We start from the raw sequence: 109950 nt of genomic DNA on the forward strand, positions 1-109950 counted from the left end.
TTTTTTGTTTAACATCTTCTCAATCATTACCCAAACCATTAAATTGTACCAATCATTATAAAAATCAACTCAAAATAAGCAAATAAATCACACCTCTCTTTATCACAATTATAAAAAATAAAAGATAAATAAAATTCAATTTATTATAATTTACAACTAAAATATTGTATAGTCATTCAAAAAAATAAGTAAGAAAAAATGATGAAAAAAGGAAAGAAAAGTGACTTTTGTTTCTTCTTTTTTTTTGAGCTTCATTTATTTTATATGTAAATTATATATCAAGTGAGGGTTAATATAGTCTTTTTATAATTATTAGGGGAGGTAAGTGATATTTCAAAAACTTCAGAGGTATCAAGTGATATTAGAAGAAACATCAAGGGAGGTTTCTGATATTATCTCTTATTATTATTTAGGTTATTATTATTAGGTATAATTTCAAAAACCTTCTTTGAGGTTTCTGACGATTACACTGAACTCTCTTGAGATTTTTAATATTAACTTACCTACCTCAATGATAAACAATGATTATAATAACCTTTATAATTTTTTAAAAGACAAGCCATTAATCAAAAAAGGAAAAGATAATAGAAAAAAGAAAATAAAAAAAATTCTTTTTGACGAGGCATATATTGTGGCTAAACCGTTTCAACTATGACCATTAAATTGTAACTTTCTATCATTCAAATATGTTAACTGAGGTAGATGTCTCATTCCTTATCATCATCCTACCATCACTATCCCTATCACCTTCTCAAAGCGTCTCTTGAATTTCTGATCTTCTAAATGCTAATCCGAAACTTGTAACTCTTTTTTATTTTGCCACCCTACTTATTAAAATCTTGATAATTCTATCTATAAATTGAAATAGAATGAAAATCTAAAATTTTCACACAAAAAATCCATTAAAAGTGGAAATCTAAAATTTTCACATAGAAAATTCATTAAAAGCTTTTACCTCATCAATCTTATTGTCATGCTGCTGCTATTGACAATGATAGAAGCAATCATCATCGCTAACAACCCAATTATTCGTATTATTGAGCACAAAAAAGTAACTGTATTACGAGAAAGTATAATTTAATAGACTGTACTAAAACTACTACCCCAAACTTGTACTTTGTTGATTTTTTCCTAATTCCTCTTAATAGAAATCAAACTTGTTCTCAATAAATTGTGTCAATTTAAAGGAAAAATATGGGCTGATTTAGTATGACCAACCCAAATATTGAGAACAGAGGTTAGAAGAATTTGGTACTGAGGACTTGGCCGTTTGATTGGAGAAAAGGTAAGAATTGTGAGTTTTATGATTAATAGTTTGATAGACAATATATGGAAGAAACCTATAAAGGGGTAAAGATTGTGAAGGAAGAATTACGACAGTGAATTTTGGCATTTTAGACAAAGAATTTGTTCAGAAGAAGAAGAAGTGATAAGAGTTTGAAATTTTGAGTGGATGTAAAAAATTATAAGGATGGAAACATCAAGACATTGGCTAAGTAATAAAACTCATAATTTTGGTAGTATACAAGTGTATTCTTGACTTTTAAAAAAATTTAATGATTAGTCATATTAAGAAAATTTAGATGAGGGCAATTTTGGACATTCATATACTTTTTCGATCTTACATCATCAAGATGAAATTCAAACCTATGTTCTAGGAGAAGTATATGTAATTTTTTAAACGTGAGGAAAGCTGTCTGAAATTACTAGAAACCTAAAGGGAGGTTTCTCAAATTATCCCTTATTATTATTATTATTATATGGATGAAGTTTGTCCTGTTTGGATTAGAAAATGGGTACCATATTGAGCCTTCCAAGACAGTCTTCAATTGGATCCTTGTTAAAGAATTTATATAATACATGATGAATTGGTAAAGGTGTAACGCGATCAATCATCAACTTGGCTTATGTCATAATGCACGGCCTAACCTTTTCGTCTTCTTTAACGAAGGCCAAACAACGTACTATGAGTAGATATTGAGTTGGAGAATAAGAAGAAGATCTTCGACTGGGAAAGCCCTAATGGACTGGAAAATTGCTAATAAAAAATAGACGGAAGAAACAGTTGCGATCAAGACAAAGTTTATGGGTACAGGCAATGAGGCAAAGGAACGACACTAGGGGAACCTCTCACCTTGAATCCTCAAAGGATCAGAGAACGCCCTAATGAGTCGCCTCTGCTGAGCCATCATGGGTTCAGACAAATTTATTGGAGTGTATTACGTTAATTAATCATCATCATTACATTAGCGGTAGCACTAAGCTAATGCTTCAAGTTTTAATCATTTCGTGGACAGATAAATGCATAGCAATTGGATAACGTAGACCCCACATTTTGGCATCGTCATTCTACTGGGATGGAGACCTCTGATCAACCAGACATTTACAAGAAGGCAGTTTTGGAATAAGTTAAACGCCCGGCAATATCTAAACTGACGCACAACCTTAAAATATCTTTCGTTGGACGACTGACAATTCGTAATTGACCTTGATGGATGACCCCAAATAAAAATTTCTTTTTCACCCTTTAATTTGGACTAGAATGTGTTTATTTCAAGCTACAATACTGCAAATTTTAACGGTCCCTATTTGAGGACGATTCTCTCTGATTGAACTTTTTTGTTTGTTTCTTCTAAAAAAAGAATGACAGAGTTACAGTTTCTAGAATACTCATGGATAAACAAAATATCTTCCATTTTCCTTGAATCTGCCTAAAATGATGGATCCATAGACTTAGTAGAGGGAAAAAAGAAGAAGTAATCGAAATTAGAAGAGAAACAACGAATGAAGCATTGGCCAAAAGAAAGAAAGAAAGCAACAAAAAAAGATTTAACCGATTCTAATTGAAAATATTCAAGTTCGATTTTTTTTTCCCCTGAGTTCGAGTTTAGTTTCATTCTTGAATAGATTGATTTCGAATTATCTTTTCCTTGTCGAGTTGATCATTCGGTTTAACAAACGCTAAACGGACCTTACTCGCGAGTGTTTTTTTTTTTTTTTTACTCGCGAGTGTTTGAATGAGCATAAGAGGGGAAATTATATGTTATATAACCTTTTGTAATTTTGGGTTTCATATTTTCTTTGGAAGGAAGGACTAAGGAGGGGTGATTTAAGTATTAATTTTCTACAGATCATTGGTGGGGAAGGCCCTACAATGAGCCCACCGTTTCCGCAAATCAATCACGATGGTTCTCGGTCCCCGAGTCCTTATCCTCTTATCATCTCATTCCATATTATATCACCATTTCATGTGTACTTTCGTACCTTATGGCAGTGCCCCCAAACTCCACCATAAAGGCGTAAACCGCTAAAAGCCTGATAAGGGGTTTAACTGAAACACAGCAGTGAATGGACCATTGCCTTGCTCACAAGTATCCCTCCTCCTTATCTCTTCTCCAATCATCTTTGCCTCCCAAGTTGAACCCTTCTCGTGTTTCGCCCTTCAACTTTTCCGGAAATATCACCCGCCGGATCAATTTTGGTGGAAGGACTAGGAGTCCTTATCGGAGAGGGTTCTTGGTGTTAGCGGCTAGTGGTACTGGTAGTGAGTGTGGAGAGTACAGGGGTCTGTACACGCCGGTGCAACCCACGACGCCGGCTGGGAGGTTACTCAGTACTGTCTTGTTGAATGATCCCGACTATTTTCCTCAAGTTGTCCAGAAACAGTTGGAGCAGTTGGCGGTTGACCGCTATGAGGCCTTGCTCCGAATGAACTTGAGCTCTGCCTCCCATGAAGCTTGCCTTCATAGGTACTGCTCTCACCTTTCCAATTCATTGCGGAGTAGCTTTTTCTTTTTTCTCTTTTGAGGGTTATTTCAAGTTTTTAAGGAATAGATATTTGGAGTAAAATTATTGCTGAAATTTGCTGCCTATACGTCAATTTGATGTGGCATACACGTGTCTCTTCTGCGCGAGTGTCAGACATAGATTGAAAGACAGAGAGAGTGGGTGTTAGCATCTCTCTCAAGCAGATTATTGATTCAACATCATATTGTTCTGATAAGATGAATTTTGTCAAGTTCTGCTCTGTCAGTTTTTGGTTTGGAGCTCTAGCTTAGTGTTCCTTCGCTTAATAACTGTTTGCTGTCTTCTTAGCCAGTGACGATTTGTTAGAAAGGTAAAAAATTTTTGCTTGAACCTAAAAAAGTTTAAAAGAATTCCACCTTTTTAAAGAATGATAATCATGTAAACCTTTTTTCTTTATTCTATCGAGGAACTTGAGGCAAAACAAGAGCTAATATCTGGTAAATCCTCGGTATGTAAGGATGAAGTCTGCATAAATAAATGCCTAATTACCTAAAATTGGGGCTCGTAATGATGTGGAGTTGCAGAGACACAAACATGGGTGAACTACATTGCTTGTATTGTAACCTGCTGCTCATGCTGTTTAGAATTTGGATAATAGAGGTTAGTGACAATGCCCAGTGTCATGAACAATGTTGCTTCTGTGACCCTGTTACTTCTTGTTCTTGTTATAACTCTTATGTCCCCCGGTGCTTGCGTATGGTTTTAGATTATACCAAGTGTAAGATTCAGGCTATAGCCTTATCTTTTATTTCAGACTGAAAATCATGCTTAACTTAGGCTTCTGCGCATACCAAGATTTGGCTCAGCTTGCTAGGCCTCATAATATTTTGTGACCATGTAGTTTCTGTTCCTATCTTTAGTTGCACGTAACTGCACGACACTATCTTCCATGATTCCATTTGGCTTCTTTCTAGCCAGTTACTATCCTAAGGTCGCCTACAGCCCGTCAAAGATGGTTTTCTATATTAGGTTTTACTTATTCTTGAATGCCATGTTTCTTTCCGTACTCTTTGCGCTGCAGTGAGCCTCTTTGCTCTGTTCTTGACAACACAAAACAAAGCTACTACTGTAATATTTATAATGCACTTTTACTGGAAAGAAGCTCTTAGGATTGTGATTTGGAAATTTATCATGTCATGACACATGTGACCATGAAGCTAGGAGTCCTCTTAATCAAATGCATTAAGCTATTTCTAGATTAATAAGTGCTTAAAGTGGAAATAGGTAATCATGCGTATGTTTGGCATGTAGTAGAGATTATGCCCATTCTATGTCTTGGTTTCGAGTCATATGAAGCTATTGTATTTCCAGTAATCTGCTTTTACTTGTAAGGCAATATCATGGATAGTAACGGTCTTGTATCCCCAAATATGATTTGCCCGAGAGTCTGTTTTCTCTATTTGGTCATAGGCCTCTGCCTCTGCATAATTGCGTTAAGAAGCTTATTAGGATGTCAGTGCTGCCGGTGGGTCCATTGCTTTTGGTGATGGCCATGATGTCAGTATTTAATATGTGACTTCTTGCATTACATGTATGTTGTACTGTAAACTAGATATCTTAGATTCCTGTTTCTTCTCTTGACTTGCATAGTATAGTTGTTGGATAGCACAAACATGGCATAGTCGGGGGAGGGTACAGCATGGCCTGGAAAATGGCGTACTTGTATCCGCCATCAGACAGCATGTGGCCTTGTCACAAACCTCTGTTCCCAGCAAGGCAATGCATGGACTTGGAGCAAGCATTGGTGTTCCTCATCGTCCCTGCATTGTTTGAATTCCATCCAGTGCTCTAAGCTTATATACTTGCCAGGTTTATGCTTGACTCATATTGTGTCCTTGAATCTGCCTCCTGGCTTTTTGTTTAAAGTTTGGCTCTTGGGCCTGTAAAGGTGAGTGTAATTTGCTGATGGATCACCTTAAAAAGACTCTCAATACCACAGCTTGTCTTGCAAGTTACAGATACGCATGTTTGTCCAGCACCCTGCTTATATGAGAAAAAGACATGTGCAATGCCTAAATGAAATTCTGTTAGCTAGACGAATCAATTCTGATAATTAAAACTTCAGTTATTTGATTTGACTATTGAATATATGAAGAAAGTTTGTGAATTCAATTCTTGCCCCTTAATGGTGTCTTGTATTTCCTATTCTTCTATTGATTTTGGACATTGCTGAATTCCAGGAGGATTGCTGAATTGAAAGAGCATGAATGTCAAGCAGCAATTGAAGATGCTATGTATGTGTTGATATGTTCCAAGTTTTATGAAATTAGAGTGCACTTGGTTCCTCAACTTTCCAAATGCATGTACAACGGCAGACTTGAGATACTGCCTTCTAAGGACTGGGAACTTGAATCTATCCACAGCTTTGAGGTATTGGAAATGATCCGGGAGCACCTTACCACTTTCGTAGGCTGGAGAGCCAACTCTAGTGTAACAGACAAGTGGGCAGTCACTCAGATCTCTCGGCTTCAGCTCTGTCAAGTCTATACAGCTTCGGTTTTGTATGGATACTTCCTTAAGGCTGCCTCATTGAGGCATACTCTGGAAAAGAATCTGTTACATATGAACTTTGATCTTGGTCTGAATGTGGGAAGCCACTTTCCAGTTGCGGACATGTGGGCTTTAGGGTCAAAGGCTGCTATGTTTGGCCGTGTCCTGAGCACGCGATCTACATCAGTGAGCGAAGTGTCATCTAATCAGGCAAACAAAGGTGACAAGCTGAGGTGTTATGTGATGGGTTTTGACCCTGAAAGTTTGCAAATGTGTGCGAAGCCAAAATCAAAGGAGGCTGCAAACCTAATTGAGAGACAGAGTTTTGCACTGTTTGGAGATGAAAAGACTGGTCTGTTAGAAACTAATGAGGTAATTTCTACATCATTTGCAAGTCTCATGAGATATGTTTTGGAGGCCATAGCTTTTGGTTCATACCTTTGGGACGCAGAAGAATACATCAGCACCATATGTGAGCTGGAGGACAACTGACTCCACTGGGTTACATAAATATATATGGCGTCATGCCTTCCTTTCTGTGTATATATTTATTTGAGTTTTATGTGAACCGCTAATGTACAGCATCGTCTCCTATATTCCGCCGAGAGGAACAATGTATAGAAGGTTTTCTTTTTATATAGATGTATGGACGCTGGAATGCGAGGATCTTCAAGATATTGATGAATGGCAGGGAAGGGCTTCCAATTTTAACTGATGTAGATGTGATTGCTCATTTTCATCTGCTCCTAATGACTGAAGTGCTCGACGAGTCTGTGAATGCTACACAGTTGAATACTTTAACGGTTCATTTGGTCAACTTTATTTGGCCTGCATTTTGTTTAGAGTTGTAATATTGCACAGCGCGTGCTCCCGAGAATTTTACAGAGATTGAATATTCAAATTTAGGATTTGAGGAGAAGTATCAAACAAAAGGGAAATACTAGTATCGGAAATCTGTGTAGTTCGTCCGTTTGGTTGGGGTTTACCATATTTTGGATGTTCAGGTTTGATCAATTTCATCCTCCGGGAAACAACAGTAGCGTCAGGATGGAATGGAAGGCTTGCAAACTTGGACGGTACCAGAAATTAGTGCATCAAGCAATCAAAATCTGGTGGATCATCCATTCTGTGGCTGCACCTTCATAACATGCTTAATTAAATTTGCGTTGACTGACACCTAGACAAAGTTATGAAAGTGGTATATACATTTGTCTGCACCTTAAGCTAAGTAAGCGATTATATGGCGGTGTTTCCTTTTTAAAAGATTGATTCTTGAATCAGGTAAACTCTTGGATATTGGGAATATTTTCTCTTCCGGGCTTTGAATTGTTAAAATGTGTGGGGAACGACTACTCTTTATAATACTGCACGTCAATGGATCAGCTAAAGTAAAGAACCTTAATTAAACAAGTTACATCACCATGAAATGAACAGCTAAACATATATAGATAATAGAGACTGCTCGGCAAATAACAACCCCTTTAATTACTTCCTCTTTTGAGTTATACTTCGTCCAAGAAAGCCAGGCCATCATCCACCACAATGGTGCTTTTCCTATTAAACCTGGTTTTCTTGGTCTTAAGCTTGCTGTTGAACGTAGTTTCGCGGTTGATCTTCACCACAGCAGCTCACCTCCTGGTGTTGACAATCCAAGCCTTCAAACTTCCGGGGCAGGCAATACAAGGAGCATTGGAGCAGCTGGGGAATGTCATCAGGGTGTGTTTGGAGTACCTGGTGGAGCTTGGAATAGAAGCAACGACTACCCTCATCTCTTCCCTCTTTGATCTTGTCAAAGATGGGGTTTCGGGTTCTGCAGCTGCAACTGGCTCTGCTATAGGAGGATTAATGGAGAATACGAGGGCTTCGTTTGACAGTTTGATCAAAGATTTTCCTGAAGTCTTTGAAGGTTTCACAGAGCTGCTTGCAACGGCGGCGACAGATCAGTGGATCAACTGCAAGGATGCTATAGGTTATATACTCGAAAATCTTTGACTGCATGTCTAGGTTCTTCTCTGGAGATCCTTCTTGTAGAACATGCAAATTTTGGTTGTGTTTGGATTGCATTTTCCATGATTTTTCATGGAAAAATTACTGTAGCGATTTGATGTATGTGAGGGAAAAAGGTAATAGGGAAATGTGATCACGGAAAACAACGTAATTTTCCGACGAAAAATCGCAATCCAAACAAGGCCTTTGTACCGCAGAAAAAACTATACATGTACAAATTATAAGATACCCTCAAGTTAGTTGACGCAATTGTTGCTTAAAAATGTTCGGAGGTGATCAAGCTCGATTCTTCAAACTTTTTTTTTTTTTTAAATTCTTGGGTCCTTCATTCCTTCTGTTGGGGGTGTTGTGGTGATTTTAATCTTTGGAAGCAATGTGAAGGCCCGCCCATCATGAGGGCTGGTAATTCACATGTAATGGGCATTTTGAACGGTACGCTTTATATTACTAGACTACCGTCGACAAGGCCACATTGAACAAAGCCATTCAAAATATACCTGCAACTGACTTTTTGTCTGGCTGAAAAGCAAAAAAACTAAGGCTTTGCTTGGATTGCTATTTTCCGTAGAAAAATTTCGTCATTTTCCGTGAACACATTTCCCCATTACCTTTTTTCCTCACATACATCAAATCGCTACAGTAATTTTTCCATGAAAAATGACGGAAAATGCAATCCAAACGGGACCTAAAGATGCGTGTCATAAAATTGAAGTCTAAAATCTGAAATTTGAAGTGTGAATCTATTAAATTATTGAATTATTAGTATTAAATTTAATACATTTGAGTGCATATCACATTCAGTGATAAGTGAATACCTTATCACTTAATTTTGGAAATACGTTTTACCTAAAAAATTCAGTATCACTTAATTTATTCAGATGTTCAATTTTTTATTATCTAACGGTCTGAATATATTAAGTTCTAAATTTATAAAATTTAAATGTTGAATTGGGTTATCAAATAAGGTCCGGCCATCTCAATTCTCAGGTAGTCATCACCTGCAGTAGCGGAGTGTATTACACTACTATTACTGATTTGCTAATTACTACTACCAAATATTTTTGACAAAACAAAAATGAATTTTGTATAAACAAGCCTCGTTGATGAAGTATTTTAATTGGTATTTCTCATGTAGACTAAAACACTTGGGAGGCCAGAAATATGAGGGCAAAATCGCAACGAATCTTCTGTCCCATACTCTGTGTCATTCTCTGTCTCACTTTTTATTATATTACTTTTTCTCCTACATAAACATCATGTTTTAATTCTCTTTTGTTTTCTTAAGATTCAATAACTATTAATTAAGTAAAAAATAAATACAACAATTTCAAAAAAGTAATATATAATAGAAAATTAAAAAATACAGCAGAAAATTCATAAAAAATCTTATTTTTTATGCATTTTGATTTTTTTGAGTTTGTTAAATTTTGTATATTACTCAATTAATAGTTATTGGATCTTAAGGAAATAAAAAAGAATTAAAACATGATATTTATAAAGGAGAAAAAGTAATATAATAAAAAATAAAATAGATAATAACACAGGGTGTGGGACAGAAGATCCGTTGCGTTGCGTGGGAACACGAGTCGCTACGACTACGACTACGACTATGCGGATCTGCGGAAAAGCCTGCGGATTGGCCTCCAAGGCATCTAAAATTGCAAGCGGGGCCCTTCCACATCCACATCCAAAGGTATATCCGTCATCGTCGCCAGGAAGACAACGGTTTTGAGCAATCCCCACCCAGCTGCAGTTTTTTGGTTGATTCCCCTACCTCTACCAATACTCGTCCTTTCCCATTTTCTCCCTTTCTTTCTATCCCTCCCTCTCCCGCGATACTCTCCGTAAATCTAAACACTGAATTTTGCAGAGTTAGGATTTGGGATAATATGGCTGGGAAAGTTATGCAAGCGGTTCAGTTCGTTGGCTACGGCGGTGGAGCTGCCGCTTTGAAGGTATCATTTCCATTGTCTTCCTAGGAGGGCTCCTGATTTTTTGGGTGGATTTATTGAATTACTATTACTAGAATTTACTGTCATCCATTCCCATGGAAGTTAGTATAAACAATTAGGCGACATTCGTCCATGATTTTCACCCTATAGCAGTAGCGTTTTCATTTGGTTTTATTTAATTGCAAGACTTGGGATTCTTAATTAAATTTTACAATTTTTTTTGCTTCTTGTAGCATGTTGAACTTCCTGTCCCCACCCCGACCAAAGGTGAGGTCCTCCTCAAATTGGAAGCAACAAGTTTAAATCCAGTTGATTGGAAAATACAGAAAGGCGTGCTCCGACCTATCATGCCCCGCAAGTTTCCTTATGTTCCTGGTAAGTTTATCTACCCCGTTCCCGCTTCTCTCAAAATTTCCCCAGTTCTTCACTTTCCCATCGCTCTTTCCCTTCCTTTCATGAACCAGGTCTGATGTATGTAGATCTCTTGTTGTCAAACTTCTCAATGCCTTGAGAGTTTTTCTGTTATTAAAGCCTGGGTTTTCTTTGCCAAAATGATTGACTCTCTGGTTACCTTCAATGCTAGGATGAAATTACCCAATTCTTTCAGGTGTTGATATGTTGAGCTTTTCTTATCCTTCGCTTTTCCGAGAGACATTCTGTCATACGTACTTTCTGTATGCAAATTAGCATCTTTACTTGCTTTTTAACTGATTCTAACAGCCACCTTATTGGCCAAAAAGTGATCTCGAACATTCATGCTATTGTTGTCGCGTATATGCTGATTCTTTGGGTTTATATTCTGAAAGTTAAAGGCGAGGTCATGGAAAGTTCTATCTTTTTAATGGAGATAAATTGAATGTTTGCGATGTGCATTTTCGTAACTGTCTATGGAGGCTATGTGGGCCTGATTAGATTTCATGTCCATAATACTTGGTATACTTTTGATAGTTTTAAACATCTGGAAATTGGAATCTTAGGGGAAGAGCTCTGCAGAGTTGGTCATGTACTCATGTAGTTAAACTTGCCCATCCCCTGATAAGTTTTCTGGCCCGTTCCCTTCATCCTCAAAAAGAAAAGAAGAAGCTTATAAGGGGTAGCTAAGCATAAAATCTGACCAGCTCTTTAGTTACTTAAAATGTGCATTGCAATCAGCTTGTTGTTTTCAGGAGTAAAGTCGTTACTTTTTTTTCTCCTTGTCAAAAAAAAAAAAGGTTGTTCCTTTTTTATGATTTTTGTCGAATCAGCACATCATATCATCTTAAGAGCTTCTTTCAGTTGCTTAGATTGTTTTAGCAACGGTTTTCCTCATCTGACTTATGGTTGGGTGGAATAGCAACTGATGTTGCAGGAGAGGTTGTGGAAGTTGGACCTGAAGTAAAGAATTTGAAAGCTGGTGACAAAGTTGTGGCATATCTTAATCCTTTGGTGAGTATAACTATTGTTCTTTTACTTTCTTCAAAATGTTTTTGTTCTGCCTCTTGCGTTGGTTTATTTGATTGAAATTGCTTATATGGATATTATCATTTTGGTGGAAAATTGACAGCTGATTAAGAGCGCTACAAATGAATTTCTCACATCTCCAAGGAACCTTCCTTTAAACGCTTCTCAGATGCTTTTGAAGTGTAAAAGTTTTCTATCCCTCACATATGAACAAATGTTTATATGTCCCCTCAAGATTAGTACTTTTTGAACCAAAAAAGTTTGAAAGTTGGTCACACAGCTGTGCTTTGATTTCTAATTCATATATGCTTGTGCTTTCCTTTTTCTTTTTGCCTGTCCATTTTGCAGTAATTTGTTTGGGTCTATGTACTTACCACTGCATCTTTTTGAACCTAATTGATCAGTTTAAATCAGATTATGTTGGTTTCTTGACAAGTCTTGTCGAACTGGTTTGAATGGCAGTATGGTGGTGGATTGGCTGAGTTTGCTGTTGCCAAGGAGAGCTTGACTGTTCAAAGGTCACCTGAAGTATCTGCCGCCGAAGGTGCATCCCTTCCTGTTGCTGCTCTTACAGCCCATCAGGCCCTTACCCAACCAGCTGGGGTTAATCTTGATGGTAGTGGGCCGCAAAAGAACATTCTTGTTACGGCTGCCTCTGGTGGGGTTGGTCATTATGCCGTTCAACTGGCAAAACTCGGAAACACACATGTCACAGCCACCTGTGGAGCTCGGAACATCGACTTTGTGAAGAGCTTGGGGGCAGATGAGGTTATTGATTACAAGACTCCAGAGGGAGCCGCTCTTAAGAGTCCATCTGGAAAAATGTATGATGCGGTGATTCATTGTGCATCAGGCATCCCCTGGTCGACTTTTGAGCCAAATCTGAGTGCCAGGGGGAAAGTTATTGATCTCACTCCAGGCCCAAGCGCCCTCTGGACCTTCGCTGTAAAGAAATTGACCCTAGCTAAGAAGCAATTGGTGCCTTTATTGGCGGTACCCAAAAGCGAGAACCTGGATTTTCTTGTTAACTTGGTTAAAGAAGGGAAACTGAAGTCAGTAATTGACTCGAAGCATCCTCTGAGCAGGGCTGAAGATGCTTGGGCGAAGAGTATGGACGGGCATGCTACTGGGAAGATCGTAGTGGAGCCCTAAACGACGAACATCAAGTTCATTTGGCTGTGTTGATATAATTAGAAGGGGAAGTCTGCGCATGAAGCATGTGAACAAGTTTAGTTCTATTTTTTTTTTCTTTAAGTGTAAGGGGAGGACTTGAACCCGGAACTTCTCACTTGCACTCCCTTCTTTGAACTACCCAACCCATCTCTCCTCTCCCCCAAAGCATGTGAAGAAGTTGTACGTGTATGTGCTATGTGCTTGAAAAAGAGTAGTGTAAATGATGTGTCAATTGTGAAGCTTCTAACTTTTTTCGTTTGAATCAGTTAGTGTTACCATGTTGATTGTTGGGCCAATTTCGATTTTGCTTGTGTGAAAGAATGACCATCGATATGTTGAAATGGCAGACGCAGTTACTCATGGCGCCTAGGTTGCTGCTAAGCAACGTAGTCTGTAGCATTGCCTGCAGCACTTCCGTTCAGGTGCTTAATGAGATAAATCCATAGTGCTCCCACATTTTATGGTGGCTGCAGCGGCGCGGCAGGGAATCTGGGTGGAGATTATTGGGAAAAAGTATATACCTACAGCATCAATTTCATTAACGAAATAGCTTAACTTTGGTGAAGCTGTTTAAGGTAAGGTTACAGGGGGCACCTTTATAGTCACAGGAGGGCAGAATATGGTTCAAGTAAAGATTACAGGGTGCTTTTTCAAAAGGATGGCAGAATATTTTAAGCTGTTAACCTTGCTAATGTCACCGGAAAGGAATTAATTATTAATGGGATGTGATGGAAATAGGATCATCTTGCCCATACTGGTCTCCACGTTTCAGATTCTGAAACCACTATCGGGCTTGAATCAGGAATTGAATTCTTTTTGTAAGGGGTAAATTAGTGATAATCGAAAGCCATCTTTTGGATAACGGACATACGGATATGACAAACTAATCAGACTGGAATTCTAGAATCTATCTAGGTGCTAAAGTTCAGATTTAAATTCAATTCAAGTGTCGAATTTTGGTATTAGTTAACCTTTTTTTCCCCCTCTTAGTATCTACAGAAATAAAAGCAGCAAACCATTCTTGAGATTTATATGGATAGTATTTAGTGGAAGAAATTAATGCTATTTTTTTAGTGCATGCTCTGTTGATAGTTTGACTTCGGTCATATCAAAATTTGTATTTTTTCTACTGGGTGCCTTATAGGCACTTATTAAGAAATCTAAATAATTTTATTTGTATTTATAAAAAAATTTCTATTTAACTTTACATCTTCAGAAGAATAACATACGAACTATGTCTTTAATAATTTTCTAATCGATGCTAATTAGACAGATCCTTAAAATTTTAAGTAACGTAAAAATACTAAAAATTCATCTTATTAATGTACTAATATAAGTAAGGATTAATCTTCTATATATTGAAAGTGTATACACCTTCACCATTGGATGTATGACAGAAATAATTCGAATTTAAATTTAAAACTTAAAGTTTACATATGTGACATATATCCGATCGTGATAATGTATATACAATCAGTATATATAAAATTTACTTTAAGTAATGATATTCATTAAAGAGAGAAGCATTTGTATTATTTAAGACAGAAATACTGAGGTTATCTAGACCGAATTCAGTTCACATCCCAAATCCAATCGTGTCAAAGAACATTCAAAGAAACGACCATTTTTTTACCATTCTTTTACGTACATCCATCTCCAAGTTGCATTTAAGATGGTCTTGAAAGTTTTATCCGGCTTTGTATGGTGCAGAGTAGAGCATTTCTCTGCTTTCCACGAGATGCCGCTTGGGATTCCAATCCTACGTCACGCGCGCTCCGCGCGGCTCCGAGTCTAGACTAACAACAGGGCACCAGCGACCCCCATAATTACAAAAAACGCCACAGAGTTTTATTCGACTTGCGTCTCCTAAACAACTCGAGTGAATTAATTGACGGGTCCAGTCCACAATTTGCCAAGTAAATATTATCCTTTCAAAACCTTTCTTTTCTTTTCATTTCCTTCCTCCTAAACTAGCTATTAGGTTTACCTCCGATTAAGGGGCAAGACGATTTGGAGTATCAACCATTCCTTGAGGTTGAGTATTGTAATCGGTCAAAAAAAAAGTAAAGATTAAAATCACATGACATACATTGTTTATTTTTAGTATTGTGTTTGATGTCCACAAAATTCTTCTAGATTTATATTGTATTCAAAATGATTTACATGTTCAGATAAAAAACATGATACTTGTTTGAATTATATCCTTTATTTGAAGGGATAATTGCAAAAAACCTCCTCTGAGGTTTCTTTCAGTAGCACTCACCTCCCCTATGATTTACAAAATAGCATTGACCTCCCCTAATAACTAATTGGAGTCTATTGCTATCAAAAGAGCATGTGAATTTACCTAGCTATCCCCAATTATTTGTGATTATCTAATGAATGGATTTCACAAAAGAATGAATGTTGCTTGTGAATAAATTGAGGAAGTAAATAAGCTAATTATTACTAATTAAACAAATTGAGTAATTAATTGTTTAGCATTACCCTTTCAAAAATGTTTAGTAATTTAAACAAATTGTTTAGTATTACCCTTTCAAAAATGTGGACAAATCCAGGCTTAGAAGAAGTGTAACTGGGAGACTTAACGGGAGGACAAAGTGTTCAATCCGTTGGCTGGTTATTGACCACAGTTAAATCCGCCGAGTAACCAACATTCTGATCCTAAACCGTTGGACAAACACAGTGGACCAATTCGAGCTAACCATGGAATGGATTGTAACCGATTGATGAAACTGGTAGAGAAAATGCAGAATCCGTCCAACGGATTCATATCAGACTTCATTGTTTTAATTTTAAACGATTTTTGTATTTTAAATTATTTTCTACTTTCTAGTGTCTGTTTGGATTTTGTAAGCCTGCTAAGGCATATCTAACCTATGTAGCATGTTAATTGAGTATTGTTAGAGTTGAGAAAATTGTGTCAAGTTCAATTTGAAAACTTGCATTGCTTTTATCTTGGATTAGGTATTTGTGTATTGTAAGGCTATAAATAAGTCTACATGGTGCAAGTTCAGACCTCATTTAGCCATTTTAACTAGCCGTTGCATTCACCTGATGCATAAGTTGTTGCAGGTGCATTAGAAATGGTTTGCACTTGTACCACCTGAAGTTTATTGATTCTTAATAGCTTTTGTCATTTGTTTTGCTAATACTACTAGGCAAACAAGATGAAGGGCAAATCTGACACAAATTTCTCATCTTACTCCTTAAAACAAATTTTTAATGGGACCCTTTCCAGTTTGGACCGAATCTACAACAGATTCCTTAAGTTCAGGGGTGGTTAATGCAATTTCTTAAACTAGAGGGGATGTGAGTGTTACTATTAGAAATTTCAATGGAGGTTTCTGCAATTTTTCCTTATTTGAATTATAACCTTTTAAAGTTTTTGTAGAAATATACTGTAACAATGTTTTATATATGAGACGAAAAAAGTAATTTGAAAAATGTGTCAAAAGAATAGTCTAAAAATTTTTGTACAAAAACTAACAATCCAAATATTTTTTACATTTTTGTTCAAATGAATATAACCATCACTTCAACTTTGTTCTTTTTATAAATTGGTACAAATGCTAATGATTTGGAAAAGTTTATAATGAAGTAAAAAGCTTAAAAAAGGTATAATTTTGACACTTAACAAATGTTGAGAAACAACTAATGATATCCGCAATTTAATTCCTTCAACAAATCCAATGCTAAAATTGTTACATGCCATTTCATATTTAATGACCATTTTGCATTGTTTTCATGATGATTTTTCAGAGTTCTAAAACTATAAAAATAAAAAAAGTCTATCATAGTTTAAATCCTTGAAGCTCTACTTAAGCAATAATGAACAAGTTCAAAATGGATAGACAAATTTAAAATTAAAAAAGCCAACACCATTCAACCTGGTTCCAATAAAAAAAAGGTGATATGCAACTCGAGTTTTCTCTTTGGAAAAACTAAAATGTATCTGTCGTTATTTGGTTTTCTCAATTAGTAGTGTAAAAAAATTGTAGGGGCAACAAAGTACTTTAAACTGAAAAATCAGATTAGATAGAGTTAGTTGGGATCCTCGTGATTATCACAGCAGGGACAAGGGTAACTGTACACTCTAATCTATGCATGGGCATATATGTCATTTCACCAAACAAAAAGACAAATGGAGTGGCTCAAACGCTTTTGGAAGTGTCGAAATCATTTGCTTATTGGTCAAGGAGCAGACGAAGGGCATTCTGGTAAAATGAGAAATGAGAAAACATATAATTGTTCACGCCGGGGGACCACCGACATTTCCCACCACCAAGACCGAGCATGTATTTATTAGTTTAAACTTTTTAATACTAGTATTAATTTAAAGAAAGCAGGATAATTACAAAGTACCCTCACAACAAGATGCAGTTTTCTCGCTTTGCCCTACTTTTATTGTCCAATTGGATAAATCTATCTCCTCCGTTCTAAACTTTTTCAATTATCATAATGCAATACAATCAAAGTAGCCCCAAATCATTTTACCATGTTCTTGTACAAAAGCACAAATGAACATTAAATAAAAGCAATTATTTGTAGAAGTGGGCTAAAATTTATGCACACGAGGTTACATTTATTTGAAAATCATCAATTTTATTAGAAACATATTTTCTAACATGTAAAATACACGTTTATGAACAAATTATTAATTTTGAAAAAAGAATATATTTTCTGTTAGTGCAGCATATCCATCTCAAGCAACAACCAAGTCCAACATGATTTGCTATTTCTAGGTTAATTGCATCAAATTGGAGAAGGTGACAAGTTTAAGGACTGAATTGATTCAGTTGAAAAAAGAGGGGCTATTTAGAATATCTACATTTTTGGGGGTACGTTGGACTTAAGCCTAAAGAAAAATAATCCTATTGATTTTTAAAATTAAGCAACTAGTCCTACCATTCTTTGGTTTCTTCTCCTTCGCTTCTTCTGCGGATTTTGCTGTTATATGCCTTCAATACAAGCTTCCGAAATTTTTTCTCTATCCCATTTCTTCCTTTCCATCTCTCTCTTGTTCCAAACTACGTCGTTCTTGCATTGTTAATCTGAATGCCGTTTTTTCTCTCTGGATCTTTCTTTTATCCTTGATATCTCTCTCGGCATCACAGGTGAGTTTTCCACACGCTGACGACTATTATAATTGTTCTTTTGGTTTTGTTATGATCATAAGAAGCTAGGGTTTGGAATTCGAATATTTGCTGTTTTTATTCCTTAACTAAATTCAACTGCATTATGTTTTTTTTTTTCCTTTCTTTTTTTGGGAAAATTTGACTGAACATTGTTGTTATTTTCATAGAAACTCTTTTCGTTTCTGAATTGCACGTCTCCTTGCTTTGTTAGTGTAGTTTCTCGATTGTGCTGCTAATCGATTCAAAGAATCGATACTCAAAATTTGAATTATCAGCTGTGGCACAGTTTGGATTGGTGAATTTTCTATTCTCAAGTTACGTATAATAAAAATTTTAGCTATATTGTCTGTTTTCAACATATAAAGTTGATCCTGTTCTGTATTGGTCTCCGATTCTACTTTAACAAAGTGTCTTTAATGTTGAAATTTTGATGGGATTATTGTTGGGGTTAATTGATTCTTTGTGTTGGTTTCTGGATTGGTTATATTAATTTTCTCGGTGAATAGAGTCAGCTTTTACTTCCATACCTGTGTGGATGTTAACGAGTTTAATTATTATGAAGCAGAAGATTGAAAAATATTGATGGTTATTCTACAGAATATCAGACACCTCTTGAGTAGGAAATATGGCGAAAGATAGGATCTTTATGTATCTATTGGCAAATTCGAAGTTAATCTTTATTTTAATTTTTGCTCTTTCCTTGACTATTTTAGTACAAGATATGCCAAACTTAAACTGAAATTTGTATTGCCTTGTCATTACCGTCATGTCCTTTTGTTTATATTGGTAAGCTTGCTTTTTCTTGTGCTTTTGAGTCAGTTTGTGTTTATATGACATTTATCTAGAGGTTTCCTTTTGAACTTCTGACAGATGGGAACTTTTAATATTGAGGAAGATGTGATGGTGTGATATCATTGGACTCTGTTGACGGCACTGAAGTAATTGCCAGGATCTTAAGGAGAAAAGTGGCTTCTTTAGATGTTAACTTCTGATTGCAGCTTGTAGAGGCTGCACTTAAGCATGTTGATAATTCTTTGGCTGATTTTTAATCATTCGTACATTGAGAAGTGGGCCTTTTATGTGATATTGTATTATATTCAGCACATACACACTGATGGATGTCTACAACCAATTCAGAAACACTGTTTTGACAGTGTAGACACCTCTTTTGGGAGGTTTGTTGACTGAACGGAATTTAGTACATAAGTTGTTGTAAAAATTACAATGGAAAGGTGAGACTTTGTTCATATTTTCCTTTGCACATGCGTGGTCTTATTTTAGCTTCTTTTGGCATTTTCTCATCCAAATGTTATTTCAGATATAAAAGTTTGGAAGAGCTTGGAGATGGAACTTGTGGAAGTGTATATAAGGCCATTAACACAGAAACATCTGAAATTGTGAGGAAGCATTAAATTGATTTTCACATGTGACAGATATTTACTGCTTCTAGTACTAGTGATGGCATGATGGTAAGATCAATCGTTGTCTTTTTCTTTTTCCAGGTTGCAGTCAAGAAAATGAAACGGAAGTTCTATGACTGGGAAGAGTGCATGAATTTGCGAGAAGTTAAGGCATGTGAAACACTCTTTAGATTGTTATTGGTGCCCTGAGAGGGGTTTAACTTCAAAATTTTTGCGTACCTGTTCAGTAACTGGTAAAGGTTAACCTTTTTTTTTTTTTTTTTTGCAGTCACTCCGCAAGTTGAATCATCCCAATATTATAAAGTTGAGGGAAATTGTACGCGAAAATAATGAGCTGTTTTTTATTTTTGAATACATGGTATGAAGGGAAAACTCTTATGTGATTCAGTGATTGTTCTTACCTTTTCCTATTGAATACTTAGGGTCACATATGAGATTGTGATTCTATCAGAAAAAAAATTCCCCAAGTGTATAGTGCTTGTTTAGAAGGCTAACTATGTTCTGGCCTCATTATGAGTCATGACTCAGTCTTTTCTTTGAGGATACTAAAGTTGTTACATATGATTTTCTGAGAAAGTTATTTACTGTATATAAAAAACCTATGCTATCTATCTTTGCCTTGGTGTTTTTTATGCATTTCCTTGTATCAAGTTAATTGGTTCTCCACATGACTTTCCAAATTTGGGCCTGCTGTAGTAAGACTGCGACATTTTGCATATGTATTGAATTTTCCATCTAAGCAAACTTTTAAAAATAAGTTCAGAAAATTTAAGATTCCTTCGAATCTGGCATTGCGAAGAACAGATTTTTTAAAGTTATTGTTCCACATTACTGGGAATCTCAATAAATTCACGTATTGGACATGCTTCTCTCTCTCCATATTGGTTTTGTTGCACGTTTGTTTGAGTTATTTGGAAGACAACATATGTTCACACTGTGAAAGCAAAATTGTTGACGGCAACTTGATCTGTATAATCTGTTCAGGAACATAATTTATATCAAATAATGAGAGAAAAACAAAGGCTTTTTTCTGAGGAAGAGATTCGAGGTTTGATGTCTCAGGTGCTTCAAGGACTTAGTTACATGCATAGAAATGGATATTTTCATCGTGATTTAAAACCTGGTATTCATCTTCTTTTATCTGTATTTTGGTGACATTTCCTTTCCCAGCATTTTGATTTATGGCATGGCTTTACTGCTGACTCAAATTATCCAATAACCTTTCTTCCTCCAGAAAATTTGCTGGTGACAAGAGATATCATCAAAATCGCTGACTTTGGACTTGCTAGGGAAGTGTCATCACTGCCTCCGTTTACAGAATATGTCTCTACTCGCTGGTGGGTCATTTTTGCTATAACTAGAACATTCTCCATCATGAGGTCTTATTTATCATGGCTTATGAGAAACGACGTGGTTTTCCAAGGTACCGTGCACCAGAGGTTTTGTTGCAATCCTCATCCTACACTCCTGCCATTGGTGAGCAACAATGACATAAAATAGATGATTGCATTAAGTGTGACAATTATGTAATTTATGTACATGAGCAAAGGGCTTTTTTTCCTTTTTTTTTGGGCAGTGTTGGTAATGATTCCCATGCTGCTTGTTAGACTTTTTTGAGGGCACCAGGGACATTTCATAACATTTTTGTTGAGGGTTCCTGAATGTAATGAAGGATCCTCACAAGATACAGGTTTTACATATGAATAATACCTCCAGTAAATTTGTTAAGGAATGTGAAACAAACATTATCTCATCATTCTTAGGAAGTACAGATGAAAGCTTGAGCTATCTGCCCATTGAGCTTTAATTCTGATTTTGGCCTACGTAAACTTGTCCTTATTTTTTACTCTTTTTCTTTATGATTCCTGTCCCAAACATGGAATAAAGAACTTGCATCTGACTCTTGATGAACATTATACACAAACAGTTGGTAGGGAGAATCTAACTAAGTAGTTACCTTGTTCTTGACATTCTGTAGTATTTATATTCTTTTTGGTTCTTCTATTTCATATTTTCCCACAATTTCCCACTACAATTTGGTGTGATGTATTTTTTTTGGTTTACCAAACGATCTAAAAAAAAGATGTTAACTCTTTCTATGATTGGTTATTCTGTGTTCCAATCTTTTGTCCACATATTTTAAACTGTTTTATTTTATCAATTTGATGGCCTGTTTTGTTGGCCACGCATCTACACGGTATGTTTTCTGTAATTGCTTGCTGTGTATGGATCGACAAAGCAACACAACTGTCAGTGAACTGATTGATGTACCATGGCCCACAATTACGTGGTTGAGGATGTAGTTTCTTCTTTGCTGGGATATATTAAGTTATGGTATCTGGTTTACTTCCTGTGATTTCCTTGCCATTTTAGATATCATCTGACAAATTGCCTTTAATTATCGCAGATATGTGGGCAGTTGGAGCAATACTTGCTGAACTTTTTACTTTCTGCCCAATCTTCCCCGGTGAAAGGTGATTTATAACCTACTTCTGATATTCAACAAGTGAATAAAAAAGTCTTTCCACGCGTTTGCTTTGTAAGCTAGGGTTGGGGATTTTGTATTGCACTATAGGTGGAGGAAACTTTTCAAAATCATACTTAAGCTGAAGCATACTTTTGAACCTGAAAGGAAAATCAAATACATCTAATTTGAGATTGTTCAATGCTTGGAATTGTTTTATGGAAGCAAAAATCTGAAATGCCTCTTTTTAATTTTCTTTTAATTTTAATATTAATTTTTATGTTTTTTGGTTGCCAGTGAATTGGATCAGCTGTACAAGATATGCTGTGTTCTTGGTAGACCTGATTGGAGCATTTTTCCAGAAGCAAGAAACATTTCTCGTTTGGTTGACATTAGTTATTTTGAAGTTAGTTCAATTTTAATTTCTCACTAGTTTCGTGCTGCTTGTACTAGTTGCTCCCTACTTCCCCTTCTCCTTAAGTATTTATGGATGCATATTCATCTCTAGTTTTTTGCTTTTTTTTTTCTTTTAATAGATTATGCCAGCTAATCTTTCTGACATTGTCCCCAATGCAAGCATGGAAGCTATTGATTTAATCAAGGTAGCTATTCTGATCACAAGTCCTGAGTAACAGGGTCTTTGATCTGCGTTGGCTTGAGTTGTAGTCTAACAAAATAAGTATGCGTCTTCTAATATTCAAATCTTTTATTCCCTGCACAGCAACTTTTTTCATGGGACCCAGCAAAGAGGCCCAGTGCAGATCAGTGTTTACAACACCCATTTTTCCATGTAAGACATATGCTTTCCAGTTGTTCAGTAGTTGTTGCTATTATTTTTCAGTAATGACGTACCTGGACTTCTGGATAGGTTGGTTCCTGGATTCCTCGTCCACCTCCAGACCCACTCCAACTAACCCTCAGCAACTTTGGTAAGTTTATAGGCTGCTAATTTATTACTTGAGCGAGTATTTGTCATGATATTTCTTCTGAACTAATTGCAATTTTCTTCAGGATCAACACCAAATCTTGAGTTGAACCTCTGGGACTTTGGCTCTAAAAGGGATGATTGTTTTCTTGGATTAAGTTTGGCACTTAATCCCACTACTTCTAACATTGGTAATAAAATCATGACTTTTGTATGAGATTATGTTATTTTATTTATTTAACTTATTACTTTTACATCATGGCCACATAGTTTTTAGAATGTTAAGATTCACTAGCTAACCAAATGATATAATTCTTGCCTGAATGAGTGGAGTTTTATGACATTATCCACTTTACTGTAAGAGTGACAATGAGGGATGTTGTTGGAACTTCATTTTAGTGACCAACCAAGGATTTCATTTTTTGTACAGTGCTAGTTTTGCAATTCTCCAGGATCCTTTCCAGTTTTCTACTTTTGTTATTTTAATGTTTCAAAAGTTGTACAATTAACTGAGTATATTCTTTATGACTGCTCTTATGTTTTCTTTCCAGTTTGCTTCCTGTGTTTTTAACATACTATATTTTATTCACTATGTATATGGATACATTTCCTGCAGAAATGGTCCATAAAAATCAACGTAAGAAAGAGGTGAGAATAGTATATTTCAGTCCATGTATGCAGTTGCAAAACATACTCTAGTGGAGTGCGTTCTGATTGTAAAGCTTTTGTTGACCTGCAGGATATGTTGTTCTGTTCTGGTTTTCAAGGGGACTCACAACAATCAGGTAATTTTCACTTTTGTAATTTTGGTGCACAAGCCGAAGCTTGCTAGTTCTAGGATGAATTCTTTTCTAGTAAAATATGCAGAGAAGTATACTGATTTAGTTTGCACCTTCATAGACATTTTTTTTTTAAAATTCTTTTTCAAATAAAAAATAAAAATGGTATACTTGAGCTGCAGGTTCAAATTTGATTGTCTAGGTAAGATTGCATGTAGTTTCTTCTTTTTTGGGATATGTTGTAATATTGCCTTTTCTTGCTTTCCAGTTTTTTGGTCACTGCTTCCTCCGGATGATCATGGAATCTCTGATCCTGTGGAGTCTTCCTTATCATTATCATTCAGGTAGCTTAACATCTACAGTACAGCTTATAAGCTATCCCAGTGGTTTTAACTGTCCAAACTATTTTGTTTGTTATTGATATTTCTGCGAGAGGCATGTGGTTGGAATTGTGTTTTCTTGTGGATTTCATTCACCTTCTTTGTATGTAGCGGTGCCTTCTCTAGTTGGTTGTTTTTCTGTGCAATTGTTGCACATTTCTGTTCTGGAATCACTGGTCTGAGGGGCCATAAGAAACTTACAAGTTAGTAAATGCACGAGAAATCAATTCAAGCACGCATAGCAAATGTGCCTTGAATGTAAATGACTGGATATGCATTCACAAACTCAATGTCCACAAGTATGGAAGTTATGTCTTTGTTCTTGATCCATGATACGAATGTCAGAAAGGATTTAATGTTAAATCATCAAATTTGGTTCTAGGAAATGAAATTATTGGGAGTTTACAACTGAACTAAGGTATTACATGTGGCACCTGGCTAGAGTGCACATTTATAATCACTCATTTGCGCTTCCAAAGTTTTTAACCTGGCGAATGTTTAATGGACTTATAATCTGTTCTTTACGTGTTTCCCCTGTGACAGCACAATTTCAAGTTCACCGAATGGAGTTCCACAGTCAGCTGGATTTGCCATTGCCTCCTTGCAGTCTAACATCCTAGACCATCCGTTGCTTGCTCTGTCCTCTCCCTTCCAGCACGGACGCTGTCTTTGAGTGATGGAATTGGCTGTTGGTGATCAAATAAGAGAGAGATTGTAGAGAATAGCTGTAATTAGCACAGTTAAGTGTTCATATAAGATCTGTCCTATAGCAACTAAACTGGGTGTATTAGTTAATGGGAAGATTGCTTCTCAAAATCCAATCCTTGTATTGAAGACGCTGATCTGAAAAGTATTCTTTTCTCCGGAGGAGGATAGTCATGTAGATAACTATGTCGAAGAATTCCTCGAGTGGGGTAAAAAGAGGGGAACGAGAGAGGATAGCAAAGTTGTCAGACTCAAAGAAAAGTAATTATTAGTCGCTTTGTTTGTACCTTGTAAGCTTATACGAATGTGTTTCTTGTCTTCTGATGACTAAAATGACCCCAAATCTGCCTCGTCGGCCACCAAAGAAAGTTGCATCTTGAATTTTCTTAATGTTCAGTTTCGCATGCCACTCTTCTCAAAATTTTGCCAACATTTTTAGTTCCCGGATTTTAAAGGAAAAAAAAAAAAAGTTACCATCATGCTTAAGGGTGTACAAAATCATTTGAATTCATCTTTTCTGCTGCTTGACCGAGTAGCATTAACACACAAGATGCGGAGAAAATTCTGCAGATTCCCATTAGTTTGTCAGGGAGAAAGGATAACAACTTCTGGATACATAGCGAGACACGCCAAAAACTTTTGGAGGTTGAAGAGGGGAGGTATAGGAGAACTTCCTGAGGAAACGAGTGTGGAAAGCAATTACTTCAAGATCTGGAAGAAGTTATGGAAGTTAGGTATAAAAGAAAACTGAAACGTTTTTGGTGAAAGTGCATTAATGGAATTTTGCCAGTGAACAATCAGGTTTACAACAGGACAGGAAGAGGTGATCCAATTTGCAAGGGATGTGGGGAACAAGTGGAAACAATAGAGCATATGCTTCCAAACTGTAAGAGAGCTAAAAATGTTTGGAAAATGTCACCAGTTCAATAAGGTGGGGCTTCAGAACATTCTGGTAACTTTTTTTTTGCTGGTGGAATACAGTCATGGAAGCAGAAAAGAGACTTGGAGGTCAGAGCCATATTGAGCTAATAACGAACATCCTGTGGCAAATTTGGAAAGTCAGGAATGAATGACAATTCAATTCAAAGCTCAAACATCCTCTGAAGATTGTCCAGAGAGTACAAAAAGACTGGCAAGAGTAAGTTTTGGCAAAGGAAAGACGTGAACAAATGAGCACTGTTGAAACATCCAGAGTCACTAAAGAAGTTGATCAGGCACAAGATGAGGCATATGTAATGAACTTGAAGCTAGCTATCTATGAAGATAAAGATACCAAGTGGTTGGGAAGCGGCATTATTGCAAGGAAGGAATCACATGGAACAAGTTCAGACAGCTTGGACAATGAGGGACAGAGGAACAAGCATACCAGCCTTGGATTTAGCTGAAACAGTATGACTAGCTTTGATAAAGGCCAGAGGAAAGCAATGGGTAGAACTTAAGGCCCATATCCCTCACAAGCAGCTTCTGATTTCGTTGATGCCCAAGAGAATTAAGGACGTCATATTAATAACTTTGATCGATGACATTAACAACTTAAGCTCTTTGTTTCAAAAATGTTCATTTTGTTTAGATATAGAAAGTAATGATATATGTAAAGTTGTGAGTAGCTATTTAGTAGGCATATATAGTAATGAGGAACGAAACAATCCTCGGTGTGATTGACACTTCTGTATAATTTTTTTGAACCGTTGTTCTACAAGTGTAAAGCAACTCCCATCGTTTCATGGGTAAAAAAAAAAAGACTAAGTAGCAATAACACGTTTAACGACTACACAAGTCAAAAGGGAAGTAACTTTTTGTTTAATGGCGTATCAAAGCTTGAAACTGATATGCGAGACCTTTACATCAACGAAAGTGAAAATGGTGAATTTTCAATGGCATTTCCTTTAAGAGGGGTCTTACCACCGACAAGTTGAGCAAACACCGCCAACAAAGGTATTGCTAGTTTAGTCGGTTTTGTCGACAAAGGCATTTACTCATTTTTAACTAGTTGCCAAGCTATCGCTCAATCATTTTTCCTCTATGAATTCATAATAGTACAGGTTCTGATTTAGAGAAAAAAAAGAGAAAAGGTGTTACTTTGACGCATACTACAGAGCTCGAGAAACAGTTCTTTTGGTGGTGATCAATTTGTGCCATTTTGAGCAGTGTAGTGATCATAAACATTAACTGTCTCTTGAAAATTCATCCAATCAATAACTGGTTTGTTTTACAATACAAAAAAATATATATACTGATGGATGAATTACAATGCAAAAGTAGTCCCCGAAATATGTTACGATGAAAATTCCATCTAAAACCATTGGAAATTGTAAGATTATCAAATGCCAACGTTGAAGATATTCTGCCAGTTTCTTTTTTTTTTTTTCCAAGTTCAAGTTAATACATGGGGCGTGGAAACTCAGGATGAAAACGTGCTTCAGCCTGCAGGCAGCAAGGATGAGGACAACAATTCTTTGAAGAATTTTTTGAAAAGCGTGCTTCATCATTCTTCCAGAAATTAGGGGCAGGGGCAACTATTCCTGAAGTTAAATACCCTTGATTGGGCTCTTAACTCACGACAAAGTCTTCTAAACTTACATTTTGTGTTACAATTAATTTACATAATATATAAACAAACAAATTTACATTTTATTAAAATGCACAAAATCGGTCGACAACGCTTGCACTGCAAGTTTTCCCGCCTTCCTAGCTCCTTTCCCTATCTTTTTCTTTCTGACAAGTCAACTCTGGCAGCCAGCAGAAGGCTGCGGTCCACCGGGTAAGAACGGCATTCTTATTAGTTCTTTAGTAGTCGCAGTACTCGGACAGAAATACACAGAAAAATCGAAGGAAATGACGATGGGATCAAGCAAAGTTCATGTTCTAGCTCTGCCATTTCCTGCCCAAGGCCACATAAACCCCTTGCTCCAATTCTGTAAGCGTTTGGTGGCAAAGGGTGTCAAAGTCACCTTTGTCAACACCGTCTTCCTGTCCAAGTCTATGCACACCGATCCTAAGAGGTCAATTAACTTTGAAACCATTTCAGATGGCTACGACGACGGTGACTATGCAGCAGCTGAAAGCTTCGAGGCCTACGTGGAAAAATTTGCCACCGTCGGCTCGAAAACCTTGGCTGATCTTATCATGAAACTAGAAGACGACGGCAAACCAGTTCAAGCCGTGATTTATGATCCACACTTGACATGGGCTCTTGATGTAGCTAAGCAGTTTGGACTTGTTACGGCTGCTTTTTTCACTCAAATGTGTGCTGTAGACAGCATCTACTACCATGTTTACCATGGACTTTTATCGGTTCCTCTTTCTGACTCCCCCATTTCACTCCCTGGATTGCCGCTGCTTCAACCAAACGAAACTCCGTCGTTTATCTACCTTCACGGTTCCTATCCGGCTTATCGTCACCTACAAGTTAATCAGTTCTCTAACGTTGACCAAGCAGACTGGGTCATCCTCAACATATTTGACAAATTGGAGGAAGATGTAAGCATTTCTTCCTCTTGTACTAGTTATATCTACTGCACAGTAACAGTAAATCAACCAAATAGTATTTTATGATTGAACAGGCGGTGAATTGGATGGCGAGACTTTGGCGAGTGAAGACAGTGGGTCCAACAGTTCCATCCATGTACTTGGATAAACGCCTTGAGGATGATACAGGTTATGGGATCAATCTCTTCAAGCCAGACTCCAGCTTGTGCATCAACTGGCTAGACAATCAACCGAAGGACTCGGTTGTCTATGTGGCATTCGGTAGCTGGATAGGGATCGAAGCAGAACAAGTCGAGGAAATAGCTTCCGCTTTGATGGAGATCGGATTCAGATTCTTATGGGTGGTGAGGGCGCTTGAGAAGGAAAAGCTACCAAGCAACTTCGTTGATGAGACATCGGAGAAAGGGTTGGTGGTGACATGGAGTCCACAGCTTGAGGTATTAGCACATGAATCGGTTGCATGTTTCGTTACCCATTGTGGGCTCAATTCGGTGATGGAGGCATTGAGTTTAGGCGTGCCGATGGTGGCGGCGCCGCAGTTAACGGACCAGCCCACCAATGCTAAGTTTATTGAGGACGTTTGGGGGGTTGGTGTGAGGGCTGCAGCGGATGAGAAAGGCATTGTGAGAAGGGAAACGTTAGTTTCCTGTATAAGAGAGATTATGGAGGGAGAAAAGGGAAAGCAGATCAAAGAGAACGGCATTAAATGGAAGACTTTAGCTAAGGAAGCTATTGATGAGGGTGGGAGTTCTGATAGGAATATTGATGAATTTGTAGCCGAATTAATTAGCGGTGCCGGACAACCAGACGCTTGACAAATTGGAGATTTTCCATTGTTCTTGCTTTTGTACTTTTGTTCATTTTTCCCAAATTAATAAAAGAAAAGAAAGTAGTTTTATTTTTCTTGCTTGTAAATTGTAATGTCTCTCGTGTATTTTGGTGTGTGCGATGAGATTGCGACGAACTTGTGAAAGTTTAACATAAATAAATAAAAAAAGAACAATAATGCATGGGAATACTGTAGCAGAAGAAAGAAAATTACGTACGTGAACCTCTCATTTTAGTCTCTCCTACCAGCTAACTGCGCTTAATACTTACTTATATCGTTTGCAAAGGTATGGGAATATTCTAATGAACTTGTGCTTGATTGAAATCTTCTACTGCTCCCTCTCGGTTTTTTTCTTTTTTCTTTTTTTTTTTGGTGTACATCTTGTTCTTCTTGCGTTTCGTTTCCCGTGGTGGAACTTTGCTAGGTCTTGTTCTTCTTGCATCTCATCTCATGCATGTCTCATCTTCACACAGACACAGTTAACACTTGACTCGACTGACAAATGACTCCGATTTTGGCGCGGCGGCCGTCGAATTGTTTGAATCTGTTCTACGTCCTCGTGACTTCAAATGGCTCCAACTCAATCCCAATAATTTATAGAAGGCACGCACTACCCACGGTCAGCAAAGAATTCTTTAATTAGTGTCAAGCGTTAAGTCGGCTGTTTACTTGAAACTTTTTTTTTTTTTTTTTTGGGGCCAAGTCGACTGTTTACTTGAAAGATCACAACATGTCCCATCCCATACTCGTATTCCCTTTTTCCTTTTCTTCTTATAGATATTGTAAATTTTTTTGGGGGCTCGAGGCCTTCAACAATTTTGGGTTACACTTCAGTCCATTCATCTTCTCATGAAACAACCAAATATATATATCTTAAATAGTAAATGACCAAAATGATCACTACTACACTGCTCAAAATGGTAACAAATTGATCTATTCGCATACATCATTGTAAAGCCATATTGGTGGTGTTGAAGAATGTAGAAACCTGTTTCGTTTCAAGTGTTCAACAAGTACCGCCCTGATAACATTGGACGAATAAAACTTTAACTAAGAGGTTCTCATTTAAAAGGATGCATGACATGTTTTATTTGTAAGCGATGGATTCGAATCATAAAGCAACAAATGAGAAGAGAAACCCCTCTTCTTCAAAAGAGTAAATAAAATTAAAGGACACATGACATCAAGTACTGGAGGATTAAACTGTACGAAGCCCGGCCACGGCCTCCATCTCTTTCACCAAGTCAGAGACAAATTTCGTCTGAATTTCACTGTTTTGCAAAAACTCCTTCCACTTCTTGTGATTACCCCTGATGGACTTGGCCGGCTCCTTGTCAATGTCAACCATCACTCTTCCCACAGCATCCTTTATGTCATCTTTCCCGAAATACCCATCTTCATCCCTCCTATTCACCTCCACCCCAGCCTTCAAATCACCACTCACTAGCTTGGCATTCAGCAGCTGATCTCCTCTTACGGGCAGCATCACCAGCTGGCAATCGTTCACAATTGCCTCCACAACTGAGCTGAACCCCGCATGGAAAACGTAGCAGCCCACGCTCTGGTGGGCCAGGATCTGCTGTTGTTGCACCCACCCGGCGTGAATTACGGCCTTGTGCTTCACCTTCTCCAAGAACCCCTCCGGTAGCGCCCTCTTCAAGTCCGCAGAGATGTCGGCGTCCGCAGGGAAATTCAAGACCACGAAAAATGGAAGTCCCGTGAGGTCCAACCCCAGCAGTAGCTCTTTGACCTGTTCGTCACTCAGAAATGTTTCGCTCCCGAATGAACAGTATATGGCGGACTTGGGTTCGAATTGACCCAGCCATGAAGCCCATCTCCCTTCGAGAGGCTCTGACCTGGGCTCCGGAACGACCGGCCCAACTAGCAGCACGGGCTTCTTGAATTGTTGCGTCACGTGGTCAACGTAGGGGCCCTCCATCTCTCTGCATGTTTTGGCGAGGATGACGTCACAGCCGTTGAGGCCTCTGAGCACCCTGTCGTACACGCTGGCCCCACCGTGGAAGCTCTTGAACATGTACAGGAAATCCCGGGCCTCGAAGGTTTTCACGGACTTGATGGAGGTTTCGGGGAACCCAGGCGGCGGTTTCCTCAAGTCTTCAATCGCAGGAGGTCTTGTGGGTTCTGCTTCAGGGAGTCTGGCGGGGACGGTGAGATAAGAGGTAGAAAGAGCGACGAATACGGAGTAGAAGACGGTTTTGATGCCTAACTGAGAAGCAAGAGGCGGGAGCCATTCCTGGGCGAAATCGAAGAGTACGAAATGGGGTTTGAGTTGGGACAAGAGGGAGCTGATCTGAGGCTGCATGAGGTCGAGTGCTAGCTTGAGGAGCTCGGACTGAGCAGGTGAGAGATCGGCGGTGCTCTCCAGGCCGGGGGGAAGACCCTCGACGGGTGGGAGAGTGAGAGGGATGACTTGGGTTGTTGTGGGTGCTGAATCTGAGCGGAGCATGGATTGGATGCGGCTGACATTGCCGAGTGCAGAGAAGAAAGAGATCTTGACGCCATGCAAGGATAGCTTCTTCGACAGCTGAACAAATGGGCTAATGTGACCGAATGCAAAAAATGGGAACATTACCACATGGAGACGGAGTCCGCCATTAAATTCCATTTCTTTAGAGTGAGTTTCTTCCCCGATCTTCCTATCTTAGTGATTGAAATTTGAAAACTCCTCCCTTTTTCTCTCTCTCTCTCTCTATATTATTTCTCTTTTAAGTTGCCCTTTTAGCAAAGCATGTAGCATGTAGCATGCAGCATGCAGCATGCAAGAAAGGAGACTAGGGTCTGGTTCTTGAAAGTTGAAATTGGAGTGGAGTTATATAGCAAGGGTGTTCGTTCTGCATTTTGCTATAGATTACTGGATAAAAGGTAGGATCTATCTTCTCCCCCCTCCTTCTTCTTCCTTTTTTTTTCATTTTTATTTGAAATGTAACCGTTTTTTTTAAGAAGCAAATGTCGTACGCAATTAAGGCCGGGAGTAATATTTTGACAGTTTTGATGACGCATCTTTCTTCTAATGTTTAATGGTATACTCTAATGGAGCATAGATAGATGCAAGACCTATGCGTATCAACATTTCTGATTTCAGAGAATTTATGTCCTGGTCTTAATGATTATCAACTGTGATTAACGGGTGGTAGTTTAGCAGACGGGTGGGTGGGAAGCAACTTGATCCGGCCGTCCGATGATGATGATGATGCTGATTAACCCCAAAAAAACACACACACGCACACACTTTATATAAGAGGTTAGGTTGCTTATTGAATGGCGATGAGACGTGCAACGTGTAGTGATTAGTCAACGGACGATTGGCCGGTAAATTACCAGTCCTGCTACGGGTTAGGTAATGCACTTTGATGTTACGTGACAGTAGTTGATATGCAGTTTGATAGGTTGATTTTTTTTTTTTTTCTCTCGCACAGTTTAATAAAAGCTACTTAATTAGTTAATTTTGTTAAAAAAATAAATCTCATTCGCTATCTTTTTAAAACACCCTTAGTTACATCAAATGGAGTATGACTGATTAGTTTTACATCAAAGGTGTTCGATAAAGCAGTGTATAATTTGATTGTAGGCCAAATGTTATAATAACAAATACATCAATAGCATGAACAAGATAAAAAGTGTTGAAAACACTGGCTCCAAGTCTAAATTTTAATATGGCTTTAGAATTTGGCACTCAAAAGTAAAAAGGGGAAAAAACTATGCACCTCTCTACCTTTTCTTTTTTTTTTTTTTTGTTTTGTTTCAGAAACTATGCACCTGTATGCTTGTTACCTGGTGTTGGCATGCCCGCACCCGCACGAGCATGGGAAGGCAAATGCTATCGTATAAAGCTGTTAATCGAGTCGAATCGAGCCGAGTATTTGGCCGTCGAGCTTGACTCGAGTTTAATTCGAGCCAAGTTCGAGCTCGCTCAACTAGACGAACAAGTTTTGAAATGTGCTCGGAGTCGTCTCGCCAAATAAGACATATAGCTCAAGTTCGAGCTCGAGCTCGAAGTCGACTCGTTTATCACAAATGAGCCGAGCTTGCACGAGCTCAAACTCGTGCAAATTAACTCCACTAAAAATCTGTAATTTTCAATTTTTATACTTTTGAATTGTAAAATGACATATATACCCTTCCTTATCGAGGCTAATCGAGCTATTCGAATAACAAACGAGTCGAGCTTACTCGACTTGTTAATTAAACAAGCATATCTCGAGCTCGAGCCTTATCGAGTCGAGTTCAATCGAGTTTTCGAGCTGCTCGTTCCATTTAACAGCTCTACTCTCGCATAACACCGGGTTCTTCTTCACAAATTTCTGCTCATATATAGTAGACAAAAAATCATTGTAATGATCTTCCAAAACAAGAGATTTGCGGATTTATGCCTGGGTACAGACAGCCAGGTTCATTTGCTACAATGAAACTGATTTCGAATTAATGTATTTCAATGTGGCGCTGCTCAAACTACCATATGTACTGGAACTCTTTGTTTGTTTTGAAGCATTTAATTCGTCCTGTCGTGAGCTACCACCATTCAACTTGAAAGAAAACAGCAAAGAGCCACCATTCCTCACTCTCCGTGGTCTTTGTGATCGAGGATTTTGGAAAATTGAGTCCGTGCACGCGCAACGAAAGAGCACCCTCACACTCCCTCCCAGGTCTTAACCCCCCACACAGGAATGTCTTTACTTCAATATGCAGTGAAACAGATTAGGGAAATGCTACAACGAGATTGGGAATGCAGATTAACTTATTTTGTTTGGAGAGAAAGAAATAGGTGTGCAAATTGATCGTATGCTGAGAGAGGTGTTTCCCTCTCCTTAATTTGTATCGAAAAAAGAAAAAAGAAAAAAAAAAGGTGATTTATTAGCTGCCTGTATTGCTTATTGAGAAAGTCATTTATGTTGGATTAAATTAACCTTACTTGTCTAAAATGATATAATGTAGAGAAAACTGAACCAATCTTTACTACCCCACTCCTTTAGGTGTCTATCAATCCCGTGTAATAATTAACGAGCAGAGCAGCACTTGGGGTTGATTTACATACAATCTCCGGGTGGAAACATAAGATCAGAAATTGCAATTAAGTATTTTGAAAAATGTTTTGGCTATTCTGTCATGATATTTTCCAACCATGCTGCTTTTTAACCTTTTGCGGTTTTACCGAAGATTACAATTGCAAAACCAAATCCTGTTTCAGCAGATAAAATCAAAAAAGACTTCCAGCCATAAATAAATAAACTTGAAAGAGTAGAGAATACAAAATGGCAACAAACAAATGATTGATGTTCCGTTTTGTATCATACCATATGGATTTGTCTTCGTGTCTTTTGCTTTCGTTGCGAGAGGGGTTTGGGCCCATGGAGAATTGGATTTCGTGTGCACCTTCGTCCTCAAACCCGTTCGCGCAAACCACCCAATCCATGGGGAGCAATTAGAGAACTTCAGCCCAATAAAAGACCGAATTTAAGGCAGTTGATAACTCGATATGGCTCAGCCCACTTTATCAACAAATGTCTTAAATACCTATTTCCGTTGGTAGGGCATTGCTTCATTAACAATGTAACTCTATGAGGTTTTGGAGCGAATTCTCATTCTTCCCCTTCACTTCACCAAAATAAAAAATAACACTAAACAAACAACAAAAGATTTTAAGATGATAAGTTAAAAAAATTAAGAACGTGAGAGAGAAACGTTTGGGTGGCTTTTCATAGCCATCACATGATGTTTCTATTTTTTTTTTTTAAACAATTTAGTTAGAATATTAGTCCCATAAATTCAAGAATAATTTGCACTTGTTACAATGTGGAGTGTATGTCTAACCTTTTCTACTAGTAACTTTCCTTTTTTTTTTTTTTTGGTTTTTTTGGAGAAAACAAGTAAGGTAACATGTTGCACACAAAACTTACATTATCTAGCAGTTGTCCCCAAAGGATGCCCATGTACCTAACTAATAATTGGGCCCATGAAGAGCCGGATTCAACTGTCATTTCTATCCCACTTAAGGGTGGACTCGGGTCCAGAAGAATAATATGTTGGCCTCCTCCAGGGAGCAGGTATTTGGGCGACGAAAATGCACGTCGATGCTTCTCATCTTGGACTCAACTTACATTAGATTTTAGGGTTAATTCCACTTTGTCCCCCCAAACTTTGGACGATTATCCACTTAAGTCCCTAAACTTCAAAATGGGACACTTAAGTCCCTAAACTTATAAATACCTCCCACTTAAGGAAAATTGTTAACAAATCTTGAATGCCGTTGGTGGTCGAAGTGTCCCATTTTATAAGGGTTTAGGGATTTAAGTGTCCCATTTTATAAGTTCAGGGACTTAAGTGGGAGGTATTTATAAGTTTAGGGACTTAAGTGTCCCATTTTGAAGTTTAGAGACTTAAGTGGATAATCATCCAAAGTTTGGGGGGACAAAGTGGAATTAACCCTAGATTTTAATACAGCTCCTCGTTTCAGCTAGGGGTGTTTCATGAATCGAGCCGATCGCGAGCGGCTCGAATACGAACTCGACTCGAGCTCAAACTAATTAAGTCGATCTCGAGCTCGAGCTCGAGCTAAAAAATATTAAACTCGTTGGCTCGCGAGCTCAATTATATATATATATATTTTTTATTTTAATAATAAAATTACATATATATCTCTGATATTTTATTATTTCTTAAAAAATTATTATTTTATTTATTTTTAAAAATAAATATTTATTTTTTAAAAATAAAATAATTATAATTATTTTTTTATTTTTTAAATTCAAGCTCGAGCTTGATATTTTGAGCTCGTCGAGCTCGAGCTCGAGTTTGAGCTTCACAAAATTAACTCGAGCTCGGCTCGATTAGTTAAAATTGCACCCCTAGTTTCAGCCCAAAAAATAAGCTCTTTTAACTATTTTACATTTAACGTACATGTTTTTTGACCCTTTCCTTTTTTTTTTCTCTCTCTCTTTTTCTTGCAAATATTAAAGTCTCTCACTAAATCAAGAATTAAAAAACAACTAAGAACATTAAGTGTATGATTTTATGGGTTGTGTCATTGCAGCTAGCCTTTCTTGACTTCTATTAAACAAAAAAAAAAAGAAGAATATATCAGTTTTAAAATATCATTTTTTTCACAGAGCATTACTAAAATTTTATTTAATGAATTCTTTCATTATTTTAGGCACAGACAATTAAAAAATGTACATCGTTAAAGATGATCGGTGTATATATGGACTATGGAGGATGCACAAAGCAATCACCATACCTAATAGGAACAAATGCTTTCCTCTCTTAACCCTTTTTCTTTTTTTTTTGTCAATACGATAGATATCTTACATTAGGGGAAAAGGAAGGACCTGAATAAGTCTAAGAATAATTTGAAGGGAATCGAACCACTATTAGATCAGACGGATGCACTACGTACCTGTTTGAATTTTTTAAACAAAGAATATGACAAATTAATGGGATCAACTAAACTTTGATGCATTGATGATGACCACCAGCGAAAGCTTATGGTTGCTTTCCTCTCTTAACTTGTAGTAGTATTATTATGGCATATGACCATGAGATTCGATTCGTTTTCTTTTACACAACGGACAGGTAATGATGAGATGAGTGGCGAGTGCTCTTTTTTTTTTTTTTTAACCTATCCCCAGATGGAGCAAATGCTTAAATGAATGAAGTTTGCCTAAATTAAGTCAATCAATGGTTCAGATGTTATGAAACAATTAAAAGTATGGATGTCCCTTTGTATTCCCAAGAGGATTAATTCATGATTTATGGCTACATTATGTATAGAAGTTACAATCCATAAATCTATTCATGTAGTGGAAGAACCGTTTCATAGGTTTCTTCATATTCTTGTAATAGTGGGTATTTAATATGATTGATTGTTCCTTTAATCTTGTAGTACCTATATATAAAGGTACATTGACACCCTTTGGGATGACTTTTGTATCTTATTGGAATACAAGAATATCATTCTCCATTGCTCTACTTTTCCTCTAATATCTCCATTCATACTATAGTAGTTTTATTAGTTTTATAACACGTTATCAGCACGAGTCTCTACTTTTGAGCAAAAGGTGAAAACGGAGGTTTTACCTTGAGTAAAAGTGAAATACGAGATTCTGCCCGTGTTTTTTTTCGGCAACTTCTGTCTACTGATTGAGGTAAATTTCGGACCCCCAAATTTATTTCAATTTCTTATGGCTAATATTTGAATTATCGCAAAATACAAGTACTTACTGTTGAACAATCACTAAACACAAACATATATTGTTTGACATCTTTGAGGCAATATTTCTCCTTTTAATTCTACTTATTTATCTTTATAATTATTTGTTATAAATACTTATATTCTGATGCATTGAGTTTTGGAGATGCTAGTATAGAAAATCAATTATATTTGATGATCTACTTGTCCTTTGAAATATTTAAAGAAAAAGATTCGATCACCTGAAGATGGTCGTTCTTGAACGAAAATATTTGACCACTAGAAGATGGTCATTATTTCAAAAGTCTGGTATGATAAATTTACCTGTGGCTACAAAAATATAATTATGCAATTTTCAGAATTACTTCTCAGTTGAAATTGTGTCGAGAAAATTTTACTCATAAGATATATTGAAAATAATACTCTCTACAATTGATTTCTCGAATATGCTCCTGTAGTAGCAATATTAAGAGAAATTTTGAGAAGTATTTTGTACTTATTGCATGCTAATTCTAGTCCATTCCCAGAAGTGAATCTGACTACATTTCAATTTATTAGTTATGATTGTTGCCATGACTATGATTTTGGTAAATATATATTTTACCATGACAAGAGAAAAAGTTACCACTTAAAGTGGGATAATAATGATAAGGACAAGAAAATAAAGGTCCTAAAGATAAATGTCCCGAAGTACATTTGACGAATCAAAATTATAATAGCATCTTCATATGGCCAATTTCTTTAAACACCCCGAAGGTGTATGATGCTTGATTTAATTTATGATAGTAATTAGCTTTTCTTCCTGAAGAAGAAATGAATGTTAAATATTTGGGATCAAAAAAAATTATGGTGATGATATTTGTCCCATAAGAATTATGGTGACAATGATATGTGTCTCATTAATAAGTGCTACTATATACACTATATTCCAATGAGAGAGACAAATACAATCAGTTGTAGTGTATAAGTGATTGAAAGCTCCAGAAGAGCCACTACTATATTTCTTCCTGTAGGAGAAAAGTTTATTATGAATAAAATACTATTTTTTATCATGTCTCGAAAAATTTATTGAATTTGAATATCCGTTGAAATGGATATCAAATTGAGATATTAAATGAGACAACAATAGAGATCATGTTTAGAAATCAAATGAGATAAAGGTTAATTATATCATAATAACCATTCGAGAGAGAAATGGTTATCGATATAGTTGTCTTCATTCTCATTTAATTTATAATTATCACCTGCAGTAAATCAGAAGTTTACTGATCCCAATGAATACATGATTTAACGAAAGTGAAAATATTTGAGAGCCGACAAATATTTATACATACCCCCTTTATATTATATATGGCTCCAATAAAAAAAGATTTTAATTTTTATGTCGGGTATGAATCAATTTTTACGATTAAATATCGTAAAATATTGATGGGTGATCTTTATTTTGATGAGTTACGATTCCTGACATTAGGGGGAGGAAGAAATCAACCAAAAGGAAATCATCTGAAAAATTGGATTTCCTCGATCCTCAATAATGTGAACTAGAAGTTCAAGAAATTCTTCATTTGTAGAAAGTTATATTTATCGACTCCAGAAGAGTCATTAAATCAACTATTCCTGCAGGAAATACTCTAGCTAAAATTGATGTCCCTGAAGGACATGCACGAGTGCTACAAATAAATTTAAGGCCGGCCTACCTAAACAAAGTATAAATTGATTTGAAATATCTCTGGAGATTAAATGTCATGACAAAATTCAACCTCTTGAAGAGGTTGCTCCTGAAGAGAATGAAATCATAAAAAAAAAAAAATTTAATTGGAGTCTAATGAAATGTAGCACTTGATATTATAGAAGTTGATGAGGATCATGAATCTAAATCGGTTGATGAATGTCGGTATAGAAATGATTGTTCAAAATGGAAAGATGCAATCCAATCTGAATTGGACTCACTGGCTAAAAGAAAAGTTTTTGGACCTGTAGTCCAAACACCTGAAGGTGTAAAGCCAGTAGGATATAAATGGGTATTTGTGAGAAAAAGAAATGAGAAAAATGAAATTGTGAGATATAAAGCTAGACTTGTAGCTCAAGGATTTTCACAAAGGTCTGGATTTGATTATGATGAAACGTATTCACCTATAGTGGATGCTATCACATTTAGATATCTTGTGAGTTTTGCAGTACATGAAAAATTAGATATGCGTCTAATGGACGTTGTTACTGCATATTTATATGAAAATCTTGAAAATAATATTTATATGAGAATCCCCGAAGGATTCAACATGCCTGAAGCATACAAATCAACTTTTAAAGATATTTATTCTATTAAATTACAAAGGTCTTTGTATGACCTAAAACAATCTGGACGTATGTGGTATAACCGCCTCAATGAATGTCTGACTAAAGAAGGTTATACCAATGATCCAATATGTCCATATGTTTTTACCAAGAAAAATGGATCAAATTTTGTGATCATTGTTATATATATTGATGATCTAAATTTGATTGGAACTCCTGAAGAGATTCAAAATAATGTTGAATATTTGAAGAAATATTTTGAGATCAAGAATTTTGGAAAAACAAAATTTTACCTTGATTTACAAATTGAGCATTTAAAAAGTGAAATTTTTGTCCATCAAACTGCATATACCCGGAAGGTATTAAAGCGATTTTATATGGATAAGACACATATATTAAGTACTCCAATGATCGTCAGATCATTAGATCTTAATAAAGATTCTTTTAGACCGCGAGAGGAAGATGGAGAGATACTTGGTCCTGAAGTACCATATCTCAGTGCAATTGGTGAAGCATATTGAAATGCGACGATTAAAAGATCTCAAATGATGTTTGCATCAGGGGGAGAAATTAATACACAAGAATAGTGTACTCTTTTTCCTTCACTAGGATTTTTGTCCCGATGGGTTTTTCCCTAGTAAGGTTTTAACGAGGCATATTCTTTGTGTAATGGACATCCAAGGGGGAGTGTTATGAAACAATTAAAAGTATGGATGTCCCTTTGTATTCCCAAGAGGATTAATTCATGATTTATGGCTACATTATGTATAGAAGTTACAATCCATAAATCTATTCATGTAGTGGAAGAACCGTTTCATAGGTTTCTTCATATTCTTGTAATAGTGGGTATTTAATAGGATTGATTGTTCCTTTAATCTTGTAGTACCTATATATAGAGGTACATTGACACCCTTTGGGATGACTTTTGTATGTTATTGGAATACAAGAATATCATTCTCCATTGCTCTACTTTTCCTCTAATATCTCCATTCATACTATAGTAATTTTATTAGTTTTATAACATCAGATTCTTTCTTGTGACTGACTCTTGGATATAACAGATGAAGCAAAAAGGATGACCATAATATATATGTTACTATATGTTTTTCTTGAATATATAATACTGCTCAAGCCTGATCTTAGGACCGCATTTTCAGTGTAAGAGATAATCAATGCAACGAGTTATAAAATTCACTCATTATAAGTTGTTTCGATAACAAAAAATGAATGCCCAATTGATAAGGTTACAAGTTAGATTACCTTGGTATGATTTAGGAAGTAATCGCACATTGACACTACTCGTAACTGGCACTACTTGGGAAAAGGGAGGGGGGAAAAAAAAGAAAGTAACTATATATATATGAGTTAATCTTTCCTACACCGTCAGTGTAAACCTATTTTACACTGACGGCTCACCATATTGCGCCACCTCATTAATGAAAATTGGCAACCTGTTATAACCTGTAACCATTACCTATTATCAAATAAAAATAGGTTATTCACCTCTTTTTCTGCTTCTTCCTTCTCTTTCTATTGTATTCTCGATTTGCAACCAAATTCCTCCGCTGATCAACTCAAAATTGGGATCACAGGTTAGACTTCTTTAATCTCTCTCTCTCTCTCTCTCTCTCTTTTTTATATGTATGATGTCTTTTATAAACCCACTTTTACTTAATTTTTACAAAGTGTAAACCCTAATTCAATATTTGTTCAAGAATCGATTTTGTAGTATAAAAGAAAGATGAAATAAATATGTCAAAAAATAAGAAAAATTAACTAAGTTCCTCTTTATATTGCAAAATCTATTTTGAATATTTCAAGAGTGGTAGTTTTAATTGTCATGTTTATTGACAATTGTGTGAATCTTGTGTCTCTAGTTTGGTATTGTGGTTGCATCTTTCGGAAAAACAATGGGTACTGAATGTCGTATGGAACGTGAACTTTGTATTGAATGTCCTATGGAACAAGATCAATTTGACCATGACGCTGCACATGGATCTATGCCTGAAGATTCTACTAGTGAACAGATTGAACCTAGAAAAGAGGTGAACTTATATGTTGGAATGGAATTTGAATCATTGGATGATGCCTTTAAGTGTTACTCTAACTATGCACACAATAAACGTTTTAGTGTGCGAAGAAATCGTATCACGAAATCAAGGAGCGATAAATCGATAATTGGACAAGAATTTGTTTGTTCCAAAGAAGGATTTCGCTCCAAAAAAGATTCTAAAGCTGATATGCCACGGGATAAAACAAGACAAGGATGCAAAGCATTGGTGTATGTATCCCAAAAGGAAGAGGGTAAGTGGATTATTGCTAGACTTGTTTTAGAACATAATCATGTACTTGCCTCTCCTTATAGCAAAAAATTTTTACGTTCAAAAAGGAAAAAAAGTGTGGCCCAAAAGAATTTGATTGATATGCTAGACCAATCTGGTGTTCGCCCAAGCAAGATTGTCTCTGTTTTAGCAACTCAAGTTGGGGGAATTGGAAACTTGAATGTCACTGATCATGATGTTTGTAACTATTTGAGTACAAAAAGACACAAGGAACTAGAAAAAGGAGATGCACAGTTAATGCTGCAATATTTTCAGAAGCGACAATCTGAGAATCCTGGTTTCTTTTATGCCATTCAAGTAGATATAGAGGGTCGCCTTGCTAATTGTTTTTGGGCTGATGCTAAGTCAAGGTCATTATATAAACACTTTGGTGATGTGGTTACATTTGACCCTACATACCTGACAAATAAATATAAGATGCCTTTTGTTCCATTAACTGGAGTTAATCATCATTACCAGTCAATTTTGTTTGGAGGTGCTCTGCTTTGGGAGGAAACCGAAGAATCGTTTGTTTGGTTGTTGCAAACTTGGTTAGAAGCAATGCTTGGGTGCCCTCCTAAAACTGTCATTACAGACCAAGACACTGCGATAACAAATGCTGTTGCTAGAGTTTTACCTCATAGTACACATCATTTTTGTATGTGGCATATTGAGAAAAAATTTCCAGAGACACTTAGCCATATTTATCACCAAAACATTGATTTCAAGTATCATTTCTCAAAATGCATTCATGACACTATCACTCCAGAAGAGTTTGAAATGGCTTGGACTGAGTTAATTGAGAAGTACAAGTTGCAAAATAATACATGGATACAAAAGGTATATTCAATTCGTGAAAGATGGGTTCCTGCTTTTGTGCGTGCTAGTTTTTGCGCAGGTATGTACCTTATTCTTTCTTGGTTAAAAAAATAAAATTTGACTTAGACTTTAAATCTTAGGATAGTGATAATTAATTTTTTTTATTATATAATTATTTACTTTTGTGTAATTGCTACTGTTTTGTCCAGGTATGTCAACTACCCAAAGAAGTGAGAGTATGAATAAGTTTTTCAAAGACTATCTGAATTCTAGCACAGCTATGAGTAAATTTGTGACTCAATATGATAGGGCTATTGAGGCAAGGTATGATAAAGAAAAAGAAAAAAATTTTAAGACAAAGAATACGAAACCAATTTTGAAAACTCTGTACCCTATGGAAGTTGAAGCAGCCAAAGTGTATACACGAAAAATTTTCAGAATGTTTCAAGATGAATTACTGGAATCCCAGAAATATGTTTCTGAGAAAATAACTATGAAAGATGGAGTTTACAAATATAGGGTACATGAGTGTCAAAAGGAATTTCCCTCATATATTGTAATTCTAAATATTGTTGAACAAAAAGTTGAGTGCTCTTGTCACAAGTTTGAATTTGTGGGGATTCTTTGTAAACATGCGCTGATGGTGTTTATAAAGAAACAAATTCATTCACTTCCAATGCATTATTTGTTGGATCGTTGGACAATGAGTGCTATTTGTGGACGAGATGAGGGGGATTTTTCTGAAAAACTTCACCAAGCTGAGCCGCTAAGAAATTCAAGCATGTGGTTTAATGATATAATGGTTCGTTCACTTGGCATTTCAGAGAAAGCTTCAAGATCTGCAAAACACCACAGGTTTGTATAGTACCTCTACTTTTTTTTTTTTTTAAATGACATTGAAATTTTTAACCTGATTTGACACCATACTCAATATTGCAGAGTTGCACTTCAAGGGTTGCAAGCATTATCTGACAAACTTGATGATTTGCCCTACGAAAATGAGCAAGACAGTAGTTTATCTATTTCTCAAGTTGACTCACATTCTGAAATTCATGATCTCACTCAAGGTCAAACATCTCAGAAGAGTATAACTCTATTCAATCCCGTGACAGTTGCATCAAAAGGGCGTCCTCGCACCTTACGGATGAAGGGTGGTTTAGAAAAGTCTCGTAAAATTAATAAATGCTCTTGTTGCAAAGAGAAGGGGCACAATAGAAGTACGTGTCCCAAAGTAAAGAATTGAGTGGACTGTTAAGAGCAATAAATGCTCTTGTTTAGAGCCTGGTAGTTTGATGAATTATCTTTTCATTCATTCACGTGTACTGTTTAGATGTTTAGATTACTTTACTAGAATGATAGTTTGTTATCAAGTTTGCTTGTCCAAGTTCAGATTACTTAAGTAGAGTGATAGTTTGATGTATTTATCTTTTCATTGATACATGTTCACTTGTCCACTTCAAATATTTGACCAGAATATTTGTCCACTTTAAGTGACTTGACCAGAATGTTAGTTTTAACTAGAATGTCATTATATTGTTATATTTATATTCAAAACAGATTTAATAAGAATTTCCACTAGCATGGCTGGAATCGACCTACACTATAATTTTGCAATATAAAGAGGAACTTAGTTAATTTTTCTTATTTTTTGACATATTTATTTCATCTTTCTTTTATACTACAAAATCGATTCTTGAACAAATATTGAATTAGGGTTTACACTTTGTAAAAATTAAGTAAAAGTGGGTTTATAAAAGACATCATACATATAAAAAAGAGAGAGAGAGAGAGAGAGAGATTAAAGAAGTCTAACCTGTGATCCCAATTTTGAGTTGATCAGCGGAGGAATTTGGTTGCAAATCGAGAATACAATAGAAAGAGAAGGAAGAGGCAGAAAAAGAGGTGAATAACCTATTTTTATTTGATAATAGGTAATGGTTACAGGTTATAACAGGTTGCCAATTTTCATTAATGAGGTGACGCAATATGATAAGCCGTCAGTGTAAAATAGGTTTACACTGACGGTGTAGGAAAGATTAACTCTATATATATATAGAGTAAATCTTTCCTATACTGACGGTGTATACACTATCATCGTTAGATTCATGACATGTGTGCAAAAGTTGAATTTCAAATTCAAATTTTGCATAATTGTCAATCATCCAACGCTGATAATGTATACACTGTCAGTGTAGGAAAGATTAATCCATATATATATATCTCATATTCCTCGATTTCAACAGACAATAATCCTGGGATTTATTTAACCAAAAAAAAAAAACAGCCAAGATTTATCAGATTGAAAGCTTTGGTCCACATATATCCGACCTTTGCCGCGGGGCCTCTAACTAACCTCTTTGACAGATTGAAAGCCAAGATTGCAACATCTTACCTTAATGCACGTACCTTTGCTCTGCTGCGTGCCCATATGCAGATGCGAGTTGTGACTTTTGCGAGGTGACACGGAATTTGCATATGCACCTGTTGTACCCTAGCCTGGTTACTGTTAAAAGGCTTGAATGAAGTAAAGTTAGAATAAAAGATAAAATAAAAATGTACGCGTAGGTTTGCAAAAACAAAAACAGAAACAGAAGAATGGTTTCCCAATTTCCCAATTGGCCACCCATTACCACCCTTCATCGTATGCGTCTGGATCCTTCTTTTTTTAACACGTTTCTCTCCCCACCTCTCCCTCTCTACCTCTTTCTTGTTCTCTTGGTCACCCTTTATAAATAGAGGGGCTTGCCCCCCGGGGGCACAAATTTTTTTTCCCTTTTTTGGGATTAAAATCCGCGAGGTGGGGTGGCCTTCCTTCTGGGCAAAACCCATGTACGAGAACTGCGGCAAAGATTTTTTGAGGATCTGAGGAGAGAAGAAACAAACACGAGCAAAAAGCTCACTTACAGAGAAAACCCACTTTGTGTATATTTTGGATTGGGGGCAAGAGAGGTAGAAAGAAAGAGGAAAGAAGAGGAGAGACACTTTGAGATTTTCCTTTATTTCTTCTTTTTTTCTTGATCTTCTCTGTGTATTTGACAATGCCTATGTATTTTAAAACCAGTAAAGAATAAATATTTTAATGGTACTTCTTGGAAATCTTTGGAATTGTTTTCTAAATGGTTTCTTGATGAGAAGAAAGAGAGAAAAAAAAAAAGAGAGAATAATATTGATTTCAATCTTGTAATAATTTTTTCGACTTAAGAATGTTTTCTTGTTATTTAATGAATTTTTAAGTGGTCCCTTTTCTTTTCACTTTTAAATGAATGGGAATTGCATTTTGATGGTTTTCTTGACTGATCTTGTTAGGTTTTGATCTGTTGGATTGAGTACGAACTGCCCATGTTGAACAAATAGGGTTATGATCAGAGTAATGGTTAGAGATCGGATTACTGGGTTAAAGGAGTTTCCTGTAGTAGTTTAGATTGTGGTATGCTCCAACATTGTTCGGTTAAAAGATTGGATTTTTGTCTTTTTGAGACTAGCTAGTGCGTGTTCTGTAGCTCTAGTTTGGAGTTTTGGCCCTGTGAACCGTCTAAAGAGTTGAGGGAAACTCCTCTGTTGTTTGAATATCAGTTCGGATTAGGATAGGGGGTGGAGAGAACTAACTGGTTTTTGCATTTTGAGGTTGTGGTGTTTACTGCTGCCTCTGTTGTTTGCATTATTGATATTTCTCTTGGTTCAGGAAAAAGGCCCTGATTTTGGTTTTGGATGATGGGCAGGTGTAGTTCTCTAGTAGAATTGTCTGTGGATCAGATTGCTGTGGACCTGTTGATTCTTCAACGTGTGATTCAGGTTGAGACAATTTTGTTCAGTGCATTAGTTGTGCACTTCAGTGCCGTAGTTTATCTAAATTATTCACCAATATCTTGGTTTATTATTTCACCACCAGTAGAGGTGAGGATCCGGTTGCTGGGATTCTGGAAATTTTGTTTGGGGATCTTTCAAGAAGACCATGGATTAATGCCCAATCTGGAAATGATAGCAAGGATATGGTACATGGGCAAGAAGTTTATCTGTGGTCTGTTCCCATTCTGGAACAGCACAAGCAGAAACTAAGGGAAGCTCTACCACTGGTGGAAAGTTCCCATTCTGCTGTTTCCTTAATCACGTGCAATGTCTCGCTGCTTTCCATTTCCACCTCCCGGATATGAAAAGAAGACTAGGCCTGATGAAGATGCAAACTTGTTACTAAAGGTTTTACTCTCTTATACAAGCTTAAGAGCTTTTACCAATTGTAGCTGGTTTCTGCTCATGTTAGTAGCATTACGTTTATTGAATGCATTAAACACTGAATTCAAATGCTCTTCCTCTATCATTTCGTTCCTGGGGAATCTCAGACAGACCTATGGTGAAATTTGAGATAAATCGCTTGGATGAAGAAAAGGGAGTAATAGTAGTATTGTGGATCATTTTGAATTAACTTGGGCAAGCTTGCTTCGGTATAACGTATTTGCGGCATTGCATCTGTTACCTGTTTATCACATGGCTTAAGGTTGTGGAAGATGATAATTTTGTGCAGGAGAAGCAACATACTTTGAACCATTGATGATGATTTTCTCTTAACCAGATTAGTAGTTGATAAATTTGTCAGGCTATGGCCCTATATGCATGATCTTTTAAGATAGTTGGAATTTGTCAGATAGTAAGCTGGTACAGCATCTTGCCACTTAACAAGTGGAACTACTTTACTCATCATATCTTAATTTCCAAAAATCTGGACTTGTTTGTCTCAAAAATTCACAGGCCAAGTTTAGCTTAGGGGCTTTGATGTTGTTTCCCTCTCATTTGCATTTCAAAGCAAGAAGATAATATACCTAGGTGGAGGAAAAAGTTGAATACATTTAACAATCTGATGACTGTTATAACAATCTTATGAACTACAAGCTTGGGGTATCTTAATATCCCTGATGCTTGGGTAAGATTTTACCTTTTCCTCTACCAGTTTGGTTATTGCAATGCAATGTGTGAATGACTTGCAATTTTGGGGCAGTGGTGTACTTCTCCTTCTTCGATTGAATGTTCTGTTCTAGGCTGGAGAGTAAATAGCTTCATATAAGAATTGTCTGTTCTGTATGATGTGTTTTCCTTGCCAACTCGTGTGCATTTCTGGGTCAATCAGTGTAGAGTACTTGTCAGCACGCTTCGTCTGTTGGATAGTTCTAGTTTCCTTTGGCTGTCATCTTCTAATGCAGTTCAGTACTCATTTTGGATGGCATTGTCTACCTATTTCTTTTACATTACGGTTTATCAACAGTGTCATCTTTCATGAGATTGAAGTTATAGGATCATACTACAAATCAAGCAAGACTTATATGGTTGGGCAAGCAAGACTTGTATGGTTGGAAGTGACATAATTGGTGGTTGTTTGGCAAGTTTATTATGGTTGTCCCAATCTGTTGGTTGCTTTCTATTATTTATTTTTCATGAAAACATAAGAAATAAACTTGATGCTTAGTACATGGCATTCTATGCTAATTTAATGTCAGGGATTTGTCACCTGAAATGTGGGGACCTATATTAAACATGTATTCTTCAGTGTACCATGTGCCTCATATGTGAAGCAAATACAAATAAAGATAATCTTCATAAGTACACCATTTTTGTGCTATGAATTGGTCATATATCTGTTAAAGAAGTTGATTAGGTTAGTTAAAAATTTGAGCAGAGTATATCTACTATTTCGGTTCCTTTCTTTGAATGTTCACCGCATGTCTTTGAAAATCTGAGGAATGGATGCTCATTTTCATTGTTATGTACGATAAAAGTTTCGAATTGATTGATTTTCCTGTTTCCGCCTGCTGTGTTTGCCAACTTTAACATGACCGTAGGAGCCTTTCTCAAACATGTAATTTCAGTTTTTGTCAATTTCCGTAATCTCTGCATTGTTTACTACAATGTGCAGCTATAACAAAAGTTTACATTTTAAATAACTAAGGCTTGAGTTGGGAGCAGAAAATATCGTGTAACCAAGTTTACTTCTCTAGAAGCCAAATGGAGGCCATGATGTACATGAACTTTTATGTTTGGAATTTTACGGTGAAAAGTAAGATGTTAGTGGTGCCAGTGTTGCTAACTAGAGTTGTGTTTTAGGGCATTTATGGAAGCTTCTTAGTATAAGATTGAAAGTCATAATAACACTCGAACTTCCTATAGTACTTTACTCTGTGTAAAGTGTAAACCTAGAGGTAAGCTGGACTACCTGTGCAATATCTTAATGTTTTTTCTCTGGTGTCTGTGTTACTATTTACTTTCTTGTGTCAGACACAATAACTATTTTAAATCTCGCTTATTTATCAGGATATTAAGTATGACACATCCAGCACATGGTATTAAATGGAATATCTCGCTAGGATAGAAACTTCCAATTAAAGTTTTCCAGATATTTTTGTGCTTTATACGGACTATATTCTTGTTTAGTTGTTTGGGTTTTGCAACATGGGTTGAATGCCAAAGCTGTAAGCATTTGTTTTTCTTTGACTTCGCAGCTGCATAATCATTGTGCGCCATAAATTTCCAGTCATATGAATCCATATTTCCTATGGGGGTATAAAAGCAATTAGCATATACTTGCTGACATTGTTGCATTCTCTGACTTCTTGACAAAGTCATTTACTGAAAGTGTGTTTTGCTTGAACTCTGGTTGATTGTTAATTAAAAGTTAGACAGGAGCTAGAAGGTGACTAAGCAGAGCTTGTCAACAGTTGTTCATTGTTTAAGTCTTTGTTGGTTTCCTTTTTCTTTCATTAAGATTGTTCTCCCCTTTTCAATTTCTTATCTTGGGTAGCTTTTATTGCCTCTGGAAATGATCTTTGTTATTGGCTTTTATGGTTCTTTAATTAGATGCAGTGTGCTGTAGTATGGCTCTGTTGTTTCTTCTTCATTACATTTTTCTATAAATGTTTTTTCAGGAGAAACCCAGAGAGAAGAAGCATAAGAAGGACAAGAAGGACAAAGAAAAGAAAGAGAGAAGAGAAAAGGACAAAGAAAAAAGCAGTGAAAAACACAGAGAAAAGAAAGACAAAAAACACAGGCACAAAGACAAGAAGGAGAAAAGTAGCAATAAAGAAGAGAAGAAAACCTCCGACGAGAAGACAATTGTAGCCTTCTCAGACCATCAAAACAGTCAGAAGTTTGGTCTAACAGGCTTAGAGGTTGGTGAGACTCAGAACTCTAGACTTTTTGTTGATTTGGGAAACAAAGTTAGGAAGGACGATGGAGCAAAAGAATTGCAGATTTTGGAAAGAATCACTAATAGAGATCTCACACCACCAGGGAAAGTGTTGGAGCACAAGATTGGTGTCTTGGATGATGGGAATCAAAAATTCAGGGACAAGAGAGAGAAAAATAGGATACCTAATGGGCAAACTGTCAAAATTAATGGCATTGGATTTGCAAATGGTTTTGTTCATAATTTTCCTCCCAAAATTCAAAAAAATATTGAAGGAAGTTCTTACCGAGAAGATAAGGTTACAGAGAAGCAAAAGGAGCGAAAGGATTCGAAAAAACACAAGGGTGCTGATGGTAGGGGAGACAAAGAAAAGGGCCGAGATAGAGAAAAGAAAAGCAAATCAAAGGATAAAAATAGGAAAAGGGAGAAGGAAAAGGCAAAGGAGTTTTCTAGCCTAATGCCTAGTAAATTAGGAGAACATGACAATAATGCTATAGATTTTAAAAATGATGAAGGTTCTTATCTGTTCAAGGAGACCAATGTACAGAACGGGATACTTGGAAAAAGAAAGGAGCCTGAAATGGATGGATGTGTGAATGGTGAGTTTTTCTTTTTCTTTTTCTTTTGTTAAAATTGTAAACTTGTGGCACTTACTTGGTGGCACCTCTTCTATGTAGCGTCTTGTATACTCTGCTTAAGCATTGCTATTTGAGGTTTGCAATGTTTTCAGTTGTTAAATTTTTGATGCCTTGTCCTCTCTGGGACAACTGATGCATGCAGCACACACATGCATGGATACACAAGGCACTTGCAATTTATCAACGTAAGATTGCCTTTACAACAGCCTTGGTTGTTCAACCCAGCAGCTAGTTGACTTTTGCTTCCCTTTTAGCTGCTTTAAGGGCAATGGGTTACGCTCAATTTCTAATCTTCTGTGCAACGTTGACCTTTGTAACAGGCCATGAGATTCAGAATAACAAATTGCCAAGACTTGTATCTTCCTCTTGTCAAGTCGTTCAAACTGGAAACACAATTGAATCTTCTAGTAAGGGCAACCAGTTGAATCTGGAGAAGGAAAGTACATTGCAGAAACATAAGCCAAATGCCAAGTTCTTGTCCTCTGTTTCGCCTGTTGAAAACGGCAGGAAGTTGGAAATGACACAGATTCCCATTAATATAGCTTCTGAAAGGCAGGAGGCAGTCAGCAAACATGGTAAGGCCAGTGACAGCCTTTCATCCTTGAAGCCCCCGTCGGGAACTGGAAGAAATTCGGAATCATGTCAATTTGTTGGGAGCTTTACAGAATTGGAGCAGGGGGTGGTTAGTAACAATACTAAGGATTTTACAAAGGTTTTATCAATGCAGCCAGTTGCTGAAAATGGGAGGAAGTTAGGATCCAGCCAGTTCAACAACCTAAATGCAGCAGAAAGACAGGCAGGAGCCTGTATCCCTAAACTGAGTGAGAAGGGATCGCGGAGTAATGGCTTTGTGGTGCCTAAATTGGATGAGAGAGCATCAAAAATTAATGGATCAGTGGAGCTCAAGAAACCTAAAGCATGTTCTATGGAAATGTCTTCTGCTTGTCTAGAAGACAAGGAAATTGTTGAAAAGTACCTGAAGCCTCCACATCCTGATGCCAAATATCTGAGCCAGGTACTCTCTCTCCCTAAAGTAGAATGGTCTGATGTTGATGATCAGAAGTGGTTGTTCAGTAGGGAGGATCACCAGGCAAAGAATCCTAAATATGTTTCCCCAGTGATTGAGGAATCAGAGCAGGTATGGGCAGAGGCTTTGCGGATAGAATCTGCAGATGTTATTGCGCTTCCTTATGTCATTCCTTACTAGTTAGTATAAATTTGAGTTGGCTTCCCCTGATGCAGCACCAAGTGGCATACTTTTGTTTGGCACCTCTATCTGCTGAATGCTCCCTTGTGCTGCAACCGTTTCCAAAATGAATCCGGAGGCACAGGCCAGAGTGGATTGGTTTGTTGTTTTCCTGATAATCTATAGTGAGGAATTTTTGGAGTTCGAGGGTCGAAGGGCTAGAGAGAGAAAAAAAAAAGGGTGATGAACGAGCTCTTCGGCACACCTATGAATCAGCCCACGGCAGACATCACTGTGGGCACGCTTCTGGTGAACTTGTGCGGGCATCATTTGACGCGAGGATGACTTGGTTTGATTTGCAAAAAACGAGTATAAAAATAGGAAATCATCTGGACCTATCTTGGATCGATGCTATTCTCCCTTGGAAAATTTTTGCTAAAGAGCACTGGACCTTGATGTTTGACAATTGGGATCAGAGACGGAGGAGTTTCCGAGGAAGGGAAAATGATTTGGTCTTTTAGCTGATCACTCGGGCAGGGAGAGCTTATGTTAAAATTGAAGCGCAGGTTTGCCAGTGAATCCAAGAGTAGCTGTGGTCTTAATAGCACAGCAATGCAATTTTGATGATGTAATTATATTACAACCCACTATACAAAATGAAATATGATAGAGGAAATAGTAAGGCAGAAAAATTTTCTGATCAGCTTTAACCATTCACAGTCTGTACATTTTTGCTAATGTCTAATCTTTGACAACCCAACATGCTTGCAAAAACATTCGTGCGGCTGTTTTGTTTCTTTGCTTGCACATTCATAGCGAGCGGTAAGAGTAGATGTTTAATTGGGAATTGATGGCAAGCCTATAATCTTGGAAATGAATATGACTAGCTCTTTAATGTTGCTGATTTGGGTGGTTGTGTCCATTTTTTCTTTTCTTTTCTTTTAGGGATAATTTCGGAAACCTCTCCTAATGTTTTCGACAATTTCACTGAACTTTCCTAGGTTTTAAAAATTACACATATTTCCCTTGATGTGATAGTTTTAGTAACAAAATTTTAAAATAAAATTGATTTGGTCAAATTTTTAAATGAATACCCAAAAATGTCCTTGTATAATAAGTTTTAATTTACTTTTCTGTAGAATTATAAGATTATCTAATGTAATTAAAAGAAAAAGGTGCCGAATTTTTCATGTTCATACCTACTATCTGATAAACAATTATAATAATAATTTTATCATTATGATAGGATATTTTTTATGGTATTTTATCATGGATTTAGATTTATAAGATAGAAATAAAATATTGAAATAATTGATTTAGAGTTTATAAATTTTTTTAGTAATGGGATTATCCTAATTTAGTAGTGATTTTGGGCAATTTCTTTTTGATTTATTATTAATTTTAATATCAAAAAATAGAAAACAAAGATTAGTAAAATACATCAGATTACCTATAAATTTAACTCATCAAAAAAATCATTAGTTTGATATTTGGTTGCAATAAAAACTAGAGATAATAGTGGTAATTTTACAATTTTATTGGCAAAAAATTAAAATAAAAAGGAATAAGAAGGAAAAATAATGAAAAATAATTTTAAAGTCATTCTAAGTATAAGCATACTAAACAAGAGAATTTCATTAAAATATTTAAGGGTAGTATTATCATTTTAAATGATAAAGGAGGTATGTGTAATTTTTCAAATCTCAGAGGACTCAATAAAATTATCAAAAACCTTAGGGGAGGTTTCTGAAATTATCCCTTCCTTTTAATGCTACTTGGTTTGTTTACTACTATTAACTGTACCTAACGCAAGGAAATCTGTGCTGTGAATGAGTAAAATCTTAGCCATTCACTTGCATTACTACCTCTGCTAGGGCCCCAACTCCACCATCACCTTCACCTTCACCTTCACCTTCACCAGATGGCAGGTGCCACCCAGAAGCCTTTTGCGGGAATATATCTACTACAGTGGAATTGGAATGTAAATTTGCAGCAGGCTTGGTAAGAGGGTATCGGATTCGGGGAATGGAATGAACCCCATAAATGGTGTTTTGTTCACTGGAATGGGAATTGAAATCTTGGAATGATTTCTAAAAATTTGGTGTTTCTCCATTCCCAAGTATTTTGGTGGGGTTTGTTCGATTCCCAAGTTTGATTCCAAGAAACAAATCCAATTACATATTATAATTATACAATGATATAATTAATATTTATATATATTATATATTATAATATATACATATATAAAATATATTATAATTATAATATTAGTACATTATATAAATATATATTATAATTATTTAGTTAAATATAATTATATTTATATAATATATATTATAAATTTATTAATATTATATAATAATATATTTATAATATATATGTATATCTATAAATGTATATTATATGTGCATATAATTAAAATAAATACATGTATATAATATTAATAAATTATATAATTATATTTATATTTATTATTTTAAATATAATAATATATAATAACTATATCTAATTAATATGCATTATATTTATATAAAATATTAGTACAATTAATATTTATATATTATATAATTATAATTATATAATTATATTATAACTTTCATATAATTATAATTAATTATATATAATATTTAATTTAATTAGTTACAAACTTATAATAATGATATTATTATATTATTATATTATATATTATAATTATTTAGTTAAATATAATTATACTTATATAATATATATTATAAATTTATTAATATTATATAATAATATATTTATAATATATATGTATATTTATAAATGTATATTATATGTGCGTATAATTATAATATATACATGTATGTAATATTAATAAATTATATAATTATAATAATTATTATTATTTTAAATATAATAATATATAATAACAACTATATTTAATATGTAATATATATTACATTTATATAAAATATTTGTATAGTTAATATTTATATATATTATATAATTATAATTGTATATTTATATTATAACATTTGTATATTTATATTTAATTATATATAATATTTAATTTAATTAGTTACAAACTTATAATAATAATAATATTAGTTATATATATTATATAATGTATATTAATTTGTGTAATATAATTAATATTATCAATTATACTAATAATTATACATGTTTACTAATAAAAATTATTAATCAGTTAGACTAAATTTACTAATACATTTATACTAATATATTTAATTAGTAAAAATTTCTTATATCTCATTTACAAAGAGCCAATAACTATCATTTACAATGTGATTTATAATATATTTATTATATTCCATTCCGAAAGAGTCGACGAACCAAACATCAACTATAGTAATGATACACATTCCAGGTACTTAAACCAAACAAATGTATTGGAATGAATGACCTCATTCCAAACCCAAGATATCCGATTCCGAATCCGAATCCAATTCCGATGTGCGAACCAAACGCCACCTAAATACTCATATCAATAAATAAATAAATAAATAAAAGTCCATGATGAGGTCATCAAAATTATCTATCTTTGCTGGAAAAATGGTCGGAACTCTGAACCTAGGACTCCAAACCACTACGTACTGCCACGTCATGCACGTGGCACTAGCCCACAACGCGAACGCAACTGCAGATTAATTAACACTAAAATAAAAACTAACTGCATAGTAAATTTTTATTTTTATTTTTTTTGTTTTCCGGATAAGCTCATCAGTGCTGACAGAGTGACAGAAACTTCTTTTAAATTGAAAGCTTAAATGGCAAGCTAGCGGAAGCAATCTCTTAGTACATTTTCTTGCGGGAGTCCAGGCCCCTCTCTCCGTCTCAGTTCCTTAAACACGTAGACGGGGAGGAAAGGAAGCAATCATCATTCATCAATGGGCGGAGATAGAATTTTCTCCAACAATTTATCATCTGGTACCGGTATTTTTATCATCTACATACAGCTTTTCAGAGGTGAAAGTAAAAATTCTAATTCTGCTAGTATTTGAATTGCAGAAGACTTGGATCGTGAGTCTGAGTTCCCAGATCCATCACTTGATTTACCTACTTTTCTAAGGTTGGTAATTTTAGTTTCTTGATCGCTTGAAGAAAAAAAAAAATTTCGTTTCTTTTTCCTTCTAACGGGGGTGCTGATGACTAGTTTGATTTGGGTTCAGTGAGGACGGTTGGGGTGCCAAGGTGGAGACTGAGTCAGTGTTAAACCAGGAGGTTGGCTTGCTTTCTGGGGAATTTGGGGAAGTGGGTCATCAAAAGTCTTCCAAGTCAGTGACTTTTGAGGCCTGTCAGAGGCGGATACGCGCCATTTACGCTGAAGTTTTGGGCAGTTATGAGGAACTGCAGCGTCGGACTGGGAGTTTGGAGGAGGCCAAGAATAGAATATTGAGGTAACATTTAGTAAATGCGACTTTTGGGCCTATTATGCCTTGCTGTTTGATGGTGATGTAGATATGTTCATTTTTTGTTTTCCCATTATCATTCTGGAGTTTGCAAATCATAACCATTTACTACTTTCTTGATAAATTAAAGGAGAACCAGATTATACTTGAGAAAGTGCAAAGTTTTGGAGTTAATGAAGAATTCATAACTTGCATTGCGTCATGAATGATACTTTTGCCCGGAATTATCATGTAGTATTAATCACAACGTCGAAATCATGAACTGAAGGTTTTCTGTATGGGATGCCGGATTTTAAGTCTGAATCAGGTTTTGCCTTGGGCTTTTCTCTCGTTTAGCTGATTTGATCCATGTGCATCTACTACAGTCGAAAATTTGCCATCTTTCATGTGACTATTCAATGAAGTGAAGATTCTGTTGTAGTATGGCAATTTTAATCACTCAATATCAGGAATACAGTCTGCTTCTTACTCGTGACATAATTTGGTATCTATAGCACAATGTACTTGAGCTAGCAATACTGAGATTCAAAATGCATTTGTGCTGCTGAAGTTGTTTCTTTCCTTTCTCAGTTATACTCCAGGCTCATGGATACGAAAGTTTGGTGGCAGCAAATTGGGGGACTATCATGTGCCAGAGATAACATCACTCCTATTAGTTGGTCCTAAGGGATCTGGAAAAAGCAGTCTCATAAACAAAATATCCCGGGTGCTTGAGAATGACAAATATGCACCAGAAAGAGCTCAAGTATCATGTACTTTCCGTAGTTATGTCCAATTTCTTTAGATGCAATTCTGTAGAACTTGACATCATTTGACCAAAGTTTCATGGTTAAATGTTGCTTCTTCTTGCCAGATAATTCATCTGCTGGAGAAGGGACCTATTTCCTCCAGGAGTATGAAATCCCAAGAGGATCAAATTCTTTCTGCTTGTATGATACTCGTTGTTTGTCTGATGATTCATCTGAAAACACAAAAATCTTCAAGCAATGGATGACAAAGGGAGTTCGCAATGGGGAACTAGTTAAAAGGTCTAAAAGATTGTGTTGTAAATCTGTATGCATGCTAATATGACTGAGCAGACGCATATTTTTATTGAAAGGTTCTAGAATCTGGTCATTATGCAACTCTCTGGCTGACATATTTTGTTTGTCAGGCCTTCTGATGGTGCAATTGTAAAAGCTACCATTAAATCCAAAGCTCGCCGTAGTGGTAACCTTTCTGGTAAGGCCAGGGTGGTTAACTTTGTTGTAATGGTTGTTAATGGGCTCTCAGTATTGGAATCGATGGACAGCTACGATGAAGGAAAAAAACTGTACAATCAAATGATTGCTAAAGAGTTCAACAATCCATACTTATCATTTAAAGGTAATTTTCAACACACTGAATTTTGCATTGCATTTACCTATTGGGAATATTCCTTCCTGGAATAGAAATTGTAACTACCATGGGTTTCCAGTTCTCTGAAAGGGGAAGTTGTTTAAGATTCAAATAATTGGCTGTGTATGGTTTCTCAAGAACTCATGTTGTTTTGTCCAGCTCTCATATATGCTATGCTGTGTCTCTCCTTCGTTCTCATTTGGAGAAGATAAATATTGCTGGATGCAGAATAAACTTTGACCAACAAACGAGTTCTTTGTCATTGCCATTACAGCTACATCACCTCCTTAACGCATTTAACTCTTTAGTAACCATGTCTCAGTGTCTTTTCTTCTTTTTGGTTATTTTGGTTACTTTTGGATGACAGATCCCAACACATTTACTTTGATTTCCATTCAAAAAATTGATTAAACTGTTATCCATTTTCTCTCTTTTTTCTTTTCTGCCCCTCTCTTGAAGTGGTTTCTTTTCCCTCTGGACAGATGACAAGCCTGTTGTTGTCGTTACTCATGGAGATCTGCTTGCTCTTTCCGATCGTGTTAGAGTACGTGTCTACTTGGGTGAGCTGTTGGGCATCCCACCAAAAACGCAAGTTTTTGACATTGCTGGTGATCTGCTGAGAAAGTCTTCCTGTTATTGAACTTGATAAATAATAAACCTTTAGCTCATTAGTTCCTCGTCGACTGTTGTTTTTGCAGACTGCAATGACTCAGCAACTGAGTTGACAATAGCTGATCTTTTGTGCTATTGTCTTGAGCATGCTGATAAAAATCTTCCTCCCAATGCCGGCAAGGTCTGAGATTCTTGTCAACAATTGCATAGAAGGGTCTACATGTGTCTCTCTATTTCCACTTTTCCCATTTTAAGAGCATTTGGGTGGCATGAGGTTTCAGAAGTCATGTTTGCATGATTCCTCTCTTGATGTTATGTTTATGGATAACTGCACCCCCTTCAAATGCATGAACTCCAGTCTACTTGCTGAATACTGACGTAAGTTGAAAATGTCATGCAGATGCATACAACATCTCTCCGGGCATATCTGTTGCTGTTAATGGTGCTTGGTATTGGAATTATTTTTGCGTGGATGCAGAGTGGATGTTTTCATCGTCACAGCGCGCCTCCTCCCTCACACGTTGCTTTCGATTGGCATACAATTCGACACTTGTGGTTGGGCGTGGACTATGATTAGTTCACGGATCTCACTTTGTCAACCGCGTCATGTTAATAGAAGCTACTAATATACGTATTCTGAATAGTTGTGTGTGTGTGTGTATATACATACATATATATATATATATATATATATATATATGCGACAGCCGTCTGCAATTATTGTTGATTTTACCTTCGAAAGCTCTGAATGGTGCGGTTGGCTGTGGATTCCAATTAATATGTCAACCAAAACGGCAATTTCCCCCCTCGGAGAATCTTGAATTTGTCTTAAAGATTCAATTTTGCAAACCTGCTCCTTAGAACCTTAAAGAGAGATGCAACAGAATCAAACCTGCATGAGCAAAGCGATCTCTGGCTGCATTGCTCCTCCGGCCTGGAGTCGCTTAAAGCAGACGTCAACTTTTACCCATGGAACGTCTAACCTACTCAATAATGGTGGACACAAGCCACGTCCAAAATCTGACGATTTCAAGGATTGGGCACGCAATGTGATAAATGGTTTGTGTTTATCTGCTAACTTTGAGTAGGTTAGACGTTTCATGGGTAAAAGTTGACGTCTGCTTTAAGCGACTCCAGGCTAGAGGAGCAATGCAGCAAGAGATGAGCAAAGGTAAAAGTTGACGTCTGCTTTAAGCGACTCCAGGCTAGAGGAGCAATGCAGCAAGAGATCGCTTTGCTCATGCAGGTTTGATTCTGTTGCATCTCTCTTTAAGGTTCTAAGGAGCAGGTTTGCAAAATTGAATCTTTAAGACAAATTCAAGATTCTCCAGAAATACAAAATGTGTCCGTTCCCAATCCTTGAAATCATCAGATTTTGGACGTGGCTTGTGTCCACCATTATTGAATTCACAATAAATGAAGCAGAAGTGAACGTCGACACAACTGCAGAACGCGAGGAAGAGTTTGCTAGAGTGGAAGCCTGGAATATAATGTAACAGATGTTTTGACCAAATTTCATATGTTAGATGCTACCATCTACTGCTCAAGACCCAAGATGAGAAGATCGAGTAAAGTAAGGACAAAAACACAGCATTAGAGGATGCAACGCAAGGCGAAACTTCATTAAATGTATAAAAGAAAAGTGGGAGGATATTTGGATATTGGTCAAAAACTGGAGTGACAACAGTCACTGGTACATTAGAGGCCACAAAGGCCACTTTTCTGTTACAGATGAAGGTAAATATAAAGTTTTAAAAAAGGAAAAACAAAAATAGGAAGCCTTCGCGTGTGAAAGAGTCTCCTCCAAAAACTAAAAGGTGGAGAAAAGAAACAAATGCTGTTAAGGCGCCTGCACTGAAACTCTGCAGCCTCACGGGAACTTCAGGACCAACTGAAACTCCCAACACTCGCTCCAAGAAAAAAAAAACCTCCAAGAGTTGTTTTACTGAGAATGAATATGCATGCAGATTTTCCACCCCATGCCTGAGAATCGGAAAAGCAAAGGCCTACTCAACTATTATTGGCGTCCATCTACTACAGGCATATAATGGAACTATACGTGACAAGAATACCACATTTCCAGCGTCTGGCAATCATAATCCAGATTGACAAGAGTTTGGAATGCTGTGCAAAAATTTAGCCCTTGCAGTAGAGTCGGTTGAAAATTGGCCCAAGACAGCAATTGTAGCAGTATTGCTGCCAAACTTTTCAATTCCTCTAGAGATCATACAAGTGTGGTTAGCTTCCACCACCACCATTACATCTTCACCCAAAAGGGATGACGCAGTTTCAGCAATTTGCCTGGTGAGCCTCTCTTGTACTTGGAGTTTGAAGCCATAGAAATGTACTATTGACTGTAACAAGGATCTTCCAATTGGAATGCCACCCGCAGCACAATAATAGCCTATATGCACAACACCATGAAAAGGAAGTAGATGGTGTTCACACTGGGACCAGAATGGCAAATTCAGCTCCGAACATAAATGTTCTTCACCAAAGCTGATATCGCCATCAGGCTTCATGGAATCTCTTTGATTTCGAACTAACCCATTCAGCTTCATCTCCAAATTACAATTTTGAAAGTTCATCAGCCAGGTCACAAAGCGAGCAGGGGTTCCTATAAGCTCTTTTCTTGATGGGTCTTCACCAAGAGACCGAAGAATTGAAGCTACAGCACTCATCATTGCTGAATTGGCTGGAGCTATCTTTGTAAAAGAATGAGATGGGCACCAACACTGGTCAGAGCCATTAGCATGTATATTCGCTGTGTTTATGCCTCTGAACCTTAAGAGGCTGAGAAAGTCGGCCCAAACATCAGCTTTCCCATCTTCAAACACTCCAGAACCCGAACTTACAAGTAACTTTATCCATCCTTCATGGTTTGAATCAAGAAAGGCTGACTCAAATTTGGGAAAGTGAATGTGTGAGCACTGGAGTACAACAGCAACACCTGCTGGTTTGATACCATGCTGCAAGGCTTTACAGACTTCATTTGCTAGACGCTGTGGATCTTGGAGGCGTTTTGCAAAAACATCAGCTACTCGAGAGAACTTGCTAAGACCTACAACCCTTTGTCCAGATGGAACATAGCCCACATGACACTTTATATGGAAGGGAAGCAAGCAAGACTCACAGTAGGAGAAGAGATCTAGATCTCGAACTATTACAAGCCCACCAGCTCCCCCAGCATGCCCAATTTTATTATCCAATCCAACCTCAGGAAACAACGCACTATGGACAACGTCCTTTGCCTTTTCTCTATAGCCTGGACAAAGCAGGGAGAGGTTTAATCAGATTCCTGCTCATCGTACCTCAAATTATAACAATGTCGGATATTCTTCAGTCGGATATTCTTCAATTATTCATATTTGAGACCTAACGATAAAGACACAATTGGCAGAAAAACATTTGAAAAACGTAAATGCTCTGGAAAAAAGTAATAGGACAAAAGAAAACGAGATTTGCATCAGGTCCTCACCACAACATACTCTAACAAGAAGAAATGTCACTGCAATTATTTTAACGAGTTGAAGCTAACTCAGTGCTACTTCCTTTCACACAATCATATAAGCTAAATGCCAGATGTATATCTTCGCAACTTACTATACATTGAGAAACTGATGCGAATCTCCGCAAGTTACTACACAATGAGAAAACTAATGCAGCATGAAGAGCAATGCTGCAAATCGTAAAAGATAGTCTATCTACAAGTACAAAGGTATGTACACAAGCTATTGCTGCACTGTTTACAGCATCGGTGAGAAAAAGTTTTAATATCACAGCACAGACTCTATCTGCCACTAGAAACAACACCTCGCCAACTGCTGGTTGCATGATAATACATGAAACAGTGAAGCAAGTAAACTCGTTATAGTAATTGCAGAATATCCACATATACGAATTAAAATATATATTGATATATGGAGATCTGCATCAGCTACTATCAATCAACAAAGACCACCCCCCCCCCCCCCCCCCCCCAAAAAAAAACTCCAATCTAAAAAAAAAAAAAAAAAGAAGGACAAAGAAGTTTCACCTCTAGTCCCTTCCCTGAGGGCCTTGGCCACACGGAGAGGAGTCTTTCGGATTCCTTCTCGATTGATATCCTCACCAAGACCTTGCAAGAGGACTCTGACAGCATCCTCAATGGCAGGGGTCTCAGGTTCTCCTCCCTCTAAACCCAGCTCAACACATCCCCCAAGGTTCACTCCATTCTCTAGCTCTGCATTGAAATGCCCCTCATCTAAAGCTCCCATTGACCCACCACCACTACAACCCAACCTCGAAACCCAATTTAGGATTCTGCCCAATCCAATCCAAAGTTCCAAACTTTTCAGATAAATAAACAAAACCCACAAAAATTTCACCCAAAAGATTCAAACTTTGGCCAAAAGAAACAACGAACCCAGATCAAAGCAAGTAAAATCAAAGCAAATCAAATGGTTAGCAGTTCTTGCAGGGCAGCGAGAAAAAATGGAGGGAAAGACAAAAAGGAAGAAGGGATTGTAGGGCTGTTATTGAGTTGGGAGGGATGAGGAGAAGAAACAAAGGACAGGGGTGAGAGATTTGTGCTGGCTAACAATTCTTGTTTTGCAACTATCGCTAATACACGGCTACTCCATATAAAAACGTAGGGTTGCCGTTGATATTGGAATGTGTGGAAGCCCAGAGGCACTGAGAAATTCGTACTATTTATCATTTTTTTTTCCCTCATCTTACACTAGAAATACTTGCAATTTTCCTCATCGGAAATGTGGGTCCGCCTGAGAATGCTCTTTCTACAAGCGGCCGGGGGGTTGGTTAGGAGCTAATTTTCATATTCTAGGTGTGCTTTTAAACGGATTTCTCAAAAAAGAGTCAACACTACAGATTTGGTGGCGGTGCTGCATTGGCCTTAGGGGGTGGTCTGGTCATTTAACAGCAGTTGTTGTTGCTTTAGAGTTAGGTCCTGGAATAAGAGTAAGGGGAAATACTAAAATACCAAACCAATTGGCAATTAGGCGATTAGGCGATTTGATACGTGGGACCATTTTTGTTTGGACCCGCGATGGCAATTGGGGTTGGGGAACGAAGTCGTACAGCCCACCAACCCACTAATGTGAATTGTGATTTGTATGGTTTTTTAGCTTGCAAACTGTCAATAAGTGTTGGAATACACGGAACTCAGGGGCCAACAGCCTCTTGGGCAACCTCCAGTGGAGTGAGAGTTCAAGGGTTCATATTATATCATTTTAATTGTGATTGTCTCTTATTTGTGACTTCTTTTGATGAGAAATTTCTTTTGATAAGAAATTTCGTCGATTCCTCGTTTCTTGGACTAGACTAAAATAAATTATATAAATATTATTATTGTGATAAAAAAAAACACGAAACTCACGGATCTAATTTAATGATGAATGAATGAAGCTTATAATTTTACCAACTCATCTCGTACCCTATATATATAAACACACACTAGTGTTGAGGACGCACACAAATGTTTGTATAACTAATAAAAGAAATTTGTGTCAAAATTTTTGAGTATATTTGAAATCATTTTCAAGAGATTTAGTTTTATGTTCTAATAGTAAAATGCAGAAAATTCACTAAAATAAAATATTTAAACAAATAATTATTTAGTAGTAATTCATAATAAATTACTAAATAACTTGAAAATAAATTATATATATATATTAGTTGAAAGAATGATACCATGGGTAATTTAGAAAGAACATAAATTGCTACAAACAAAAATTTTTCACCAACTTCTCCCTCTCCCTTTGTATAAAGTATATAGATAATGTACAACTTCATTCAACTATTGTACATGGGAATGTAAAATGTTGATGTCTGTTATTATTCCACGAGGGGAATGTCCTTTTGAATTTTGACCACATCAATTAAATAAAAGTATTATAGACTTTATTAAATTTCTGATTAGCCCTCTTAGGAAAATTATAATAAAAATAAAGGGTATGGTTATGATTATCCTCTTACGTGAGTAAAAAAATTCAAGAAAAATGACATTCAAAAAGAAGGAAGCGCTATTAATATTTCTTGGTGCATAATAGTATTGTTCATTTTGTTTTTCTACTTTTGAATTGTTACAAACAAAATGTGTTCGTATGAAATGAAACGCTCAAAACTAGCTTTTAACAAAAGCTCTAAAAAGTTACTAGATCAAGAGTTGATATTATTGTAAAATCTCTTTGGTCAATTTGGCAAAATCTCCTTTAATAAAATTTGCACCAAACTTCACCCTCATATTTTACACTTCTTTGTAAAGATATTCAACAATTGCCAACCTTTAAGTTGGAATGGAAGAGATGCAAAAAGTAGGACTTTTCCCCATTGGTTATAGAGTCTTAATGGTCCTCATTCCCCACTGGTTACGGGTTTGGAAAATTAGGTCTCGTCGGGTTTGGAAAATTAGGTCTCGTCGTGTGTGAAGTTCTGAACAATCTACTTGAAATTGTCCAAACTCTAAAGTCGAAATTGGTAAAATTAAAAACTGCAAATTTGCAATCAAGACTTTAATGACACACAAGTTGTAATTAGTGAAGATAAAGAAACCTTCTTATCTTATAAGCTAAGACGATCGAGCCAATGAAGGAAAGAGCTGTTACGTTCTTCTATATTTTTTGGCCAGTTTTTTCTTTTCTTATCTTTTCTCTATTGATTTTTCACAAAAATATCACCCTATTTGTTTAGTGGTCGACAATTATACTGGTATAAGGGTATATATATATAGATAAATAAGTTACTTAATTCTATATAGAAAATGATTTTTAAATAAATTAGGTCTCCGATGCAACTCTTAATTATTGTAGAAGAGTTAATCTTATTTGCATCATAAGTACTTGAAGTTTAATTTGTATCACAAATTAAACTATAAGTTATTAAAACTTTTCATTTAATTTCCCACTATAAAAGTTATTAAAACCAAAAGGTTTGATGTTGAAGGACTAACTCTCGCCAGTCACCACTAGTAGCATTTAAAAAAAAAAAAAAAAGGGTCTCTTTTCACTGCTCTTGACGATCGCCGCGATGGAACCTTCCCGGCTTCCAGATCCCACTGCTTGCCAGTTCCGCCGATTCCACCCCCACCACCACCACCACCACCATCCGCTCCCTCATCACCACCATTACTATCACGTGTTGCCTCAATGCCCATTGCACAGCTACATACTTGGCTTCAATAATTATCATTCGCCCACATGCCGTGCTTCCGCTCGTTCCCATCCCCCATCTCAAAACCACCCACAAACCGCCCTTTCTTTTTATCCACCCCAAACCACTCTCAATTTTCAGATTTCCGGCTCCAAACCATCCGAATTTAGTACCCAGTAAGTCTTTCTTCCATTATAAATTTTTAGCAGAGTAAAAGTAACTTAAATGAGCGTTATAACAGGATTTTTTTAAGCCCATTGCAACTGAGTTCCTTAGGTGAGATTATGTTTATTATTACTGTTTGCAAGGAATTTTAACTTTAAGCATATTCGTGGCTGGCTATGACCTTGGAAAATGTTTTTTTTTTTTTTATATTGCCTCTTCTTTTATTGATTTCGTTGGTGACTCGGCCAGAGGCGTGGCGCACAAGGAGGATGAGGAACTGGAAGAAGAGGAACATCAGCAGCTGTACGAGGAGGAGGAAGATGAGGAACAAGACCCAGTGTTTGTTCTGACTGATGAATGGAGGGAATTCTTTGCAAAGTCTGAAGCTAAGAGAAGACTAGGTCAACCTTAATTACTTGCTACTCCTCCCTAAGAACCCCCCAGCCCCCCCAAAAAAAAAAAAAAATTTACTACTCAGCAATTCCAATTCTCACAAAATTTGCCTAACTAACACGACGGTAACTTAAATGGACTATGTGCAGCCAAGAAGCAATCTAGAAAAGAGGGGAAGAATCGGATGGAACAATGATCAGCAACCAAGAAATCATCAGTAGGAGAGCGCTCAATTTCCGGAGTTGCTAGGTGATTTTAAGGTCAGGAGTTGGTCGATGCGTGATCAAGATTTCCCCTTTACTTGCTTGTAGCACCACATTCATCTTGTTTGTAGAGTAAAAAGTGTTTTGAGTTGTTGACTTGAGGTCCCTCTGTTTTTGAAACAGTTATTTTGTCCTTCGTTTCCGAGGCTTGGGCAGGGGCGGGGGACTTTTGTATGATCAAACAATAATGCACCAGTTCATTTGTTTTGGAACAATGATGAATTCTTCAATAAAATAGTGCAGTCTGGAAGCCGCATCACCTACATATCTAATCAAATGGGCTTAGTTCGCATTCTTAGCAAAGGAAGTTAAACAAACAGCGGAAATAACGCTTTCAGAAGGATCAATTTGACGCCAGACCTGATTTGTTACCACCCTCAAATACTCGACTCTTGATTTAGGAGCACCAGTATTTAAGAGTCTTGAATACAAAGAGAATGTCGTGAACATCCTGCTGAGATTTTTGCTAACATCTACGATGCGAGTAATAGGCTACAACAACAACTCTAAAAAGCATCATTCAACCGAAGCGCACTACCTTATATGCATAAAAACCCAAACTCTAAGCGAAGCTTCACTTGCAGCAGCAAGAATGAGCCGCGCCGTCCCTTCTCTTTTTCATATTTACTCGCTCTTCTTTTGACTGCATCAGCCGTATTGAGTAGTCCATACAAACAAAAACAGCAGTTACTATCAATGAGCGACACTGTCCCTTCTCGTTTTTCAGTCCTATTCAGCCTATTTTTGAATGCATCATCTGTACCTAGCGTCAGTCCATACAAACGGAAACAGCAGGAGTGATTGGTTTGTTGGACTCTTATTTGTTCAATTTGATCATTGCGGCAGCCACCCTCTCATCAGTGATCATTTTGTGGCTATCATAGAAATCTAATATCTCGATTGCAATGTTTTTCACCTGCCAAAACCAACATGTTTTATTAATCAGAGCACAAAATTGAAAGCAACATTTGAATCACAAGCACTCATGCTTCATGCTGCTAGACGATATCTGTCAGCATGGGTATTGCATCTCTTTCACCTTTAACAAAAATAACCCAAAAAAAAAATGTTATTGCTCATATTTTGCTATGAAATCAATGCTTCCAAATGCTATTCTTGTGTAGCAAATAGGTTGAGTAATAAAACTGCTATTATCCAACTTGGCTCACTTATCACCTGGTAAGTTGGTAACCATTTACCAGAAACACTGCATTGGCAGAAATATGTCTGTGCTTGTGAAGTTTCAAAGTAACTGCAAAAAGATCTAACTTTCTACTTTCTAACAAAAGAAGGACCACATCTATCTAACTTGGGTGGTACCTGGGGATTACACGTAGTGATATGGTTGAGATACTGCATAATATACAGATCAACCGTTTAGTTTCACAATGCCAAGGGTTCTGGACAAAACTGGGTTCAGCCCATTAAATGCAACTAGTTGATGCCATTAAATGGATAGAAAATTTAATCTACTGATGCATCCACAGATAAAATAGATGAATGAAAAGGTCAACTTTAAAAAAACAAAAAAAAAAAAGCACTGGACTTACCACATTCATATCAACCCGAAGCTCTTCAAACCAGGCAGTGTTTTCTTTATCTTTAAGCACACTTGCAATATATATGCAGGCTAGTGCAATCAAGTGCGGAGGATGTACAAGAATCAGATCCATCTTATAGGTGTCATTGACAATTCCCCTGTATCATTAGAAATTTTAAACCAATATCATCAATTATTTCACAATATATTCTCCATTTCTACCAACGACTTCACATTATAAAACATATGAAGTGCATGTACTCTGTATTTAGTTCTCCTTCCCTTTTCTCTATTGGAAAGAAAAATGGCAGAGGCACAAAAGAACTTCATCATAACTTTGTCCTAGATGACATTCTTATATGAAAATGTCTCATCTATATCCTCGGGGAATAGACGGACTACTTTGGAACTTAGGCACCTGTTTAGTTATTTCTCGAAACAGACCAATCCACCTACTGGGTTTTCATACTACACATTTAAACTCCACCCTAATCATATATTTACTACTGGAACACTATGAAAGAATGAATGGTTTGATTTACACATTCTATCAAATAGAAACCACATGCCAAGAGATGTTGACAATTGAGCAGCAGGAAGAAGGAACTCTACAACTGGCATCAAGTCAATATATAGAAATTAAAAGATTATGTACAGATGCAAGTTAAAACAGGTTAATGGAACATCCACACATTCGAAGTTGCAAAAATAACAAACGGAAATTAGACAAGCTATAAACAGTTAAGTTACCAAGTTAACTGAGTTGTGTCGCCCATGTTTGCATCCTGCAGCAACCTGACAGGTAAAGTTCCAGGGAAGACAATGAGTAAAGTTACCAAATATTGTCATGAAACAAATGTATAACAATGAACATTAAATCATTCAACTGTAAGCTGTTCCCAGTAAAAACAATACTGGGGTCTTTGAAGATGTTGTGCATTATGTGGCACTTACAATAATAAAAGGCAAGACAGAGCTCAAATTAGTTCATATAGGTAACAAAATGGAAACTAACGATCAACAAAAAAAAAAACACACATCCTCAAATGGAAAGAGAGGGAGATGATGAGTATGAAATTTGAGCTATTCTAGATGTTGAGTTGTACCCTTTAGCCTTTCCTTATCAACAATACAGCTAACGCTCAACAACTAAATCACCATATAGCAAGTCAAAACTGATTGCAGGATAGAAGAAAATTAAAAGTTGGGGACTCTGAAGGTCAATTAAACATCCTAGAGATTCTGGTTTGTTTGTCCAATTCTGGGTGCTGCCGAGCCTATGCATCTATTTTGTTAGATTCAAGTGGCCCTGCTTTGTAATTCACCTGTTACATTCAACAAAATTTTATTAAAGTCCCAGTGCCAGAAATATTTTGTTTAAAATAACAGAAGAAAAGCTAAGAATACAAATATCCTCATTTGTAAATTTATTTACTTTAGCTCAAGGATTAGAGGACTAAATACATATCCAACTCATGGGCTTCCAAAGCGTATGAGAATTTATGCAACAGCAACATCATCATTATGAGATTTCCAACATCTATCCTCATAGCTAAATATGCAAGTCTATCCAAATCCTGAGAATTAATACAAAAACTAATTGAAAAAGAGATAAAATTCTGGCCCACAAGCATCTTTGTACAAGAGAATGCAAAACTTGACAAAGCTGAATTTTCATGGGCAACATAGGGTTCCTATAATTATACGCATACTTACTGAGACAATGCACGATATGGATGGAATACGACAAGATAATAATTTAGGGCTTCCAGAATTTTCATCTCCATTTCAAGTATGTCTTTAATTTCATATCTGTACTTATCATCCGAATCTGCAAAGACAGATAGCGAACTCTCATAAGTTGACAACATACTTTGCTATAAAAACAAGCTTCAGACGAAAGCAATTTGCAAATCAATTAAAACAACAGAAAGCAATCTGCTATCAGTCTCAATTCGAGCTACTTACGTAATTTCTTAATGTAAAATACTAAGAGACGGGCCTGTACAGTGCTTTCTTCTGCTTTTGATGCCAAGTACAAGCAAGTTGGGGCAACAAGACGAGGATCATATTCAGTCAATGCCCTCCTGAGAAAACAAGATCATTCGTTCAGTGAGCTTTGAATTTGGTTATTTCCCGGTTGAAAACTGTGGAAGCATTCGTTTAAAGAATTTTTTTGTTTCTCCTTTTCCATTTTTATTGCTCTTGTAGAGAGGGCAAGTAACTGCCGATATAGCACATAGAAGCCTATGACAAACATGATGTCTAAATGTTTGGCTTGGATGAAAGCAAATAAAGTGTTCAAATGAAGCAAGTTAAGATAGAATATTTCTCAGAAATCGGTGCATCTTAACTGAACTTCAATTCGAACAAATTACTTTCAGTTAACATAGGAAAACTTGTACCTGACATAGACACGTCTCATGTATGTAATGGCAGTAGCCACCACCCTGAAAGTTGGCCAATGGAGCAGAGATCACTATGCAATCATCATGGAAATAAATTAAAGACCTTTGAAGTAAGGTAGTTATAGAAAATGCTTCCTTCAAAATTTTCTTTGAAAACTGATATTTAGTTTCCAAAATTTTGACAGATTATGAGCTTAACTGCCACCTACGGGGAGACAAAGGACTGAGTAATTTCGAGATGCAGGACAGAATAAAAGCCAACATGAATTTGTCTAGATGACAGCCGATTCGATTTTGTAGGAAACAAAGAGACTTAACAAACAAATCTGATGAACAGGGAAAAAAAAATGAGATCACACCTTTGCCTGACTTTCACATTTTGAGCCAATTTTGCAATATCTGGAAAAAGAATGCAAATATTAAGACAATCAGAAAAGTCCAGATTCTACACAGCAGATATGTTGTCCCCAATTATACAGGAAAAGCCATTTCTGGAACGGTAGAGCTGAGATCAAACAATGGTATCTAAAAAGTAGATATCTTCAAAGTACAATTTGAAAACAAAATTTTACAACAGCATGACAAAATGGAAATCAATGCACAGAAATTATGCAACAGAAATTTTGTATTTCTTACAGATTTGAGACATTCTCATTAAGACCAAAAGAACTTAAAAGACTTAACTAATCGTAATATTAATGCAAATACAGAAAAGAGTAAGAAGGAAAAGCTACAATTGGCCATGTGCAGCTTGATGAGCTTAAAATCTTCAATACTGATGCCTCTTTCTTTGTCAATCTGATGTACCCCGTCAACCTCTTCGGGATCCAAAAGCTGTTTGCTAAAGAATCAAGAAAAAGAAGGCTCAAGACAAAAACAAGAATGAACTCGAAAGAAAATTCAATGTGATGGACGGGGAGAAATGATAGTAACAATTACGGGCAACAGAGTTAGTAATTTACTAGTGAGATGATGTCCAAAAATTCGCAGCCATGGTTTTTTTTTCCTCTTTTTGTAACCAAGAATTCACTTCCAATGGAGAGCCTTTTGCATCAGAAATCAATCGGAACGGAAAAGGGGAAGGGAATGGCGGCGAACCCTGCTCCGACGACGTTCTTTTCTCACTTTGACCCACATACGGTTATTATAGAATTGGGCTGTGGAGAAAGTTTAAATTTGGGCTGCAATTTCTGTAGTCCAGCCCAACGAACCAAAATTCATGAACATTTAGGATGCAAAAGTTTGGGTTAAAGGACTGGGTTTTTAATTGGCTGTAGCTTAAGGAAGAGAGTTGGGATGTCTATCTAATCTATAGTCGAGACTTGAGAGGGAAGCCTTTGACGATGGATGAGGCTTATGCAATCTGTGTTACACTTGGATCCTAGGCTTTTTTAAAAAATTGGGCCAGAGAGAGAGAAGAAGGAGGGGGGAGTGGAGAATAGAGTAAGTGATTGTACTCTGTAAATTCTAAACATGCATGTCGCTAACATTTACGACCGATGCCAGATAAAAGGTTGTTTGAGTTTCAACGAGTCCTTGACGAAGTTTGGATTGCTTGTTTAGTTTTGTTGTGAAACCTTTTGGATTTTTTTTTTTTAAAAAATACAATGAAACCTTAATAAAATTTAGGCTTTGTTTGGAAAGCAAATTTTCAAAGAATAATTGCTACGTTTTCTGTAAACATATTTTTTAATCACCTTTTAATTCACATATATCAAATCGTCGCAGTGATTTTTCTACAAAAAAATTCAAATCCAAACAAAATTTGCTAATTGTTTTCTAACTCACATTTTTGTTTTTGATTTTTTTTTTTAGCAGGGAAGGAGCGCGACTTAAAAGCAGGAAGGAGACAGAAGATTTGAACCCAAGATCTCTATAAGTCCACATATCTCAACATTAGTCACTAGATAGATATCTCTTCGACAATTATTTTTACACTCACATATATCACATTTTAAAGAAATATTATTATAATGTTATTTTTTCACTGTAAAAAAAAAAAAAAAAAACTCCCAAGAGAAAACATAAAAATTTTAGTCATACTAGACTACCTGATATTTTCTTATGCATCTTAGCCTCCACAGATTTCTTTCTTTCTTGAACATTCACGGCCTTGTGGCGTTGCTAAAGAACAACGTTACAAATTGAGTACTAGAAGTAGCATTCTTAGGTCTGCCAGAAGAAAGAAGCAACATCCCGAGGATGGGTTGCTCAATGGCATTATTTTGTTTGCGTAAATTGCTGGATTGCTTTATATTAGTATATATTAATAAAATATTAAATAGCATGGATAATAATTTTTAAGGATTTCCTAAAATTTATTTGGGGAGTTATTTAATTGTTGAAGTAAGGCCTCCTCAGCCGTCCTAAAGGTTGAAGCCCGACAACGTCGGGGCACGTGGGCTGCAGTAACTGGGACCGGGGAGGGGCATCAATTGGCCAACACAACTGATAAGCTTGTCGTCTACGAATTAAATTATTTGCGTTCCCAACATCCTTATCCTCAGAAAATTCGGTGACGGTATCTGCATCGGAGGTGACTCACCGCCACATCTCTGCTAGTGTCTTGAAGTGAAGATTTTGCAGCTTTGGACGATTGCACCTACGTACATTAAAGTTTAAACGGGAGGAGTTAAAAGCTTCCGACATGAGAACGATAAATCAGATCACAACCAATTGATTAGTCCTTTGCGTTTTGTTAATTTATTATGGAGACAAGCTAGGGATCATGCAATGCAATGCAATGCGGATAACGAAGAATATGACATGGAATTTGGGACCCCCTGATGCATCACCATGCATGTGGCCCGGCCGACCAACCGCACAACGGGAAAAGCAATTCGGGACCCCACTCATCATCATATCATGTTACTGTGCTTGCGAATGCAGTGATGACACCTAGTGTTGAGACCTCTTATTATTATTATTATTAGTATTTTTTTTTCATACTCCAATGTACATATATGATCGAATTAGCATCTTCAGTTTATCCCGCTTCTACTCCGTGTCCATTTGAAAATTTTCGGTCTTCCTTACCGACCGTAATTGGGATTTGAGGGCAGCATTCACAACATTTTTTTTTTCAGAGATAAACTTCAATGTCCATCCAAAACTCTTTTAATTTTAGGGAGAGTGAATGTGAGGACCCGCAAATTTCCTACATTTTTCTTCAAAAATGCCTTTTATTTGAAAATTATTATTTATTAAGGCCCCTACCTCATTATATCACACTAAGTGTAAATAAACCTAGAAAATAAGGTTTTACGCTTTGGTTTCAAGTTTTGAGCAAAATTAGGGTTTTTGCGATTTTTCCACCGGATGAATTTTCGGTACTGGCCAAGGATCAATTTGATGATTAAAAGTGACTCTTAAGTGAGAAATAAAATGTGAGTAGTAGCAATGATATAAGGTTAGTGAATGGGAGGTAAAAACCCTAGTACGTGAGTTTTAAGAAAAACGGCGCGAACCGGCGGGTCCCGCGCATTACCGATTGAACGTACCGCTTGACCACCATTTTTCTTACCCAACAAGTTGTTGACTTTTGCACATAATATCTTCTCTCTTGGCAGCCTTGACCGAAATTAGTGGTCAAGAAAGGCAAGAAAGAAAGAGAAAAGAAAGGGTGGTGGTGGTGACACTTGTCACCACCTCATGGCTTCTTACCCAAGACCAACCTTAACCATTTAACTCCAACACTTAGCTATTCTTCCTCATTTTCTGCTGGAGCTGGCCGAGAGCAACAAGGAGAGAAACTCCAAGGGAAAAATCTTTCATTTCATCTCCAAATCCAACAAATAAGTGAGGAATCGAGCGAAGTAAACCGATTAAACTTGTTTTCTAGTGACTAGCTAGTGAGTGGTGGTGTGATTCTTGAAGGGGAGAGCTTGTGCTACTCTTGGTGACTTTTATTCAAGGTAAGAGAGTTATCTCTCCAAGTTTTACATCTAATCTTGTTAAATTAAGTTTAGTAGTTGATTATAGTGGTGAGATTATGGATGATTAGCAAGTTTTAGTAGTTTTCCCCAATTTAATTGATGAACTAGGGCTGTGGAATTTCTGCCCAACTTGATGTGTGATACTTGTATGTTACCATTGAGGTTTTATAAGGTGTTTTGGGAGTGATTGGAGTGAGAAATTAGGGAAAATTTCACTAGAAACTACAAATTCCAGATTTCTGGAAAATTCTTGATCATTTCTGTCCGAATTTGTATCTATGTGTTAGAGGCCGAATTGGCCTTGGGTCAAAGAAGGAAAGTTGTAGAGAATGGTATTTTATAGGTGCCTATAAAATTTCAGCTCAATCGGAGCAACGCAGACCGTGAAAAGTCCAAAATACCCCTACTGTTTTAAGAATTTCCCAGCAGTCCGTTTCTTCAGTTCAGTCCAGTTTATCACGATTTTTGACCAGGATCCATTCTGATTTAGCTCTGGGCCAAAACATAAAAGTTGTAGTGTTCTGAAGTAGCTTTAAAATTCCTCAAAGAAAACCTGATTCGGACTTGTGTACACTGAGTTATGTCCATTGCAGTGTTCTGCGTTCAAACAGCCGGTGAATTGGTTTCTGGTTTAGTACTGGTTTAGTAATCTGAGATTTTGACTAAGTTACGTTAGGAAATGGACTAAGTGACCTTCATGAATGTTTTGGTTCTGTGTCTTAGCTTCGAAATGGCACAGGTTTTATCTTAATCCGATAAGCGTAGCCTTGGATATGTTATTTCCGCATTGGTACGTCAAATCTGTCTTGAACTAAATTGCGTTTCTGCACTTGTACTTAATACGATTCTTGTTATTATGATATTGTGAGCCTGTGGAATGGCTCTTGGCTTGAATTGTTTTATGTGTAATGTTGGGTGGTTGTTGAAGAAAAATAATGAAGCCTAAATGGCTGGAAATTAGGTAAACACAAAGGGCATGCTGCCCGAATTTTTACTCGAGGTCTAGAAAACTCTCTTTGTGACTTGAGTGAAGGTTAAGTGATTATTCCTTGAACTATCGAGGACCTTTGTCATTTGTTTATCAAGGGTTATATGTTAGGACTTGGCCGAACTTGTACCCTTAGGAAAACGATATGAATCACTACGAAACCGTTTTATTTGCACTTTTGACTCAAGAGTCATCTTCAAGCAAAAATGTTATCAAATTTTTCAGTTTGAAGAGCGAGCAACTATTTCACGACTACTCTCCAAGTGAATTCCAGTTTCTTGATTTTGATTGAATAAAACGTCTAAGTTTCGAATCTTAGTCATATTTCAAAGTTCTCAAACTGAGTTTTATCGCAGATTTGGACTCCGAACCCGGAGTATACCCTGAAAGTGATCAATAAAGGCACTATATCTTTTGGTGAGTGCTTTCAAATACTGAATTGAACTTGATACTTGAACTTGATACATGACCAATATGAGTACATGTTATATACGTGAATTGATAGGGCAAGAGTGTACTTTATCGCACTTGCCCTTACGTGATATACTTGTTTATTGATTGCAATTGACTTGATATACTCGTTCATGATGTGCGCACTTCCTGGAATTCCGGAAACCCTGTGGCGAGTTACTCGAGTCGAGCCGGCAAGGGCCTGGTCGATTAGATAACAAACCCTGGGTCACTTGTAATGTCGAGTGGAGTGTTATCTCCTCGACTAACGGTATACTCGAGTATTACCACCCATGTTTATTGAGGATTTTGGGCCCAGTAGGGGGTGTGAATGGTGGACGGAGAGTCGTGTAAGTGGTGTTCTACTGGATTGGTTACTTACTTGAAAGTTGACGGAGTGTCAACTACTACGTGATCAAGCTTCTGGTAATGAAATGGGAATTTGGCTCCTGAGAGTCATCCGTATCCTTACACTTTGGAGTGATTATTGCTTATTGGATTATTGTTGCTTGTGAAAAACTTCTACACTCGCTCATTTTGAGATTGCTACTTGACGTGTTATTGTTCACATTTATGAACTCTTCATGCTCGTTACTTTGCTATATCGAAACTTGTAAAAAAAAAAAAATAATGGTCAATTTGCTATTTGGAACCTCACTGGGCTTTTAGCTCATACCACGCTATTTGTTTTCCTTACAGGGATACGAGTGACGCGCGAGACTTGTAAAAGCTAGCGTAGCCTTTTGTTTTGACTTTTGACTTTTTGGTCTTGTACTCGCGCTATTCCTCGAATGGAACATGATGTACTTGGATTGTATACGTTTTGAGCTAGTTTGGTGTATTAAGACTTTGTACCCCGTTTTCTATCAATGTAAATTATAAGCTTGAATTGTGAATGTTAATTATGGTTCATGGATGTGTGTACATGACTCGATTGAGTTAGTGAGTGAGTCCTGGCGAGAGCTGGGCAGGCGGTCCGCCGAACCCTTTGGTATGCCTTAGGAGGAGGTGGGGTCGTCACAGATGGTATCAGAGCTCCTTTTGAGCTCGTGCCGGGAGAAGGTTCTCGGACTGTGGGAATTGACTTGTTAAGTATGGAACAATTGTCTATTGTTGGGGACCTTAGATATGTATGTTGGGTAGGAATCTCTAATACGGGTGATTTGCTCTTGAGCCTGGCCAGCTTGAGGGGTGAATTATCATATTTTCGGATTCTTGTCCCCGAATACCAAAGAGTGACATCTTTACGATTAGCTGAGATCTCGTGTAATATTTGGATAAGTTTGGATGGTGAAAGCAAAGGCACAGGGAATGCGAGTAGTCTGGACTTGAAAAATATTGAAGATATTCATGGGATTTGGGATCTTTCTTATTCATGTGTTTCGAGCCTTGATTAAGTATAGTGCCTGAGCGATACCTAGGGTTAATGCTCGATAAGTTATGTGACTTGTTTTGCTCGAATGTATTGTATTGCCTTGTTTTATGATTTAGAGGGGTTATGATTTGTAATATTCTGTTTTATGTTGTTTGTATTTATATAGTTACTTAGTGGCTATGATCTATTATTGATTAGTTGGTTATATTGTTCTAGTTTATTAGCTGCGAAACATGGAAGATAAAAGAAGTCGGACCAAGAAAACTAATCGAGAACGCGGTTCTAGGCGAGGCCGTGAAGGTGAACAAGCACAGGAACTGGTGCCAGAACCGAGAGAGGAGAGGGAGGCAGCGGTTGAGCAGCAACCTGAACCCCAGACTGTCGGGGGAGATCAGGTGGCCACTGCCATCCAACAGATGACTAATATTTTGACTCGGTTGGTGGAGCAACAGGGTCAAGGTTCTGTAAATCAACCTAGGGACTCTGATTCAGGGCAGGATAGAGCCTTGGAGAGATTCCAAAAGTTCTCCCCACCCAAGTTTTTAGGAGGGCCAGACCCGTATGAGGCTGAGAAATGGCTGGAGGCCATGGTAAATATTTTTGCTGCCCTGAACTATACAGAGGAGAGACAAGTCCAATTCGCTGTTTTTCAGTTTGAGGGGCCAGCTAGGGCCTGGTGGAACGTAGTGAGGGCCAAGTGGGAAAGAGAGGGAACTGCATGGACATGGCTAAACTTTGTGCGAGATTTTAATGAAAAATACCTTCCACCCATCGTCCAGGAAAAGCGAGAGGACGATTTCATCAAACTCCGTCAGGGGCTGATGAGTGTAACTGAGTATGAGACTCAGTTTACAAAGTTATCCAAATTTGCTCCTGAACTGATAGCTACGGAGCCGAGAAAAGTACGGAGGTTTATACAAGGACTGAATGTGGAATTACAAGAAGCCTTAGCAGCGGTCCAAATTAATACTTTCACGGAGGTTCTGGAGAAAGCCTTGAGGATAGAGACTGCTAGGGCACAAGTGAGAGCTTTCCATGCAAAAAGGAGAGGTGCGCCTGGTGGAAGTCAAAGGCAAGGACAAAGTGATTTTGATATGCCACCTTCTAAGATAAGCCGAGGAGATAGTAGTGAGAAAATTTCAGGGATATCTAAGGAAAGTACTCCAAGAGGAGCTTCGCGTGGCTGGGGTCAAGCAAGAGGTGCCTCACAAGGAGGTCAGACCTCAACCCCTCAAGTACCTTGCGGGTACTGTGGGAAGGCCAATCACGTGGAGAGTGATTGTTGGCGAAAGGCGGGAAAATGTTTATGGTGTGGTAGCACCGAACACCAGCTTGCAACCTGTCCCCGTAGATCACGTCTAAACCCTGAACAAGCAAGTGTAGGAGGGACTAAGCCAAGAGTGCCAGCTAGAGCGTATGCCTTGAACCAACAGGCAGTACCTGAACCAACAGAGATAGTAGAAGGTACGATTCGTGATTTCTATTGTTTCCCTAAGTTTTGGCTATAGTGAGACCTGGGAGTCGGAAATGAATATATAAGGAAAATACCCTATGTTATTCGAAGTGCATGTATGAATTTCGAGGTCGAAATTCTTTTAAGGGGGAGAGGATGTGAGGACCCGCAAATTTCCTACATTTTTCTTCAAAAATGCCTTTTATTTGAAAATTATTATTTATTAAGGCCCCTACCTCATTATATCACACTAAGTGTAAATAAACCTAGAAAATAAGGTTTTACGCTTTGGTTTCAAGTTTTGAGCAAAATTAGGGTTTTTGCGATTTTTCCACCGGATGAATTTTCGGTACTGGCCAAGGATCAATTTGATGATTAAAAGTGACTCTTAAGTGAGAAATAAAATGTGAGTAGTAGCAATGATATAAGGTTAGTGAATGGGAGGTAAAAACCCTAGTACGTGAGTTTTAAGAAAAACGGCGCGAACCGGCGGGTCCCGCGCATTACCGATTGAACGTACCGCTTGACCACCATTTTTCTTACCCAACAAGTTGTTGACTTTTGCACATAATATCTTCTCTCTTGGCAGCCTTGACCGAAATTAGTGGTCAAGAAAGGCAAGAAAGAAAGAGAAAAGAAAGGGTGGTGGTGGTGACACTTGTCACCACCTCATGGCTTCTTACCCAAGACCAACATTAACCATTTAACTCCAACACTTAGCTATTCTTCCTCATTTTCTGCTGGAGCTGGCCGAGAGCAACAAGGAGAGAAACTCCAAGGGAAAAATCTTTCATTTCATCTCCAAATCCAACAAATAAGTGAGGAATCGAGCGAAGTAAACCGATTAAACTTGTTTTCTAGTGACTAGCTAGTGAGTGGTGGTGTGATTCTTGAAGGGGAGAGCTTGTGCTACTCTTGGTGACTTTTATTCAAGGTAAGAGAGTTATCTCTCCAAGTTTTACATCTAATCTTGTTAAATTAAGTTTAGTAGTTGATTATAGTGGTGAGATTATGGATGATTAGCAAGTTTTAGTAGTTTTCCCCAATTTAATTGATGAACTAGGGCTGTGGAATTTCTGCCCAACTTGATGTGTGATACTTGTATGTTACCATTGAGGTTTTATAAGGTGTTTTGGGAGTGATTGGAGTGAGAAATTAGGGAAAATTTCACTAGAAACTACAAATTCCAGATTTCTGGAAAATTCTTGATCATTTCTGTCCGAATTTGTATCTATGTGTTAGAGGCCGAATTGGCCTTGGGTCAAAGAAGGAAAGTTGTAGAGAATGGTATTTTATAGGTGCCTATAAAATTTCAGCTCAATCGGAGCAACGCAGACCGTGAAAAGTCCAAAATACCCCTACTGTTTTAAGAATTTCCCAGCAGTCCGTTTCTTCAGTTCAGTCCAGTTTATCACGATTTTTGACCAGGATCCATTCTGATTTAGCTCTGGGCCAAAACATAAAAGTTGTAGTGTTCTGAAGTAGCTTTAAAATTCCTCAAAGAAAACCTGATTCGGACTTGTGTACACTGAGTTATGTCCATTGCAGTGTTCTGCGTTCAAACAGCCGGTGAATTGGTTTCTGGTTTAGTACTGGTTTAGTAATCTGAGATTTTGACTAAGTTACGTTAGGAAATGGACTAAGTGACCTTCATGAATGTTTTGGTTCTGTGTCTTAGCTTCGAAATGGCACAGGTTTTATCTTAATCCGATAAGCGTAGCCTTGGATATGTTATTTCCGCATTGGTACGTCAAATCTGTCTTGAACTAAATTGCGTTTCTGCACTTGTACTTAATACGATTCTTGTTATTATGATATTGTGAGCCTGTGGAATGGCTCTTGGCTTGAATTGTTTTATGTGTAATGTTGGGTGGTTGTTGAAGAAAAATAATGAAGCCTAAATGGCTGGAAATTAGGTAAACACAAAGGGCATGCTGCCCGAATTTTTACTCGAGGTCTAGAAAACTCTCTTTGTGACTTGAGTGAAGGTTAAGTGATTATTCCTTGAACTATCGAGGACCTTTGTCATTTGTTTATCAAGGGTTATATGTTAGGACTTGGCCGAACTTGTACCCTTAGGAAAACGATATGAATCACTACGAAACCGTTTTATTTGCACTTTTGACTCAAGAGTCATCTTCAAGCAAAAATGTTATCAAATTTTTCAGTTTGAAGAGCGAGCAACTATTTCACGACTACTCTCCAAGTGAATTCCAGTTTCTTGATTTTGATTGAATAAAACGTCTAAGTTTCGAATCTTAGTCATATTTCAAAGTTCTCAAACTGAGTTTTATCGCAGATTTGGACTCCGAACCCGGAGTATACCCTGAAAGTGATCAATAAAGGCACTATATCTTTTGGTGAGTGCTTTCAAATACTGAATTGAACTTGATACTTGAACTTGATACATGACCAATATGAGTACATGTTATATACGTGAATTGATAGGGCAAGAGTGTACTTTATCGCACTTGCCCTTACGTGATATACTTGTTTATTGATTGCAATTGACTTGATATACTCGTTCATGATGTGCGCACTTCCTGGAATTCCGGAAACCCTGTGGCGAGTTACTCGAGTCGAGCCGGCAAGGGCCTGGTCGATTAGATAACAAACCCTGGGTCACTTGTAATGTCGAGTGGAGTGTTATCTCCTCGACTAACGGTATACTCGAGTATTACCACCCATGTTTATTGAGGATTTTGGGCCCAGTAGGGGGTGTGAATGGTGGACGGAGAGTCGTGTAAGTGGTGTTCTACTGGATTGGTTACTTACTTGAAAGTTGACGGAGTGTCAACTACTACGTGATCAAGCTTCTGGTAATGAAATGGGAATTTGGCTCCTGAGAGTCATCCGTATCCTTACACTTTGGAGTGATTATTGCTTATTGGATTATTGTTGCTTGTGAAAAACTTCTACACTCGCTCATTTTGAGATTGCTACTTGACGTGTTATTGTTCACATTTATGAACTCTTCATGCTCGTTACTTTGCTATATCGAAACTTGTAAAAAAAAAAAAATAATGGTCAATTTGCTATTTGGAACCTCACTGGGCTTTTAGCTCATACCACGCTATTTGTTTTCCTTACAGGGATACGAGTGACGCGCGAGACTTGTAAAAGCTAGCGTAGCCTTTTGTTTTGACTTTTGACTTTTTGGTCTTGTACTCGCGCTATTCCTCGAATGGAACATGATGTACTTGGATTGTATACGTTTTGAGCTAGTTTGGTGTATTAAGACTTTGTACCCCGTTTTCTATCAATGTAAATTATAAGCTTGAATTGTGAATGTTAATTATGGTTCATGGATGTGTGTACATGACTCGATTGAGTTAGTGAGTGAGTCCTGGCGAGAGCTGGGCAGGCGGTCCGCCGAACCCTTTGGTATGCCTTAGGAGGAGGTGGGGTCGTCACAGATGGTATCAGAGCTCCTTTTGAGCTCGTGCCGGGAGAAGGTTCTCGGACTGTGGGAATTGACTTGTTAAGTATGGAACAATTGTCTATTGTTGGGGACCTTAGATATGTATGTTGGGTAAGAATCTCTAATACGGGTGATTTGCTCTTGAGCCTGGCCAGCTTGAGGGGTGAATTGTCATATTTTCGGATTCTTGTCCCCGAATACCAAAGAGTGACATCTTTACGATTAGCTGAGATCTCGTGTAATATTTGGATAAGTTTGGATGGTGAAAGCAAAGGCACAGGGAATGCGAGTAGTCTGGACTTGAAAAATATTGAAGATATTCATGGGATTTGGGATCTTTCTTATTCATGTGTTTCGAGCCTTGATTAAGTATAGTGCCTGAGCGATACCTAGGGTTAATGCTCGATAAGTTATGTGACTTGTTTTGCTCGAATGTATTGTATTGCCTTGTTTTATGATTTAGAGGGGTTATGATTTGTAATATTCTGTTTTATGTTGTTTGTATTTATATAGTTACTTAGTGGCTATGATCTATTATTGATTAGTTGGTTATATTGTTCTAGTTTATTAGCTGCGAAACATGGAAGATAAAAGAAGTCGGACCAAGAAAACTAATCGAGAACGCGGTTCTAGGCGAGGCCGTGAAGGTGAACAAGCACAGGAACTGGTGCCAGAACCGAGAGAGGAGAGGGAGGCAGCGGTTGAGCAGCAACCTGAACCCCAGACTGTCGGGGGAGATCAGGTGGCCACTGCCATCCAACAGATGACTAATATTTTGACTCGGTTGGTGGAGCAACAGGGTCAAGGTTCTGTAAATCAACCTAGGGACTCTGATTCAGGGCAGGATAGAGCCTTGGAGAGATTCCAAAAGTTCTCCCCACCCAAGTTTTTAGGAGGGCCAGACCCGTATGAGGCTGAGAAATGGCTGGAGGCCATGGTAAATATTTTTGCTGCCCTGAACTATACAGAGGAGAGACAAGTCCAATTCGCTGTTTTTCAGTTTGAGGGGCCAGCTAGGGCCTGGTGGAACGTAGTGAGGGCCAAGTGGGAAAGAGAGGGAACTGCATGGACATGGCTAAACTTTGTGCGAGATTTTAATGAAAAATACCTTCCACCCATCGTCCAGGAAAAGCGAGAGGACGATTTCATCAAACTCCGTCAGGGGCTGATGAGTGTAACTGAGTATGAGACTCAGTTTACAAAGTTATCCAAATTTGCTCCTGAACTGATAGCTACGGAGCCGAGAAAAGTACGGAGGTTTATACAAGGACTGAATGTGGAATTACAAGAAGCCTTAGCAGCGGTCCAAATTAATACTTTCACGGAGGTTCTGGAGAAAGCCTTGAGGATAGAGACTGCTAGGGCACAAGTGAGAGCTTTCCATGCAAAAAGGAGAGGTGCGCCTGGTGGAAGTCAAAGGCAAGGACAAAGTGATTTTGATATGCCACCTTCTAAGATAAGCCGAGGAGATAGTAGTGAGAAAATTTCAGGGATATCTAAGGAAAGTACTCCAAGAGGAGCTTCGCGTGGCTGGGGTCAAGCAAGAGGTGCCTCACAAGGAGGTCAGACCTCAACCCCTCAAGTACCTTGCGGGTACTGTGGGAAGGCCAATCACGTGGAGAGTGATTGTTGGCGAAAGGCGGGAAAATGTTTATGGTGTGGTAGCACCGAACACCAGCTTGCAACCTGTCCCCGTAGATCACGTCTAAACCCTGAACAAGCAAGTGTAGGAGGGACTAAGCCAAGAGTGCCAGCTAGAGCGTATGCCTTGAACCAACAGGCAGTACCTGAACCAACAGAGATAGTAGAAGGTACGATTCGTGATTTCTATTGTTTCCCTAAGTTTTGGCTATAGTGAGACCTGGGAGTCGGAAATGAATATATAAGGAAAATACCCTATGTTATTCGAAGTGCATGTATGAATTTCGAGGTCGAAATTCTTTTAAGGGGGAGAGGATGTGAGGACCCGCAAATTTCCTACATTTTTCTTCAAAAATGCCTTTTATTTGAAAATTATTATTTATTAAGGCCCCTACCTCATTATATCACACTAAGTGTAAATAAACCTAGAAAATAAGGTTTTACGCTTTGGTTTCAAGTTTTGAGCAAAATTAGGGTTTTTGCGATTTTTCCACCGGATGAATTTTCGGTACTGGCCAAGGATCAATTTGATGATTAAAAGTGACTCTTAAGTGAGAAATAAAATGTGAGTAGTAGCAATGATATAAGGTTAGTGAATGGGAGGTAAAAACCCTAGTACGTGAGTTTTAAGAAAAACGGCGCGAACCGGCGGGTCCCGCGCATTACCGATTGAACGTACCGCTTGACCACCATTTTTCTTACCCAACAAGTTGTTGACTTTTGCACATAATATCTTCTCTCTTGGCAGCCTTGACCGAAATTAGTGGTCAAGAAAGGCAAGAAAGAAAGAGAAAAGAAAGGGTGGTGGTGGTGACACTTGTCACCACCTCATGGCTTCTTACCCAAGACCAACATTAACCATTTAACTCCAACACTTAGCTATTCTTCCTCATTTTCTGCTGGAGCTGGCCGAGAGCAACAAGGAGAGAAACTCCAAGGGAAAAATCTTTCATTTCATCTCCAAATCCAACAAATAAGTGAGGAATCGAGCGAAGTAAACCGATTAAACTTGTTTTCTAGTGACTAGCTAGTGAGTGGTGGTGTGATTCTTGAAGGGGAGAGCTTGTGCTACTCTTGGTGACTTTTATTCAAGGTAAGAGAGTTATCTCTCCAAGTTTTACATCTAATCTTGTTAAATTAAGTTTAGTAGTTGATTATAGTGGTGAGATTATGGATGATTAGCAAGTTTTAGTAGTTTTCCCCAATTTAATTGATGAACTAGGGCTGTGGAATTTCTGCCCAACTTGATGTGTGATACTTGTATGTTACCATTGAGGTTTTATAAGGTGTTTTGGGAGTGATTGGAGTGAGAAATTAGGGAAAATTTCACTAGAAACTACAAATTCCAGATTTCTGGAAAATTCTTGATCATTTCTGTCCGAATTTGTATCTATGTGTTAGAGGCCGAATTGGCCTTGGGTCAAAGAAGGAAAGTTGTAGAGAATGGTATTTTATAGGTGCCTATAAAATTTCAGCTCAATCGGAGCAACGCAGACCGTGAAAAGTCCAAAATACCCCTACTGTTTTAAGAATTTCCCAGCAGTCCGTTTCTTCAGTTCAGTCCAGTTTATCACGATTTTTGACCAGGATCCATTCTGATTTAGCTCTGGGCCAAAACATAAAAGTTGTAGTGTTCTGAAGTAGCTTTAAAATTCCTCAAAGAAAACCTGATTCGGACTTGTGTACACTGAGTTATGTCCATTGCAGTGTTCTGCGTTCAAACAGCCGGTGAATTGGTTTCTGGTTTAGTACTGGTTTAGTAATCTGAGATTTTGACTAAGTTACGTTAGGAAATGGACTAAGTGACCTTCATGAATGTTTTGGTTCTGTGTCTTAGCTTCGAAATGGCACAGGTTTTATCTTAATCCGATAAGCGTAGCCTTGGATATGTTATTTCCGCATTGGTACGTCAAATCTGTCTTGAACTAAATTGCGTTTCTGCACTTGTACTTAATACGATTCTTGTTATTATGATATTGTGAGCCTGTGGAATGGCTCTTGGCTTGAATTGTTTTATGTGTAATGTTGGGTGGTTGTTGAAGAAAAATAATGAAGCCTAAATGGCTGGAAATTAGGTAAACACAAAGGGCATGCTGCCCGAATTTTTACTCGAGGTCTAGAAAACTCTCTTTGTGACTTGAGTGAAGGTTAAGTGATTATTCCTTGAACTATCGAGGACCTTTGTCATTTGTTTATCAAGGGTTATATGTTAGGACTTGGCCGAACTTGTACCCTTAGGAAAACGATATGAATCACTACGAAACCGTTTTATTTGCACTTTTGACTCAAGAGTCATCTTCAAGCAAAAATGTTATCAAATTTTTCAGTTTGAAGAGCGAGCAACTATTTCACGACTACTCTCCAAGTGAATTCCAGTTTCTTGATTTTGATTGAATAAAACGTCTAAGTTTCGAATCTTAGTCATATTTCAAAGTTCTCAAACTGAGTTTTATCGCAGATTTGGACTCCGAACCCGGAGTATACCCTGAAAGTGATCAATAAAGGCACTATATCTTTTGGTGAGTGCTTTCAAATACTGAATTGAACTTGATACTTGAACTTGATACATGACCAATATGAGTACATGTTATATACGTGAATTGATAGGGCAAGAGTGTACTTTATCGCACTTGCCCTTACGTGATATACTTGTTTATTGATTGCAATTGACTTGATATACTCGTTCATGATGTGCGCACTTCCTGGAATTCCGGAAACCCTGTGGCGAGTTACTCGAGTCGAGCCGGCAAGGGCCTGGTCGATTAGATAACAAACCCTGGGTCACTTGTAATGTCGAGTGGAGTGTTATCTCCTCGACTAACGGTATACTCGAGTATTACCACCCATGTTTATTGAGGATTTTGGGCCCAGTAGGGGGTGTGAATGGTGGACGGAGAGTCGTGTAAGTGGTGTTCTACTGGATTGGTTACTTACTTGAAAGTTGACGGAGTGTCAACTACTACGTGATCAAGCTTCTGGTAATGAAATGGGAATTTGGCTCCTGAGAGTCATCCGTATCCTTACACTTTGGAGTGATTATTGCTTATTGGATTATTGTTGCTTGTGAAAAACTTCTACACTCGCTCATTTTGAGATTGCTACTTGACGTGTTATTGTTCACATTTATGAACTCTTCATGCTCGTTACTTTGCTATATCGAAACTTGTAAAAAAAAAAAAATAATGGTCAATTTGCTATTTGGAACCTCACTGGACTTTTAGCTCATACCACGCTATTTGTTTTCCTTACAGGGATACGAGTGACGCGCGAGACTTGTAAAAGCTAGCGTAGCCTTTTGTTTTGACTTTTGACTTTTTGGTCTTGTACTCGCGCTATTCCTCGAATGGAACATGATGTACTTGGATTGTATACGTTTTGAGCTAGTTTGGTGTATTAAGACTTTGTACCCCGTTTTCTATCAATGTAAATTATAAGCTTGAATTGTGAATGTTAATTATGGTTCATGGATGTGTGTACATGACTCGATTGAGTTAGTGAGTGAGTCCTGGCGAGAGCTGGGCAGGCGGTCCGCCGAACCCTTTGGTATGCCTTAGGGGGAGGTGGGGTCGTCACAGTGAAGATGGAGATGTCCTTTACTATGCAGATATCCCCTCCCTTTTTTTATAACTGACGTTTAAGGTTTTTGCACACTAATTAAGAAAAGTTTTTCATTGCTTAAATCTGTACACTACTTTCCTTTTGTACTCTCATTAATTGTCCAATTCACCCATGTTTTCTCTCACTAAAGTACTAAATGGTGCTGTTTTACTAGGCCAAAAGCAATGCAATAATTACTGGGAGTAGTAATTAAGAGCCCTGTATTGGAAAAGAGAGATAAAAGGGTAAAATTGTGAAAAAATAATTAATATTGTATGGGGATAATAAAACGACAGATAAAAGTACACTAGAGCAAATTTCTTAAACGTCAATTATAAAAAAAGGAAGGAAGTATATAGTTGCTAGAAAAAATCCTATTAGCTTTGTCATATGCTCCTATTGTATCAAAACCTGTGCACTAAATGGCACATTTCAACACCTTGAATTTGATGGAGGTACTAAGAACTTCCTGCCAAAAAAGAAAATAACCAAAAGGAGGGGGAAAAAATTGGGAATTTTACCAAGATTCCTTCTTAACGCCTTTGAATTTGAGAAAAAAGATGAGCTGCAAAGCTACCAATTCGTGTCTACGTCAATGAGAAAACTATCATTTGCATGCGTTGAAAGACAAAAAATTTTCTTGCTTTACTAAGGTTGTCAAATACTCCTCTGTCCTATTTTATTTAATCATGTTTGAGAAATTCGACCGTTTACAAATAGTATTTTCATTGCGATATTTATACTTATTTTTTTATTTTTATCTCCAAATACTTCCTTCGTGTTCCCCTCTTCTTTTCCCTTTTCTTCCTTTAATTGTTGAAACAAAAGATGCGCCCCTGCTATTGAATACACAATAGTAAATTTGTGAACATAAACCTCCAATCCTTCATCACCACGCAACGCCAACGCCGATCCTTCCTCACTACGGCCCTACCTCTCATCTCTTAACGAACGTGGCATTTGATTGAGACCGTATCCTAACGCGATAGTTCCGGTGACCTAACATTAGACTACCAATCAAACAATTTTTTAACCTAAAAAAAAAAAGAGCATTTTGAATTGTCGTCATCTAGAATCTTGAATTTCATATCTCGACCTATTTTCTTACTTTCCCCTACCCGCTGTGTGAGGAAAAAAATATATGTATGGAAACTGTCTAAATGGATAAGTAGGACAGCACTTATTTCCAACAACACAACAGAAGCTTCGATCCTCTACTTGCTTTTGTTCTCAATTGGATCAAAGAACCATTTCATTAATTAAAAGGCAGTAGTGCATTAATAGAAGTTAGAATCTTATCCACAAAAAAAAAAGGGGGGAAATTTTTATTTTTCCCAATAATTCTAGAAACCATAACGATATGGCCGAGTTATAAACACGTCCAACTGGAAGAGACAAAAAATTAATTAACAAAAATTTTATATATACATCTGGATACAGCTCCCAGTGCCGCCGGCGGCGGCTAAATCTGTTATGATTATGTCAGAGAGGGAGCAAGGATCCCCACGATGAATCTAGCTTATAGCTAGCAATAGGCAAAACATATGCTACATAAATCCAAGATCATAAATGTCAGTTCTCTTTCGGCGCATTCGACTACCCCACGACGACGAGGGCGACGCCGCTGCCTTCCCTCTAACGGCGGAGGAGACATTATCCCTGTGCATGCTCCACAGCCTCAGCTCATCCAGTTGAGATTGCCACCTAAGTTTCCATTCCTCCACATCATCCATTCTCTGTTCCAAATTAACACAAACCAAAATTAATATCTCAATTCGTTACCAAAAATTAAGCCTTAAGCGGGGCTTTTTTTTTGGGGGGAGGGGGAGGTTATTTGATACTAGCGTGTGTATGTTTTTTTACCTCGTTGCGTCTTCCGGTTGAAAAAGCGAAATGCAATCCTCGACCTAAATTCATATCGTACAAAGCTCTAGTCTGTGGATCAGAAAGCGTCTCGTAAGCTTCCTGAACCTCGATAAACCTCTTGGTGTACTCTTCCGTGCGGTCCGCCGGTGACACGTCTGGGTGGTATTTTCTTGCTAACTGTTTGTAGGCTTTCTTGATATCGGAAATCGACCCTGTTTCCGAAATTCCCAGCATATCATAGAAAGTTTCGACCTGGGTCTGGGTCGGTGCATAAACGGCGGCCCTGGCAGTTATTCTGAGCGCCCCGGATCTTCTTCTTGGCTTTAATGCTATGCTACCAGTACTGGCCCTGCCGCTAAATGGAAGCTGGGAGCCACAATGTCTTGTATTTGAACTTGGTGGGAAAAGTTGCAGGTGACCGCTGGAAATAACCTCGGCGTTCATGCTTTCTTGCTTTTGTTGGTTGCTGAATTGCGGGCTTTTAGTCAGTAGTAGCGTAGTTAATTGGTGTTCTCTCTGAGTTTGCACTTTGTTGCACTTGCAGCGCTATGCGGAGACTTGTGGAGACGGCAATATATGTATGTATATATATATAGACAGACAGACAAAGAGGCTCACATTCGGATAGATTCAATTTGGCTGAGGTGGACGTGGAAGGAAATGAATGGTGCTATCGTCATGGATGATGCAAGAGAGAGATGATGGACTGGCTAGTAGGAGTATTGGTGTGTATTGGTGTGGGATTGGTGTGGGATTGGATCGATGGAAGCTTCTATAACTATAATGCGAAGAGATGCGTGGAGATTGGTGGTCAGGACCCGGGACGACTCCAGTCTTTGATAGGATTAGGGGTGGCAATTCGGGTTCAAATCAGGTTGGCGGGTCGGGTTCGGGTCAACCCGTCAGAAAATTTGTTGACCCGAATCCGACCCGCCAACCTGTGACGGGTCAGGTATGCTGACCCGAACCCGAAAATTTCAGGTTGACGGGTTGGCGGGTTGACCCGAAATGACCCGAAACTTAATTTTAATTTATTAATTTATCACTGTAATTTCTAATAAAATCAATTTCTCACAAAACTAATTACATAATCAAGTAATAAAAATTTAAAAAAATAATTCCAAACCAAATCTAAAATAAATTAAACACCATAAAAGTGTTTTATCCCAAACAAAATATAAAATAAATTAAAACAGTATAAAAATAAAAAATAATATAATATATTATTTGTCCAAATATAATAATTTCAACTTCACACAAATTAAATAAATTCATTTAGGATTAAGTAATTAATGCCTTTGAAAAAAAAATAACTTAGTTTAGTTAGATAGAATTATTTTTATGTTTATTAAATTATTTTTTAATTCGTAAACGGGTCATATCAGGTCACCACGGGTTGACCCGAAATCGACCTGTTTTCTTTTCGGGTTCATCGGGTCCAACCCGATTCTGACCCGAATTCCCAAAACCTCAACCCAAACCCATGAATTTCGTGTTAGGTTCGTGTCGTGTTTTCAGGTCGTGTCAAAAATTGCCACCCCTAAATAGGATGCTGTGGGCGACTGGCCTTTGGGTATTGGATTCGGCCAGCTGGTTCGTAGTTAATAGTACTTAATGGCAAGGAACGCAGGATTTAGATTAGGATTGCTGACCCGGAATTCTCATCCAGAGGGCCGTGAGACGGTGGGGCCGACCCCAGACTTTATAATAATTAACTCGCATCGCATTTGTCCACTTGTCCCTTTTGAGCCTAGTTGGCAACGTCTCACCCGCCACAGCGCTTATCCAGCTGTAGTATTTCCTTTTTTCATATCGTACGTAACTGTACATTGCACGCTCTAGTGTCCACGCACCGTCCCCCGTTTGTCTACTTCATCTACGCTATCCTCGACGGATAACTGATAAGCTGTTCCGTAGATATTCTCTGTCTCTCGTTCCCTTCCTTTCCAAAGGAGTATCCCATTTGAATTAATATTTTTTGGAGTGTTTGTAAAAAAATTATACTGTAATAATTTAATATATATATAATAAAAAGATAATTAAAAAATTACCTTCACGAAAAACATAAAATTTTTTGGCCATCCAAACAAGTGTTTTAGACATTTAACCCCTTCTCAAGGGAAAATATTAGATATAAAGATTAGTTTTTAGTAGTATTGTTTAATAGAGACTTCAAGGCGTTAACCTTTTTTTTAAAGTAGGGAAATAGGGAAATAATGGGATGGAATAAAGAGAGCGAGGGGCATTAATTCAGGTTTTACTTTAAAAAAATTAAGTAAGACCTCAACTATTACTTTTCTTAGAAATTTTTTTTTATTTAGGAAAGTATCAAATGTATATATATTACATGGCAAATTAGACATTTTTGAGATATACTAATTAGTGTTTATAGACACTTGTATATCCTTTTATTTCCATTTGAATTAGCTGTTTTTTGATTGTTTTTTAAATATTTTTTAGTAACAATATATATGAAAATTTTTTACTGTAAATATTTTTTATGGTATTTTTTGAAATTTTTTAGAGTATAAAAGTTTTTAAGATATTTTTATAAAATTAACACTACCGCCCATGACTGCCACCCATCCCTTTCCGCTTATTCTCTTCTCCTCGATCTACCTCCTTCCTTCTCCAATCTAACTTGGTATAGTCAATACTAGATTGAGAGCAGGGGTAGAGAATACGCAAGGTATGGCGGGAAAAGATAGGGGAAGGCGAAGGGAGAGGGAGAAGGAAGAGGGAGAGAGAAAAGGAAGAAGAGGCGGTGGTGGTAATCGATGAAAAAAGATGATAGAAATAAAATTTTTTAATTTTTATGTATTTGGGAGTTGATTTTGATATATTTGAATATTTTTAAATTATTTTTATTTATATATTATCATAATATTGTATTTTAAAAACTTATTTTTCAAAAGAATGGAGAGTTCAAACAAAAAATTGCTAACGTCCATGAATGTTACTTCCTAACCAAACAGCAAGATGATTTTAACATCTATGAATGGTGAAATAGATTTTTTTTTTCCAATCACCAACAAATGTTAAAGAATTTCTTCGAGAAAGGTCGTGTATTTAAAGAATTTGATCGGTAACTTGTGGTCTTGAAAACTTACGCGGAACGGTGACGGTAATAGAAGCTTCATTTGATGTAACGCAACCGGTGCGGGCTAAGCCGTTGCTAGTTGTACGATTTAGCAATACCTCGTGCGACGACAAAATTTCATGGGACCGACCCCGACAGACATGAACTGCAAAATGCTAGTCTTACAATTTGGTTGGACCGCTTACTCAGACATTCTAGAAGAGAAAGTAATTCATTTATCTTTTTTGTTTTCAACAAACGAAGTACTGATTCATTTCAAACTTTTGAAAAACCGGTGCCATTTCCTTTTACTTTTCTATGCTCTATTGAAACGCATTTTTGTTAGTTTTTTCCATGTTTATAGATTGCCCACAGAAATCAGAAATGAGTACGCTCCGTTTGATTCTTACGTGAAAATGCCTGTCCTCCAATTACATACTTTGTAGAAAATTCCACTTTCGGACTGCAGGAACTTTTATTAGTGTGCTTGTATAGCCCGTCTTGGAAAAGATTTTTTTATTTTATCATAATCATAATCATAATTTTTTTTTTTTTATTTTTTAATTATCTTATCATCTTATGTACATTATATCATAAAAAAATTATGATATTAGATTAAATTATTCAAAATTATCTTCCATCCAAATACACTAAACAAAACATACACACAATAATTTTAGAAAAAAGAAAGTAGTACAATTTCTCAATATGTGTATGCACGGGTGTGCGCACGCGCGTGCCGTGATTGGTATCTTTACAGAAATGATGGGCCGTGAACGGTGTCTTTTCCCAAGGAGATACATCGAGGTGGGTTACGCAATTCCACAGTCAAGTGAGTTTGTTTGGATAAGAATTTATTTGGATGATTTATTTGATCCAGTTACTGTAGTACTTTTTGTGATGTGATTTATGTGAGATAAAAAGGTGATTGGGAATTGTGTGTATGATGCAAGCAAAACAAAATCTGAAATAAATCTTGCAAATTTTCTTTGCCCAAACAAACACTGACTTTTATGCCTTTTATGATAGTAGTATCCGAAGTTTGTAAAATCGGGATTCTACGTAGGATCGATTTTAGTTTCACATAATCGGATTCGTAAGATCCAACCAAAAGCTCTTAATTGCAATTAAAGATTGCAATTCTTTGATAAATTATAAATATACCACAAATATTTTCATTTACTTGCAAAATGGAGTTTCGTATTTCACAAATTTATAAAAAATTGTAGGATCGTAGGATCGTACGATCCTAAACGATCCTACCGATCCTGCTACGATCCTACATAGATTAATATGATTTGCGACTCTGAATACGATCCGGATCGATTTTGATTATCCGGATCGTAGAATCGTACGATTCTACGATCCGAATCGCGATTTTGACAACTATGGTAGTACCATGATAGTCACATGTTTGAAGAAATCACCGGGCCAATGGCTCAGTGACCACCAGGGAGGGGCTTAAGTCTCTCATTGGATTGTAGGTGAGGGTTCAAATCTCACATGCAATGAAAAAAACTTAAGCGTTGTGTTATAACATTTTCTTGATATAGTTGGATCTGTATAGCCACTAACTCCCTACTATATGTATCGTTGCTGACAAAAAAAAAAAAGTTAAACGTTTGAAAGAAATTATGTTTTTGGCGCTTGAAGATGAGGGTGGATAGTTGCGAATGGTTTCTTCTGGATACGGGCGACCGACCGGTCAAAGAAAGAAATAAAAGCGCCTGTCATTCCGCGTTGTAGCCACCCGTTTGGCTGGGAGGTTTTGTACCCGTCTAACGGTTCTTCTAGATACGGGCGACCAACCGGTCAAAGAAAGAAATAAAAGGGTCGGTCATTCCGCTTTCTAGCCACCCGTTTGGCTGTGGGAGGTTTAGAAAATTTTGATTCCTATTACACAATTAGCTACCAGCGGGCAAACGCAAACACCGAGGAAGAACCCGCAGATTGGTGCCCATTGTTTAATTTGTTTATTCCTAAGTTTACCGTCGCTGCTTACAATTCATACGTACCCGTCTAATCCTTTTGCCAGCTTGCCTTTTTTCTTTTTTTTTTTTTGACTTTTAATTCGTTATGGTGTCACTTTAAACGCCAAAGAAGCGTTTACTTTTTTTTTTTTGTCGAAACGATAGATGTTCTATAATCTAATCTAGCCTAGTCGAAGGAGAAGGGAAGGGGATTCAATGTGAGTACAGACTCCATCGATGAAGGTCAATTAAGACCGCCACAAATTGTGACAAATTTGTGGGAGGCAGGGATTGAATCCCTGACCTCCAGCATCACCTTTAATGGTGATGACCACTGGACCAAATGGCCAATGGCCCAAAGAAGCGTTTACTTGATGGACAGGACAGTGGTTGAATAAAAGAAATACATTCTGAAAGATACCCGACTTTGAGCTAGGGACTCAAATACGAGTTCAACTCAATTGAGAGCTCTTTTATTAGTAGAGTATAAGCTAGTTGATAAAAAATTGAAGGCTAATTAAGATAGAGTGTTCTTCGACTTTTCAATTCGGTTTAATGGTCATGAATTCTTAATTTACACGTAGGGTGTAAACGAATCTAATCAAATCGAACACTCTAATATTTAAATTTGTTTGATTATTTTACGGTATTTAAAATTTTGTTCAAATTTGATTTGTTTATTTGTTGAATAGAACTTGAATGAGTTTTTTTTTTAAAATCAAATTTGAAAGTTATTAAATATAAATCTCAAATCAACTTTAATTTGATTAATTGGCTAATCAAACTAGAGCAAGCTCTTATCAATCTAAATTTGATTCGAATTTCGAGTAATTTGGTTCATTTTTAAACCCTGTTTACACAAAATATAATTAAATAATAGAAGGTTTGGATTTGTTATTATTATTATTTTAAAAGTAGGTTCACAATCATGCTATGACACAGTGATTGATTCATTTGTTGTTTACCTGGAGCATATGAATACTTGGTATCTTCTGGGTCCACACGAGTAATCCGTTGGTTTATCCCACATGCTGCCCCAAGTTTTCATTGGATTAGATCCAGTGAAAGGGCCGCTACATATCCCTGACCTAGTTTACAACTTTGCGTGGTAATGCTACTCAGCAGTCTCAAAAGGATGATCCGTTAAACTTGGGCCACGACGGAGCACCTTTACCTTTAGTTAGTTCACCTTGAAATTCTAGTTTGCAGGCCGCGTTAATGTCATGGGCCACGATGACCCAGTCACCTGAATTCTTTTTTTTTTTCAATCTGTCGGTCCAAATTATTTTTCTGAGTTTCAGTGGAAAGCATTCCAAGCCCCTTCCCAGAGAGGAAATGACAAGAAGCAACCTCTACTTCACAGAATCACAGAAACCGGGGCTAAGGTAACGAACTCACCATTACTGCTGCAATTATGACTTGGCCAGGAATGTTAAAATCACGGTGTTAAATTTGTCCATTTACAAGTACCTACTTTTATTACTACTAGCATTATTATAGTCAGCATTCCAAGAAATATTGTGTCTGCTTTTTTTATTGTTCCGATCCGTGGATGGCTAGAATGCATTCCTTGAATGAAATGGATCGTTGTTTGTCAACCATACATTATTTAATTAAATCGAATTCTCTCTTTATACGTTTCTCAGAAAATCCGGTTCCTTCCCCTAACTAAGGACGAGATCTTGGCGGAATTGCCACATATGAAATTGAGCACCTTCGAAACCCATTGCATTGGGCTGGGGCAGTGCAAGAGAAATCATATAGAATAGATATCATAAGGGACAAACAAATATTTCTGCAAACACTATATATATTAACTTGGAATTTAACTGCTATTTATGCAAACAAGCACAAAATGCACCTAGTACCTGTTCTTTTCTGTTCTGTTTAAACCTTTTCTTATAAAAGCTTTGGTATAAAATTGAATGAAGCACGCCAGATGGTTCATGCAATACTATACTGAGATTGAAGTGTTATTGAAAATTTTTTTTGGGGGGGGGGGTGGGGGCCGGGTCTCAATAGCCCAAGTGTTGTTAATTGAGCATCAAATAGGTGTTGGCTTTGCTCTTGTGCCAAGGGAAAAATAGTAGAATTAGCGGAAACCTACTACCAGAGTTCAAGGTTGCTTTGTCAAAAGCATTAATATTGGCTTTGTGGAACCTAACTATTCATACATTTTCGTCAAAAACTGAAAAAAGGTTCGAGACCATCCTGTCGTTTTTTGAAATAAATTGACATACATGTCAGAATCAAACGGTAATAATATATATATATACTTTTAGTGTATATAAAATTTACTCTATATGCAAAAAACTTTCACAAATTATATATTTAGTTGTAGTTTACCACCTAAACTATAATAATAGGCATTTTGCTCACTTGAATGATATGTTTGGACAACACTACCCCTACTATCTTCAATCCTTTTTTTTTTTCTCCATTAGCTTTTTTCATTTTTTCCTTTTATTTTCTCCTTCTCTTGTGGAACTAGCCAATGTCTCTCTCCGATGTGAAAAGACTTACATAAAAAATTTTAATATTTTTTAAACTGCTTTTTAAATTTGTTTATTTGTTAAATTCATTCTTAATAATTTGTCATAAACTCTTTGTTATTACAAAAGATATGTAGCTTATATTGTAAAGTGTATTGATCTAGTAATTCAACAATTTAAGTATCTATAAACTAATTAAGAGTTCACAGTTACTCAACTACTTATAATAAAAGTAACATATTGTATATCACATAAAAAAAAGAAAAGTTAACAATTGTTATTTGTAGTGAAATAAAAAATAAGAATAAACAACAATAGTAGTTCATTTTTTTTGTTATTGATACTACTAATAATTGATTAATCAATTTCTCTATTTTGTTATTATATATCTGAAAAGTTCAATTGCTTAAATGACATTGACTTCAACATTTGGAAAAAAATCTTGTACTCCATGGATTTTTTTTAATAAAATATTGACATATGAAATTAAGAAATAAACAAATTTTGACTAATCTAGTCTACTTATTTAAACAACGTTTAAAAAAAAAGGAAGAATTTAAAAGAAAATGATAGGGAAAAAAGAAAAATAACAATGTTTAAAATAAAAGGGGTAGATTTGTCTAAACATATCATTCAAGGGGGCAAAATGTCTATTATTATAATTTATGGGAAAAACTACAATTGGGTATATAGTTTGTGGGGATGGTTTTTTTGCATTTAACCCTAGGAAGTAGCAGCCTTTGTAAATCCAATAAAAATGTCCCTTTAACTAAGGAAATAGTAGTAGAAAAATAGTACTAGTAGTAGTAGCAAGTCAACCAATTGGTTGAACGTGTCTTTATGGATCCCCTTAAATTGTTTCGAGTTGATTTTCCGTTTACCTTCCGTGTTTGTTGTAATTATGTGTGTGTGTTATTTCCGTTTCGGAAGGAAAAAAGTAGCAAGTCAAAAATCACTTATCCAGCTCAGCTGCTAAGAAGGGAGTGCCAGCGTCATATGTGGACATGTCAGCAAGCTATTGGTTAACCGCCCTTCCGGAAATCCATAGGTGCCCACGTCATCGTCGCTCAGAAATCATAACTCACAAGTAGTCGACTCGTTCGTACTACGTCGGTCGGGGCTGGCAGTAGTACCAGGTAACGAGCGGAGGGGAGCAGATCCTCTGTCCAATATTTTGTGTCCAATTTCTTGTCCAATGTGAAACTACGTAGTTTTACTTATTATATCTGCTGATATGGCAACTAAAAATAGGTGGTTGTTTGGCTGCCTTGTACTTCTTTTTCTTTCTTCTTTTTTGGGTTTCCTTTGTTTACACAACTTTGTTACAATTCTCATCTTTTTAAAACAAAGTATTAAGGATTTCAAATACAAAAGAATATTTAAAAAAGATGGGAATTGTAACAAAGTTGTGTAAATAAAGGAAATTCAAAAAAGAAAAAATAAAAAGAAGTATAAGGCAAACCAAACAGCCACCTATTTTTAGTTGCTACATCAGCAGATATAATAAGTGAAACTACGTAGTTTCATATTGGACAGTAAATTGGATACAAAATATTGGACAGAGGATCTGCTCTCCGAGCGGAGGCACCCAAAGCCAATCCCAAGAGTGGAAAGCGCCAAAGTCAACACTGAACCTGCAAACTTGCTCTGTCTTCGCCTTCGCGCTCTCAAACAGAAACCATAATATCGGAGCGTATCTTCTCTGGGGCAATTGAGTCGAGTTATTAATGGGTCGACGGAGGAATTCATCGGCAATGAACAAGCTATTTACATGGGGGAGGAGGCAGTCCATGAAGGTCAAGGCTTTCTTGGCCGTGACTTGTCTTCTCTCAACATTGGTGGCTCTCAAATTGCTTATTAAAGATCACGACCACTTTTTTGTTGCCCCTGAGGCTGCACATTTTTTGGGCATCATCGTCCTGATTTATAAGCTCTCCAGTCAAAAGACTTGCTCAGGTAATTTTCACTTTTGTAATTTTGGTGCACAAGCCGAAGCTTGCTAGTTCTAGGATGAATTCTTTTCTAGTAAAATATGCAGAGAAGTATACTGATTTAGTTTGCACCTTCATAGACATTTTTTTTTTTTAAATTCTTTTTCAAATAAAAAATAAAAATGGTATACTTGAGCTACAGGTTCAAATTTGATTGTCTAGGTAAGATTGCATGTAGTTTCTTCTTTTTTGGGATATGTTGTAATATTGCCTTTTCTTGCTTTCCAGTTTTTTGGTCACTGCTTCCTCCGGATGATCATGGAATCTCTGATCCTGTGGAGTCTTCCTTATCATTATCATTCAGGTAGCTTAACATCTACAGGACAGCTTATAAGCTATCCCAGTGGTTTTAACTGTCCAAACTATTTTGTTTGTTATTGATATTTCTGCGAGAGGCATGTGGTTGGAATTGTGTTTTCTTGTGGATTTCATTCACCTTCTTTGTATGTAGCGGTGCCTTCTCTAGTTGGTTGTTTTTCTGTGCAATTGTTGCACATTTCTGTTCTGGAATCACTGGTCTGAGGGGCCATAAGAAACTTACAAGTTAGTAAATGCACGAGAAATCAATTCAAGCACGCATAGCAAATGTGCCTTGAATGTAAATGACTGGATATGCATTCACAAACTCAATGTCCACAAGTATGGAAGTTATGTCTTTGTTCTTGATCCATGATACGAATGTCAGAAAGGATGTAATGTTAAATCATCAAATTTGGTTCTAGGAAATGAAATTATTGGGAGTTTACAACTGAACTAAGGTATTACATGTGGCACGTCGCTAGAGTGCACATCATTTATAATCACTCATTTGCGCTTCCAAAGTTTTTAACCTGGCGAATGTTTAATGGACTTATAATCTGTTCTTTACGTGTTTCCCCTGTGACAGCACAATTTCAAGTTCACCGAATGGAGTTCCACAGTCAGCTGGATTTGCCATTGCCTCCTTGCAGTCTAACATCCTAGACCATCCGTTGCTTGCTCTGTCCTCTCCCTTCCAGCACGGACGCTGTCTTTGAGTGATGGAATTGGCTGTTGGTGATCAAATAAGAGAGAGATTGTAGAGAATAGCTGTAATTAGCACAGTTAAGTGTTCATATAAGATCTGTCCTATAGCAACTAAACTGGGTGTATTAGTTAATGGGAAGATTGCTTCTCAAAATCCAATCCTTGTATTGAAGACGCAGATCTGAAAAGTATTCTTTTCTCCGGAGGAGGATAGTCATGTAGATAACTATGTTGAAGAATTCCTCGAGTGGGGTAAAAAGAGGGGAACGAGAGAGGATAGCAAAGTTGTCAGACTCAAAGAAAAGTAATTATTAGTCGCTTTGTTTGTACCTTGTAAGCTTATACGAATGTGTTTCTTGTCTTCTGATGACTAAAATGACCCCAAATCTGCCTCGTCGGCCACCAAAGAAAGTTGCGTCTTGAATTTTCTTAATGTTCAGTTTCGCATGCCGCTCTTCTCAAAATTTTGCCAATATTTTTAGTTCCCGGATTTTAAAGGAAAAAAAAAAAAGTTACCATCATGCTTAAGGGTGTACAAAATCATTTGAATTCATCTTTTCTACTGCTTGACTGAGTAGCATTAACAAACAAGATGCGGAGAAAATTCTGCAGATTCCTATTAGTTTGTCAGGGAGAAAGGATAACAACTACTGGATACATAGCGAGGCACGCCAAGAACTTTTGTGTGATTGGAGGTTGAAGAGGGGAGGTATAGGAGGACTTCCTGAGGAAACGAGTGGTGGAATACAATCATGGAAGCAGAAAAAGGACTTGGAGGTCAAAGCCACATTGAGCTAATAACGAACATACTACGGCAAACTTGGAAAGTCAGGAATAAATGACAATTCAACTCAAAGCACAATTATCCTCTGAAGATTGTCCGGAGAGTACCAAAAGACTGGCAAGAGCAAGTTTTGGCAAAGGAAAGACATGAACAAATGAGCACTGTTGAAACATCCCAAGTCACTAAAGAAGTTGATCAGGCACAAGATGAGGCATATGTAATGAACTTGAAGCTAGCTATCTATGAAGACAAGATACCAAGTGGTTGGGAAGGGGCATTATTGCAAGGAATCACATGGAACAAGTTCAGACAGCGTGGGAGGAACAAGCATGCCAGCCTTGGATTTAGCTAAAACAATAAGACTAGCTTTGATAAATGCCAGAGGAAAGCAATGGGTAGAACTTAAGGTCCATATCCCTCACAAGCAGCTTCTGATTTCGTTGATGTCCAAGATAACTAAGGACATCAGATTGATAACTTTGATCGATGACATCAACAACTTAAGCTCTTTGTTTAAAAAATGCTCATTTTGTTTAGACATAGAAAGTAATGATATATGTAAGGTTGTGATTAGCTATATAAGTAGGCATATGTAGTGACGAGGAACGGAACAATTCTCGGTGTGATTGACACTTCTGTATAATTTCTTGGAGTCATTGTTCTACAAATGTAAAGCAACTCCCATCGTTTCAGGGAAAAAACGTGCTTCAGCCTGCAGGCAGCAAGGATGAGGAAAACAATTCTTTGAAGAATTTTTTGAAAAGCGTGCTTCATCATTCTTCCCGAAATTACGGGCAGGTCAACTATTCCTGAAGTTAAATACCCTTGATTGGGCTCTTAACTCACAACAAAGTGTTCTAAACTTACATTTTGTGTTACAATTAATTTACATTATATATGAACAAACAAATTTACATTTTATTAAAATGCACAAAATCGGTCGACAACGCTTGCACTGCAAGTTTTCCCTATCTTTTTCTTTCTGACAAGTCAACTCTGGCGGCCAGCAGAAGACTGGGTAAGAACGGCATCCTTATTATAGTTATTAGTAGTCGCAGTACTCGGACAGAAATACACAGAAAAATCAAGCAAAGAATTCTTTAATTAGTGTCAAGCGTTAAGTCGGCTGCTTACTTGTTATTGTCAAGTCAAGTGTTTCCTTGAAAGATCTTTTTTTTGGCAAACCAAAGTATGATTGCTTTGGCAAACATTACAACATATCCCATACTCGTATTCCCTTTTTCCTTTTTTCTTCTTATAGATAATGTAAATTTTTTTGCGGGATCCAGGCCTTCAACAATTTTGCGTTACACTTCAGTCCATTCATCTCCTCATGAAACAAGGTATTTATTAAAAAAAAAAAAAGTATTAATCATTCTCCCAACGAAATATATATCTTAAATAGTAAATGTCCAAAATGATGACTACAGTGCTCAAAATGGTAACAAATTGATCAATTCGCATACATTGTAAAGCCATATTGGTGGTGGTGTAGATTGTAGAAACCTGTTTCGTTTCAAGTGTTCAACAAGTACCGCCCTGATAACATTGGACGAATAAAACTTAATTAAGAGGTTCTCATTTAAAAGGATACATGACATGTTTTTTTTTTTTTTTTTTTGTAAGCGATGGATTCGAATGATAAAGCAACAAATGAGAAGAGAAACCCCTCTTCTTCAAAAGAGTAAATAAAATTAAAGGACACGTGACATCAAATACTGGAGGATTAAACTGTATGAAGCCCGGCCATGGCCTCCATCTCTTTCACCAAGTCAGAGACAAATTTCGTCTGAATTTCACTGTTTTGCAAAAACTCCTTCCACTTCTTGTGATTACCCCTGATGGACTTGGCCGGCTCCTTGTCAATGTCCGCCATCACTCTTCCCACAGCATCCTTTATGTCATCTTTCCCGAAATACCCATCTACATCCCTCCGATTCACCTCCACCCCAGCCTTCAAATCACCGCTCACTAGCTTGGCATTCAGCAGCTGATCTCCTCTTACGGGCAGCATCACCAGCTGGCAATCGTTCACAATTGCCTCTACAACTGAGCTGAACCCCGCATGGAAAACGTAGCAGCCCACGCTCTGGTGGGCCAGGATCTGCTCTTGTTGCACCCACCCCGCGTGAATTACGGCCTTGTGCTTCACCTTCTCCAAGAACCCCTCCGGTAGGGCCCTCTTTAAGACCGCAGAGATGTCGGCGTCCGCAGGGAAATTCAAGACCACGAAAAATGGCAGTCCCGTGAGGTCCAACCCCAGCAGTAGCTCTTTGACCCGTTCGTCACTCTGAAATGCTTCGCTCCCGAATGAACAGTATATGACGGACTTGGGTTCGAATTGACCTAGCCATGAAGCCCATCTCCCTTCCAGAGGCTCGGAGCTCGGCTCCGGAACCACCGGCCCAACCAGTAACACGGGCTTCTTGAATTGTTGCGTCACGTAGTCAACGTAGGGGCCCTCCATCTCTCTGCATGTTTTGGCGAGGATGACGTCACAGCCGTTGAGGCCTCTGAGAACCCGGTCGTACACGCTGGCCCCACTGTAGAAGCTCTTGAACATGTACAGGAAACCCCGCGCCTCGAAGGTTTCCACCGACTTGATGGAGGTTTCCGGGAACCCGGGTGGCGGTTTCTTCAAGTCTGCAATCGCAGAAGGTCTTGCGAGATAAGAGGTAGAACCAGGTAGCCTGGCGGGGACGGTGAGATAAGAGGTAGAAAGAGCGGCGAAGACGGAGTAGAAGACGGTTTTGATGCCTAACTGAGAAGCAAGAGGCGGGAGCCAGTCCTGGGCGAAATCGAAGAGTACGATATGGGGTTTGAGTTGGGACAAGAGGGAGCTGATCTGAGGCTGCATGAGGTCGAGTGCTAGGTTGAGGAGCTCGGACTGAGCACGTGAGAGATCGCCGGTGCTCTCCAGGCCCGGGGGAAGACCCTGGACGGGTGGGAGAGTGAGAGGGATGACTTGGGTTGTTGTGGGTGCTGAATCTGAGTGGAGCATGGATTTGATGCGGTTGACATTGCCGAGTGCAGAGAAGAAAGAGATCTTGACGCCATGCAAGGATAGCTTCTTCGACAGCTGAACAAATGGGCTAATGTGACCGAATGCGAAAAATGGGAACATTACCACATGGAGACAGTGTCCGCCATTAAATTCCATTTCTTTAGAGTGAGTTTCTTCCCCGATCTTCCTATCTTAGTGATTGAAATTTGAAAACTCCTCCCTTTCTCTCTCTCTCTCTCTCTCTCTCTCTCTCTCTATATTATTTCTCTTTTAAGTTGCCCTTTTAGCAAAGCATGTAGCATGTAGCATGTAGCATGCAGCATGCAAGAAAGGAGACTAGGGTCTGGTTCTTGAAAGTTGAAATTGGAGTGGAGTTATATAGCAAGGGTGTTCGTTCTGCATTTTGCTATAGACTACTGGATAAAAGGTAGGATCTATCTTCTCCCCCCTCCTTCTTCTTCCTTTTTTTTTCATTTTTATTTGAAATGTAACCGTTTTTTTTAAGAAGCAAATGTCGTACGCAATTAAGGCCGGGAGTAATATTTTGACAGTTTTGATGACGCATCTTTCTTCTAATGTTTAATGGTATACTCTAATGGAGCATAGATAGATGCAAGACCTATGCGTATCAACATTTCTGATTTCAGAGAATTTATGTCCTGGTCTTAATGATTATCAACTGTGATTAACGGGTGGTAGTTTAGCAGACGGGTGGGTGGGAAGCAACTTGATCCGGCCGTCCGATGATGATGATGATGCTGATTAACCCCAAAAAAACACACACACGCACACACTTTATATAAGAGGTTATGTTGCTTATTGAATGGCGATGAGACGTGCAACGTGTAGTGATTAGACAACGGACGATTGGCCGGTTAATTACTAGTCCTGCTACGGGTTAGGTAATGCACTTTGATGTTACGTGACAGTAGTTGATGCATCCGATGGATCCGTGGAGTTTGACGTAAGGGATTTAATAATATCCGATGGCAATTCACATCTAATTAATTCTCAGACCATTTCCAACGTCTCCCTCTTTGATGTCTTCGTCCTTAAGCAATGGATTAATCCCAAGAAAATTTCAAAGTGATGAGGTCGAGTGGTTAATTGGGCAAGGCAAACTATGTACAACTTTCAGAGATAGAAGAAAAAATAACAATACAAAAAAATCTTGGCTAACTAATCGTACGATAATACTTTTCCTTTCTTTTTGTTAAAGTCAATTTAAGCATTGTACTTTTTTCTTCTTCTTTTTTTTTTTGTTTTTTATGAAAATCATTGTACGTTACTCACATCACCTTCGATTATTAGAATAAGTTTCCACTGCATTTATATATTTTGGAGTAAAGTGGTTATATATATATATATGTGTGCGCGCGCGCGCGTAACATCACCTTTGATAGGTTTGATTTTTTTTTTCTCTCACACAGTTTAATAAAAGCTACTTAATTAGTTAATTTTATTGAAAAAATAAATCTCATTCGCTATCTTTTTAAAACACCCTTAGTTACATCAAATGGAGTATGACTGATTAGTTTTACATCAAAGGTATTCGATAAAGCATTGTATAATTTGATTGTAGGCCAAATGTTATAATAACAAATACATCAATAGCATGAACAAGATAAAAAATGTTGAAAACACTGGCTCCAAGTCTAAATTTTAATATGGCTTTAGAATTCGGCACTCAAAAGTAAAAAGGGGAAAAAACTATGCACCCTCTCTACCTTTTTTTTTTTTTTTTTTCCAGAAACCATGCACCTGTATGCTTGTTACCTGGTGTTGGCATGCCCGCACCCGCACGAGCATGGGAAGGCAAATGCTCTCGCATAGAACGATTAATTGAGTCGAACCGAGTATTTGGCTGTCAAGCTCGACCCGAGATGAATTCGAGCCAAGTTCGAGCTAGCTCAATTAGGCAAACAAGTTTTGAAATGTGTTCGGACTCGTCTCACCAAATGAGACATGTAGCTCGAGCTCGAGGTCGATTCGTTTATCATAAATGAGCCGAGCTTACACGAGCTCGAGCTCATGCAAATTAACCCCACTAAAAATCTATAATTTTCAATTATTATACTTTTGAATTGTAAAATGACAAATATACCTTTCCTTATCGAACCTAATCGAACTACTCGGATAACAGACGAATCGAATTTACTCGATTTGTTAATTAAACGAGCATATCTCGAGTTCGAGTTCGAGCTCGACTCGTTTACCTCAATTAACGAGTCGAGCTCAATCGAGCTTTCGAGCTGCTCGTTTCATTTAACAGCTCTACTCTCGCATAACACCGGGTTCTTCTTCACAAATTTCTGCTTATGTATAGTAGACAAAAATCATTGTAATGATCTTCCAAAACAAGAGATTTGCGGATTTATGCCTGGGTACAGACAGCCAGGTTCATTGTAATGATCCAATGGAACTCTTTGTTTGTTTTGAAGCATTTAATTGGTCCTGTTATGAGCAACCATTCAACTTGAAAGAAAACAGCAAAGAGCCACCATTCCTCACTCTCCGTGGTCTTTGAGACCGAGGAGTTTGGTAAAACTGAGTCCATGCACGCGCATCGAAAGGGCACCCTCACACTTAGGGGTGTTTCGCGAATCGAGCCGCTCGCGAGCCGATCGCGAGCGGCTCGAATACGAGCTCGACTCGAGCTCGTCAATATCGAGCTCGAGTTGAGCTCGAGCTAATTAAGTCGATCTCGAGCTCGAGCTCGAGCTCAAAATATTAAGCTCGTTGGCTCGCGAGCGGCTCGCGAGCTCAATTATATATATTTTTTTATTTTTTATTTTTTATTTTAATAGTAAAATTACATATATATCCCTAATATTTTATTATTTGTTAAAAAAATTATTATTTTATTCATTTTTTTAAAAAAATTATTTTTTATTTTTTAACAATAAAATAATAATAATTATTTTTTTTTATTTTTTTAAGCTCGAGCTCGAGCTCGACTCGAATTTGACTCGAGCTCGAGCTCGAGCTCGAGTTCGAGCTTCACAAAATTGACTCGAGCTCGGCTCGATTAGCCGAAACTCGACTCGAGGTCGGCTCGTTTGCACCCCTGCTCACACTCCCTCCCAGGTCTTAACCCCCCACACAGGAATGTCTTTACTTCAATATGCAGTAAAACAGATTAGGGAAATGATCGCATGCTGAGAGGTGTTTCCCTCTCCTTAATTTGTACGAAAAAGTTAAAAAAAAAAAAAAAAGAGGTGATTTATTAGCTGCCTGTATTGCTTCTTGACAAAGTCATATATGTTGGATTAAATTAACCTTGCTTGTCTAAAATAATATAATGTAGAGAAAACTAAACCAATCTTTTCTATCCACTCCTTTAGCTGTCAATCAATCCCGTGTAAAAATTAACGAGCAGAGCAGCACTTGAGGTTGATTTACATACAATCTCCGGGTGGAAACATATAAGATCAGAAATTGCAATTAAGTATTTTGAAAAATGTTTTGGCTATTCTGTCATGATATTTTCCAACCATGCTGCTTTTTAACCTTTTACGGTTTTACCGAAGATTACAATTGCAAAACCAAATCCTGTTTCAGCAGATAAAATCAAAAAAGACTTCCAGCCATAAATAAATAAACTTGAAAGAGTAGAGAATACAAAATGGCAACAAACGAATAATTGATGTTCGGTTTTGTATCATACCATATGGGGGCGGGGGAAGAGAATAGGCGGGCTGTGGCGGGGAAAGGGGTGGGGAAGGGGACGGGAGGAGGAAAATGGAGGGAGAGGAAGAAGAAGAGGTGGTGGTAGTGGTAGTACTCTATGGAAGAGGATGAGTGGTGAAACGGAAAATTTTTTTCAATCACCAACAAATAAAGAATTTCTTCGAGAAAGGTCGTCTATTTAAAATCGCTGTCAATTTGATGATAATAGTGATCAGTAACTTGTGGTCTTGAAAACTTACGCGGAACGGTGACGGTGATCGGAATTAAATACCATTCACGCTGTTTTGTACCAAAAAGTAATGGAAGCTTCATTTGATGTAACGTAACCGGTGCGGGCTAAGCCGTTGCTAGTTGTACAATGTAGCAATACCTCGTGCGACGACAAAATTTCATGGGACCGACCCCGACAGGCATGAACTGCAAAATGCTAGTCTTACAATTTGGTTGGACCGCTTACTCAGACATTCTAGAAGAGAAAGTAATTCATTTATCTTTTTTGTTTTCAACAAACGAAGTACTTTTGAATAACCGGTGCCCTTTCCTTTTACTTTTCTATGCTCTATTGAAACGCATTTTTGTTAGTTTTTTCCATGTTTCTAGATTGCCCACAGAAATCAGAAATGAGTACGCTCCGTTTGATTCTTACGTGAAAATGCCTGTCGTCCAATTACGTACTCTGTAGAAAATTCCATTTTCGGACTGCAGGAACTTTTATTAGTGTGCTTGTATAGTCCATCTTGGAAAAGATTTTTTTTATTTTATCATAATCATAATTTTATTTTATTTTTCAATTATCTTATCATTTTATGTACACTATATCATAAAAAAATTATGATATTAGATTAAATTGTTCAAAATTATCTTCCATCCAAATACACTAAAAAAACACACACACAATAATTTTAGGAAAAAGAAAGTAGTACAATTACTCGATTGTGATTGGTATCTTTACAGAAATGATATTGCAAAGGGGCCGTGAACGGTGTCTTTTCCCAAGGTGCTACATCGAGGTGGGTCACGCAATTCCAAAGTCAAGACCAGAAGTTGCGGACATGCACGTCATATTTTTTCAGGAAACATGCACAAATAGATCTAGTGATTCGAATTTGCAAATTCAATATAGTAAAATACTACTGACTTTTATGATAGTAGTACCATGATAGTCATACGTTTGAAGAATGTTTTTGGCGCAGCTTGAAGATGAGGGTGGACAGTTGCGAATGGTTTCTTCTAGATACGGTCGACCAACCGGTCAAACAAAGAAATAAAAGCGCCTGTCATTCCGCGTTGTAGCCACCCGTTTGGCTGGGAGGTTTTGTACCCGACGATGGTTCTTCTAGATACGGGCGACCAACCGGTCAAAGAAAGAATCAAATAAAAGGGTCGGTCATTCCGCTTTCTAGCCACCCGTTTGGCTGGGACTGGGAGGTTTAGAAAATTTTGATTCCTATTACACAATTAGCTACCAGCGGGCAAACGCAAACATCGAGGAAGAACCCGCAGATTGGTGCCCATTGTTTAATTTGTTTATTCCTACGTTTACCGTCGCTGCTTACAATTCATACGTACCCGTCTAATCCTTTTGCCAGCTTTGCCTTTTTTCTTTTTTTTTTTTGACTTTTAATTCGTTATGTTGACACTTTAAACGCCAAAGAAGCGTTTACTTGATGGACAGGACAGTGGTTGAATAAAAGAAATACATTCTGAAAGATACCCGACTTTGAGCTAGGGCCAAAACCAAAAAAGTGTTACTAGGGACTCAAATACGAGTTCAACTCAATTGAGAGCTCTTTTATTAGTAGTATTAGCTAGTTGGTAAAAAATTGAAGGCTAATTAAGATCGAGTGTTCTTCAACTTTTCAAGTCGGTTTAATGATCATGAAGTCTCAATTTACACGTAGGGGTATAAACGAGTCTAATCAAATCGACTGCGCTATTGTTCAAGTTTGTTTGATTATTTTACGATATTTAAATTTTTGTTCAATTTTAATTTGTTTATTCGTTAAACTGAACTTGAACTGGTTCTTTTAAAATCGAGTTTGAAAGTTATTAAATATAAAACACTGTTTAACTTTGATTTGATTAATTGGCGAACCAAACTCGAGCAAGTTTTTACTAAGCTAAATTCGATTTGAATTTCGAGTAGTTTGATTCATCTTTCAATCATGTTTACACAAAATATAATGAAATAATATAAGGTTTGGAATTATTATTATTATTATTTTTAAAAAGTTGGTTCAAACTCAAGCTATGACACAGTTTATTTGGATAAGAGTTTATTTCGAGTAGTTTGTTTGGATAAGAGTTTATTTGGATGATTTATTTGAGATATTTACTGTAGCACTTTTTGTGATGTGATGTATGTGAGATAAAAAGGTGATTGGGAAGATAAAAAGGTGATTGAAATTTGTGAAAACAAATTTTGCAAACCAAATTTGGCTTGTCCAAGTGTGATTGATTCATTTAATATTGTTTACACGGAGCATATGAATCCTTGGTATCTTCTGGGTCCACACGAGTAATCCGTTGGTGTTTCGCAAATGCTGCCCCAAGTTTTCATTGGTTAAGATCCAGCGAAAGGGCCGCTACACATCCCCGACCTAGTTTACAATTTTGGGTTGTAATACCACTCAGCAATCTCAAAAGGATGATCCGTTAAACTTGGGCCACGACGGAGCACCTTTACCATTAGTTGGTTCACCTTGAAATTCTAGTTTGCAGGCTGCGTTTGTCTCATGGGCCACGATGACCCATTCCCTGAATTATTTTCGTAAATCTTTCGGTCCAAATTATCCTATATTTTTCCGAGTGTCAGTGGACAGCATTCCTAGCCCCTTCCAAGAGAGGAAATGACAAGAAGCACAGAGAATCACAGCCGCCGGGCCTTAGGTAACGCACTCACCATCACTGCTGCAATTATTTTTGGTCCATATGACTTGGCCTGGAATGTTAAAATCACGGTGTTAAATTTGTCCATTTACAAGTACCTACTTTTATTACTACTAGCATTATAGTAAGCATTCCAAGAAATATTGTGTCTGCTTTTTTGATTGTTCCGATCCGTGGATGGCTAGAATACGTTACTTGAATGAAATTGTTTGGCACTTGAGTTTTTTGCCAAGTTTGTCTGCTACAAGTTTTTTAAAAACTTTAGCTACAGTAACCTTAAAAAATTTCTCAAAAATTTTAAACTATACAGTTAAAAATATTCAAAAATTTACACACTTCAAAATTTTTTTTAAAAACTTCTACAGTAAGCTACAGTAAATTTTTAGACAA

General features: G+C 37.3%; 14 protein-coding genes and 5 long non-coding RNA genes across 28 annotated transcripts; 13 read left to right on the forward strand and 6 right to left on the reverse strand.

The window, feature by feature from the left end:
• Positions 1-3245: 3245 nt before the first annotated feature.
• On the forward strand, positions 3246-7012 carry LOC113713392 (UV-B-induced protein At3g17800, chloroplastic). The gene is made up of 2 exons (XM_027237116.2): positions 3246-3749; positions 5988-7012. Exons 1-2 carry the CDS (start codon positions 3349-3351, stop codon positions 6787-6789), a joined length of 1203 nt encoding a protein of 400 aa, XP_027092917.2. The 5' UTR covers positions 3246-3348; the 3' UTR covers positions 6790-7012.
• Positions 7013-9935: 2923 nt separating this feature from the next.
• On the forward strand, positions 9936-13131 carry LOC113713402 (chloroplast envelope quinone oxidoreductase homolog). Of its 2 annotated transcripts, XM_027237134.2 has the most exons (5): positions 9936-10064; positions 10175-10259; positions 10490-10631; positions 11590-11681; positions 12159-13131. In XM_027237134.2, the coding sequence occupies exons 2-5, from the start codon at positions 10194-10196 to the stop codon at positions 12846-12848; spliced, it is 990 nt and encodes a 329-aa protein (XP_027092935.1). In that variant the 5' UTR covers positions 9936-10064; positions 10175-10193; the 3' UTR covers positions 12849-13131. The 2 variants fall into 2 exon arrangements, with proteins under 2 accessions (XP_027092935.1, XP_027092928.1); XM_027237127.2 differs by having other exon boundaries at positions 9960-10259.
• A 4628-nt stretch (positions 13132-17759) lies between these two features.
• LOC113713417 (serine/threonine-protein kinase MHK) lies at positions 17760-24999 on the forward strand. Of its 2 annotated transcripts, XM_027237145.2 has the most exons (18): positions 17761-17986; positions 18878-19239; positions 19326-19404; positions 19510-19578; positions 19697-19786; positions 20413-20551; positions 20663-20765; positions 20852-20904; positions 21836-21902; positions 22190-22298; positions 22429-22494; positions 22614-22682; positions 22761-22821; positions 22904-23008; positions 23434-23465; positions 23557-23602; positions 23865-23940; positions 24520-24999. In XM_027237145.2, the coding sequence occupies exons 2-18, from the start codon at positions 19232-19234 to the stop codon at positions 24647-24649; spliced, it is 1302 nt and encodes a 433-aa protein (XP_027092946.2). In that variant the 5' UTR covers positions 17761-17986; positions 18878-19231; the 3' UTR covers positions 24650-24999. The 2 variants fall into 2 exon arrangements, with proteins under 2 accessions (XP_027092952.1, XP_027092946.2); XM_027237151.2 differs by lacking the exon at positions 23434-23465 and having other exon boundaries at positions 17760-17986.
• A 2388-nt stretch (positions 25000-27387) lies between these two features.
• On the forward strand, positions 27388-29070 carry LOC113713433 (UDP-glycosyltransferase 74G1-like). The gene is made up of 2 exons (XM_027237160.2): positions 27388-28161; positions 28245-29070. The coding sequence occupies exons 1-2, from the start codon at positions 27517-27519 to the stop codon at positions 28983-28985; spliced, it is 1386 nt and encodes a 461-aa protein (XP_027092961.1). The 5' UTR covers positions 27388-27516; the 3' UTR covers positions 28986-29070.
• Positions 29071-30063: 993 nt separating this feature from the next.
• Positions 30064-32094, reverse strand: LOC113713443 (anthocyanidin-3-O-glucoside rhamnosyltransferase-like). Its single transcript, XM_027237173.2, has one exon. The coding sequence runs from the start codon at positions 31623-31625 to the stop codon at positions 30198-30200; it is 1428 nt and encodes a 475-aa protein (XP_027092974.1). The 5' UTR covers positions 31626-32094; the 3' UTR covers positions 30064-30197.
• An 8797-nt stretch (positions 32095-40891) lies between these two features.
• On the forward strand, positions 40892-44077 carry LOC113696081 (protein FAR1-RELATED SEQUENCE 5-like). The gene is made up of 4 exons (XM_027215419.2): positions 40892-41089; positions 41375-42716; positions 42847-43492; positions 43577-44077. Exons 2-4 carry the CDS (start codon positions 41408-41410, stop codon positions 43878-43880), a joined length of 2259 nt encoding a protein of 752 aa, XP_027071220.2. The 5' UTR covers positions 40892-41089; positions 41375-41407; the 3' UTR covers positions 43881-44077.
• A 1211-nt stretch (positions 44078-45288) lies between these two features.
• On the forward strand, positions 45289-52389 carry LOC113696090 (uncharacterized). 6 transcript variants are annotated; one of them, XM_072062186.1, is made up of 5 exons: positions 45289-46261; positions 46357-46429; positions 46527-46831; positions 49546-50404; positions 50764-52389. In XM_072062186.1, the coding sequence occupies exons 3-5, from the start codon at positions 46751-46753 to the stop codon at positions 51648-51650; spliced, it is 1827 nt and encodes a 608-aa protein (XP_071918287.1). In that variant the 5' UTR covers positions 45289-46261; positions 46357-46429; positions 46527-46750; the 3' UTR covers positions 51651-52389. The 6 variants fall into 6 exon arrangements, with proteins under 6 accessions (XP_071918287.1, XP_071918296.1, XP_071918285.1 ...); XM_072062195.1 differs by having other exon boundaries at positions 46530-46831; XM_072062184.1 differs by having other exon boundaries at positions 45289-45586; positions 45944-46429.
• A 2985-nt stretch (positions 52390-55374) lies between these two features.
• On the forward strand, positions 55375-58753 carry LOC113713452 (uncharacterized). Of its 2 annotated transcripts, none has more exons than XR_011820185.1 (9): positions 55375-55541; positions 55623-55683; positions 55784-56011; positions 56594-56775; positions 56877-57051; positions 57177-57388; positions 57883-57988; positions 58099-58193; positions 58413-58534. XR_011820185.1 is itself a non-coding variant. In XM_027237183.2 (9 exons), exons 1-9 carry the CDS (start codon positions 55502-55504, stop codon positions 58587-58589), a joined length of 1296 nt encoding a protein of 431 aa, XP_027092984.1. In that variant the 5' UTR covers positions 55377-55501; the 3' UTR covers positions 58590-58753. The 2 variants fall into 2 exon arrangements, 1 of the variants encoding a protein (XP_027092984.1); XM_027237183.2 differs by having other exon boundaries at positions 55377-55541; positions 57883-58008; positions 58413-58753.
• An 852-nt stretch (positions 58754-59605) lies between these two features.
• On the reverse strand, positions 59606-62892 carry LOC113713462 (GTP cyclohydrolase 1). Its single transcript, XM_027237192.2, has 2 exons — positions 62049-62892; positions 59606-61277 (listed from the first exon to the last, which is right to left on the reverse strand). The coding sequence occupies exons 1-2, from the start codon at positions 62266-62268 to the stop codon at positions 60106-60108; spliced, it is 1392 nt and encodes a 463-aa protein (XP_027092993.1). The 5' UTR covers positions 62269-62892; the 3' UTR covers positions 59606-60105.
• A 2069-nt stretch (positions 62893-64961) lies between these two features.
• On the forward strand, positions 64962-66247 carry LOC113713481 (uncharacterized). The gene is made up of 3 exons (XM_027237211.2): positions 64962-65337; positions 65576-65727; positions 65869-66247. Exons 1-3 carry the CDS (start codon positions 65039-65041, stop codon positions 65913-65915), a joined length of 498 nt encoding a protein of 165 aa, XP_027093012.1. The 5' UTR covers positions 64962-65038; the 3' UTR covers positions 65916-66247.
• A 99-nt stretch (positions 66248-66346) lies between these two features.
• Positions 66347-71059, reverse strand: LOC113713471 (cyclin-C1-2). 2 transcript variants are annotated; one of them, XR_011820198.1, is made up of 10 exons: positions 70893-71059; positions 70665-70771; positions 70290-70329; positions 69928-69972; positions 69491-69609; positions 69239-69353; positions 68273-68317; positions 67533-67680; positions 66746-66898; positions 66347-66625 (listed from the first exon to the last, which is right to left on the reverse strand). XR_011820198.1 is itself a non-coding variant. In XM_027237202.2 (9 exons), the coding sequence occupies exons 1-9, from the start codon at positions 70922-70924 to the stop codon at positions 66800-66802; spliced, it is 750 nt and encodes a 249-aa protein (XP_027093003.2). In that variant the 5' UTR covers positions 70925-71058; the 3' UTR covers positions 66347-66799. The 2 variants fall into 2 exon arrangements, 1 of the variants encoding a protein (XP_027093003.2); XM_027237202.2 differs by having other exon boundaries at positions 66347-66898; positions 70893-71058.
• LOC140013120 (uncharacterized) lies at positions 68600-69232 on the reverse strand. The gene is made up of 2 exons (XR_011820199.1): positions 68958-69232; positions 68600-68847 (listed from the first exon to the last, which is right to left on the reverse strand). It is a non-coding gene; the product is annotated as an uncharacterized lncRNA (long non-coding RNA).
• Positions 71060-72929: 1870 nt separating the features above from the next.
• On the forward strand, positions 72930-87438 carry LOC140013124 (uncharacterized). The gene is made up of 2 exons (XR_011820202.1): positions 72930-73068; positions 86774-87438. It is a non-coding gene; the product is annotated as an uncharacterized lncRNA (long non-coding RNA).
• On the forward strand, positions 75004-76205 carry LOC140021593 (uncharacterized). Its single transcript, XR_011825484.1, has 2 exons — positions 75004-75270; positions 76003-76205. It is a non-coding gene; the product is annotated as an uncharacterized lncRNA (long non-coding RNA).
• Positions 80225-81426, forward strand: LOC140021595 (uncharacterized). Its single transcript, XR_011825486.1, has 2 exons — positions 80225-80491; positions 81224-81426. It is a non-coding gene; the product is annotated as an uncharacterized lncRNA (long non-coding RNA).
• On the forward strand, positions 85446-86647 carry LOC140013122 (uncharacterized). The gene is made up of 2 exons (XR_011820200.1): positions 85446-85712; positions 86445-86647. It is a non-coding gene; the product is annotated as an uncharacterized lncRNA (long non-coding RNA).
• A 754-nt stretch (positions 87439-88192) lies between the features above and the next one.
• On the reverse strand, positions 88193-89100 carry LOC113713490 (chaperone protein dnaJ 20, chloroplastic). Its single transcript, XM_027237223.2, has 2 exons — positions 88654-89100; positions 88193-88526 (listed from the first exon to the last, which is right to left on the reverse strand). Exons 1-2 carry the CDS (start codon positions 89098-89100, stop codon positions 88338-88340), a joined length of 636 nt encoding a protein of 211 aa, XP_027093024.2. The 3' UTR covers positions 88193-88337.
• Positions 89101-97793: 8693 nt separating this feature from the next.
• Positions 97794-99554, forward strand: LOC113713499 (serine/threonine-protein kinase MHK-like). The gene is made up of 3 exons (XM_027237234.2): positions 97794-98153; positions 98417-98492; positions 99075-99554. The coding sequence occupies exons 1-3, from the start codon at positions 97925-97927 to the stop codon at positions 99202-99204; spliced, it is 435 nt and encodes a 144-aa protein (XP_027093035.2). The 5' UTR covers positions 97794-97924; the 3' UTR covers positions 99205-99554.
• A 1971-nt stretch (positions 99555-101525) lies between these two features.
• Positions 101526-103539, reverse strand: LOC113713505 (anthocyanidin-3-O-glucoside rhamnosyltransferase-like). Its single transcript, XM_027237241.2, has one exon. The coding sequence runs from the start codon at positions 103135-103137 to the stop codon at positions 101704-101706; it is 1434 nt and encodes a 477-aa protein (XP_027093042.1). The 5' UTR covers positions 103138-103539; the 3' UTR covers positions 101526-101703.
• Positions 103540-109950: the final 6411 nt, after the last annotated feature.

This window comes from Coffea arabica, chromosome 1e (genome assembly GCF_036785885.1).
Source record: "Coffea arabica cultivar ET-39 chromosome 1e, Coffea Arabica ET-39 HiFi, whole genome shotgun sequence".
Taxonomy (NCBI): Eukaryota; Viridiplantae; Streptophyta; class Magnoliopsida; order Gentianales; family Rubiaceae; genus Coffea; species Coffea arabica.

What these genes read in the sequence shown, in the direction of transcription:
- LOC113713392 (XM_027237116.2), top strand. Translation starts at nt 3,349, where the DNA reads ATGGACCATTGCCTTGCTCACAAGTATCCCTCCTCCTTATCTCTTCTC. An exon ending in CATGAAGCTTGCCTTCATAG is followed by an intron (nt 3,750 to 5,987) that starts GTACTGCTCTCA and finishes GCTGAATTCCAG; the next exon opens with GAGGATTGCTGAATTGAAAG.
- LOC113713402 (XM_027237134.2), top strand. Translation starts at nt 10,194, where the DNA reads ATGGCTGGGAAAGTTATGCAAGCGGTTCAGTTCGTTGGCTACGGCGGT. An exon ending in GTGGAGCTGCCGCTTTGAAG is followed by an intron (nt 10,260 to 10,489) that starts GTATCATTTCCA and finishes TGCTTCTTGTAG; the next exon opens with CATGTTGAACTTCCTGTCCC. An exon ending in TGGCATATCTTAATCCTTTG is followed by an intron (nt 11,682 to 12,158) that starts GTGAGTATAACT and finishes TTTGAATGGCAG; the next exon opens with TATGGTGGTGGATTGGCTGA.
- LOC113713417 (XM_027237145.2), top strand. An exon ending in ATCCTACACTCCTGCCATTG is followed by an intron (nt 20,905 to 21,835) that starts GTGAGCAACAAT and finishes TAATTATCGCAG; the next exon opens with ATATGTGGGCAGTTGGAGCA. An exon ending in AAAATCAACGTAAGAAAGAG is followed by an intron (nt 23,466 to 23,556) that starts GTGAGAATAGTA and finishes GTTGACCTGCAG; the next exon opens with GATATGTTGTTCTGTTCTGG.
- LOC113713433 (XM_027237160.2), top strand. Translation starts at nt 27,517, where the DNA reads ATGACGATGGGATCAAGCAAAGTTCATGTTCTAGCTCTGCCATTTCCT. An exon ending in TTGACAAATTGGAGGAAGAT is followed by an intron (nt 28,162 to 28,244) that starts GTAAGCATTTCT and finishes ATGATTGAACAG; the next exon opens with GCGGTGAATTGGATGGCGAG.
- LOC113713443 (XM_027237173.2), bottom strand. Translation starts at nt 31,625, where the DNA reads ATGGAATTTAATGGCGGACTCCGTCTCCATGTGGTAATGTTCCCATTT.
- LOC113696081 (XM_027215419.2), top strand. Translation starts at nt 41,408, where the DNA reads ATGGGTACTGAATGTCGTATGGAACGTGAACTTTGTATTGAATGTCCT. An exon ending in GCGTGCTAGTTTTTGCGCAG is followed by an intron (nt 42,717 to 42,846) that starts GTATGTACCTTA and finishes TGTTTTGTCCAG; the next exon opens with GTATGTCAACTACCCAAAGA. An exon ending in AGATCTGCAAAACACCACAG is followed by an intron (nt 43,493 to 43,576) that starts GTTTGTATAGTA and finishes TCAATATTGCAG; the next exon opens with AGTTGCACTTCAAGGGTTGC.
- LOC113696090 (XM_072062186.1), top strand. Translation starts at nt 46,751, where the DNA reads ATGTCTCGCTGCTTTCCATTTCCACCTCCCGGATATGAAAAGAAGACT. An exon ending in ATGCAAACTTGTTACTAAAG is followed by an intron (nt 46,832 to 49,545) that starts GTTTTACTCTCT and finishes ATGTTTTTTCAG; the next exon opens with GAGAAACCCAGAGAGAAGAA. An exon ending in AATGGATGGATGTGTGAATG is followed by an intron (nt 50,405 to 50,763) that starts GTGAGTTTTTCT and finishes CCTTTGTAACAG; the next exon opens with GCCATGAGATTCAGAATAAC.
- LOC113713452 (XM_027237183.2), top strand. Translation starts at nt 55,502, where the DNA reads ATGGGCGGAGATAGAATTTTCTCCAACAATTTATCATCTG. An exon ending in AATGGGGAACTAGTTAAAAG is followed by an intron (nt 57,052 to 57,176) that starts GTCTAAAAGATT and finishes TTTGTTTGTCAG; the next exon opens with GCCTTCTGATGGTGCAATTG. An exon ending in GCAAGTTTTTGACATTGCTG is followed by an intron (nt 58,009 to 58,098) that starts GTGATCTGCTGA and finishes TTGTTTTTGCAG; the next exon opens with ACTGCAATGACTCAGCAACT.
- LOC113713462 (XM_027237192.2), bottom strand. Translation starts at nt 62,268, where the DNA reads ATGGGAGCTTTAGATGAGGGGCATTTCAATGCAGAGCTAGAGAATGGA. An exon ending in CCTCAGGGAAGGGACTAGAG is followed by an intron (nt 61,278 to 62,048) that starts GTGAAACTTCTT and finishes TGCTTTGTCCAG; the next exon opens with GCTATAGAGAAAAGGCAAAG.
- LOC113713481 (XM_027237211.2), top strand. Translation starts at nt 65,039, where the DNA reads ATGGAACCTTCCCGGCTTCCAGATCCCACTGCTTGCCAGTTCCGCCGA. An exon ending in CCATCCGAATTTAGTACCCA is followed by an intron (nt 65,338 to 65,575) that starts GTAAGTCTTTCT and finishes TGACTCGGCCAG; the next exon opens with AGGCGTGGCGCACAAGGAGG. An exon ending in TGAAGCTAAGAGAAGACTAG is followed by an intron (nt 65,728 to 65,868) that starts GTCAACCTTAAT and finishes GACTATGTGCAG; the next exon opens with CCAAGAAGCAATCTAGAAAA.
- LOC113713471 (XM_027237202.2), bottom strand. Translation starts at nt 70,924, where the DNA reads ATGGCTGCGAATTTTTGGACATCATCTCACTA. An exon ending in CAAGCTGCACATGGCCAATT is followed by an intron (nt 70,330 to 70,664) that starts GTAGCTTTTCCT and finishes TTCTTTTTCCAG; the next exon opens with ATATTGCAAAATTGGCTCAA. An exon ending in AATGTGAAAGTCAGGCAAAG is followed by an intron (nt 69,973 to 70,289) that starts GTGTGATCTCAT and finishes GCCAACTTTCAG; the next exon opens with GGTGGTGGCTACTGCCATTA.
- LOC113713490 (XM_027237223.2), bottom strand. Translation starts at nt 89,100, where the DNA reads ATGAACGCCGAGGTTATTTCCAGCGGTCACCTGCAACTTTTCCCACCA. An exon ending in CAACCGGAAGACGCAACGAG is followed by an intron (nt 88,527 to 88,653) that starts GTAAAAAAACAT and finishes AATTTGGAACAG; the next exon opens with AGAATGGATGATGTGGAGGA.
- LOC113713499 (XM_027237234.2), top strand. Translation starts at nt 97,925, where the DNA reads ATGGGTCGACGGAGGAATTCATCGGCAATGAACAAGCTATTTACATGG. An exon ending in CAGTCAAAAGACTTGCTCAG is followed by an intron (nt 98,154 to 98,416) that starts GTAATTTTCACT and finishes CTTGCTTTCCAG; the next exon opens with TTTTTTGGTCACTGCTTCCT. An exon ending in TCCTTATCATTATCATTCAG is followed by an intron (nt 98,493 to 99,074) that starts GTAGCTTAACAT and finishes CCCCTGTGACAG; the next exon opens with CACAATTTCAAGTTCACCGA.
- LOC113713505 (XM_027237241.2), bottom strand. Translation starts at nt 103,137, where the DNA reads ATGGAATTTAATGGCGGACACTGTCTCCATGTGGTAATGTTCCCATTT.